At 35.5% G+C, this 141,976-nt stretch overlaps 18 protein-coding genes and 2 pseudogenes across 22 annotated transcripts; 6 read left to right on the top strand and 14 right to left on the bottom strand.

The window, feature by feature from the left end:
• Positions 1–7,011: 7,011 nt before the first annotated feature.
• LOC130740106 (probable mannitol dehydrogenase) lies at positions 7,012–8,788 on the bottom strand. The gene is made up of 5 exons (XM_057592609.1): positions 8,595–8,788; positions 8,386–8,499; positions 7,735–8,251; positions 7,499–7,652; positions 7,012–7,396 (listed from the first exon to the last, which is right to left on the bottom strand). The coding sequence occupies exons 1-5, from the start codon at positions 8,693–8,695 to the stop codon at positions 7,191–7,193; spliced, it is 1,092 nt and encodes a 363-aa protein (XP_057448592.1). The 5' UTR covers positions 8,696–8,788; the 3' UTR covers positions 7,012–7,190.
• Positions 8,789–12,776: 3,988 nt separating this feature from the next.
• On the top strand, positions 12,777–15,329 carry LOC130740105 (probable mannitol dehydrogenase). Its single transcript, XM_057592608.1, has 5 exons — positions 12,777–12,941; positions 13,150–13,263; positions 13,838–14,351; positions 14,553–14,706; positions 14,854–15,329. The coding sequence occupies exons 1-5, from the start codon at positions 12,844–12,846 to the stop codon at positions 15,063–15,065; spliced, it is 1,092 nt and encodes a 363-aa protein (XP_057448591.1). The 5' UTR covers positions 12,777–12,843; the 3' UTR covers positions 15,066–15,329.
• Positions 15,330–15,807: 478 nt separating this feature from the next.
• LOC130740104 (rhamnogalacturonate lyase B-like) lies at positions 15,808–20,832 on the bottom strand (annotated as a pseudogene).
• A 6,672-nt stretch (positions 20,833–27,504) lies between these two features.
• On the top strand, positions 27,505–28,838 carry LOC130740107 (probable mannitol dehydrogenase; annotated as a pseudogene).
• On the bottom strand, positions 28,687–34,081 carry LOC130740103 (rhamnogalacturonate lyase B-like). Its single transcript, XM_057592607.1, has 16 exons — positions 33,530–34,081; positions 32,958–33,039; positions 32,686–32,807; positions 32,562–32,612; positions 32,332–32,451; positions 32,095–32,214; positions 31,792–31,927; positions 31,414–31,590; positions 30,860–31,009; positions 30,659–30,765; positions 30,472–30,556; positions 30,227–30,368; positions 29,864–30,023; positions 29,661–29,777; positions 29,455–29,581; positions 28,687–29,225 (listed from the first exon to the last, which is right to left on the bottom strand). The coding sequence occupies exons 1-16, from the start codon at positions 33,622–33,624 to the stop codon at positions 28,980–28,982; spliced, it is 2,037 nt and encodes a 678-aa protein (XP_057448590.1). The 5' UTR covers positions 33,625–34,081; the 3' UTR covers positions 28,687–28,979.
• Positions 34,082–37,756: 3,675 nt separating this feature from the next.
• Positions 37,757–38,750, bottom strand: LOC130735752 (lectin 7-like). The gene has a single exon (XM_057587650.1). It carries the CDS (start codon positions 38,695–38,697, stop codon positions 37,894–37,896), a length of 804 nt encoding a protein of 267 aa, XP_057443633.1. The 5' UTR covers positions 38,698–38,750; the 3' UTR covers positions 37,757–37,893.
• Positions 38,751–40,886: 2,136 nt separating this feature from the next.
• LOC130740108 (lectin 7-like) lies at positions 40,887–42,993 on the bottom strand. The gene has a single exon (XM_057592610.1). It carries the CDS (start codon positions 42,901–42,903, stop codon positions 42,031–42,033), a length of 873 nt encoding a protein of 290 aa, XP_057448593.1. The 5' UTR covers positions 42,904–42,993; the 3' UTR covers positions 40,887–42,030.
• Positions 42,994–46,828: 3,835 nt separating this feature from the next.
• On the bottom strand, positions 46,829–47,786 carry LOC130737100 (lectin 7-like). Its single transcript, XM_057588870.1, has one exon. The coding sequence runs from the start codon at positions 47,633–47,635 to the stop codon at positions 46,829–46,831; it is 807 nt and encodes a 268-aa protein (XP_057444853.1). The 5' UTR covers positions 47,636–47,786.
• Positions 47,787–52,285: 4,499 nt separating this feature from the next.
• On the bottom strand, positions 52,286–54,049 carry LOC130735753 (lectin 7-like). The gene has a single exon (XM_057587651.1). It carries the CDS (start codon positions 53,194–53,196, stop codon positions 52,396–52,398), a length of 801 nt encoding a protein of 266 aa, XP_057443634.1. The 5' UTR covers positions 53,197–54,049; the 3' UTR covers positions 52,286–52,395.
• Positions 54,050–56,533: 2,484 nt separating this feature from the next.
• LOC130735754 (lectin 9-like) lies at positions 56,534–57,560 on the bottom strand. Its single transcript, XM_057587652.1, has one exon. The coding sequence runs from the start codon at positions 57,524–57,526 to the stop codon at positions 56,705–56,707; it is 822 nt and encodes a 273-aa protein (XP_057443635.1). The 5' UTR covers positions 57,527–57,560; the 3' UTR covers positions 56,534–56,704.
• Positions 57,561–59,394: 1,834 nt separating this feature from the next.
• Positions 59,395–60,427, bottom strand: LOC130735755 (lectin 8-like). Its single transcript, XM_057587653.1, has one exon. It carries the CDS (start codon positions 60,388–60,390, stop codon positions 59,581–59,583), a length of 810 nt encoding a protein of 269 aa, XP_057443636.1. The 5' UTR covers positions 60,391–60,427; the 3' UTR covers positions 59,395–59,580.
• Positions 60,428–64,658: 4,231 nt separating this feature from the next.
• LOC130737101 (lectin 5-like) lies at positions 64,659–65,450 on the bottom strand. Its single transcript, XM_057588872.1, has one exon. It carries the CDS (start codon positions 65,448–65,450, stop codon positions 64,659–64,661), a length of 792 nt encoding a protein of 263 aa, XP_057444855.1.
• Positions 65,451–68,538: 3,088 nt separating this feature from the next.
• LOC130735756 (uncharacterized) lies at positions 68,539–69,570 on the bottom strand. The gene is made up of 2 exons (XM_057587654.1): positions 69,471–69,570; positions 68,539–69,298 (listed from the first exon to the last, which is right to left on the bottom strand). The coding sequence occupies exons 1-2, from the start codon at positions 69,525–69,527 to the stop codon at positions 68,861–68,863; spliced, it is 495 nt and encodes a 164-aa protein (XP_057443637.1). The 5' UTR covers positions 69,528–69,570; the 3' UTR covers positions 68,539–68,860.
• A 14,557-nt stretch (positions 69,571–84,127) lies between these two features.
• On the bottom strand, positions 84,128–85,230 carry LOC130735758 (lectin 5-like). Its single transcript, XM_057587656.1, has one exon. The coding sequence runs from the start codon at positions 85,203–85,205 to the stop codon at positions 84,411–84,413; it is 795 nt and encodes a 264-aa protein (XP_057443639.1). The 5' UTR covers positions 85,206–85,230; the 3' UTR covers positions 84,128–84,410.
• A 2,966-nt stretch (positions 85,231–88,196) lies between these two features.
• On the top strand, positions 88,197–100,362 carry LOC130740109 (MADS-box transcription factor 23-like). Of its 5 annotated transcripts, none has more exons than XM_057592612.1 (10): positions 88,197–88,215; positions 90,245–90,325; positions 90,442–90,637; positions 97,832–97,907; positions 98,780–98,841; positions 98,906–98,938; positions 99,300–99,399; positions 99,511–99,552; positions 99,636–99,719; positions 99,954–100,362. In XM_057592612.1, exons 3-10 carry the CDS (start codon positions 90,456–90,458, stop codon positions 100,092–100,094), a joined length of 720 nt encoding a protein of 239 aa, XP_057448595.1. In that variant the 5' UTR covers positions 88,197–88,215; positions 90,245–90,325; positions 90,442–90,455; the 3' UTR covers positions 100,095–100,362. The 5 variants fall into 5 exon arrangements, with proteins under 5 accessions (XP_057448595.1, XP_057448594.1, XP_057448597.1 ...); XM_057592611.1 differs by lacking the exon at positions 88,197–88,215 and adding an exon at positions 89,742–89,855; XM_057592614.1 differs by lacking the exon at positions 88,197–88,215 and having other exon boundaries at positions 90,133–90,325; positions 99,636–99,677.
• Positions 100,363–107,148: 6,786 nt separating this feature from the next.
• Positions 107,149–112,480, top strand: LOC130740112 (serine hydroxymethyltransferase, mitochondrial). Its single transcript, XM_057592618.1, has 16 exons — positions 107,149–107,306; positions 107,447–107,491; positions 107,642–107,728; positions 107,943–108,064; positions 108,196–108,272; positions 108,752–108,876; positions 109,211–109,303; positions 109,955–110,047; positions 110,166–110,363; positions 110,501–110,605; positions 110,926–110,991; positions 111,127–111,204; positions 111,393–111,504; positions 111,591–111,701; positions 111,832–112,001; positions 112,275–112,480. The coding sequence occupies exons 1-15, from the start codon at positions 107,217–107,219 to the stop codon at positions 111,978–111,980; spliced, it is 1,551 nt and encodes a 516-aa protein (XP_057448601.1). The 5' UTR covers positions 107,149–107,216; the 3' UTR covers positions 111,981–112,001; positions 112,275–112,480.
• Positions 112,481–113,623: 1,143 nt separating this feature from the next.
• On the top strand, positions 113,624–120,702 carry LOC130740111 (probable cytosolic oligopeptidase A). Its single transcript, XM_057592617.1, has 17 exons — positions 113,624–114,043; positions 114,152–114,319; positions 114,562–114,685; positions 114,903–114,979; positions 115,583–115,726; positions 115,817–116,047; positions 116,111–116,201; positions 116,561–116,682; positions 116,852–116,959; positions 117,047–117,292; positions 118,177–118,322; positions 118,750–118,867; positions 118,954–119,113; positions 119,196–119,227; positions 119,427–119,492; positions 120,151–120,222; positions 120,493–120,702. Exons 1-17 carry the CDS (start codon positions 113,654–113,656, stop codon positions 120,565–120,567), a joined length of 2,370 nt encoding a protein of 789 aa, XP_057448600.1. The 5' UTR covers positions 113,624–113,653; the 3' UTR covers positions 120,568–120,702.
• Positions 120,703–121,937: 1,235 nt separating this feature from the next.
• On the top strand, positions 121,938–122,663 carry LOC130740113 (protein BRICK 1). The gene is made up of 2 exons (XM_057592620.1): positions 121,938–122,207; positions 122,287–122,663. Exons 1-2 carry the CDS (start codon positions 122,075–122,077, stop codon positions 122,409–122,411), a joined length of 258 nt encoding a protein of 85 aa, XP_057448603.1. The 5' UTR covers positions 121,938–122,074; the 3' UTR covers positions 122,412–122,663.
• Positions 122,664–125,494: 2,831 nt separating this feature from the next.
• LOC130740110 (nodulation receptor kinase-like) lies at positions 125,495–131,603 on the bottom strand. Its single transcript, XM_057592616.1, has 15 exons — positions 131,133–131,603; positions 130,348–130,858; positions 129,487–129,956; positions 129,192–129,342; positions 128,935–129,006; positions 128,762–128,830; positions 128,460–128,531; positions 128,287–128,358; positions 128,026–128,201; positions 127,394–127,620; positions 127,151–127,277; positions 127,003–127,071; positions 126,692–126,881; positions 126,340–126,472; positions 125,495–126,090 (listed from the first exon to the last, which is right to left on the bottom strand). The coding sequence occupies exons 1-15, from the start codon at positions 131,224–131,226 to the stop codon at positions 125,752–125,754; spliced, it is 2,772 nt and encodes a 923-aa protein (XP_057448599.1). The 5' UTR covers positions 131,227–131,603; the 3' UTR covers positions 125,495–125,751.
• A 4,591-nt stretch (positions 131,604–136,194) lies between these two features.
• LOC130740114 (ABC transporter G family member STR2-like) lies at positions 136,195–140,528 on the bottom strand. Its single transcript, XM_057592621.1, has 3 exons — positions 139,948–140,528; positions 138,710–139,410; positions 136,195–137,332 (listed from the first exon to the last, which is right to left on the bottom strand). The coding sequence occupies exons 1-3, from the start codon at positions 140,425–140,427 to the stop codon at positions 136,360–136,362; spliced, it is 2,154 nt and encodes a 717-aa protein (XP_057448604.1). The 5' UTR covers positions 140,428–140,528; the 3' UTR covers positions 136,195–136,359.
• Positions 140,529–141,976: the final 1,448 nt, after the last annotated feature.

Consider the following 141,976-nt stretch of genomic DNA (forward strand, 5'->3'; position numbering starts at 1 on the left):
TAGCCTTGAAAGCAGCTCTCTTATAACAATCTTCAACATAATCCTTAGGATCATGATGGTGGAAATTAATTGCACAAACTGCATGTCTTCATGGAAAGCCATTGAGCTCCCAAAAATTGCAGCAACATCTCTTGGTATTCAAGTTAACAACATGCCTCTCCAAATGGTGAGAATGGCGAACTTCATAAATGGCATCACCCACGACCTTAGGGATCCAATTCTTACTCTTATCAACTTCAAATGTCATTCTCTTTAAGGGCCTTGGCATAATCTGTCCAGTGTGCTTCCTGAGCTTGTCCATCATCAGTGGAAATCTCCCCATCACATATGTTCTAATCCACTCCATCATAGTTAAGATAGGTTTGTCTCTGGCCATCATGATAGCTACATTGAAGGACTCAGATAGGTTATTCATAATAACATCACACCTTGCATAGAAGGTAAATGCATGTCTGCACCATGATGATGTAGGTTTGTCCATCAACCATTCATAGGCAAGAGCATTGCTCTCCTTAATCAACTGCATTTTAGCCCTCCAAGCTTCTTTATAGGTAGCTTTGGATGCTGCCAACATCAAGTTCCTAAGAAGCACTCCACCACCAAACTTGTTCTTCATATTTGCATATAGATGCCTCACACACAGCCTGTGATCAACACCTTGGAGCATGTCTTCTTTGAATACCTCCATCAAACCCTGAGGAAAAAAACAAGCATAGAAGCTGAACAATATGCATATGAATTACACACAATACAAGACATAGAAAATGTTGAAGATGGTTCAATTGTACCTTTTGTTGATCACTGATAAAGACCCATCTAGATGATCTAGTAGGGTCTATGTCACCCATCAATAACTCCATAAACCACATCCAACTGTCTTTGTTTTCTTATTCAACCACACCAAAGGCAAGGGGGAAGTACTGGTCATTAGCATCTCTAGCAACTGCAGACAAAAGAATCCCTCCATGCTTGGTCTTCAAATGGCATCCATCCAATCCAATGAATGGTCTACACCCACCAAAAAACCCTCTCTTACATCCTTCCAAACACATATAAAATCTGCTGAATCTAGGATGCAAAGTAGTCCTTGGAGTTTCAAAATTCATCTTGCATGTGTAACCTGCTGCCCTTCTTCTCAGCTCATTTCTAAATCTCCACAAGAGAGTGTATTGCAAGTCAGTAGCTCCATCAACCTCTTCAGTGGCCAACTTCTTAGCTTTCCATGCTTTATATCTTGTAATTCCAGTCCCAAGATTGACTCTGAAGTCATCTACAATCTCATTTGTGCTGATTTTATTTGATATCCTCACCTTGTTCAACAACTTCTTCTTCACCCATGCAACACTTGCAGACTTATTGTCAAACACCCTAGCACATGTGTGTTCTTCAACAAGTGTCTTGATTCTATAAGTCTCATTGTTCCCAACCTTACTACATAATATAACAAATGGACAGTCTTCAGTTCTGCATACCACCCTACACCTCTTGCTGTCATTTTTCTTGAATCTAAATTGCCTACCATTGGTAACAACATAATCAATTAGAGCATTTTTGAACTGTTCAAGTGAAAAAAAGCCCATGCCTAGTTTGAATTTGAAATCTGCATTTAATTCCTCTTCTTTGAACCTTGGAAACTTCCTCCTAGGAATCTCTTTATGATCACTATCACTTGGAACACTCTCAAGCTCCTCACTCTCATAACCTCCTTCAAAATCTGGGTCATCCCCCTTATCACCAGCACCATCATGCAACATTTGGTTGATATGGTCATTCAATAGTGTCTCTGCCTCAACAAAAGCTGAATTTGGAAATCCATCCTCAATGCCAAGGTCCCTTTCTTCATCACTGTCCTCAAGCCTAATGGTTTGTTCAGAAGCATCACTCTCAGACTTTTCTCCCTCTTGGTAGGCCACATCAGCATTGTTTGCATGAACAACTTCACTCTCAACCACATCAACATTGGGTACAGGAACATGAACAACTTCTACTTCAATTTCAGGCACATCAGAGTTCTGAACATCAACAAATTCAACCTCAGGCAAATCAGAATTGTGAGCAGGCAAAGCTTCAATCCCAGAAACATCCTCTGTAGAGCCAATTTGAACTCCTTCCATGTCATCATCAGATAGAACAATAGTGCAGGTTTGGCCCTCATTGTTCCTCTTCCTCACTACTGCTTGCAGGCGATGTGACTTCCTAACAGACTTGGCTTTTCCTTGTTGCACTTTCTTCTTTGCAATTTTCTTCTCCTTTTCCTTGATCACAACACAAGGTAATTCCCCCCCTTTTGTCTCAACAAATAGCAAAGCTTTGTGACCATTACTGACAGCATACTTAGCCAATTCCATAGCATCCTCATCAGTCCTGTACCTCCTGAATACATTTGCAGCAGCATCCTCAGCAGTTACCCACCATAAATTAAAGTCTTTGTAACCCATTCTCTCGACAATAGCCACAATGTCAAAGAAGGACCATCTATCCTCATCCAAACCACTTACATCACTCTTACCATCACCAAAGTAATGCCAACAAGGAGCAGTCCCAAAGCACCCACCATGTCGTACAGACAAAGTAAACCCCATCCCTGAAACAAACATTGTTCAGACAAACAATGACCCAAAATAGCAACCAGGAAAAGAAACCCCATAAAACCCATCGACTGGCAGAAAAAGAAACCCCATAAAAACCCCATGCAATTCCACTCAAACACGTGTTCAAAGATGCATAAATGAGACTTACCTCAGTTCAAACGCGTGTTCACCCTTCGATTACAAAGTCGCAAACCACAGAGCAATGCAATCGATTCAGGGAGTGAGCTTGATGTCAATGGAGCAAGAGAAAGAGGTTGAATAAAAGAAGCTCTACAATCTGGGAGTGAGCTTGATGTCAATGGAGCATGGAGCAAGAGAAGGATGTTGAAGAGCAAGAGAAAGAGATTGAATTAGGGTTCAATCTTGGGATTCTGGGTTATTTGAGGGGGAAATTGTAGATTAATTTGGGGGGAATCAGATTATATTAAAGATATTAGTTTTTGGACTTTGATTAGGATTAGTTAGATGTTAGGGTTAATTAGGAAATTTTCATTAATTAAAACTGATTTGTATTTGTATTTTAATTTTATTTTTTTTCCTTGCCACGTCAGCCTCATTTATCCAGTCAGCGTGCCCATTCATCACTCGCCGAAGATCCGGGCTCCGGCGAGGGCCTGCTCCAGACTTATTGCAAACGTGAGGACCCGGATTTGTAAATTTTCCGGGGAGGGACTGATTTCAGACGGCGAGACAAATACAGGGGCCAAGTAGACGATTAACCCTTTTTTTATGGTTCTTTTAGTAAAAAATGTTCTCACTTGCGTTTCACATTGCTAAATGCCCTTACTTATATTCTACATTTTTAAATGTTCTCACTTGAGTAGTAAAAGTATGTGGTTTTTAATGACTTATTTGGTAAAAAATGTCCTTACTTGTGTTCCCTTTGGTAAAAAATGCACTCACGTCTAATAGTATATATTAAAAAAAATTACACAAATTTATATGTAAATATTGCCATCATATCATCAAATTTCTGGATCCGTCACTGAATATGACTATGGCTTGACCTAGACTCACTTATATCTTTGCATTCTTCTGCAACTATTTATCTAACTTCCCATTTTCTCCACCTTGCCAGCTGTGCTTCCCCTTCCGCTCCCCTCCACCGTGGCTTTATATCGATCGACCATCGTTTCATGCAGCTTCCTCGTAATTCCATCTTTGGTTTGGTCCTTGTTGTGGCCTCTCATTATCATGGACCTTCCTCTCGTCATGGATTGTGGCATCCTTCCTCTCATCATCATCACATCTTGTGCATCTTTGCTTTCTTTGCGACCTTTGCTCTTGAGCTTCTTTTTCTTCCCCCTGTTGGCAAATTCCCCTTATTAATTTTCATGTTTTTTTATCCTTCATTTTTGCTAATTTTTTTTATATTTTAATCATAACTCGACTTCTCGACCTTAACCACCAACATATTACTGTTTGAGTTGATCGGTTCATGTTAAGGACATGAAAAACATAACCAACCTAACTCAACCTGCTATCTAAGTTGGTGACGAGCCAATACTGTTCGCGGGCAAGCAAAGTTTCATCTCGGAATCCATTTCAACAAAACAAAGAAAGGTTACGTTGGATAATCCTTATAAGGTTACCATCGATTCAGTTTCGAATTTGTTTGATAAAAACTCTGTTCAATTTTAAATATTCTGGTGGTTAGCTCAAGTAGTAAGAGCTAGAGGACATAAGGGTTGGGGAGGGGAATGTCTAGGGTTCGAATCATGGAATGGAAATTTGAAGGGATTTTCTAACTTACTAACAACTAACCACTAACATTTGCCTATTAATTTTTTTTTTAAATATTCTGTAAGTACCATCCAACAAGTATGCAATCCTAGAATTATAAATCTCAATTTAGTGTGATTCACATCAATTGAAATTTCTTATAGTTTTTTGAAAAAAAAGAATAATAAATTGAGTGTTAATAGCACTTATTGTTGATGAACAATATTTTCAATCACAAAGACAATTTTTAGAACCCATTTTAATTAAATTAAGGCGTTTCATACCATTTGTTTTGATTTATAGATTACGATTTCTTTTGTAACAATTTTAAACATTTACATCTCAATTTTTTACAATCTAAATAATGAAATGAAGGGTACTGATCAATCATCTTAGTATTAGAAAAGTGGATTAATTTTTTTTTTCAATCTCTGTTTATTTTATTGATACATCGAAAAATGAAGGACAAAAAAAAAAAACCAAACAACACTAAGACAATCCTTCAATCTAGGAAAAAAAAATATGAATAATGCAAAAAAAAAAAAAAATTACTAAAAAGGGGTAAAAAAATGGTATTTACAGGAATGATGTGTTTTTGGCCAGCTGTGAGCTTGTGTGGCAAGAGGGTGAGATTCGCTCCACCCAACGCGAATTCAAAGCATTGAATTCGCCCCACATAAAACGCATGCAAGGCATCATCAATCCGTCAGAGAAAATTCGCCTCAAAGAAAACGAATGATGTTTGTAAAGGATTCGCCTCATACCAAGCGCATCCCTGTCATGTACTGCAAAGCCAAGGAATCAGATCCCACCTTGGGAAACGAATGAATCTCACTGAATCTGGCACATGGAATTCGTTTCATATAGGGCGAATCCATATGCATGCGTTTTATGTGGGGCGAATTCAGTGCTTTAGATTCGTGTTGGGTGGAGCGAATCCCACCCCCTTGCCACACAAGCTCCCAGCTGGCAAAAAACACACTATTCCTGTAAATTCGATTTTTTTTTACCCCTTTTTAGTAATTAATTTTTTTTTCCGCATTATTCATATTTTTTTTTCTCAATCTAGCTTTACTACTCACTAACTTCTATATAAATAAATGCATAAAGGAAAAGAAAAAAGCAGCAATAAAGATTACTACTTCATTTATTTGATCGATGGAAATAAATGTTAACGACAAGATCTAGAAGCATACTTTCCTACGCCAAGTGTTAAGGTTCGTCAAATGAGCAATCGCTTTCATTTCTGATATGAAACATGGGTTGACTGAATCTGAATGTCAAAAAATTAATCCGTATATTTATAATATAGTAGTAAAAGGCTAAATGCCTATTTAAGTTTTGTCCTTTATTTTCCTCTCTGTTCGATGTTTGATTCTAGTAGCTAGACAGCTACATACCGTGCCTGCATCAGTGATCTGCAGCAAGCTCCACTGTCAACTTGATGATACTGGTGCTAGCTGAAGCCGTCTTTAAAATCACAAATTAAATTATAATTCAAAAATAAAATATAGTGAAGATCGATAAGCATGCTTGCTCTGTCCTTGACTCCTTGTTATTGAATAGTTTCTCCCTCCCATCTTAATTTCACCTCTCTCAACTCTCAAGCTTTGCTTATTTCCCTGCCACATTCAACACTGTCCTCTACTTCCTTGCTGCTCACGTTGTCATACAATTATTCACTTGTTTTGTCCAAACAACACATCTAGGGTAGTGTTTTTGTGGAGAACCAATTATATCAATGTTTAATCTGGTCGATAAATAATTTTATATTGTATTTTTAACTGTGTTAGATAAAATATGACTATTCATTATAGCATATATGATGTTGATATATGAACTATTCAGAATTACAACGCCAATTTTTATGGTGATTTTAACGGTTACAACTTACAAGGTGAAAAGTTCACATATTTTTTTGTTATTAAATATTATATTGCGGTCTTTAAATTTATGAAATTATATATTCATAAATTTATGTATTTTATATACTTAATTTCTTTTTGAAGTTTTGGTGGTGACTCATGGTGAGGTGGATTGGTAAAAATTCACCTCATCAAGGGAATTAGGGATGAGGACGTGGATATACAAGATTAAGAGGTGTAGAAATAGGGAGAGGGGAGGCATAGCCCACCGTACCCCCCCCACGCGATTGCCACTTCTAAAGGGTGAGCCTACTGAAAAAAGTTAATGATATTGGTAACAAGAAATCAACTTTCTTGTCTAAATTAAAATTTTAATTGATTTTACAAATATGTGTTTGCTTAATTAAGTTATGATATAAAATTATTTTATATACTATTATCTTATTTCTTAAAATAAATACTAGAAAAATTGGAAAAAAAATACAAAATTGATATAATAGTTTTTTTTTTTCAAAGTGTTACTGGTCTTTTTTTGGGTCGAAGATTCTTTTATGTAACGGTAAATGCATTAGTGTCTTTGGTTGTTTTGGTCTAGTGGGCTCCGGCATGTTGGGCTTGGTTGCAACAGATCCATATGATTAGTTTGCTGTCATGCACTATTAGCCATTGTGGGGGTTATCATCAGTTCATCACTTTGCTCAAGATGGATAAAGGAAAGGGAAGTAGGGAACTATAGCTCTCATGTTGAGTGTGTGAGACAAAGAAGTTTATCCAAACTCGAATTTGACCAAATATAGTATATATCTAAGCAATCATTTTTTTTACAGAACCTATAAGCAAACAAAATTTATTGATAAACAAAGGCCAAGATAACTAGAGAATCACCTATCCTCAGTCCAATAACCTATATAAACAACACAATTAGAATCCCAATCATTTTCAACTGCAGACCATAACCACAGCCAAAAGCCTTTATTCTATGTTTAAGAAGAAAAAAAAACATCTGTCAAATTTAAAAGCTTGGCTTTAGCGAGTTTCCAATGTCAATCACAAAACGATATTTCACATCTGCTTTGTGGAGGCGCTCCATAGCTTTGTTGACATAATCAATTGGTATGACCTCAATGTCAGGTTTTACATTGTGTTCTGCAGCAAACTCCATCATTTCTTGTGTCTCCTTTATTCCTCCAATCATACTCCCAGCTATTATCTTTCTCCCTGCCAATAGATGTAAAACACTTGTAAGCATACAAATTGTTGATGCAAGTTAATTTTCTCATATCATATGCATGCATATTGCACATTTGCACTAGAGCTTACCCTTAATTAAAGGAATCAATGGAAGCTCCAGAGTCTTGTCTGGTAAACCAACCATTATAAGTTTTCCATGCGATTTCAGTAAACCAATCAGAGGTAACAGAGAATGACTTGCAGAAACTGTGTCAATAATGCCATCCAAAGTGCCAATTGCAGCCTATATATACAAAATGAAGAAAATTGTTGATTGATTGTCACATTGTCAATAGTTCACAGTAGCTCAAATGACTTGTACATACCTGCAGCTGATCTTGGTCATGGCTAATCAGAAATGAATCAACTCCCAAATTCTCAAGTGCTTCTTTCTGTTTATTAGGTGATGTACTGATTACTGTGACATTAGCCCCAAAAGCTTTGGCAAACTTGACAGCCAAATGGCCTAATCCACCAAGACCAACCACACCTATATGAAGACCAGGTTTGTCAAGTCCAAAATATTTCAAAGGGCTATACACTGTGATTCCAGCACAGAGGAGTGGTGCAGCAGCATCAAGAGGGAATTCATCAGGAATGCCAATCACAAAGTGCTCATCGGCAATCATTGAATCAGAGTAGCCTCCATATGTGGTGGTACCGTCTTTATGTTTGGCACCACCTTGAGAAAGAATAAGTTGTGGGCAATAATTCTCAAGATTTTCAACACAGTTTTGACATGAGTGGCATGAATCAATCAAGCATCCCACACCCACTTTGTCCCCAACTTTGAACTTGTGAACTCTGCTTCCCACCTCTGTCACCACACCAACAATCTCATGCCTGTATTAAATTCCTTACATCAATTACAATGAAAAAATCGAATCCGTCCATGAAATTTTTGGATCCGTCACTAGCTATCACATTTTAAAAAATATGTATAAAAATAAAAGTGGATAGCATAATGATATATATACCCTGGAACTAGTGGATAAGTGGACATGCCAAAATCATTCTCCACGATGTGGAGGTCCGAGTGGCATATCCCACAATACAACACTTTGAATGCCACGTCCTTCTCCCCTGTTTCCCTGCAAAAATTAAATTAAAGTTAACATATGCTAGTGATTATTATAGTATGTGAGTGTGAGTCATTTAACAAAATGTGAGTGAGTGAATAAATTACCTTCTGGAGAAATTGAAAGGGGAGAGAAGACCGGAAGTGTCTCTAGCTGCCCATCCGAATGCCTTCTTAGGATGCTCAAATTCTGGTTGTTGTGTCGCCATTAATCTCAATATCTATTCTTCAGGTTGATCGAGTGTCTCTTGGTTTGGTTAATTATATATATGTTGACTGATACTAGAGAATATGAAGATGCTGGAGCTGATGAAGAAGAAGAGCTATTTATAAGTGATGTGTATGTTATCTTGTGACGTACTTGGTGACTATGTCTTAATGTGTTTTGAGACATGTTTGACGTACTTGGTGACCTATTGTTAATGGATTTTTTTTTTGAAAGTCTATTGTTAATGGATATCAAACTGTATATATGGGGCCAATGCTTGCAGGAAAAGATAGAACGGCTGGGAATATATTATTTTCAGTCAAATTGGATACTGCTCCACTCTCGGGGGAAGCCGGCCTGTCTAATGTGCAATTTGGCATTATGGTGGAGCCCTCTCGTACCTTTTTATTCTTAAGAATTGTGTTACTATTTACATGTTAATTTATAATTAAAATGCAAATTAAGCTAAAAAAAAATTTGATAAGCAAAATTAAGCTAAATATATTACTCAACCGAAAGCTAGAGAGGGGCCTAGGGTCAAGGAGGGCGCGCAGTAATAATATTGTCATGTTTAGTAAGCTGATTGAAAGCCTATGTGAAAGATGAATCTTGGGTTATTGTTTTTTTCTTTTTTGAAAAGTGGGTTTATGCTTGTGGCTTCTAAAGTGATTTTGTTATATCTTCAAAATTAAAAATTAGAAACTTTTATGTTTGGAGAGGTATTGTGCGAGTTAAGGAGGTTCTAACACAGAGTTTTGTTGTCCATCGTGGTGTTAGAAAATTCTATTTTTAAATATACATGTTTGAGTTTTTAAGAAGACCAATACAAAAATTAATATTTTAACATAGTATACTTTTGAAACCTATTTACCATCATAGTGTAGTTTTTTAAAACTATGTAACCAATATAAATCGGTGATACAGTTTCTTTTAAGAAACTACCATTGCCAGCCTATTTTTTTATCCTTTTAGACTTTCTTTTTTAGTGACGGAAATAAATCGGTCACAAAATTCTAGAATATAATGTAAAAGGAATTAGTGACAGAATATATGGGGAGAGAAGTTTTATGTCGTTAAGAACTTAGAAACATAATTTATTTGCACGAAGTCTATTCCGTCACAAAATAGTGAAAATACCAGTAAATGATATTAAATGAATTAGCAATGGAATTTTGAGAGGGGATTTTTCCATCCCAAAAAATTAGCGATGGAATATTTTTTGTGTGACAATTTCTCTCTCCATCTTCCTTCACCAATTCCTTTTATATCGCTCTACTTGTTGTTCTTCCACTCAACGACAAGTACTTTGAACTCCATCCTCCTAGTTCCGTCCTCAGTATTTTATTTACCACTTGCTTCTAGAATGCAATTCTTTGAGGGTTTCCTCCTAAAGGAAATTTCAAGTACACTAAGGGTAGCTTTCCTTTTTTGAAATTTAGTAACCCAACAGCCTTAACATTCAGCTCTTGCGACACATTCATACCAATCAATTCAGATTTAAGAAATTCGGTTTAAGACCCGAGACAAATACAAAAAGATTTACCCGCATTCGCTAGCCTTTTAACTTGCCTGAAATCACTTCCATAAAGAGTAGAGCATTATTCACAAATTTCAAATGATTTAGAAAGAAACCATCTCCTATTTTTGCTCCACAAGGATGAACGCCATCCAAAGCCTTATTTAACATGCAAGACATCCCATTTGTGCAAATATTAAATAAAAATGGGATTTTCTTGCCTTAAGATCCCTTTTGTATATATAAAAAAATCAGTTGGAGATCAGGAGATCCATTTATCAAAACTGCCAAAGTTGCTGAAGCAATACAACTTTATATCCAGTTCCTCCATCTTACCCCAGAATTCATCTCCCGCAACATATCAGCCAGAAACACCACTCCACATTGTCATACACCTAAGCAAAGTTCAATTTCTATAAGACCCCCCTCACTTTGCTTTGTAGAATATTCAACACCTCATTTGCAACTCCTACCACTTGAACTATTATACGAGGACATTTGAAACTTCTATTAATTACTCCCCCGTTCTAGAAAGTCCGTTCTAGAAAGTTTGTCGTTTTTGACCTACTTTCAATATTCGAAAATGTTTGTTGTTTTAGAAAGTCAATGAATTTTTTGCTAATTTTTTTCCACATATACCCTCATTTAATACATTTTCTCTCACTTATCACCTTTTATATTAACCAAGCACAACTTTTATCTATTAATTATATTCTTCTGTATCTAAGTATAATTTAATAGTTGCACATCATACTAGTAAAATTAAATAAGAGCAATCTAGTAAAATTATACTATCAATAATTGTTTTCTTACTCACTATTTATGCTACAACCTTAAACTACAAACTTTCTGAAACGAAGTGAGTAACACTAAACATTTTTACCAATTTTTTCTAATTGTTTATGTAGTTTCTAATTTTCTGTTACTCATTTTAAGTTTTCTCCAAAAAGTTGATTATTTCTTATTGTAGGTCAAGTCAAGTGCCTTATAGATGGCACAAAGAAGTCTCCAGAATCCATTATTACGAGTATTGAAAATTTTCAAACTATTGGGTTGGTCTATTCTTGAGAATCAGGAACGATCGAGAGGTATACACACACCACAATTGCAATTTGGCCTTTTTCATTCAAGTCTCTTTCCAAGAGTGGTACACACACCATGCAATTTGGCTTTCATTCAAGTTTATTAAGTTGTTGGCAACCATTAACGGCAAGAACCGTTGTTATACCAGGTGGTGTAAGTTACGCCACGTTTTGAATGTTAGACAGATTTTTTCTTTTTTGATTTCACACGTAATTAATGTTTTAAGCAAGGTCAAAGGCAGTTTCAAAAAACAAAATGCCTAAAAGGCAAAATAAACACTTCTATGTTTACCAACATGTGACTCTCTATTCAGATTTCTCAATCACTCACATTAATAAGGACCACATGTCTGTCTGTCTGTCTATTCTACTCAGATTTCTCATTCACTAATAAGATTTATTTCCCAATTTCTTCTCAGTCCCCACAGGAACATTATTGCTGTAACGTATCCTCTTTTTATTGGTACCACAGTCATGCATTTAGGACCATAATTATTCAGATATATATAGTACCTTTCAAATTAAAAATAATTCAGATATAGTAAATCATATATAGAGATACCTACAAATTAAATCATCCATCAACACCATACTTATATTAACAATGAGAATCAACAACACAATTTTTAAGAAAGTGACTCATTCTTACCAATTGTAACGGTCAAAATTAAACTGATTATTTGTTCCCAATTAATATCTGTCCCCTAGTAGAGTCTCATCTTGTGTCCAAATCATGTCATGTTGTAAATATGAATATCGCATGTCTATAATTTTATACGTGTGATTGTTAATGAGATTACTCATTTGATTTGTGTGAATAGGGAGAGAACACACTCCTTGCCATACACGTACACCCTATGGAATCTCAAAAAGCATGTGCGTGAATATTCACACACACGCATTGTTGTGTTCAGACACTTTTTTATTATTTCAAAATATTTATTGTTTTTTAAAAAATGCATTTTTTGCTAATTGTTTTAACTATACTCTTATTTAATAAATTTTCTCCTATTTATCATCTTTTATTTATTAATTAACCACAATCTTTCCTATCAATTACATTCTTCTTGACTTAAAAAAAAAAACTATTTTCTTCTTGAGTAATGATACATACGCACCTCACTTTGTCTTTCATCTCATTTTCACATATTTTCCTTTCTATCTTTCTGCATTTCTTATTACATCACAAATCGTATTACTCATTTCTCTCTCATTTCTACCTGATCACAAGTCGTATTTTGATTTTTTAACTAAACATTATTCATTATACGTACTATCGATAATTATCATCTTACTATTTGTGTCACAACTTTAAATAACAATTTTTATTTTGAACGGCGAGAGTATCATTTATTTCATCATCATCACAAAAAAAAAATCACAATTTATTTGCTCATGGATTACGTCACGAGTCAGCCCAAGCCCATTGACAAAACTAATTCTCAGGAATCTCAGCCACTACAAATACCACATGATAAGAGGAGCATTGTCACATTCATTCTTACACAACAACGCAACGCTCGCTTCTCTTCTTCTTCTTCTCTCTTTGCAATGGCGTCACAACCAGAGATGGAACACCCCAAGAAAGCTTTCGGCTGGGCAGCACGGGACTCATCTGGTGTTCTCTCCCCTTTCAAATTCTCCAGAAGGTTCTTCTTCTTCTTCACTATTCATCTCTCCCCCTTATTCGAAATGTGATCGATGCATGTACTGGTTTTGCCCCCAAGATTCTTTGATCTTATTTTTTTTATGGTTTGATTGATCATGTGTTGATTTTGAAGATTCATGTTCTCTGTTGATGATGTGACATGTGATACCAAATTAATATTTGATTTCTATTGTTTTTGCTATTTTCAGGGAAACAGGAGAGAAGGATGTGACATTCAAAGTGCTGTATTGTGGAATTTGTCACTCTGATCTTCACATGATCAAGAATGAGTGGGGATCTTCCGTCTACCCACTAGTACCTGGGTTAGTATGCTTTTTGATGATGACTGCATGATAATTAAAAATTGGGTATGGGTCTAATTTGAAGTAGGTGACTGACTGGTGATGATATCATAGCTGAATAAAGATAACCCAAAAAGAGGTGTAAAAAGTTTACTCGGGTTTCGTCTAATTGAAGCGTACTAGGTTTGTAAGGCTTGAGAGTGTCTGACTCGACTCGATTCTTTTCTTTCTGAGGTAATGAATAGTAGCGAGAAAAGTGAGAGATATGATAGGTGATAGGTCGATAAGGGATTGATAAGAAGAAAAAGTAGGTGAAAATTAGACGGACGAAAAAGTTGGATGAATTTATATAGAAAAATTGGGATGGCACTTTTCATATCATGTCTCTGTGCTAAACAGGAATTGGACACATTCAGATTCCCTGAATTTACTTGAAAAAATAATATGCTTTTTGAGGTGCATGGAATTATTTTGAAGTCTGATTGCCCAAGTTGTTCACTCTCACAATTATAGTTATGCTTCTGATTTTCAATTAAAATTTTTGGAAGTGATTTGTATGAGTAATTCATTTCATTTTAATTTATGTTATGTACAGGCATGAGATTGCTGGTGTGGTGACAGAGGTGGGTAGCAAGGTGCAAAAGTTCAAAGTTGGAGACAGAGTTGGTGTGGGATGCATGGTTAACTCCTGCCGCTCATGCCAAAGCTGTGCTGATAATCTTGAGAATTACTGCCCCAAAATGATTCTGACATATGCTGCCAAGAATGTTGATGGCACCATCACATATGGAGGCTATTCTGACTTGATGGTTTCGGATGAAGACTTTGTGATCCGCATTCCGGATAACCTACCACTTGAAGCTGCTGCACCTCTCCTATGTGCTGGGATCACAGTGTATAGCCCTTTGAAATATTATGGACTTGACAAGCCTGGTCTTCATGTGGGTGTGGTTGGTCTTGGTGGGCTAGGCCACATGGCTGTGAAGTTTGCCAAAGCCCTTGGAGCTAAGGTCACTGTGATTAGTACATCTCCTAACAAGAAGACTGAGGCAATTGAAAAGTTAGGAGCTGACTCATTTGTGGTTAGCCGTGAACAAGATCAGATGAAGGTGCGTTTATAATTTTGATTCTTTGCTGTAAATAGTAACTCCCTCATAATTTGGTTTTTGATTGAGTAGTGTAATCCTCTGGCCTACCGCATTTAGTTGGATAAGGCTTTTATTGTTGTTGTTGTTGTTTGCTGTGAATAGTAGCATTTGTGAGAAATAGATAAATCAATTATCAAATTCTAATGATCTTTCACTATGCAGGCTGTAATGGGAACCTTTGATGGTATCATTGACACTGTTTCAGCTGTCCATCCTCTCTTGCCTCTGATTAGTCTGTTGAAGCCTCATGGCAAACTTGTCATGGTTGGTGCACCAGAGAAGCCTCTGGAGGTGCCAGTGTTCTCTTTACTTGGAGGTAAGCATATAGCAAATAATGTCATCGTTGCATCTTTTTAGCAAAGAGCCCTATCAGACTCGCCATATGTGGAGAGTTCTCCATTCTATTTTTATTTGCTGCAGAATATTAAGTTTTGGAGCTTACTAATGATCCACAATTTTTCAGGGAGAAAGACAATTGCTGGCAGTATGATTGGAGGGATTAAGGAGACACAAGAAATGATTGATTTTGCTGCCAAACATGATGTGAAACCTGAGATTGAGGTGATTCCAATGGATTATGTGAACACTGCAATGGAGCGCCTTCTCAAAGCAGATGTGAAATATCGGTTTGTTATTGACATTGGAAACACTCTGAAGGCAAGCTCATCAATATAAAATATGATGATTCAGATTTCAGATACTGAAAGTAGGACATGTGGAAAGGGCTGAGGCCTGAGATGATCTGTTTCATTCTTAGCAGAACTTTTGTCTTGTTTAGTGAGATTTTGCTTTGAGCATTTAGGCTCTTCCTTGATAAATAAATTGTGGTGCATTTAAGCTCGGTTGTACTATAATCCCATTGTTTGGGAACAAAATTGTTCTGTACTACATTTTTAAGATAAGAAATTATATGTGAATTTGGAGACTTGGAACATCAAACTGTTCGTTTTTTTTTTTCACTGGTGAGGAAACTGTTAGGTTGAAGATTTTATTTATTAAGCGTGTCCTGAATTAACTAAAAACGAATGTTTCTTTTTTCTTGTTAGAACTTAGAAGGGAGAACATAGAAGAATATATGACACCAATAGAATTATTTGAAAGGATTGCTATATAAGGTTAGTAAGTGTAATTTCTTTTAATTGGACGATTTGAAACTTCAATGAAAAATTAGATATGTTAGTTGTGATTAATAAACTACAATATTTATTGAGAGTGAAATGAATTGCATGTATAGAGGAAGGATTGAGAAGGTTCCAACCCTAAGTCCCTAAGTACTAGTATCCTATTATCTTTCAATATGTGTGCTAATTGTTCTTTATAGTTTGTAGTTAAAATTCTTTAGTACCTGTAGTTAACTTTTCCATTAGTTCATTCTATTTAATCCGATTCAACTAGTTAAAATTCTGTGAATTAATACTTGAGTTGAAATCCTCATGGGATATACTCTATTCACTACTATTTAGTTGACACCATAGGTAATATAAGGTTATGTAAGTACTAATTGGAAGAATCGACTTCATCATTAACATATGAACACAAAAAAACAGAGTTGGAAAAATCAAACTGAATGGTTTTATTCTTCATGATTTTGGCTTGATAGCCAAAATTTTATGTATGCCTTTGATAGGCCTCGTCTCGTCGTAGTGTGAGACTGAGTCCTATATCTGGTCCTCCAGGGCAAGATGTACAGAATCAAGTATCTGGAGTTGGAGGACTTTCTAAGCGGATATAATCATACATTACTCCTTGGAAAGGACTTGTAGCTATTGACTGCCTCAGATAGATTGTGTTCTTTCCTTTTACGAATTGATCACTTGCTACATCTATGCTATACAACCTGTGCAATCCATGAATGCCATGCCTTGCTATTGCACTGTCATTGCCTATTTGCCCCGTTGTGAAGTAGGGACGATCAGCATTCCGGCCATTGAACCAAACCTGATCTCATCCATCACAAAAATGTTAATGACCACAACCTATTGTGTGTTTGGGTACCAGTTGAGCGCAACGTTAACAGATTTTTATCTAAATCCATAAGAAAAGTTTTTCACATTTTGTTTCGATGTGAGTCCTAACATCTGTTTACATATGTGGCTACAACTGGTATCCAAACATAGCTACTAGTCATAGCTAAAAAAGAGGATCAATTATGGAAGAAATGAATTGGTGTACCTGCACTTCAGCATTAGAGGCGGATGCCAGGGCCAGTTGTAGTGTGTACTTTCCTTTCAATGTGTTATTTTGAAGTTGAAACACAATCTTCCAGGTGGTTGGTTGGAGTGAGTTTTTTCCTATCTTCCTGCATATATCAGTGCAGTTTAGAGGAATTAAACAGCCAGCTATCAAAGCTTAAGAACCAAGAAATTCTCTACAAAACTCACCTGTTAACATGAGAAAAAAACCAATGATTTTTATAGTTGTCAACACCAACCGTGTAAACTAGATCATGATGTGGGTATAAATCAGTGTAACGTTCCCACAACCCGTATTGCCTATACCTGTCACAATAGAAATTGCTTGGTCAGTGTTAAGGGAAATGATTGTGGAGACTAATTGAAGATTGAATCAGTGGTTTTTGGCTAACTTGTCATGGGTATCGTTCTTGTATAAGTTGTTTATGAGTTTAGGGTTAGGGTCTGGTACAAAGAATTCTGCAGCTGAACGATCTGGGATGCCAATTTCCCAAAGAGTATAACCATTTCTTGGAGGCCTATATACAAGTGTACCCAATTTGATGGAACGCCCTACAGGTATATTACATTACAAGTAATTGTCAAGTGCAGCAAGCTATAACTAATTTGTGGTCAAATGTTATATTTGAAAATTCTTGTGGAATTGATTCTAAAGGCAATATCAATTCTTGGGAGAAGCTTGTGTGAGTAGCTTCTAAGTGTCAGAATTTATTCTGCGGAAAAAGCAGTTGATCCAAACATGCTAATAAAATTTACCTGATTCGATGGTGATTTTATCATTATATTTGTAATCTCCAATAAAGCCAGGGATCCATGCATACAAGTTGTAGTCCCCAGGGACAATATTTTCTATTTTGAAGTTTCCATTTTTGTCAGTCCGAGTCCAGAATTGATAACTCTGTGAATGGCATATAATTGAAAATCCTTTTCAGCTTCATGTATTACTACCCTTTCAAAAGTTTAAGAAACTAAAATCTCATAGGCTCCAGACCCAAATGTACCTTGCTTTCTGTCTGCCAAGATCCTGCTTCACCGGGAAAAGCTAGACCAATGTAGGCATTGTTTGGATATTTAGATGTTTTTCCCCTGATGAACAAGACAAAGCAAAGAATTCAGCTTGCCATATAAGTGATTCACTGTAATCAAAGAAATAAATTGTAGGTAGAGAAAACATTAACATGTATGTACCCATCTTTGACTTGTAACTGTCCAGTAACTTTTCCTCGCTGTTTGGATGGAAAGAAATCTTGTGATCGAGGGAAATCATAAGGCTAGCTTTTAACTTCATTGGATAGCTAATTGATTAAAGAACAATGATAAGTTACACCTTGAGTACTCTAACAATTTGTAATAAGAAGTTCAAGGTGAGTATGGTTATGTGATGATGACCTTTTTTGCAGCATCTGACCATAAAGATTTACTATTGCTTGATGCATTGTTAAGGTAGACAAAAACTGGGCCAAAAACCTTTTTAAATGTCTCCCCTTCTTTAAATGCCATGACTGCATCTGTGCCAGCATAGTGGGTGCTGGTAAACATCTACACATTTTGCAGATATTATTAGCTTTGTAACATGATACTACAGTTCAGACATGTCTAATATTGATTAAGTTTAGGGAAATACCAGGAATTATAGAGATTTGACAGAGTAAACCTTAGATTCATTTGTGAATGAAGAAAATAGTTTCAAAAGTTCATGAATGTATCAATCGTCGGTCAAGTTGGTCCAAAAGGGATGGAGAGACCAACTTGATCAACAACTGTCACATTCATTGACTTCTGAAACTATTTCTTTCTTTCAAGAACAAACATGATCGACCCTATATCTTTTCGGGACAAATTTAGGGATTCACTTGATTTGAGTGGTTGAACTTACGGAAAGCAGGGTGGGGCCAACATGAGAGGTGAGATCTTGTTTAATGGGCCCACCATTGCGGAATTCATTACTTGGTGTTATGATCCAGAAACCCACGGTTGGTGCTTTAGAATCTGTGGTAGTCCAGCCTTGAACATCGTTGTCTTGGTTCTCACTTGAGTATTGGTATTTATCATCCACCTGAACCCAATGCAACCATTCATGCATTTATTCACGCATTTTTTTTTTCTATGATTGGTGTCCCCATTCCCTTTTAGGACAAAACTAATTTCATTCGAGAAAATGTAGCAGTATATATCTCGCAACAGAAACAAGTTATTCAACTATAAACAACCAAAAAAAAGCAAAAGAATCTTTGTCAACTCAAGCAATCAGGCATAAGCAGAAAGAGAGTTACCTCTCCCTTAAATAGTGGGTTAGATGGATGGGTTAAGAGAACAGCTTCAGGATATGCTAGGCGTTGACCTGCTTTTCTATCTTTGTCTGAGGGCATCATCCTTTGCCTAGTGTTTGATATAGCCATATAGTTGAACCTGGTCCGTTGTTAGTTTGTTAGTTAATCAATATTCTAATTGTAACAGTTTAAAAAGTTTAGAGATGAAATCACATATGCTATTGTAAGGACTAAAAGTACAACTAACTCTGTATGTTTCAATTATCTCAGTATGTTTAGTTACCTATCTTCTCTAAGCCTGAAAACGAGCCTAATTTGATCTATCACCACTGCAGGTAATCCTTTAGGTCGCTCAAATATTGCATATGAATAGAACCCTGAATCGCCTCTTCGTAATATATACCTGCAAAAACAGTTTATATCAAACAATGTTGATCAGTTTCTTTCTCTACTAGTAAGAGTTCCAAATCAAGATTAATTGTTCTCAATCTGTATGAAAAATTAAGACTTCGAATCCACCTTTGGTCTATGTTCATGGGGACACTTGAACCTTTCATAGAGGATTTCCATTCGCTCAAAAATGAAACCTCCACCATGTCGTCGCCCGAGGTTATGACTGAGAATTTTGTCCCATGGATTCTGTTATACAGTTTCCATTATAAATTAGTCACTTGAATCAATTAGTGCATTATTATGCATCAAATCTATTAATGAAGGGACATGTTAATTATAATTGAGAGGACATAAATTATACCTCTGAAATTTGGGAGGTTTCCCTGGTTGGTTCCAAACAACGTCCATGTACCTATTCATATGAAGTTAGGACATGCTATATATTTCAATTTGTATGCTATTTAATATGAAGAGTGTTGGTATACTATACCCTCTATCTTGTACGTCAATTAGAGTATTAAGTAAATTGTCAGTTCCACCATACGATATTCCAATAATATATCCCTCTGGTTTTGATAAAGTGATGGACACGAAGCTGTTGTTAATCACCACCTGAGAACCAAATTCAATTGTTGAGGCTTAATAACCATGTATCAGAGACAAAAAAAAAAACACAAATGAGGCCAATTTTTATTTTCAATTCATATTTTTCTGAAGGAAACAACTTTTCTAGAAAAAAAAAACTAGAATCACCTGGTGAGGATTTCGATTTTCTAGAGAATTGGCAGAGGTCGATTCTGAGTTACTGATTTCTCTCAAGCCTCTTCTGCAAGTGGAAGAATTGCAGGAAAAGAAAGGGGTAAAAATGAAATAAAATAATTTTCAATTGGAAAATTATTTGAAGGTGAATTAAATAGTTCAAAATATACAATGCCAACAAGGTGTTGATCTAGTAGTAAGTAAACTATATTCCAATTAAGAAGGAGAGCACAAGTTCAATGCTGAAAAACATTTGTTGGGATTGACATGCAACCGTTTTCCGAACATCAATTAGACAATTTTGTGCACCTAAAACATATTTTATTGAGGTTGAATATCAGATTTGAACTAGTGCATGGGATAACCCAAATTAACCACTTGTGCTGCAGAGATTTACCAAAACATATTTTATAATTCACTTAATCATTTTATTTCTATTTTGGACAAAATTTACCCACAGTACCTGTCAAATTGTGAATTTGTAAATAAAGTATGTAATATTTCTATTTACATATGTGCTCCCTGTATGTGGTAGAATAAGTGAATGAAATGTGAAAAATACTGTTAAGGTATTTTAAAAAAATTAGACTTGTAAAACTAAGTGCAAAACAAATGTAAGAATTCTATATCCTAAACAGATATTTGAACAGAGTAGGGAGAACCTGCTAAATGAGGTAATCTCAGAACAGGCACCGAGCAAGAAGAAGAACTGTAGAGCCATTCTGGACAACCACAAGAATAAATCCCGTTTCCTCATCTCTCCAACTCCAACTACCTAAAACCTGCAAGAAAATGAGAGAAAATAGATTTTGGAAGAATGAGTGATCAGAATTTTCATTAACTAGAATAAACCAAGTACACATGACTTATATAGCTAGCTAGTAGCTAGTAACTAATCAGCATCTGACTAACAACAACAGTGGCTGATTGAATTAACTCACAACCTATCTAGTTATGAAGTCAGTAGCAGAAACTGATGATTGAATTAACAGACTAACATTCTACTTATTAAGTAACACCTACCTTTATCTTTTAGTTTTACAAATATGAACCTGCAATAAATTTGAAACTAGACCTCTCATGCACAATATATAGAAAAAAATGCCAAAATAATGAGCATTTGTGATGATGTACTATACTACTATACTAGTATTGATCCCGTGTCGTGCACGGGTGGAAAAAATTATTTTGTCAGTATACATATGACTTTTTCATACTTCCTCTGTTGTTTTTCTATCTTAATTACGTATATCACATATTTTCGCTTTTTTTTTTCTCATCCTAGTTACATTCTAATTCATTTTTTTTCCTAATTTTTTATGTTTTGAATCAATACACCAAAACTATTTTGATCTTCCAAATGTACATACGAAAACATATAATACGAATTTTTTTAGTTAATTTTCAAATCTATCCTTTAAAAAAATTATTTGATATCAATTTTTTATGACATATTTGATATCATTTTTTTTTTGGTTACAGGGAAGGGCCAAGCCCAAAGCAACAAGAAACAACTAGAAAGGGTCCGCCCCTATACGCGGGGCAACATCAGGGTCCAGATCATGCATTAGGATCCTATGGCACTCTCCTAAAGGGCTATCAAACACATGATGACCAAAAGGAAGGTCAAAACCAACTTTTGCTAAATAATCCGCCAAAGTGTTGGCTTCCCTTGGAGCATGTTGGAACAAGATGGATCCATGCGCTGCTTTTAGGCAGAGGATGTCCAGAACAATTGAGCTAAATTGGTGAGAAGATACCTCATGATTCTCCAGTAGGTTAATAACCTCACTGGAATCACTTTCTAGCACAACTTGAGGAAAATCAAGGCTAATGATCAGGAGCATGGCTTTTTGGACTGCAAGGAGCTCGGTGAGGAAGGATGACCCTACGTTGAAGGCTCCAAGGTTGCAGCTAAAGCCTGTCTTCCAAGAACCGGATGCATCCCTAATCACACCCCCGCAACTGGCCATGTTATTAAGGGTAAGAGCACCATCGACATTAAGCTTCACCCAACCTGGTTGGGGTCTGGACCACGTAGCACGCCTCGGTTGAGACAGGTTACAATCAAAGGTTTCCACATGTTGGTTAAGCAGAAAGTTAGAGGAGAGTTTCATAGAAGCTGAGTTTGCTATTTCTTCCATCCCAAGGGAACGGACGAGGCACCAGATACGAGCGGAGTTGTGTGGTGTTCCTTCGAACACGAACTCATTACGCATGCGCCAAATTGCTGAAAGAGAAGAGGCAAAGAAACGCGGCCAGTCAACTTTCGCTCTGTTGCCTAACTCCCCGGTTATGTTACCCGTGATCCAGGTATGCCAGTCAGCAATAAAGAAGGTGGAGGTTAAATCGTTGTTGAAAGCTGATGACCAGAACGAGGAAACCGCGCTACAGTCCCGGAACAGATGGAGGAATTCTTCTGCTGAAGATTGACAAAGTGGGCAAATGTCTGAAGCTCCCAGATGTCTTTGCACTCGGACCACATTAGTCATCACACCATTATTTAGAAGTTTCCATAGAAACACGTGTATGCGTTGAGGGCCTTTAACTCTCCACACAGACTTCCAAAGGTTCTCGGTTTGTCTCTGGTATTGATTCCCAGCAACTAGACCGTAAGCACTTTTAGTAGAAAAGTCCCCTGATGGTGTGCTAGCCCATTTCACCTCGTCCTCCCTGCCCAGGTCATTAAACGGGCTCTGGTCCATGAGAACTTCCTGAATAAAACGCATAGGTATTAAATTTGCAAAGAGATAAAGCTTCCAACCCCTTCCTGCCTCAAAATAGTAGGAAACAAGACAATCTTGTTGGTCTTGAGGGATTGGAGCTAGAGCTACCGCTTGAAGCTTGTGACCCGAAGCAAGCCAAGAACTAGTCCAGAACTTTGCAGTCTGCCCATTTCCTAGCTCCCATCTGCTGCCCCTCATCAACGTATCCCAAGTTTCACGGATGCCCTTCCATGCTAGAGATTCCCGACTCCGCTTCATAACAACCGGAAGAGCACCATTGCCACATTGGTATTTACCCTTCAAAACGCGGACCCATAAGGAGGAAGGTTGATGGATAAGTCCCCAACCCAGCTTCATGATCATAGCCTTATTAAAGTCTGAGGATAATCTGAACCCGAGCCCACCTTGAGACTTGGGACTACAGATGGTGCTCCATTTAACTTGGTGCATTTTCCTAGAACCATTCTCCGAACCCCAAATAAAATTCCGTTGCAATTGGTCTAACCGCTCACACACCCCTTTAGGAAGAAGCATTGTTTGCATGCTGTATGAGGGAATAGCAGAAATAACAGACTTGGCAAGTGTAACTCTCCCGGCAAGGCTAAGCGAAGAAGCCTTCCAAGCGGAAAGACGTTTTTGGGTCCTCTCCAAGATGAAGTCGTAGGTGGATCGAGAAGGTGTCTTGTGAAGTAAGGGGACACCAAGATATTTTCCAAGGTCCGATGTGAGACGGATTCCAGCTACCTCACTGACTCTAGAAGCTATATTGCGGTGCACATTATTAGAGACAAGAATACGAGATTTGTCCTTGCTAACTCTTTGCCCTGAAGCAGTGCAAAAATCATCAAGGCACTCCATCATGAGATTCATCTGATGAACTGATGCCTCCCCAAAGAGTAAAAGATCATCAGCAAAGAATAAATGTGTTATCGGGGGGCCATCCTTGGAGAGAAAGATAGGTTTCCAATGCCCTGAGTCCACCTCATGCTGAATTTTATGGGCCAACCTCTCTATGCAAAGCACAAAGAGATAAGGGGAAAGAGGGTCTCCTTGCCTGATTCCTCGAGACGGGGAGAACTTGTCAGTTTTGCCACCATTGAAAAGGACCTGAAAAGAACTGAGAGAAACACAGTTAAGTATAAAATCACAGAATTTCTGGTCAAGCCCCACTTCTAAGAGAGTATCTCTTAGAAATTGCCAGTTTAGTCGATCATATGCCTTCTCAAGATCAATCTTCATTGCCACCCACCCTTTCTTTCTCTTTAAGTAGCGCATGGAATGGAAAACTTCTTGGGCTACAATGATATTATCTGAGCTTTGTCTTCCAGGGATAAAGCTGCATTGGTTTGGAGCCACCAAGTGATCAAGCACCCCCTTAAGACGATTAGCAATTGCTTTAGTCATAATCTTGTAAATCACATTGCATAAACCTATAGGGAGGAATTGAGATATAAGATTGGGTTTGTCTACTTTCGGGATTAGAACGATTAAAGTATCATTGATATCCCGGATCAAGCTAGGTTGGCGAGTACATTCCTGAATAAACGATACCACAGAACTGCCCACGGTCTCCCACTGAGATTGGAAAAATAATGGATTTAAACCGTCTGGACCCGGTGCTTTTAACGCCCCCATTCCAAAGGCTGCGGCTCTGATCTCTGTTGCATCAAGAGGGCTCTCAATATCAAGTAAAGTATGAGAAGAGAGCCTAGGAAATGTTACGGCTGTAACAAGAGGGCTACCGCCGTCGGAGCCCGAGTAAAGGCTATGAAAATAATTAACAGCCATGTCACGGAGTTGATCAATGTCAGTAACCGTGGTGCCATCTTCTCTAGTCAGGGCTTCAATCCTATTTCGCCTGCGACGGACCATGGTTGCTGTGTGAAAAAACCGCGTGTTCTTATCCCCTTGGTTAAGCCACAGAACCCGTGATTTTTGTTTCCATAGAAGCTCTTCTTGAATAAGAACTTTATAATATTCCTCCCACAGCTTCCTCTGCAATTTCTCAAGGTATGGGACGTGGGCCATTTGAAGTTTATTGTTTATGCCCTCAAGCCTCCTCATCAGACGGCGCTTGCGTTTTCCAATCTCGCCAAAAACCTCCGCGTTCCATGCTTGGGCAGCTTCGCGAAAAGCCTCTGAAGAGGGCAGCCAAGCACCATTAGACCAGTTATCCTGAACTAGTTTGGGGAAGTCTTGGTGTGTTAACCAAGCCGCCACGAACCGAAAGGGACGTTGAGAAGAGGCCCGACACTCCCCAAACAGCTTCACAAGAATAGGCTTGTGATCTGATTTCAACCTAGGGAGATGGAGAGTCGTAGCTTCCGGGAAGGAGCGCAACCGGCCTTCATTCCCTAGAGCCCAGTCTATCCTTTCCTTCACCCCACGACCCTCCCATGTGAAGGGAGGCCCTTTGAAATCCAGATCAGAAAGTAAGCAGTCATCGAGGCAGTCTCTAAATTTTTCCATAGCACTGAAGTTTGGGGAGCCACCACCAATTTTGTCTGAGACTCTAATGTAAGTATTGAAATCACCAGCAACTAACCACGGTTCCCTTACTGTGCTAGCAATTCTCCTGAGCTCGTGCCAGAGGAGATTTCTAACAGTAATATTTGGACTACCATATACAAAAGTGGCCAACAAGCTTGGACCATCCCTTGGAAAGATTCGAGTATCATTTCTAAATGTTTCATATTTGATATCATTTTGAACGAAAGATATTATATTCGATTTTTTATTATTATTTTGTAATATAAAAAATAACAGTAATTATTAAAAAGAAAGACTTTGTCAACATACATCTTAATGGTAGAAAAATCACAATTGACTTTTATAATTATTTTAATGTCATTAGAAATAATTAAATGTCAAATTAATACATTTCAAAAATAGTCACAATTGACTTTTGTTAATTATTCAAATATCATTAATAATTATTACATGCAACATATATTAATACATTAATTATTAAATCACTCACCCATCAAGTCATCAACATCAAGCTCGATAACAATATAATTTTTTTTTCTCCTTTGTTCTCTCCCATTGTAATATTAAGATAAAAATTATAATATTAAGATAAAAACAAGTGATATTTTTATAATTGAATATTAAGAATTAAATTTAATTAATATTAAAATACTTTTTTCATGGAAGCTCATGATATATTAATCTGAAAGAGACGAGTCTACAAAGAGTGCATGAGCAATACAATCTGGTGGACTGATCCACCATACATGCATCGGAAAACTACAAGCATATGCTGCTAAGTGCTAACATACATATGAGCAACGATATTTGCTTGTCTTCTAACATGACTAAAAGAAACAGTTGAAATGCTGAGAGCAAGAGTACAACAGTCCCTTATGACCACCTCAATCATCGGAGGGCAAGTAGACGAACGCATAGCCAAAACCAACAAGCTGAAATCAGATTAAAATAATATGAGTTATGATATATACACACATCTCCACTCCTTTTCCACCTTCACTTTCAATCTATTTCTCTTTTCTCTATCAATCAAATCATCTATCAAATCTTTACTTTCTCTCTCATTTCTTCCTATCTCTCTCTTCCTCCACACCTCAAGAATGAGGTGTGAAGATATAATTATTCAAATAATAAATAATTAATAGAAAATATTTTTTAAAAAAAATGTTGCAATAATATTAACAATAAAATATTGTATATTCTAGTATATAAATAGTATAAATAAATTGAATATAGTATAAATAATATATTATAGCATATATTTATATATGTTTTTTTTTGAAAGTATATATATATATATATATATAATATATATATATATATTTAAAGTAAGGTTGACTGACAAAAGTATTAAATAATATATTTAATATAAAAATATTTAAATACTTTAAATAAAGATAATTAAATATATAAAAGTAATACATGTATATAAAAGTAAATTTGACATCAAAGTTGAACAAATATTCAATTCATTATTATTATTATTATTATTATTATTATTATTATTATTATTATTATTATTATATATGTGTGTGTGGACTAAAAAAAGTTATTTTTGTGATACATCGAAAATATAAATTACACATTTAGATCCGGAAGGTTTGAGAATGTGTACATGGGTACACAACAAATCCTCAAAGATGTGACTTACTCAATTCTTTGCGAAAAGCATCCTTTGGAGATGGAAGTTTACCCATTTCGCTCTAATCTCCTGGGTAAGAAGTTGTCCCTTTCCACAGTTTTATTTAACTAAAAAAAAGTTTGTACCCATTTTAAAGAAATGTCTGGAGTGCAAATGATGCTGCGGATTGTTTGGCCGGTCTTGGAGCTGCCCGTTCCTGTATTTTGACGCAACTTGAGGTTCCTCCTCAAGAGATTAGCCCCTTCTTAGCTAGGGACTTGCTAGCATTGTAATCTTTCTTGTATTTTGTCTTATTTTCCGATGTACCAAAAAATAAAATTTGTCTCGAAGGCTATCAATCTTCTAGGAGGCAGAAAGGAGTTTTGGAAAGAGTAAATTAGAATAATGGGAGTTATACTTTAAGTGTTCACCTAATATGCACCACTTTTAAAGTGATCATTTTTACACCACCTACTTTGACCGGTTATAGCAGGTCAACACATTATTTTTAAAAAAAAAAAGTATCATTAAAAATTTTTTATATATTAAATTTATTTAAAAAAAGATGTGTTAACCTGTTATAACAGAATAAAAAAAGTGTTGTAAAATTGCACCACTCTTGATGCATATTAGGGGTCACCATACTTTAAAACAAACAATGAACAGGATCTGGCAATCAAAAAGTTATAGAACACTTCTTTTCTTTCTTTCTTTGTTCTGTTTGATTAAGGGTGGGGTGACTCCTTTCATTTCATGTTCGGTGCTAAACAGGAATTGGACTCATTCAGATTCCAAGAATTTCCTTAAAAAATGTGCTTTCTGAGTTGCATAAAATTATTTTGAAGTCTGATTGCCCAAGTTGTTCAATCTCACAATTATAATTATGCTTCTGATTTTCAATTAAAAACTTTGGAAGTGATTTGTATGAGTAATCCATTTTATTTTAATTTATGTACAGGCATGAGATGGCTTCCAAGAATGTTGATGGCACCATCACATATGAAGGCAACTCTGACATGATGGTTTCAGATGAAGACTTTGTGATCCGCATTCCAGATAACCTACCACTTGAAGCTGCTGCACCTCTCCTATGTGCTGGGATCACAGTGTATAGCCCTTTGAGATATTATGGACTTTGACAAGCCTGGTCTTCATGTGGGTGTGGTTGGTCTTGGTGGGCTAGGCCACATGGCTGTGAAGTTTGCCAAAGCCCTTGGAGCTAAGGTCACTGTGATTAGTACATCCCCTAACAAGAAGACTGAGGCAATTGAAAAGTTAGGAGCTGTCTCATTTGTGGTTAGCCGTGAACAAGATCAGATGAAGGTGCGTTTATAATTTTGATTATTTTAAATAGTAACTCCCTCATAATCTGGTTTTTGATTGAGTAGTGTGATCCTATGGCCTACTGCATTTAGTAGGATAAGGCTTTTATTGTTGTTGTTGTTTGCTGTGAATAGTAGCATTTGTGAGAAAGAGATAAATCAATTATCAAATTCTAATGATCTTTCACTATGCAGGCTGTAATGGGAACCTTTGATGGTATGTATCATTGACACTCTCTCTTGCCTTTGATTAGTCTGTTGAAGCCTCATGGTAAACTTATCATGGTTGGTGCACCAGAGAAGCCACTGGGGCTGCCAGTGTTTTATTTACTTGGAGGTAAGCATATATAGCAAATAATGTCATAGGTTGCAACCTTTTAGCAAAGAGCCTTATCAGACTCGTCATGTGTGGAGAGTTCTCCATTATATTTTTATATGCTGCAGAATATTAAGTTTTGGAGCTTACTAATGATCCACCATATTAATTCACAGAATTTTATCAAGTATTAATTCGATTCAACAAGATAAAATTCTGTGAATTAATACTTGAGTTGAAATCCTCATCGGATATATACTCTAATCACTACTACTATTTAGCTGACACCATAGGTAACATAAGGTTATGTAAGTACTAATTGGAAGAATCAACTTTATCCTTAACACATGAACATAAAAATCAGAATTGGAAAAATTAAACTGAATGGTTTTATTCTTCATGATAGCCAAAATTTTATGTATGCCTTTGATAGGCCTCGTCTCGTCATCATCGTGTGAGACGAGGCCTGTATGTGGTCCTCCGGTGTATGATGTACAGAATCATGTATCTGGAGTTGGAGGACTTTCTAAGCGGATATAATCATACATAACTCCTTGGAAAGGACTTGTAGCTATTGACTGCCTCAGATAGATTGTATTCTTTCCTGTTACCAATTGATCACTTGCTACATTTATGCTATACAACCTGTGCAATCCATGAATGCCGTGCCTTGCTATTGCACTGTCATTGCCTATTTCCCCTGTTGTGAAGTAGGGATAATCAGCATTCCAGCCATTGAACCAAACCTGATCTCATCCATCAGAAAAATGTTAATGATCACAACCTATTGTGTGTTTGGATACCAGTTGAGTGCAACGTTAACAGACTTTTATCTCAATCCATAAGAAAAGTTTAGTTCACATTTTGTTTTGAGGTGACCTCCATTTTCAATGCGGGTTACAACTGGTATCCAAAGATAGCTACTAGTCATAGCTAAAAAAGAGGATCATTTTTGGAAGAAGTGAATTGGTGTACCTGCACTTCAGCATTAGAGGCTGATGCCAGGGCCAATTGTAGTGTGTACTTTCCTTTCAATGTGTTATTTTGAAGTTGAAACACAATCTCCCATGTGGTTGGTTGGAATGTGTTTTTTCCTATCTTCCTATATCAGTGCAGTTTAGAGGAATTAAACAACCAGCCATCATAGCTTAAGAACCAACGAAATTCTCTACAAAACTCACCTGTTAACATGAGAAAAAAACCAATGATTTTTATAATTGTCAACACCAACCGTGTAAACTAGATCATGATCTGGGTATAAATCAGTGTAACGTTCCCACAACCCGTATTGCCTAAACCTGTCACAATAGAAATTGCTTGGTTAGTGTTAAGGGAAATGATTGTGGAGATTAATTGAAGATTGAATCAGTGGTTTTTGGCTAACTTGTCATGGGGATCGTTCTTGTATAACTTGTTCATGAGTCTAGGGTTAGGGTCTGGTACAAAGAATTCTGCAGCTGAACGATCTGGGATGCCAATTTCCCAAAGAGTATAACCATTTCTTGGAGGCCTATATACAAGTGTACCCAATTCGATGGAACGCCCTACAAGTACATTACATTACAAGTAATTGTCAAGTGCAGCAAGCTATAACTAATTTGGGGTCTAATGTTATGTTTGAAAGTTCTTCTATAATGATTCTAAAGGCAATATCAATTCTTGGGAAAAGTTTATGTGAGTAGCTTATAAGTGTCAGAATTCATTGTGAGGAAAAAACAGTTGATCCAAACATACTATTAAGATTTACCTGATTCGATGGTGATTATATCATTATATTTGTAATCTCCAATAAAGCCAGGGATCCATGCATACAAGTTGTAGTCCCCAGGGACAATATTTTCTATTTTGAAGTTTCCATTTTCGTCAGTTCGAGTCCAGAATTGATAACTCTGTGAATGGCATATTATTTCAAACCCTTTTCAGCTTCATGTATCACTACCCCTTCAAAAGTTCAAGAAACTAAAATCTCATAGGTGTAAGACCCAAATGTACCTTGCTTTCTGTCTGCCAAGATCCTGCTTCACCGGGAAAAGCTAGACCAATGTAGGCATTGCTTGGATATACAGACGTTTTTCCCCTGATGAACAAGACAAAGCAAAGAATTCAGCTTGCCATATAAGTGATTCACTGTAATCAAAGCAATAAATTGTAGGTACACTAAACATTAACATGTATGTACCCATCTTTTACTTGTAACTGTCCAGTAACTTGTCCTCGCTGTTTGGATGGAAAGAAATCTTGTGATCGAGGGAAATCATAAGGCCAGCTTTTAACTTCATTGGATAGCTAATTGATTAAAGAACAATGATAAGTTACACCTTGAGTACTCTAACAATTTGTAATAAGAAGTTCAAGGTGAGTATGGTTATGTGATGATGACCTTTTTTGCAGCATCTGACCATAAAGATTTACTATTGCTTGATGCATTGTTAAGGTAGACAAAAACTGGGCCAAAAACCTTTTTAAATGTCTCCCCTTCTTTAAATGCCATGACTGCATCTGTGCCAGCATAGTGGGTGCTGGTAAACATCTACACATTTAAAAGAAAAAAAATTATCAATCACATTATGTAGATATTATTACCTTTGTAACTTGATACTACAGTTTCATACATGTCTAATATTGATTAAGTTCTTAGGGAAAGACCGAAACCCATAATTATAGAGATTTGACTGAGTAAATCCTTAGATTCATTCGTGAAAGAAGAAAATAACTTCAAAAGTTCATGAATGTGCCAATCGTCGATCAAGTTGGTCCTTCCTTCACCTCAAGAGTTCATAGTTGACCAAAAGTGATGGAGAGACCAACTAGACCGACAATTGTCACATTCATGAACTTTTGAAGGCATTTCATTCTTTCTGGGACAAACCTCCCAACACTTTATATTTTCAGTACGAATTTAGGGATTCACTTGATTTGAGAGGTTGAACTTACGGAGAGTAGAGTAGGGCCAACATGAGAGGTGAGATCTTGTTTAATGGGCCCACCATTGCGGAATTCATTACTTGGTGTTATGATCCAGAAACCCACGGTTGGTGCAGAATCTGTGGTAGTCCAGCCTTGGACATTGTTGTCTTGGTTCTCACTTGAGTATTGGTATTTGTCATCCACCTGAATCCAACACAACCATTCATGTTATTCACACTTTTTTTTATAGAAAAACGGGTGTTTCTGCACCCTTCAGGCAAGACTAATCACGTTCGAGAAACTGTGAGAGTATCCTCACAGAAACAAGATATTCAACTATAAACAACCAAACAGAGGGGAATCCATGTCAATTCAAGCAAGCAGCATATGCAGAAAGAGAGATACCTCTCCCCTACATTGTGGGATAGATGAATGGGTTAGGAGAACAGCTTCAGGATATGCCAGGTGTTGACCTTCATTTCTATCTTTGAGTGAGGGCATTATCCTTTGCCTAGTATCTGATATAGCCATATAGTTGAACCTGGGTAGTTAGCGCTAAAAACATTATGAGAGTCCAAACTCACATATGTTATTGCAAGGGACTAAAAGTGCAATTAACTCTATGTTTTTGTGGTGCACATACACAAAACGGTTAGATTTAAAGGAAAAGTACTAATTCTTTTTTAACTGAAACCATTATCCACTTACATGTCTTCTCTAAGCCTGAAGACAAGCCTAGTTTGATCTACCACCACTGCAGGTAATCCTTCAGATCGCTCAAATATTGCATATGAATAAAACCCTGAATCCCCTCGTCGTAATATATACCTGCAAAAACAGTTTATATATCAAACAATGCTGATCAGTTTCTTTCTACTGGTAAGAGTTCCAAATCAAGACTAATTGTTCTCAATCTGTATGAAAAAATTAAGACTTGGAATCCACCTTTGGTCTATGTTCATAGGGACACTTGAACCTTCCATAGATGATGTCCATTCGCTAAAAAATGAAATCTCCACCATATCATCATCCTTTGTTATGACTGAGAATTTTGTCCCTTGGATTCTGCAATACAGTTTCCATGATAAATTAGTCTCTTGATTAGTGCATTATGCATGAAGTCTATGAATGAAGAAGCATGTTGTTAATTGTAATTGAGAGGACATAAATTATACCTCTGAAATTGGGGAGGTGTTCCTGGTTGGTTCCAAACAACGTCCATGTACCTATTAATATCAAGTTAGGACATGCTATATATTCCAATTTGTATGCTATTTAATATGAAGAGTGTTGGTATACCCTCTATATTGTACGTCAATTAGAGTATTAAGTAAATTGTCAATTCCACCATACGATATTCCAATGATATATCCCTCTGGTCTTGATAAAGTGATGGACACCAAACTGTTGTTAATCACCACCTGAAAACCAAATTCAATTGTTGAGGCTTAATAACCATGTATCAGAGACAAAAACACAAATGAGGCCAAATTGGTTTTATTTTTATTCTTTTTCAATTCATATTTTTTCTGAAGGAAGTGACTTTTCTAGAAAGAAAAAACTAGAATCACCTGGTGAGGATTTTCTGTATTCAGGTTGACTGGAGAATAGGCAGAAATCGATTCTGAGTTACTGATCCCTCTCAAGCTTCTTCTGCAAGTGGAAGCATTGAAGGACAAGAAAGTTCAAAGCATTTAGTCATTTCAATTGGAAAAATATTTGAAGGTGAATTAAATAGTTCAAACAATACAAACAAGCTGTTAGTTTAGTAGTAAGGAAGCTCTCTTCCGATAAGGAGGAGAGCACAAGTTCAAATCCCGAAAAGATATTTGTTGTGAGAGAAATGCAACTATTTACCAAAGACAATTTTGAGCACCTAAAACATATTTTATTGAGGTAGAATGGAACAACAAATTTAGTTTCACTATTTTCCTCTTCTTTTTTCTCATAACTACGTACATTCTATATTTCTATTCTTTTTATTTACATATTCCCTGTAGGTATGTGGTAGAATAAGTGAATGAAATATGAAAATACTGTTAAGGTATTTAAAAAAATATTAGAGTTGTAAAAATAAGTGCAAAACAAATGTAAGAATTCTATATCCTAAACAGAACAGATCATTGAAGAGAGTAGGGAGAACCTGCTAAATGAGGTAATCTCAGAACAGGCACCGAGCAAGAAGCAGAACTGTAGAGCCATTCTAAACAACCACAGGAATAAATCCCATTTCCTCATCTCTCCAATTCCAACCCCCTAAAACCTGAAGGAAATGAGAGAAAATAGATTTTGGAAGAATGAATGATCTGAATTTTCATCAACTAGAATAACCAAGTACACATGACTTATATAGCTAGCTAGTAACTCATCAGCATCTGACTAACAATAACAGTGGCTGATTGAATTAAGTTCAGTAGCAGAAACAGCTGATTGAATTAACAGACTAACAGCCTAGTTATTAAGTAACAACCACCTTCATCGTTTAGTTTTACAAATATGAACCTGCAATAAATTTGAAACTAGACCTCTAATGCACAAGATATAGAAAAAATGCCAAAATAATGAACATTTATGATGATGTACTATACTACTACTATATATGAAATTGTAATAACACACAATAGCTGTCACTAGACCAAATTTCATTAACAAAAATAATACGACCAGATACATAAATTCTGAAGGACATGTAAGAAGCTTGTTAATCACCAATCTCTGATAAATATAAATATACATAACACCAATAGTGAATAAACTCACTTCTGATATGATATAATAGAGGGAGTTAACACTCAATTTCATCTCTAGCAGTTAAAACATCAGGCAAGTTAGTCCAAAAAAGAAGGAAATACCTCTTGCAGTCTCTGTTTGTGTCCAATGTCAGTTAAGTTGTCTCTATATGGTCAGAAAAAAACATCCATGTATGAATTAAACTTGACAAACATTTAACACAATCAGAGTCTGCAATGGTGTTTCCTTATTTTAGAACTAACTTGTCTGACAGCTCTGACATTTTTATGGATGAAATTGAGCATTCACTCAATATCATATCAAAAAATTAAATACAATACTAATTATTATTTCGTATACAAGTTCTTAAAATTTTAATACTATTTACTTTTAATAAAAAAATATGAGAGCGAGAGATGGAGTGGAACGTCAAGACGGAACGATGTAACAGTGAAGAAGTGTGAGAAGGGCACGTAACAATGTTTAAGTGGTAAATAAATCTCAACTCTTAATATAGATCTAATGGTTGCAATTCAATGTTCTCCTCTCATCTTATATACCTCATATATATATATATAGCGTATCAAGTGAGAGTAATATTTATTGTGAGAGATGAAGACACTAAATCGTAACCATTAAATCTAATTAACATGAATGGTCAAGTTGACTTGAAAAATTATTAAAACACTATATAAAAGTAGATAAAAGTAAAATTGAATATTGACTATATTAATAGTTATTAAGAAATACTATAATATAAAAGTATATTCATATATAAATATTTATATATAAAATTATATTCATATATAAATATTATAAATAAATAATATAATATATATAAATGGACTATAAAAATTGTTAAATATCATATTTAATATACTAATATGTCAATTTTAAAGAAATAGAACCAAATATTTAAAATCAATATATATAAAATGAAATAAAATAAGATATGATAGTGTAATCATATACTGCTCTAATTTGTTGTTTGTTAAGCCAAGATAGGATAACACAATCCTAACTTTTATTATATCTTGTTCATCATGTGTAACAGTTATCATGAGGGGGAAGTTAAGATAAAATTATCCTGATAGAATTTTTTTTTTGGTTACAGAGGAAGATAAACAATATCCTGATAGAATATGATCACAACTAGTTTTCGATTCTTTTTTAGTACTTTAACCCTAAATTCAATAATTTCAACATTTATATTTTACTTTCAAAAAAACATTTATATTTAATTTAAAATAAAATTATTTAATAAATATAAAAATATTAATTTTAGTATATACTAATTTTATTATTTATCAATTTCATTGTTTATATCATTTCATATAGAAAAAATTATCCTGTCAACCTCAAACACAATATATGATAAGAGCATATCATACTCTTATCTTTTTCTGCCTTTATCCAACTCTTTATCATATTTTGCTTTTATCATATCCTAACCACCAAACAGACCCAAATATACTTAGAATGTTAATTAATAGTGTAAGAGCTAGAGCAGTCGGACGAGGGTTATTCCCCCACCACAACAATTGCGTTTTCATGTGGAGGGGGAGGGATTTTTCAAAGAGATCCCCCATGTTTCCAAAGCAATGGGTTTGGGCTGCTATAGCAACAACTTTTGATATTTCTAATCCTCAGTCTAGACCTGTTGGAAGTTACTGTTTGATATGGTCCTGTTGAGTATGAAGGAGTTCGCGAAGGTGATTCCACCGCTTGCGAACCACGTCATTTCCATGTCGGTGGGTGGTTTTTCCCTGTTCTTTGGTGACAATGGGGTAAGATCGAAGAGGTATGCAGGGTGTGTTAACTGAATTTTGTCTTTGTCGTCAACGACCTCCTTTGCATGCATGTTGGTCGCCAACAGAATCAAACAGGGAATCAAGATTACAGGGACATAACGAATGTAGAACTGCTCTTCTAAAATTTTCTCTGGTCTTTTTATTTGTGACAGGGTTTGAGGTGTTGAGAATTCAAGTGCGATAAGGAGAAGAGTTTGTAAGAGATGTGACTCATAAACCTAACGCCTTAAGGTTTTGGGTTAAGATGTGGTGTCCAAGATCTCCTTAGTGTCTCCCCTCGGACTTGACCCATGGGTCCTCGCCGTGATTCTCCCCAACAAGTGGTATCAGAGCCAATGGTTCATGGGGACCATGGTAACAGCTCCTTGTGTCGAAAGTCTTCCTAGCAATGTGGCTAGGCGCGCGGGTTCCGTTGAGCAGCGAACGACGGTACAAGAGTGGATAAGCTTCCGCGGAGGGGGGCCATGATAATGTGGAGGTGACTCGCACTTGAGGGGGAGATTGTTGAGAATTCAAGTGCAATGAGGAGAAGAGTTTATAAGAGATGTGACTCATAAACCTAACGCCTTAAGGTTTTGGGTTAAGATGTGGCGTCGAGATCTCTTGGTGTCTTGCTCCCCGGCCTATGAGCTTCCCTGTCTCCCCTAACATGAGGATAGTATTTAATATATAGGAAAGGAAACACTGCTACTCAAAATCTTGCTAAGTATTCCTTAAATAATTCATAAGCATGGAACTTGATTTTATACACTTTCTCTTTGTATTCAATCATGTATTTTGCCGAACATTTTTCAATGAATCTTGTGTTTTTCTTTAAAAAACATGTATAATAGAATCAATACCTATTAAAAATAAAAATGCTAAAAAAATTCAAATAAATAAAAAATCACTTTATAAGTTATTTAATTTTAATTTTTAGATAAAAATTTTATATTTCTTATATTTCTAGTGAAAATATTAAAGCTTAAAATTAATTGATTGTCATGTAAAAAGCTTAATCAATATATTTATGAAAACGTTTTTTTTTTAATAAAGGTATCCACTGTCGATAATGATGACTAATCATTTTACCGTGGGTTCTCGCACCATGAGTTGTGGATTTCGATTTTCTAATTCTGAGTTAGTTGTTGCTTATGGGGCGAAAGGAGGACGAGAGACACGAAAGCTTTCACTGAGGCAGTATAGACTTGGGATATGATAGGAATGTATTAATAAAAATTTGCAAAACCTAGAGTGGTGGTTGGCCCCTATTGTTGGTCCCTGCTTCCCTCAGTCCCTCCCTGGTCAGATCTCCTCTTCTCTCTTGATTCTTGAATTCTAGTAATGCAATCTTACAACTAAGAGCTCTGCTCAGCTATAAAAAAGAAGAATGAGATGGGCATCTTAAAAGCCTGATTATGGCCCAGTTTGGAAGAGCTTATTTGAGCTTACCTGACAGCATAAGCTCTTATGTCAGTGTTTGGGAGAGCTTATGCAAACAGCTTATGGCATGCCATAAGCTATTTTCAGCTTATTTTCATAAGCTACTCATGACAGCTTATGAAAAACAGCTTATGCTTATATACAGCTTATTTTTAATTTATTTCAATAAATTTTTAAAAATAGCTTATGAATAAGCGCTTATGTCATAAGCGCTTATGACCATAAGCGCTTAATTAAGCTGTTTTTCCAAACGGGGCCTATTTCTATAATATTATTTTAAGGGTTATTATACACTTACACTTAATTTTCTCTTTCATCTCATTCTTATTATTTATTCATATGGAGAAATGTACTAGTTTTCCATACTTTTCTAAACCACTGACTTATTATTAATTTGCTCACGAAGATCACACAAATAATTAAGATCACATAATCCATTGCAAATGCTTTTAAGCAATAAATATTAAACATATAATGTTTTATTTTGAAGCCATAAAATTTTATCTTATATGGCCAACATGGAACAGTACTATATAGCACCACTCTAATAAGTGAAGCTTGAACTGAAATTCCAAGAAAAAATCTTGTGTTGTTCAACCAGCTGTCCGGTGGCGCCAGAGAACCCAACTCTAACCCATTCAGGAAGAACAGTCCTCAGATCAACCACAAACGAGAGACTAGCAGAAGGAACACTCTCACTCCCCTGCCTCACCGCCACAGTCAGATTTTTGGCAACAGGTTCATAGCTCACGGTGGCGAAGGCTGATGATACGCTGGCATAGTTCCCATTCTGCCACGACGCGGTTGTTGCTGAGACAATGGAGTTTATGTCAATGCCTATGTGGGAGGAGACAGGATCCCATGTGTTCCCAAAGGAGTCAAACTCAACCGCCACTATTTGGTTCTGGTAGGCGTTGAAAGCAGAGTCCTCGCTGAAGAGTCCAAGGAATCCACCTGTTGAGTTTTTCGGGATGGTGGAGTTGAATGGTGCAAGGAAAAAGGAGATTCCATCTCCATGAAGACCTGGACCAGTTGGTGCCTGAATAAAAGTGAAGGTGGTGGTGAACCCAGCAAGTTCCCCTGTTTTGGAATCCCAGAGGTGCACTGGTCCAGCATAGGAGGCTCTGCCAGCACTGTTGGGAAGAGGAGCACCGTATGCTGTCTTTGTAAGTTGCAGAACACCGTTTGTTTCAAAGGCATCGCCTTGGAAGGTGATGCTGTTCGTGTATGGCCCAAAACTGGGGAAGTTGAAATTAGCTGAGTTCACATTGTGAGCCAGGATGAGGAAGGACATGATGATCATGAACAGAGACATGATACTTGGAGGAGATGAGATGTTGAGGGCCATTGCGATGAACTTTTGATTGTGATATGAAGATTAGTGTATTTTGTTTCTATTTATAAACAGCTTTAAGCTCAAGCCAGCTTTCATATTAGCATACATTCTTGTATTAATAAATTATGGCCAGCTAAGTAAGTGGTTAAAAATACAGGCCAAACAAAGACAGATGAATAATTTAAAAGCATATGATGAAGCTAAATGAATAAATCAAAAGTATATGGTGAAGCCAAATGACTTGCATAGAAGGCATGAGTTGGACAGGGTTTGACCAGTGAAGTGTGATGAACACAATGTGTGATTTCGATTTTGCTTATGACAAGGTTGTAGATGTCCTTGTTGGGGTCGCCTAATATGTGTTAGTCAACAGTGTGCTAAACAGTTTGGGTTATTTTAGTTTTTCGTGTCCTTTTAATTTTTAAAATTGTAAATTAGTCCTCATCTTTAACTCATCAAAATCACTTCCAGCCACCGTGGCTCCACCATCGCCAACACCACCGCCATCACCCATCGAGACGCAACCACACACACAAGTGGTTGTTCCCCTTTTCCAATCTGATTGTTGGTAACTATTTCTGATGAGCCAATTACTCACAAATTTCTAGCATCAGTTTTTCATCGGTAAATTAGTATTATTGATGAGCCAATTACCCACGAATTTCTAGTCATCAATTTTTTTGTCCGTAAATTAGCATTATCGACAATTTTTAGTAATTATAGATAGATTTTGGTCACTAGTAATCAACGTTTTTCTTATAACGTATCTATGTATCTTGAATAAAGATTGGTAAACATCCAAAGGGTGTAAAGTGTAGACTACTAAAGAAATATAAAGAAATGAAAGATAACTGATAAATGTGATATACAATATGATGTAATTAGAAGAAAGAGATAGAAAGCGAAAAAATGAGATGTTTATACTATTTGCGTTTACATCAATCATCACCCATTGTAGATTTTATGCATTGTCACCTGCTCATGATTAGAATTCAAAGACCAAAATCTGAAGTATATAGTTATTCAAATGCTAAGTGATTTGTTCAAAAACTTTACAGTGAATTTTTTTTACATCAAAAAAATAAATTGTAAATAAAAATTATACACTCCAGTGATTGATTACGGAACTTTCCCCTCACCAACTCATATGTCTCACTGCTCTTATCACTTTCACTTGAACTATCCTTCTGGGACAATGGTTTTTTAAATGTGTCATTCATGTTGGCAACTTCAAAAGAGCACTACTATGAGGAGAACAACGCTTAGGACGAACACAACAGTGATTGTGAGCTCATGACCAAGGGTCAAGGGAGGAGCAATGACATGGAGCAATGACATCGGCAAAAATGACATGCGAACACCTTAATAGTAATTAACATATAGAGACACCTCAAATGTTAGCTAAAGTGGTAAGAATTAGGAGATATAAGAGTTGAGAGAATAAAGCGTGAATGAGTCAAAGTTCAAATCCAAGTAAAAGAACTAATTTACTAACAATTACTCTCTACGTCTTCATATATAAGTTACTTTTCAACAGTTTTTTTAGTCCCAAAATATAACACTTTACAAAAAAAAGCATTTGATAGTTTTTTTTTCCAAAATTACCTCATATTTAATATGAAAGACATAATGTTTTTTTTAATTAACTGGGAGAGAGAAATTCATGGGTCATATTTTTTACAAATTTATTGCAACAATTTTCTTAATCCTAAAAAATTAATTAAAAATAACTTATAAATTGAGGACACAAAGAGTAACATTTGTTTATAAAAAAACAAACACATAGGGACACCTCTCATTTTGGAGGTCATGATGGTGTCTAAAGTTGTTTATCACTATAAATAACTTAGGCTTAATTGCACTTTTGGTCCCCCAACTATGGCCTTCCTGCGAAAATCGTCCCTAAACTTCAAAATTAGCAAAACTCGTCCCTCAACTATACACACAGTTGCACTTTTGGTCTTCCGTTAGCATTCCGTCAGAAATCTAACAGATTGGGACTAGTGACGGAGATAATCCGTCACAATTCACAATCCAGTCACCAAATTTCTTCATCTTCCTCAATATAACCACCACTCATCCTCCCCCTCCTCATTCCTCACTTTCTCCATCTTCATCAACCTCAATCCCTCATCCTCCCCTCCCTTCTCCTTTCATTCCTCTTCACCACTACCTCCCTCAACCATCAAACGAGATCTGGGTTAGTGCGATGCAGATCTGGTGTCGCGGTGGTGCATCGATTCTCGTATGGAAAGCCAAACACGATGGGGAAGATGAATAAGGGTAGCTCCAGCGAAAAAGATTCCGATCTCAGGTGGTGGTGTCGCGGGATTGAGAGGGAGAGCGTCGAGGTTGTGTTCTTCTTCAGTTTCTCCCTCCCACTTGCCTGTTCATCTTCTTCATGTTGATTTTTGATTGAGTTTTGGGGGATTTGTTTATGTGCTGGTTGCGGTTGTTGTCGGGGGGAGCACTGGTGTTTCTGGGTTTGGATCGGTGGAGGTTGGCGTTTCTGGGCTTGGATCGGTGGAGGACGTGGTGGTTGCTGGCTAGGCGTGGTGGCGGGGTTCCGACACCAAGAACAGAAGGGCAGATGGCAGAGATGATTGAAACCCCTTTCTCTCCAGCAATCCGCTCCAATTCAATTTCAGTATGGAGAGTTTGTGTTGATGGTTGAGGGAGGTAGGGGTGAAGAGGAATGAAAGGAGAAGGGAGGGGAGGATGAGGGATTGAGGTTGATGAAGATGGAGAAAGTGAGGAATGAGGAGGGGGGGATGAGTGGTGGTTATATTGAGGAAGATGAAGAAATTTGGTGACTGGATTGTGAATTGTGACGGATTATCTCCGTCACTAGTCCCAATCTGTTAGTTTTCTGACGGAATGCTAACGGAAGACCAAAAGTGCAACTGTGTGTATAGTTGAGGGACGAGTTTTGCTAATTTTGAAGTTTAGGGACGATTTTCGCAGGAAGGCCATAGTTGGGGGACCAAAAGTGCAATTAAGCCAATAACTTATGTAGTAATGTATCACAATCCATCAGGAAGGACAGAGAGCGAACATGCAGCGGCACCATGTTACAAAAACATTTCCCCAAAGAGAGAGACAAACAACGACACTACACAATAAATGATGGAGTTTGAGGTGTTAGTTACAAAGGCATTTTCCCTCATGTAAACCCTAACGATTTTACATAATTCAAATGCCCCAACCATTACAGTCTCTACAATACTACACAGGCTAACTTATTATTGATGAGAATTCCACAAATACGATCACATAATTCATTGCAAATTTTAAACATCAATGTTTTATTTTGAAGGCCCGACATATTATTGTTCTCTAGCACCACTAATAAATGGAGAAATCCCAAGCATAAATCGTATGTTGTTCAACCAGTAGCCCTGTGGCACCAGAGAAGCCAACTCTAACCCATTCAGGAAGAATAGTCCTCAAATCAACCACATACGAAAGCCTGGTAGTGGTATGAGGAACACCCTGACCCCCCTGCGAGACCAGCACAGTTAAATTTTTTGTGATGGCTTCATAGTTCACGGTGGCAAAGGCTATTGACTCGTTCAAATTATTCCCAGTTCGCCACGGCACGGTTGTTGTTGAAACAATGGAGTTTATGTCAATCCCTATGTGGGAGGAGACAGCCACAGGATCCCATGTATTAGCAAAGGAGTCAAACTCAACCGCCACTATTTGGTTTTGGTAAGCATTGAAAGCAGAGTCCTCGCTGAAGAGTCCAAGGAATCCACCTGTTGAGTTTTGAGGGATTTTAGAGATGAATGGTGCAATGAAGAAGGTGATTCCATCTCCACGAAGTCCTGATCCTGAACTGGCTGGTTCCACATAAAAAATGAAGTTGGTGGTGAACGCTGCAAGTGCCCCTGTTCTCTCATCCCAAAGGCGCACTGGTTCAGCATAGGAGGCTCTGCCAGCACTGTTGGGCAGAGGAGCACTGTATGCAGTCTTGGTAAGTTTCAGAACACCGTCTGATGCAAAGGCATCACCTTCGAAGGTGATGTATTTTGTGTTTGGCAGCCGAAAACCGGGGAATTCGAAAGCGTCTGAGTTCACATTGTGAGCCAGCATGAGGAAGGAAATATTGAGGATCATGAACAGAGACATCAGGGGTTGAGAATTCAAGTGTGGAGTTGCAGTCCCATATTGGTTAAGTATGGATGATGAGAAGAGTTTATAAGAGATGTGACCCATAAATCTATTGTCTTAAGGTTTTGGGTAAAGATGTGGCGTCGATATCTCTTGGTGTCTTACTCCTAACTTTTGATGATGATATGAGGATTATGGTATTGTGTCTCTCTATATAAAGTTATAAACAGCTTTAAGCAACCAAACAAGACACATGAATAATCCAAAAGCATATGATGAAGCCAAATAAATCATTCAAAAGCATTTTTTTTTATATAACCAAGAGATAATTCAAAAGCATGGTGAAGCCAAATCACTTGCATAGAAGGCATAAATTTGAGGGCTTATGACCACTGAGGATGATGAACACAATGTGATTTCGGCTATGCAATTGACCAAGTTTTGTTTGCTTAATTTATTGAAGACTCACATTGACTACAATATAATCCTCATAAAATCTTCACCTATAACCTATTTTAGATGAAGCCAAAAGAATAATTCAAAAGCATATGGTGAAGCCAAATCACTTGCATAGAGGGCATGAATTTGAGGGCTTATGACCATTGAGGAACACAATGTGATTTCGGTTATGCATATGATCAAGTTTTGTTTGCTTAACTTTTTAAAGTCTCACATTGACTACAATATAATCTCCATAAAATCTTCACCTCTAAACTATTTTTAGGGTATAGTTAGAGCATCTCCAATGCTAGTTCTTAGTTCTTAAAACTATTCATGTGGGCCCGTACTGTCACATGTGCTTAAGCAACTCTTTGCAGATTTTACTCCAACCAGGAGTTCTTAGTTCTTAGCACTATTTATCAGGTCTCACAATACCATTATATTAATATTTTTATTTTCATATAATTTTGATTTAAATTTAAATGTTAATTCAATACTTAAATTAAATGAATGAGAGAAAAAAAAATTAATTTTTATGCTAAGAACTCAAAAAGTAAAACTTCTTATATAAGAACCTAGTTCCTATTTTTAAGAACTAAGAACTCCACGTCATCTCCTGCAGTGGTTAAGAACTCAGTTCTTAGTTCTTAACTCAAAAATAAGAACTAAGAACCTTGCATTGGAGATGCTCTTAGATTGAACTCAAATTCAAGTATGGTATATTAATTAGAGTCTATTGTAGTCTTGTTTATTCGGGATCGCTCATCATTGATGTTCATTCTTGCAAATTTTACGTTCTTTAAATCTAGACCTATATGTGATGAGATTTGTTGAAGTCCCACATGGAGTAAAGATATGATCAATATTTTTTTTATTTAATACAGTTGTCCTCCTTCGAAGGCAATCCTGTTCGAGCCGGGAACATCCACATCATGGTGAGGCTAACTCTCTCAACAAAAGTTTTTTCCATCCACATGGAGTAAATATATGATCAATATGGTCGTTATCAGTAATGATTCATGAACCACTACACAGTAAAACACCCCTAAACACCCCTTTTTCCTGCGGATTTGGCCAAATAATACACTGAACTAACCACCTAAATACACATGACTAACCATAAAGCACAAAACCGTGTAAAGTTGAAATTCCTAAATTAGGGATTTGGCCAAATAATACACTGAACTAACCACCTAAATACACATGACTAACCATAAAGTACAGAACCGTGTAAAGTTGAAATTCCTAAATTAGGGATTTGGCCAAATAATACACTGAACTAACCACCTAAATACACATGACTAACCATAAAGCACAGAACCGTGTAAAATTGAAATTCCTAAATTAGGGATTTGGCCAAATAATACACTGAACTAACCACCTAAATACACATGACTAACCATAAAGCACAGAACCGTGTAAAATTGAAATTCCTAAATTAGGGATTTGGCCAAATAATACACTGAACTAACCACCTAAATACACATGACTAACCATAAAGTACAGAACCGTGTAAAATTGAAATTCCTACATTAGGGATCCAAAGCAAAATCCGCAGAAAAATGGGTGTTTAGGGGTGTTTCTACTATTCAGTGGTTCAGGAATCATTTTTCTGGTCGTTATAGTGTGATTTTCATATCTAAGCCAACTTTTGGAATACACTTTGAATTAACCCAAATTCTAGCACTTAAGCAGTTGTCTTTGTTAAGTTTTTTTTTTCCTTGTTGGGTATTTGAAAAGGGTAAGTAATAGGAGACAAATACGACAGTGAGTACCACATCTAAAATAATTTATGGGTACCAAAGAATTCACCGTAATAATAACAGGTGCCACAAAATTATTGGATCATCTAATACGGTAGCACACTCAAAATAATTCGTAGGTACTTTCAAATTACAATTTAAAAAAAAAACTTTCAAATTACAAGTGATTTAGGTTTAAAAAAAAATACAAGTGATTTCTATTTTTAGTTATCCCATTGAGTTTTTCCTAATAAGGTTTTAATGAGACTCAATCTCAAAAGTATTTGTCTTGGCGAGTTGGGGTTTCTTGTGTAGGGTGTGAACCTTGGAGATAATTATGTACTCTTTTCTTTGGTGTGCTTTTCATAGCACTTTAATAATATTAGTTTCAGTTGTCTAAAAAAAGAAATATGCTTAAGAGTAACACTCCAGTTCCTAGCATGAATCCTAAGAATGACCTTCCTACCCCAATATGTGGTGACCTTAACATGGTTTTGGAGGGTTGGCTCGTCAAACGTTGATAGCTACTCTGCAAGTGTATGGAGTTGTCTGAGGTAATAAAATATCAAGCCATTGTGGATTTAGTCCCAAATTAATTTAATTATTTTTACTATAGAACTCTTATAAAAGATTGTTTGTTCAGGGCTTTCAAAAGAAAAAACAATAACAATCTGACATTAATAGAAGTACTACGATTTTATTTTACCTTTATTATTGGAGTTTGTTTTCTATGCACTGTGTAAAGTTTTTTTCACATAGTCAACCAATCAGATTTCAAGGATGTGAGAAAATCAGTTTTTTTTATTTAATTTTATTAATTTATGTGGCACGTCCTTACAATCTGACTGGTTGACGCCTTGACAGTGTAATTTTTTTTTACACTTTCAGTGCATCATCATCTTTCTCTTATTATTCGAATCATTAAGAAATTTTTACTGAAATTACTATTATATTTATTTCTCAATTCACCACGAGAAACAATGCATTTTGCGTCCGCTCCTATGATGTTTTGCGGCTAAGTGCATCTCGCGGCGGTTTCGAAACCACCTTCATTACAACCGTCAAACTACGCCTTCTGCGGCGGCTTATGGAAACCGTCACAAATTATGTGCATACAAATGAAAAATACTGATTGGCATTTTGCACCGGTTGATTCCGCCGCAAAGTAAGTGTAATAAAATGATTTAACTTAACCTTTAGTGGCTGTCTGAATTACCGCCATTGTTTTTGCTTACGCATTCTTCAGGATTTAAGGCTCCATCCAATCAAGGAGAAGCCATGGTCAATGACCAACAATTGGAAATTGAGAGCAATTCTAGACATTTTATAGTTCCTTATCGTGTCATTATCCAAATTTCAAATTTCAAATTTCAAATTTCAAATCAATTAAGGCATAGTTCCTAAGACTCTAATAAATAAACAAGAGGTTATAGGGCGGTTGAAACCGCCGCAATAAGTTTTTTTTTTAATTTATGGTATTTCCCTATAAAAAAACTTCCTTAATTATATATTCAGATCACCCAGCTTTCTAAATAAAATTTAGCCATTAATTTTGAAAATGCCCTAAATATTTTCCTTAATTCAGAAATGCCCCAACCATTCCGGTCTCTCAAAATTCTAGACACAGGCTATTGCAAGTTAAAATAAGGGGCACCAACGTCTCCATTTACATGGAGACACCATTGAATTCACCATAACTTATTTATTATTGATGAGTTCACAAAGAATATAGAAATACAAACATATAATTCATTGCAAATGGTTTCAAACTGCAAATTTTAATCATAAAGTTTTATTTTGAGGGCCCGAAATATTAGTTCTTCATTTAGCCCTATAGTGTCTAATAACTAATAAGTGAAGCTTGATTTGAAATCCCAAGCATAAATCCTGTGGTTTTCAACCAGCAGTCCAGTGGCGCCAGAGAACCCAACTCTAACCCATTCAGGAAGAACACTCCTCAAATCAACAACTAACGAGAGGCTGGTAGTGGTAGTAGAAAAATTCAGACCCCTCTGCTGATCTATCTGCTTCACCAGCACACTCAAATTTTTCGCGACCGGTTCATAAGTCACGGTGGCAAAGGCTAATGACGTGCTCACAGAATTCCCAGTTCGCCACGGCACGGTTGTTGTTGAAACAATGGAGTTTATATCAATGCCTATGTGGGAGGAGATAGGATCCCATCTATCCGCAAAGGTGTCAAACTCAACCGCCACTATTTGGTTTTGGTAGGCATTGAAAGCAGAGTCAGAGCTGAAGAGTCCAAGGAATCCACCAGTTGAGTTTTGAGGGATTTTAGAGTTGAATGGTGCAATGAAGAAGGTGATTCCATCTCCATGAAGTCCTGGACTAGTTTGTACTGGTTCCACATCAAAAAAGAAGTTGGTGGTGAAGCCTGCAAGTTCCCCTGTTTTCTCATCCCAAAGGTGCACTGGTTCAGCAAAGGAGGCTCTGCCAGCACTGCTGGGCAGAGGAACACCGTATGCAGTCTTTGTAAGTTTCAGAACACGGTTTGATGCAATGGCATCGCCTTCGAAGGTGAGGTCTTTTGTGTTTGGCAGCTGAAAACCGGGGAAATTGAAAGTGGCTGAGTTCACATTGTGAGCAACCATGAAGAAGGAAATGATGACCACGAAGAGAGACATGAGACCCATGACTATAAACTTTTGATGGTGATATGAGGATTATGGTATTGCGGCTCTCTATATTTACAGTTATTGCGGCCATGATCATGGATAGAAGGCATAGAAGGCATAGAAGGCATGAATTAGAGGGCTTTTGATGGTGATATGAGGATTATGGTATTGCGGCCAAATGAATAATTCTTTGCTTAACTTGTTGAAGTTTGACTAAAATATAATCCTTATAAAGCATAGTATAATTTCACCTATTAAGTTATTTTAGAGGTTAAATTCAAACGTATCAAAGTTTATTCTAATCTTGTTAATTCGAAATCACCAATATATTAGGTACTCAAATATTTAATTATTATTCTAGACTTCACATGTCTAAACCTAAACGGAAGGGAGTCGGTTAAATTCTCACATTAATTAATTAAAAATATGGTCAATATAATTGTTATAAAAAGTAATACAATTCTAACATTTAATCTAACTTAAATTCCAATACTTATATGTCGAAAGTTGCAAATGTCCTTGCTGGGTATTTGAAAAGGGTAAGGAACAAGCTAAATAAAAATTAAATTATACAATTAACCGAAGGCCCACGAGAAAGAGTTAAATATTTCAAATCTTATTGAGGAAATTGACATTCTCCCTTATTTGTCCCACTATCCACTTTTCAAGTTTTCATTTTCATTATGAGATCAAAATTTTATCCTTCTTCATATCTCTTTCTCTACTTTTTTTTAAATCGGAAAAATAAATTACACCCGCCAAAAATTGATTGCTGAACCTTCCCTACCAAACTCATATGTCTGCCCCTCTAGTTCAAAACAAAATTTACTTAAAAAAGAAATAATTGTCTTCATTCAGAAAAAGAAAGAAGTGTAGAAAGTTTGGATCTTCGCAGTTCGGATCAAATATACGAATGGTACTGCACAGAGTGGAAGTGAGCAATAACTTCCATGATCTCCGCAAAACAGAGGCGGAATGAATTACAGGTTCTGCGGCGCTTTTAACCGTCGATATATACTGCGGAGGTTATTCCAACGTTTGGATATAAGTGCCGCAGAACGGCCCCTGACGCTCATAACTACGGCGCTCAAGGAAACGACATTATGCATTCTGCGGCGGTTAAAAACCGCCGCAAAATGCTTCCAAAAGCGCCGCAAAATGACTTTTTTTTTGTAGTGAATGGGGTATATATATTTTTCCATCGTCCTCATTACCCATGGAGACCCCTAAGTTACCATGAAAAGAACACAAAATAAAGTAAATAATGGAAAAAGTTATATGCTTCTAACTTTCAAATTACAAGTGATTTCAGTTTAAAAAAAAGGCTTAAAGGGTCCAAAGGCCCCTGAGATTACAAAGAGAATCAAATCCAGGACCTGAAAAATTTTCACATCAAATTGAGTCCCTAAGAAATTTTTTTTAATTCAATTAAGGCCAAATGTTGCCACAGCTCAATTTTGTCCTAGTCACTTTTACCACGTGGCTTTTATAATTATTTTTTAATTTAAAAATTATTTTTTTAATTCCAACTCATTTATTTAAGTAGAAAAAAATTAAAAACTTAATAAATCCCTAATTTAAATAAAATCCCTTAACTAAATAATTACCTAAATAATAACCTAATCTAATAATAACAAAAAACATCAAACCCAACAAGAAATTAACAATCCCTTCAACATCAAACAACACAGATCTAGGGTTTCACTAACAATTCACAAATCTTCATCCTCACCCCAACAACTGTTATCTTCTTCCTCAACTCCCAAAAAACCCATTCTTCTTCTTCTTCTTCTTCTTCTTCTTCCCCACCCCCACCCACCCAACAAACTCAAATCTTCATCCTCAACCCCAACAACTGTTATCTTCTTCCTCAACTCCAAAAAAACTCATTCTTCTTCTTCTTCTTCTTCTTCTTCTTCTTCCCCACCCCCACCCACCCACCCAACAAACTCAAATCTTCATCCTCAACCCCAACAACTGTTATCTTCTTCCTCAACTCCAAAAAAAATCATTCTTCTTCTTCTTCTTCCCCACCCTCACCCACCCAACAAACCCAGACAACCAGAACCCCACCACCCTCAATCCACATGCAAATCCGAGTTCAGTCTCACCTCACCAACCTAGATCCAGTCCAGATCGAAGCATATCCGGACAAATTGATGCAAGGAGATGGCAAAGGTGCAGCAAGGAGAGCTTGGGTTTGGCAATGGCAGCAAAAAAGGGTTGGGTGTGGTGGTTGGGGTGGGTTTCAGTTTTGCTGATTGCTGGCTAAAGAAGATGAAATTTGGGGTGGGTAGATAGTGGTGGTGCGTGGGTTTGGAGGTGTTGAGGTGGGTTGGGGTCTTGTTTCTGGAATCTGAATTTTTGGTGTGGTTATGGGTTTTCAATGGTGGGGGTTGAAGAGGTGAGGAAGGTTGCAGAGAGTGTTTTGTTTTATTTTTAGATTTAGGTTTTTATTTACATTAGAGATTTTATTAAGTTTTTTATTTTTTATTTATGCTTTTAATATATGAGTTGGATTTAAAAAATTAAGTTTTAGGAAATTTTTCAATTAAAAAAAATTAAAATGCCACGTGGAAAAGCTGAGTAGGCTAAAATTGAAGCCACTTCAGCATCAGACACACTTTGTCCTTAATTGAATTAAAAAAAATTTCTTAGGGACTCAATTTGATGCGAAAATTTTCCAGGTCCTGGATTTGATTCCCTTTGTAATCTCAGGGGCCTTTGGACCCTTTAAGCCTAAAAAAAATTACAAGGGATTTTTATTTCTGGAAACATGCGTAAGAGTAACACCCCTGTTCCTATTTGACATGGTTTGAATCTCGTGAATGATCCCTATCTGAAAAGGTGGTGACCTCAACGGGTTTTGGAGGGTTGGCTCTCTACAAGTGTACAGAGTTATCTGAAGTAATAAAAAAATCGAACTACAGGGATCGTGAGTTTAGAACCAAGTTAATTTAATTATTTCTACTGTAGAACTCTCATAAAAGATTGTTAGTTCACAGTTTTCAAAAGAAAAACGATAACTAAAGCAATAAGTAAGTAAAAGCACTAATGAGAGAGATGTACTTGGGGTATGATCGACTTCATCAAATTATCAATTATACCTTTGGTGATTCCAAATTAATGTATGGAACATGTTCCTTATCTATGATGCTTTGCCTAGCTAGATTTCTACTTGTTAATTTCTTAACTAAATAAATCACTCAACTCAATTGCTAGTCCTAATGTCTTAGATCCTAACCCAATTAGATTGAGGATGAATTTCGCGCTTGAATTAAAGACAACAAAACCTAGCACTACCCTTATGTCTAAGGTGTAGAAGTTCTTGATTAATCAACTTTCCAAATCCTTATTTCTAACCAAACTATTGTTTGTGCGAGGAATAGTAAAACTCTTGCGTCGACTCAAGATATATTAAAATGGGAAAAGAGATTCATAAATAATCAAACTTGTTCATATAAAACCTGAAAACGTTAAAGCTAATAAAAAATAAGAATTCATCAAACCCAAGTACCTATGCTCATGGCTAACATGATTACATTAATGATGAAAAAAAAAAAGCAATGATCTCAAGCCTCCACACAAGCTATAGCACCCTCTCCTTGAGTATCCATAAAAGAAAAAAAAAAAAAAAACTCATAAAAACACTTTAGAATGTTCCATATAGCTAAGAAATGAAAAGCTATCAACTCCAATACGTGAATACCCCGGTTGCGCCAAATACTAGAATAAAAATTGTGCAGCTAAACCACTTTGCCTGGTCAGCTTCGAATTTTCTCTGTTTTTTTTTTTTTTCTGATTTCCTCCCACTTTTTCCGGCGGCTTATGGAAACTGCTGAAGTAACCACCGAAAAACGTTATGTGCATTTCCACAAATGTACACAAATGAAAAAATTGATTGGAATTTTAATTTGTGGAAAGTAGTGGTAGCAAAATTAGCTAATTTAACCTTTAGCGGTGGTTTAAACCGCCGCCATTGACCATCAATTTTGCTTAAGCATTCGCCGAGATTGAAGGCTCCATCCAAATTAAGGAGAAGCTAGAGTCAACAATTGCAAATTGTGGGCAATTCTAGATATTCCACACTTATTTATTATGTCAATTTTCAATTCATTTCTGAATTTCAAATCAAATGAGTCGTACCTTCCTCAAATTGATAAATAGACCAGAGGTTATAGTGCGGTTGAAATCGTCGCAATAGTTTTTTTTTTTAATTTCTTATATTTTCCCTATAAAAAATAAACTTTATTTATATTCAAATCACCCTTCTTTTTAAATGAAATTTAGTCATTGATTTTAAAATATCTTAAATATTTTCCTTAATTCAAAAATGCTCCAACCGTGTTCTAGTCTCTCAAAATTCGAGACACGTGCAATTGCAAGTTAAAATAAGGGGCATCGGTGTCCCACTCTCCCCCTTTATATGGAGACACCATAGAATTCGCCCTAACTTAATATTATCATTATTTTTTATTATTATTACTATTATATGTCAATGTTTGTTGTTAGTAACGTTAGCAAATTAGTTCTTTCACTAGGTTTGAATCCTGATGTCGTTTCATCCTTTATTCCCCGGCCCCAACCCTTATATCTCAAACTTTTACCACTTAAGTTAACCTTCATGTCCCTAGCCCTAACTTATTATTGATTAGCTCACAAAGATAAAAGAAATACAATCATATAATTCATTGCAAATGGTTTCAAGCTGCAAATTTTGAACATCAAGTTTTATTTTGAAGGCCCGAAATTATTGTTCTTTATTTATCCCTTAGTGTCTAATAAGTGAAGCTTGATTTGAAATCCCAAACATGAATCCTGTGTTGTTCGACCAGCTGTCCGGTGGCGCCAGAGAAGCCAACTCTAACCCATTCAGGAAGAATAGTCCTCAAATCAACCACAAACGAGAGACTAGTAGTGATAGTAGAAAATTTCAGACCCTTCTGCTGATCTATCTGCTTCACCAGCACACTCAATGTTTTTGTGACGGGTTCATAGCTCACGGTGGCAAAGGCAGCTGAGGTGCTCAAAGAATTTCCAGTTCGCCACGGCACGGTTTTTGATGAAATAATGGAGTTTATGTCAATGCCTATGTGGGAGGTGAAAGGATCCCATGTATCCGCATAGGTGTCAAACTCAACCGCCACTATTTGGTTTTGGTAGGAGTCGAAAGCAGAGTCCTTGCTGAAGAGTCCAAGGAATCCACCAGTTGAGTTTTTCGGGATTTTAGAGTTGAATGGTGCAATGAAGAAGGCGATTCCATCTCCATGGAATCCTGAACTTGTTGGTTGCACATCCAAAGTGAAGGAGGTGGTGAACGCTGCAAGTGCCCCTGTTTTCTTATCCCAAAGGTGCACTGGTTCAGCAAAGGAGGCTCTGCCAGAACTGCTGGGCAGAGGAACACCATAAGCAGTCTTCGTAAGTTCCAGAACACCGTTTGATGCAAAGGCATCGCCTTCGAAGGTGATGTCTTTTGTGTTTGGAAGCTGAAAACCGGGGAAAGTGAAAGTCTCTGAGTTCACATTGTGAGCAACCATGAACAAGGAAATGAGGATCACGAACAGAGACATCAGACCCATGATCACTATAAACTTTTGATAGTGTGTTAAGCCAAAATTACAAGTACTACAATTCTCGACACCATGGTGCAAAAGTGGTTTCTCGACAGAAAGGGTTGGGCGAAGCCGACAACTCAGCACACGATGTCCCTCAAAGACAAGTTAGTAAAAGCCATAACTCGACACACTCAGAAGATGAAGAAATCTCGATCATCTTAATGGAAGAGGCAGTTACCGAATAACAAGCAACTACAAGCACGTGCGTACACCCACGATGCCACGAATAGCAACGGTTGCCCACGACTCAGAACCATCCACGTGGCAATAGAGTCACGTGCGCGAAGACCATCGGCTAAACGTGGGGTATGGCGCCAAAATTCAAAACCCACGAAGCCATCGTGCATCCAAGGAAAACCGCCAAGAACATGGGCGGAAAGAACAATATAAATAGAGGAAGCAGCAGCAGAAGAAGAGGTTCCCAACTAAAAACTCTGAAAATTCACCAAAAGCTCTAAACGTCCGCATCAATGAGACTTCGAGAGCAGAACGTGATGATGGAGGAGTATGTTGCAGAACCAACGCTTTAGTTTCCCTGCATTTCAGTTTGTTGATTTCCAGTTCTTGTGTGTAGCTTGTTTTGTCGAAATTTGCTTTCATGCTATTTTAGTTTGCTTGACTGTTTTGTAATCGACTCATATTCAATAAAGTCCAGTTTCGTTTGAGTTGTTTATTGTTGTCGAGAATACACTCGTTCACACACTACACTTTGGCAAAGCGTTTTCTCAAAAGGACCCCGAATCTAAACTTCCTTTAGTCGAACTAAGAGGATATTTGTTTACCAAAAATCCGTGTAAACATAGTGATATGAGGATTATGGTATTGCGGCTCTCTATATAGAAAGCCTTAAGCAAGCCATGCTATATATACACATGCACCCTTGTCAAACATGACAAATGTATAATCCAAAAGCATATGATGAAGCCAAATGAATAATTTCAAAAGCATATGGTGAAGCCAAATCACTTGCATAGAATGCATGAATTAGAGGGCTTATGACCATTGAGAATGATGAACACGATGTGATTTCGATTATGCAGATGATCAAGTTTTGTTTCACATTGACTACAATATAATCCCTAGCATGGTACAACCTTCACCTCTAATTAATTATTTTTGGGTTGAGTTAGATCACATTTGAGTATATTCTAATCTTATTTATTCAAGACGATCCATATATGAGGCACTTAAATGTTTGTTCTTGTAAATTTTAGACTTTAAATATCTAGACTTAAATGTGAGATAAGATAAAGTCTTACATTAACTAAAATATAATCAACATAGATTTTATAAAAAGAAATACAATTCTCACATATAAACAGAGTTTGGATTAATTCAAATTCTAACACTTATATGTCGAAGTAATTGCAAATGTCCTTGTTGGGTATTTGAAAAAGGGTAAGGAACAAACTAAATAAAAATTAAATTATACAATTAACTACCGAAGGCCTGCAAGAAGGAGTTAAATATTTCAAATCTTATTGAGAAAATCGACCTTCAATCGCCCTTATTTGTCCCACTATCCAGTCTTCAAGTTTTCACTATGGGATCAAAATGTTATCCTTCTTCATATCTCTTTCAATTCTCTTTTTTTTTTTTTTTCCTTTGACCACCAGTCTCCACGGGAGAAAGGGGCCCTACGTGACTAATCTGACTCGGGATACAGTAGTGATGTTCCTGGCCAGGTACTCCTCAAGTTCAAAAAGAAAAAATTATTTCAGAAAGAAAAAATTATCATTTTCATTTAAGAAAGAGAATTAATACTTTCCCCAAATTATCATTTTTATTTCTCAATTGTGGGTTGAGTGTTGAGGGCTCTTATTATATTTTTTTATTTGCTATTTATCTTTTTGCGTCCCTGATATCAATAAATTTTCACACATATATATACACACAGGGGGGGGGGAGTATGAGCCCCTTCTCCGCTCCTAAATTATTGTCGTGGATATTTTTAGCTCATTCTCATCATCCGAGACAAAAACCGACAAGGTCCTATGCTTAAATAAGGAAATTCCCACCCTTTCTTTGTTCCTAAATTATTGTCATGGAGATTTTTAGCTCATTCTCATCATCCGAGACAAAAATCGACAGGGTCTGACACTTATATGAGGAAATTTCCGCAAGGATCTCCGTCATTGGGTGAAAATCGCCATGCCTAAATTCATATATACCTAGTTAAGAAGCATTTTAAAAACTCATCATATGTTTGGTTTGTGTTTGTTTTACTCGGAAATATTTTTTTAATTAGAACATTTTAAAATAGAAAATGTGTAGAAAAAATATGTTTGTGAGAAATAACTTCCATTTCCGTAAGAATATAAGATTCTCACCCATTAACATGATAATGATATTTATACAAAACGAAAGTAACTTATATGCCTTAGAATCCAACAAACGCGGGAGTACATTTTTTTAAACATTGACCAAACTTAGAAATATTGCGAGTTTGCGACATTCTCAACCTCAATTTCCCAAAAATCTTTCAAGATCTCTTGAAACAAACTCATCATAGTAAAATGTTTAAATAGGGTCATAAGTCAATTTCTAAATAGACTTGTATGTTCAAATCATTGTGTACATCAACATGCATGTTTATATAATTATAAATAAGTTTATTTTTGGTAAGCCAAAGTAATTAATATTAGAGTTTAATGGATATGCACTGACAGTGTAAAATAGTTTTACACAGACATCCAATTGAATTCCGTCAAATAAGAAAATATCTTACTCTTTTAATTAAAATTAAAGTCAAATGTAATTATCTCTCCTATGTGGCATGCTTTGATTGGATGACTGTGTAAAACTATTTTACACTGTCAGTGCATATCCATTAAACTCTTAATATTAAATAAGTTTTTTTGGCAAATTAATATTAAATAAGTTAATTAATAAGTATATAATTTTAAAATATTATAAAAATCTAACGTAACAATAATAAAATAAATTTATATATTTATTTAATATACATTTAGACTTCCAAGATTTTTGAAATAACTATTTTTTTACGGGTCAAAATAACTTAAACCTCACCTTTTTAACTAAATATATTTTTTAAAAAGTCTTAGCTAGCTTTGTCAATTTAACCTAGCCTGATTTTGCTAGGCTAGGATATCATAGGCCGTTCGAACAAGATGAATGTCCATTCAAACAATAATAATAACAAAAGTGCAACTTGAACAAGAGTGAGTAAAATGAGTAGTTGAACATGAGTGAGATACAATAAAAAGCAAGTTTTTAACACATTGTTTTTAAAACCATGTTGAGTTTAATGAAAATTAAAACGCATACAACAATGTCGTGGTTAATTTAAATTCAGGTGGATGTTTATTAATTAATGGAAGAAATCATACAAGCACTTATATATAAAACAACTTTTGACAATATTCTTCAACAGAGAAACATAAACATTGTGTATAAATTTTATTGAAACCAAACTCCTTCATGCATCACCTCCAAGATCATTTGCTTGGATCTACAAGGCTGCTTCGAATCCCCAGCTAAGAATATCATGAGTTTCAACCAACTCACCAGTAGAGGCAGAGAATCCAACTCTAACCCACTCCGGCAGAACACTCCTCAAATCAACAAAAGCAGAGACAGAAGCAGTCCTGTTATTACTGTAAGCCAGAAACACACCCAGCCTCTTCGACTCAGAGTTATAGTTTATGCTCACCTCCGCGACCGCATTCGTCGGTTCAGCATCAATCGGCCATAACTCAGTTGCAACTGACTTAATAGAGTTCACATCAATTCCAAAGTGAGGAACCTGAACAGGAGAATCAGGATCCCATGCATTGGTAAAACTGTCAAACTCAACCGCCACTATCTCGTTTTCTGAGGGGAAAAGTGCGTTTTCCGGGTTGAAGAGTCCAAGATATCCTCCGCTTGAGTTTTTGGGGAAGTTGAAGTGCAGCGGCGCGATGAAGAAGGCCAAGCCATCACCGTGGAGTGTGGAAGTGGTTTCTCTGTTGACAACGAAGGTGAAGGAGGTGGTGAAGTCGGCGAGGGCGCCGTTGGATTTGTCCCAGAGGTGGACGGGTGTGATGTGCACTGCTCGGCCGACGCTGTGTGTGAGAGGTACGCCGTATTGGCTGGTTTTGGTTAGCCGGAGAGTCCCGCCGGTAACTGAAGCGTCGCCGAATGGGATTACGTTGGGGTTATCTTCCTCGAAACGAGAGAAGGCGAAGTTAACGGTTTCTGGTTTATGAGTTGGATATTGTTGTGACTGGCATTGCAGGATGAAGATGCTGATGAGGAGAGTGTAGAGAGGGATTTGAACTCGAAGGGAAGCCATGTTGAGGTTGGTATAAGAGAAAATGGGGAGAGTGAGGGTATATATACATGTGCGGGCAGTGTTGTGATCTTAGACAGCTAAGAGATTGAATAGAGTATGATAAATTGCCGGAATATATACACGACATGCAACTCGCATAGCAGGTCCATATTGCCATTTGCCAAGAAATTAAGGTGGTGAAACCAAGGGAGTTAATCTTACCTTGTATGAAAAGCTTCAACAAGTAAGTCCAAAGCATGATGGTCAACAAAACTTTGGGTATCTCATTCTAAAACAAATTAAAATAATTGGAGGTACAATGAGGGATATGCTGATCAGCTCACCAGGATATTAGTGAGAGACGTTGGCAGAATTGGTGAACATGTACCAAGAGGCAAAGAAAACTAAAAATATAGCGAACAACAAAAGAATTCATTCATTAGCGTTGGTCATACATACAAGCAAGGTTAACAAGACAAAGCCGACGCTATAATACCAATTTAGCATTAGGATTGGGGCTGACGTTACGGCTTGAAACTTACACTTTATGCCGGTCTCTCAAAGGCTGACAATATATTTAACGTTAACTTTTTTTTGAAAGGCAAAAAAAAGTTAAAAGTCGATTCTAATTCGACTCAATGCACCTATATATAGTCATGACTGACACTTATAATTTTAAACGTCAACTGTAAAAATGAACTCTAATATTATCCACTTAGCGTTAATAATGACCGATGTTAATGTTCAAATTATTTTACCGAATTCAGATTGATAATTCTCAAATTTGAGTTCTTATTTGCTTTTAATTTTTTTCTTGATGAGGTAAACTATTTCAAAATATATATATATATATATATATATATTTCAATATAACATCACAATAATTTAACTGGAGAAAACATCCAAAACGCAAATATGACCTAGAACTCAATAATTAGAATTAACAATAACGAGCATAATTTAACAAAGAGCAATAACTAACACATTTAACATAATAATTATAATATAGTATTAATTTTTTATTTTCTTAATACAAATATTATTTTACTTATTTGCATGATCTAACACTTTCATCTCTTTTTTAACGTTTTTTTTTTTTAACTTTAAACTTATGAATCACTCCTTCAAGCTTGAAAATCCATTTCAACATCAGACGCAATGTCTTTTGCTTGTCTCTTTCGATCCTCGTTGTGGCTTGTTACTCCCTATTCCGTAGTTTCTTTTTTAACATCTTTCATGACTCTATAATTAATTTAAGATACTATTGATCGGTCTTTGTCGGGACCTAAGCTACTGCTAACAAAAAGAAAGACGGAACATAGAAGAAACCACAAAATAGTATATATTTCACGAACTAGGTCTATTACATATACATGTTGAATCATAAATAGAGATTGATCATACACTTGACTGATGCAGGATATGCAGAGGCAACAGCTGCAGGAGTGACAAGTACGATGGTGGTGATGGGCACCGTGTCAGCACGACACAGGGTGATGGCGCAACATTGGGGTACGACAGAGTTGGGGTCAATATAGTGGGATGACTCATCGGCAAAAGAACGCAATAGAGAATGACACTTACCAAATAGACCTTAGTGTTAGTATATGCTTGTTATATGTTAAAATCAATTTACAATGAAGGTTTTTTAAACTTGTAAACATTGTTTTTCTTAACTCATCACTAAATACTTGTTACACATAAGTAATGGAAAAAAATTATTGACACCCCAAATTTTATAGAAATAGAATACATAGACATAGCAAATATGATTAGCGGTGTAATAGAAAAAAGAAACAAAAAAATATAGAAAAAATAATGAAATTAAAGGAAATAAGACAAAAGATAAAGTAAAGTATGAATATAGTATGTGTTGGTCACGTATCAAATGTATTGAAGCTTTATCCGTTAATAGAGTAAATGCAACATACATTATTCATAAGTTCACTTCAGCCTTTAATAGGGGAACAGAATTATTACAATAACAACACATATAATTGAAAGAACTTTAATTTATCATCATTACAACAAACACTTATTTTCCTTCCCAGCTAGCTGCGTATGATGCATATGCTCTAGAGGAACGAATTGAAAGCCCATGAAAGAATGTCATGAGTTTCAGACACTGAGCCTGTTGCAGCAGTGAAACCAACCAGGACCCAATCCGACAAAACAGCCCCCAAATCAACTTCATAAGCTACAAAAGTTTCAATCTTCACAGGACTATTTGGATAAACTACAAACACACTGAGTACTTTGGAGGCACTGCGATAGCTGATGAGTGCCTTTCCTATCTCACCCTGTGGTACAAGATCAATCGGCCATGGTGCAGTCGCCACGGAACGAATGGAGTTGATGTCAATTCCCACGTGAGGAGAGTTGCTCGGGTAGCTGGGGTCCCAGACATTTGTGAAGGAATCAAACTCAACAGCAACGACTTGGTTGGCGGAGGTGTTGAAGGCGTTTTTCGGATCGAAAAGTCCTAGGAACCCACCTTCTTTCGGGTCTTCCGGGAAATCGAAGTCGAGCCCTGCGATGTAGAAGGTGAAGCCGTCGCCATGAGGCTCTGAACCCTTGGGGTTCACGACGAAGGAGAACTCGGTGGTGAAGTCAGCGACTTTGCCGGTTCTGTTGTCGGAGAGATGAACTGCTCCGAAGAATGTGGTCTGGCCGAAACTGTTCTTAGATGGTATGCCGTATAGGTCCTTTTTGGTTAGTTGGAGGACTCCGCCTGTTGTGTTGGCATCGCCGTCGGAGAGTATGGTTTTTGTGTCGGACTCAAAACGGGGGAAGTTGAAGGAAAATGCGTCTGATTTGACTCTGGTGATTAGCAAGATGAAAGGGAGCAAGGTCGTCAGCAGGGAAATAGAGAAGGAGTTAGCCATGGTATATATGGTAGTGTTGTTGTGAATGATGTTTAGACTGAGGGGAGAATGCAGCTATTTATAGGCTTTTTAACATGGAAAAGAAAAATGATGGATAAACACTTTTTTTGAGGAAATGCAGAAAGTAAGAAATAATGATCGAGAAAAGAAAGAAGTAATATACATGATAGGTGATGTGATATGATTTGAAGAGAGATATAAAGACAAAAAAAAATGATTATATATGTATTTGTAATTTGTAACCGATATTCAATTAATATACCATTTTTTAACTTTCACTAATATTAGTGACAATTAAAAACCGTCACTAACTAGTATGCAACTGAAAAATCATATATACACATAACATTTTTCCGAGGAAAAATATGATGTTTATAGGGTGTCTTAATTGTTTATGTATACAAATCATATATAATTGTGTTTTAATGAAAATTATTAATAGCATCCATTTTCTTGACATGTCATTTAGACATACCATTAAAACCACCATAAATTATTATTGTGTGGAATTAAAAACTCCCACAAATTAACTACTCTATTTAAAAGATGTTTTACTGTAAATAAATATCTATCTATATTCTATGATCACCCTTGTTTAATTAATATAGGACAAAAGGCAATGCATAGTTCGGACTATGTGTATGAAATTCAAAAAGCAATAGGCCAAACTTGGGAGCGAATTTACATAGGTAGGTGGACTTATTCAAGCTTAGGCGGCAAGGCGAAAAGAGCAAGGGAGTCACTTATATCATTTTGTCTTGCGTGTAGAGAGTAAGTTTCTTACAAACAATATAAGCCATTTCAATATAATTATATTTTAATTATGATCAATTCATCTAAAAAAAAAAAACTATGATCAATATGATTAATTAATATCATAAGTGCTTAATTTTTTTCAAAAGCAAAAATTTATAAATAATAAAATTAAAAGAAAAACTTGAGAATACACCCAACACTTCACCAACCAAACCCCAAAGATGAGCATCCTGACTGAAAAACAATCATAAACAACAAATAACTTGACATAAGTATTTAACTAATTCATTTGCCTAAATACGCCTCATGTGAACGAAGTGTTCAGCAAATTCTACTATGTTATCAACAAGTTCTTTTTATCAGCCATTTTTTTTTTGTGATAGAGTTTTATCTTTTGCACCTAATTAATGTATCTCAGCTCTTATATAAGCTATCAGGCAATCTGACACTTGTTACTGACAAGTAAAATTACTTCTCAATTCTCACTGAGTAGTTATTATGTCAATAAACAAGTACATAAGAGTTCATTACTCATAAGAAACTCTCAACATTCTGAATGGATTGGTGTTATGTATTGAGTTTCGATGTGTGTAATGAGCGTATCTTTCGAGAACAAAATTATGTTGTAAGTCTAACATTACACAGACCTCTTTTTGGGCTCTCACTCACTTCTACTCATGATTTAGCCCAAATAAATAGATTAGTTCGAAATTCAAATGGCTGAAGAAATATATCTAGTTTTATTATGTTTTTGTTATATTTATGTTGTTGTTAAATCACTACAAAAAAATCAGTATTTCGCAGCGCTTCTGGGAGCAATTTGCGGTTTAAACCGCCGCAAAATGTATGCTGAGGCGTTTCATGCATCGCCGCAGTTACAGGCGTTGGGAGGCGTTCTGCGGCGCTTTTGGTCAACCGTTGGAATAACCACCGCACAATGTATACTAAAATGAAGTTTTCCGCCCCTTTTACAACGGTTTGTAACTGCCACAATATTTGCTAATTAAACTCAGTTTTTCATTCTTCCAGTCACTAAAAGGAAACTTTAACTCGGTTTGTTAGCATAATAAAAAGCACCTGAAGTTTTCATTTTGTGGCGGTTTATGCGTAACCGCCGCAGAATGTCCGTCGCTAAATATCAATTTTGTGTGAATGTCCTGATCAACTAGTAGCTCAAGTGGTAAGAGGTAGCTAGAGATATATGAGCCGGTTAAGTGGAGGTTCAGGGATCTGGAGGGTGCAATTTATCTTTCCGATGTACAAAAAAAAAATATTTCGAGTTAAACATGATATTGGTCCCTAAAATAAATAAATATTAAATTTAATCTGATCCCCTTTAATTTTTCATTGATTTTGCTCCCTCTAAAATAGCGAATTATAGTTTTTATTATTCTCTCTTCCTTCTATTTTTTTCTTTCATATTAGTCCATCTTATTTTCACTTTACAACCAAAGTGAGCATAAAGGGTATCTATCAAACCCCTTTGTTAATGTAAAGGCTAACATGCCAAATATTTAATTTGTCAGTAGTAAATTAACAGATTTATTAATTAGTAATATCATTGCAACATATATTCTCAGAAAAAATACTTTTATTGCAGTATAATAACAACCACAATTTAACACAATTTTTTTTGTAATTTTTAATCATCATATATAGGGGTTGTCTAAATGACCCAAGGTAAAAATTGGGTTAAATCACTCATGATGAGGTGTTCCAATAATATTGGAGTAATGATATATACACACCTCATTTTTGAAACACTTCATTTCCACCTCTTTTTATTTCTATCTCTCTCCTCTTATCATTTATCACATATAATATTTTCTCTCTCTTACTTTTTCTTTTCTTCTTATCTCTTTCTTCATTCCACCTCTCTCCACCTCAAAGAGAGGTGTGAAGATAACATTATTGATAATATTGTAACATGTGTTTTAATAAATTCCAACTCATCTCATTATTATTTTTATTTTATATTTTCATAATATTCATTTTATTAAATAATATATTTGCACAATAAACCAATCATTTAGGACAATAACACAAAATTCCTTTCCCCTAATTTTTTATTTGAGAAACCCTAATTTCCAATTTCTTCCCTGCTTTCTGGGTCTGGTGTGTTTGCACTTCTCTTCTATGGTTTAAAACGTGCATAACAAGTCCAATGTCTTAAATATGTGACTTCTATATTATAATTGATCGTAGAAAACAAGCAAACTCTCATCATCAATTATGTTTTCATTCAAAAAGTACAATTAAAAAATGGTCTCTGCACCGTATTTCATTATCTTTGCAGGAATATTTGCAAATAGCATAGGCTTTTATGTTAAACCAATAAATCCTAATAGAGATAATAAAGTGGTGACTCGAAGTCCCACATTGCTAAGATTAGCAAGTGCACAAGTGCATATATAATAAAGAACACACACCCATTGCCTTAAGCCTAAGGTTTTGTGGTGTTGTGTGGTTCTAACTTAGGATTTCTAACATAGTATCAGAGCTGGTCTGATCCAAGCCATGACTTCCGCTTCCCAAAAAAAAAAGAAGCAAAAATGGCAGTCCCATTTGCGCAAGCCAAGACCTCAAGACTCAGACGAAGGAGCACAAGTCCAAGGAACTCCGATGTTCCCGCTAGAGTACTAACCCAGACAAAGAAAGTCAAAAGGCAGACTCAGACGAAGGAGCACAAGTCCGACGACCACTGATGTTCCCGCTGGAGTGCAAGGCACAGACAAAAAAAAAATGGAGTCCCAATTGAGGGGGAGTAATAGAGATAATAAAGTGGTGACTCAAAGAAGTCTCACATTGTCAAGATTAGCAAGTGCACAAGTGCATATATAATAAAGAACACTCACACCCATTGCCTTAAGCCTAAGGTTTTGTGGTGTTGTGTGGTTCGAACTTAGGATTTCTAACAAATCCCTAATCACCCCCTTAAGAAATGTATGCCAGATTTTCTATACCGAAAAGACTATGTACACAAGAAATGGTGCAAGACCAAAAACTTCATCAACAGAGAGAAAGGTATGTGCGAGCAAGATATGTGCAGTTGGGGGATTTTGACAACCCATTTGAAAATGGCATTACAAATGGGGATTAGGGTTGTCACTTTTGTTTTTTAAAAGGAGTTATGTGTTATTATTCTAAATGATTGATTTATTGTGCAAATATATTATTTAATAAAATGAATGTTATGAAAATATAAAATAAAAATAATAATGAGATGAGTTGGAATTTATTAAAACACATGTTAAAATATTATTGGAACACCTCATCATGGGTGATTTAACCCAATTTTTACCTTGGGTTATTTAGACAACCCTCATATATAAAGTGAAAAGTATAGCACTTTCTACTTTATGAGGATAAAAAACCACCACAAATAGCATCCAATTGTTGTCACCTGTTCAATTAACATTACAATAATAACAACATAAATAAAGAGTTTCATTCTCACAACATGCATGCTCTTAATTTATTTTCTTCTCCCGAGTCCAACTGTGCCTGCAGCTCTAGAGGGTCGAAGTGAAAGACCAGGAAAGAATAGAATGTGTTTCAGCAAATTCACCGGTGGCAGCAGAGAAACCAATCATAACCCACTCCGACAGAATGTCCCCAAAATCAATTGGATACACAATAGCATTTACATTTGTTGAATTTTGACTGGAATAAGATACATCCACAATCAGTTCTCCAGAGTTACTACTATAGCTGATTTTTGCATTTCCAATTGCTCCTTGTGGCTCATCATTCACTGACCACGGAACCGTAACCACAGACTTAATAGTGTTTATATCGATTCCAATGTGAGGAAAGCTGGGATCAAAAGAATTCGAAAAGCTATCAAACTCAATGGCCACAATGGAATTCTTGGAGGTGTTATAAGCAGTTTCTTCGTCAAAAAGTCCTAAGAATCCACCACCACCACCCTCACCCTCCGGGAACTCGAAATCAAGTGAGGCTAGGAAGAAGGTGAATCCATCTCCGTGGGGTTGTGAGTGGTTTACCACAAATGAGAACTCGGTGGTGAAGTTTGCGACGTTTCCTGTTTTTATATCGGAGAGATGAACTGCTCTATAGAATGCAGATATGCCGGAGCTGTGCGGAGATGGGTTACCATATTGGTCAATTTTTGTGAGCTGGAGTATGCCGTTTGTGGTGTTGGCGTCGCCGTTGAGGAGGATGCCTCTAACATTAGGGTCGAAGGTGGGGAAACTGAAAGAAAGAGAGTTTGATTTGACAGTGGTGATCAGCAAGAGGGAAAATATGAGGGTTGCAAGGAGTTCTGAGCTGAAGTTAGCCATGGTAGGTTGGTAGTTTAGTTGTGAGTATTAGTAATGCTTAGAGCAGGGGAGAATGCTGCTATATATAGGGTCTTGAATTTTGAAGCATGTTGAAGAAAACAAGCAATAAATCTGTCAAACAAGGCTCCAAAACATAGTATGAATATGAGTCTCAATTCATAAATCATTACTAGCAAGACACCTTTTATATATGAGTAATGATATATACACACCTCCTTATTTATACACTTCATTTTCACCTATTTTTATTTCTATCTCTCTCCTCTTATCATCTTTTTTTGGTACATCGGAAAATTAAAGGACAGGAAAAAGAACTACAAGGCTAACAAGTCCCTAGCCAAGACGGGACAAAGCTCTTGAGGAGGAACCTCAAGATAGGTATAAGAGCATTGAAGACGACTACCCAACCCGGCAAGACAATCCGCAGCGTCATTCGCATCTCGAGAGATGTGCCTGAGCTCCACATCCCAATCACGATCCAAGAGCAGCTTTAACTCTAGCAAGTTGGAGGCCTGAACATGGAATTGATAAGTGTTATTAGCTAAAGCCTGGACAATATCAAGGCAGTCCACTTCACAATCAACACATCTCAAATTTGCATCCCATAACATATTCAATCCCAGCTTCAGAGCCTCAATTTCTGCCAGAAGTGGGTTTGCACTAGTCGCACCCGCATAAAACCCGCACACCCAAGAACCGGAATCATCCCTCACGAGGCCCCCCCATTCCCGATCTCGTGCCAACATGATCGAATGCTCCATCTGTATTCAGCTTAAGCCTACCAACAGGGGGAACGCTCCACCGCGCCACAGCCACACTCCCTGTTAAACTTGACAGGTCTGATGACAAATAGGTAATGTGCTCATGGTGATCATGGAGTATTGTTACGCCACCTCCAAATCCCCCAGATTGCTGTGGCGAAAAGGGACGCATGCGTACCGCGCGCTTGACACAAGAGCCAAGAGAAAATATCCCCAGAAAGAAAACCAAGCCAAGAGAGAGCATCAAGCCTGGACCAAACCTCCCTAGCGAACCTGCAATCTCTCAAACAAAGAATACTATCTTCAACATGATGGTTGCAGCGGGTACAAGATGGGGAAGACACCAAGTGGCAGCGAAACCTGAAACTATTCACTTGGATAGCATCGTGCATGAGGAGCCACACAAACACTCTAATTTTCTCCGGGGCCTCAATTTTCCAAATGGACTTCCAAGGCACCAATGGGGGAATCGAAGGCTGAGCAGCCTCCGAGATGAGCCAAGAATAAGCGCTAGCAGCCGTATAAACCCCATTCCGGTCATGCTTCCAGGTCCAACAGTCGACCAGCCTAGCATCAATGCTCGGAACAATAGCATGGAAGGACTGCTGCAGGTCTGGCGGTATGATAGTATAGAGGCCAGAAAAATTCCAACTACCATCTCGAATAACATCACGAAGAGACAAGGATGTGTCAGTTATATGAACAAAGGGGAGCCTGGTGGCAAGCGAACCTTGCCCACTCCAATCATAAATAACTATACACTACAACATAAAAGGTTTTTCGCATCGACAATTTTCGCTGCGAAAATCCGTAAGTTGTTGGGAAAAGTACTTTTCGCAGCGATAAAAATGTCGTTGCATGTCGTCACGAATAGTCCCGATGCGAAAAGTTTTGCAACGATATTTGTGGTCGCTGCCATTTGTTTATGTTTTCGCAACGACTATTGTCGCTGCAATAGAAAAACTTTATTGATGCTGTAAACTATTTGTTGGAACCACTTATGTCGCTGCTATATTGAACATGTCTTAGCAACTAAAGTCGCTGCAAAAAGGTTTTTTACCCAACAAATCAAGTTGTTGCGAAAAGTAATTTTTCTCAACAAATAAAGTCATTGCAAAAAGTATTTTTCTCAACAAATAAAGTCGTTATATAACATATTTTTCTCAACGACTAAAGTTGTTGCTATAAGAAATATTTTCCCAACAATTAAATCGTCGCATTGAGTTACTTTTCTCAACCAACAAAATTGTTGTCATAAGTTATCTTTATCAATAACGAGAGTTGTGGCGATATGATACTATTTGACAACTATTATTTGAGTTATTAGTAATATTAAATTTCATTTTAGTGAAAATATTTTAAAAATTAATATTAATCACACCTGCTAATTTCATTAACCAAACTATTCAAATTGTTAATACCAAAAGTACTAACAAAGCAAACATAGTATAGTTGCATAAGATAAATAACATTTACATAGCTTAATGAGTCATAAAAGACATAGATAAATAACATTTACATAGCCTATATATAATCTAAAAATAACCACAACATCAACTTCTTATCTAAAATTGTTGAGCACGTCATCATAAAGTTGTTGAAATACCACCAATTGACCTGCAGTTAACACAATCAAATTGTATTTTAGAAAAAAGAAATGATAATACAATCAAAGAAGGGGGAATAAAACAGGATCAGCTAACAACATAACAAGCCTCACAACCAGCCCCTCTTACAGGACCTAAATAGCATAATCCATTTCTAGTTTATAAAGAAAAACTACAGCCCATTTTTAAAGCCATATGCAACTAACAGAACATAATCACAAGGCACGGAGTACAACACTATAGCATGTACAAAACGTGATAACCAAACAAATTGACAGATGTAAAGCAAGAAGATAGTGCAGTCTTGAAAGCTTCACAAGCTGAGGAGCACTATATGAGAGGGCATGTCTACAGTATAGAGCAAACCAGAAAAAATAGGCAGCAAGGAGTAGGAACAACAACTGAATTAAACACCAAGTCATGATATTGAGGAGTGAACTCCAGCAAAGGCAAGATTTTGTCCACCCCCCTTTGCTAAAAGGTCTGCCAAAGAATTAGGAAATTTGACATAGTTTAATACTTTTTTTAAGAATCAAAAGGATATGTTGATAGAGAAGGGATGTTACCCCTAACAGATATCAATACAGCAAATAGAAAAATAAAATAAAAGGGGGGTAACAATCCCAAAGCAAAGAAGAAAGCTACAGGTCAATTAAAGAAGCTAAAACAAAAGCAGGTCAAAACAATAAGTTGGGCAACACACATATAAGGTAAGAAGCTTGATAGAGAAAACCCAAACTCTGTCCTAGATAGAAGCAAAACCAAACTCATGAACCACGCCATAAAAACAAAACAGAGCTTGGGCAGAACCTAGAAGACACAAAATAGAAATGCATACTTTTTTTAGACGACAAAATGCATGCTAGAACTTAGGAAAAGTAATTATAACTTACATGTGTGCAACCCTGTTCTCAGTAGTTTCAACCTCATGAAGATTGTCCAGCCTATTAAATATTCAAAACATCAACTTATAAAAAGTTCAACATTGCAAAATAGTAGAACTTAGAAAATAAATTTAGTAACTCATCATAATGTTGTACACTTAAATGATATTCTTACTTACCGAGTGGAATCTAAAAAAGAAGGCTGCCATCCTTTCCTCAAGTTTCTTTTCCATTCTTTCCTCAAGTTGCTTTTCTACTTTTTCTTCAAATTGTTTTTCCCTTTCTTCAAGTTGCCTTTGACTATCTTCAATGCGCGCAACCATTTCTTCTCTCTTGCTACGCTCTTCTTGAAGTTGAGTCTCAACTTCTACCAGTTTCATTTCCATGCCCTGACGCTTTTCTCGCTCGCTCACTAATTGTCCATGTAAAGCTGCAGTAGATTTTCCTTTTGTTGGTTGAATTCCAGCACCAAGACCACGACAATAAAATGAACGTTCCCCTAAAACTGATTTAAAAGCACCATTGATAATTGGATCTTTCTCAGCCTCCTCATCTGCTTGTTCTAACATCTTCATGGAAGTTTCTTGAACCTTCATCTATTAAAGATAAAAAGTAAAACCATAGTATAATTAAAAGATTAAAAAATGAAATTGATGAGATTGAACTTACAATGCATCTACAACATGCACACTTGCTAAAAGAAAACATCACACATGAAACTAGTCATAATAAGAATTTATATAATAAATCATATAAATAGTGTCTTACATGAACTTCCCTAGAAGCCTCATTTACCCATTCTCCATTGTTGTTTGTATGAGTCATTCTCCATAAATCTTGATAATTGGGCTCCTTTTGAGTTTCAGGATCTCTCTGAATTTTTTTTCATAGCCATAGAGAATAATCACTATAAATTATTAATTCAATGAGCAACTTATATTCAAACAGTTTAGTGTTTTTGGTATTACCGCATCATAGCTAACAGCTTGAAATGACTTCCTTCCACATCTATGGTTGATAACTTGTTTTGATTTATTTGCTTTGTTCCTGGCACTCATTTCCTGAAAAAAATACAAGTATAATTATTGTAGTAACTTTTTTTTTAGATGAGAGACGTAGAAGTGTTATACGTTAAAGAAAACTCTATATCGGAGTCCAAATTAGGCATAGTACAGTTGCTGAGTTAACTTATAATATTTGCATTAGGAACTTTTATATTCAAAAAGAAAATAGAATATACTCAAAATCAATCTTGTCAGTCAGCAGTAGTGAAGTTCCACAAGACTGTATGGGGGCAGTGTAGGTTTTTCTTTTTTCTTTTTTCCCTCCAATATAAATAACTACTTCTTTATGGCTTTATCAACTTCTACCTTATAGTTATATTTGCAATAAATATGATACCAACATACCTTATAGGTAGGACTTGAAAACTTATCTACCAAGTGCTCCCAATCTTCCTCACTTATCTCATCAGGCTTATGTTCCAAAGCCATCTCATTTGTTTCATACTTTTTAAAGTGTTCATGAAGTTTACCTCTATGGCTTCCATAGAGTCTTTTTGCTGTATTAAGAATAACCTCTTTGTTATGCTCCGTTTGATCAATATCAAAAGTATCCTGCACCCAACAATTACATGAAATATATTGTAAGTATTGTATTAACACAAAAGAAAACAGAAAAATAAATTAAATAATGATATTTACAAAAACTTGTGATAGTATATGATCTTTTGCCGTGTCAGGAACTTTTTTCCACCCTTTGACATTAAAAGGAGCCTTTTTTTTTACAAGCACAGAAATTTCAGTAACAAAATCTGGAGCTCCTGGTCCAACCGCCACCATCTTGTCAAGAGGAATACAAAGGGGCAATTTTCCAGTAGCACTCTTCATTTTCTTTTTTGTAACACTTGTTCCAGTTGTTTTTCCTCTTCCAGCTTTTTTTGTTCTTGAACCCTCTATTGAATTTTCACAAATAATGGGGAAAGAAAGTTATCACTAACATAATACAAGAGTTTAAGATAAGAACATAAAAAATATTATAATGAAAATAAAATTAAAATAAAAAAACTTTGAAGAAAAGAAAATTATAGTACCTCCTTGTTGTTGACTCATAGTAGCATTTGAAGAATTTGGATGTGTTGAATCCATTACCTGAGTTGGGGGTGCCATTTCTAAATAAAAGAAAAATATGCATATTAAATAAGTGAACTAAAAAGCAAACCTACTTGGGCATTAAAACGATTAGGGGCAAAGAGCAAGTCACATATAGCCAACAAATCAGAGAAGAGAGACCACCTAATGCAAAGACTACATAAAAGCCAATGAATCATTTTTATTTTTATTTTTGACAACAGAAAATTTTTATTGATTTGCAGTAATAGATTGGAAAAACCCTCCCACATAAGTTAAACCATTTACTCCTCAACAATCAACCCAGGCAGTAAGAATGAAGTCCAACAAAATCCTACCATAGTCCAACCCCAATGACATGCATATATAGCCAAGATTAAAACTTGCACAAAAAGCATAAAGCAACCCACAAAGCCACAACCAGAATACGCCTAAGAATGAAGTCCACAAAATCCTCTTCACCTATTGAAAACAGTATTGTGTTGTTGGATTTTCTGCTAGTAACCTTTAATCGAATCAACAGTTCTCCAATGTTAGCACAAGGTCACCAATGATATTGAAGCAGAAAAAAACCCCAAATCAGAGATTGATCAAAAGAATACAGCCCCCAAAATTCTCAAGTTACCACCAAAAACCCCAAGATTATCAATGGGGATAGGAAAGCTCAATAGTCTGCACCGCACAAAGGAACAACACCACCAAAAACACCTGGCACACAGCAAATAGAAGCCAAAATTTCACAACTCAGAGAACCAAACCTGAGGTACAGGGATACTAAAATCCCCCCTCACCTCATACAGACATCTTCCTGTAGTGAGAGCATCAAAAATTCAAAATTGCTTTCTTTTGTTTCTGAAAAATGATCACGTTTTGCATAAACATAAGAGAGAGCAAGGGAAATTCAAATCCAGGGCATCAGGGCATGAATTGCATAAGACTGAGAGAGCAAGAAAAATTCAAAACCAGGGCATCACTCATAAGGGCATGAATCGCATAAGAGAGTGAGACAGAGACTACGAGAGAAATAGGTGAGGCTGGTGGTGGTGGCCGCTTGGCCGGTGGACGGTGGTGAACTGGTGGGCGGTGGCTGGTGCGTGTGTGCTTGACGGCTTGACCTAGGGTAGCGACATGGCAGACTGCAACTCTCTATCTCCTTTCTCACCTTTTTTCATCCCAGTTCCCACTCACAAATTCGTGGCTCTCTTCAATTAAAAAACTGACAAATTCATGTACTTCTCCATATGACTGATGAAACATATTAGGCATATAATTTAGGAACACAAAGGCGAACAACAAACAAGATAGGGCAGGTTGGCGCAGGACAAGAGAAACCGCAAACATAACATAGCCACCCAAAAGCATACAATTAAAAATTACTGACCTCTATTGTTGTGGAGACACAGAGTCTATAGCTTGCAACACAGCTTCAAAAGAAAACCCTTTCGTTCAGAAACAAACACGCAGCGATGGGGAGATTAGGAACAAAGAGCTGGTATGAGAAATAAGTGAAACTCCTTCATGATATGAGTGATTTTAGAACTTCTGAACATAACCAGGAAAAAAAACCCATTCACGATGAGGGAGATGATGAGATACGTGTTTAGTGCTTGTAGACAGTTTCTCAAAAATGGGAAAGTAAAAAATTGAGCGCTAAAAAGTAGCGCCAAAAAAATTAGTAAATATTTGCTTCTAGAAATTTCATAAAAGCTTGAATTTCAAATCTGTTGCTTTAATTTTTGAACGAATTTCAGATATGTTGCTGATAAATAGAATTTAAAAAATCTGTTACTGATAGATATAATTTCAAAAGAAAATAAATTTTTTAAAGAAAAATAAATAAAATTAAATGCTTTATAAAGTTCATTGAAAATAATATAATAGTTCTTAATCAAGTAATTGATAGATTTATTAATAAAATATAATAAAATCTTTAAACTGATTTTTTTTCAATTGCATTTACTATTCAAATACAAAATAAAGTATATGATTGTTTCAAATAATACATAAAACTAAGGTAAAAGATAGCATAAAAAAGTAGTGTTTATAAACATTCGTTACCCGGTCACACTTTGGATGTCGCCAAATTTGAGATTTAGTCATAGTTAAGGTTCATCAACCCTCCCCATAGTGTATTGCGTGGGGATCGAACCCGAAAGTTCTTCCCATACACTCTCAACCTGCGTTGCCAACTGAGCTACCCCTCTTGGGTATAGAAAAGTAGTTTCAATTGTTGATGTAGATTAAAATCATTTATCTAATTGTATTTTTTTTTTCTAATCTTCATATATTTTGAAATCATTTATGAATTTTTTATGTTTATCAATTTTTTTTTGCGATTTCAAAATTGTGAGTTATTCTGATATAAATTTTGAGATCAAATTAATTCACGTATAAAGGTGTACTTTGAAAAGAAAGGTGGTACATTGAAATCTCAATCAGAAATGGTGGTAGCGTACAATGAAAACCAATCATCATCAACCTCCCAAATCTGAATATCAAAGCCATAACCAGCCCCCACCCGGAGACAAAGCAGAGATCTCGCAGTCTCTAAGGATTTTGACCGGAGAAAAAAGAGATTTTACGTCAATAAAAGTCAAAAATAAAATATGTCAAGATTAAAATTAATTAATTAACTCAGACACTATTTAATGTGAAATTATAAGGATAAATACTTGTGTTAAAATTCAACAAAATATAAAAAATAGGTATTTTACATATTTCTTCTAAACTTTACCAAAAACTAATAAAAAATTCAGGGCCAAAATGTATCTTTTATTCTGTGTCAGAATCTTCTTTCTCAGACAAATCATATTCGCTTGCATGAGATTCTTCTTCATCACTATCTGAGTCACTTGCATCATCCAATTCTTTTTGTTCTTCTTCCTTGTCAATAATACTTTCATCCAAGCATAGACCTGCAACATCATGCCTATTTAAAACCTCATCGTCTTGATTTACTAATGGTGCATCATCATCCTCATTTAAAACAACTTCATCTTGGTTTACTGATGGTGTTTTCAGTTGTCCATGTGTATCACCCAACTCATTTAGTTGATATGCTTCCAAGTCATCGTCAACTTCAACATTTGGCAAGTCAAAGACATGTCTTGGCTTGACTTTAACAACCGTATACCAATTTTCCTTGTCACTGTATTTTACATAATAAACCAAACCAGCTTGAGAGGCCAAGATATATGGATCACTTTTGTAATATAACTTTGTCATATCTATACTAATAAATCCATATTCATCTCTCCTATATCCCATGCCCTGATTTCGGCCTTCGGAAGGAGCCTCAAACCAATCACATTCAAATAGTATAGCAAAGTTGCTATTCAAATATCTTATTTCAGTGATCTTTCTAACCACACCATAAAAATCAACATGTCCGGTTAACTCATCCCCTTTCACTATCACACCACTGTTTTGGGTTTTTAGGTGTTTCTCAGCATCTTTTGTACGAAACTTGAAGCCATTTAGAATGTATCCTTTGTGGTTGAACACTCGAAAGTCCGGCCCTTTTGATAATATTTCTAGTTGTTTACTAATCCTCTCATCACCCAATTGTTGTAATCGCAAAACCTACATTTAAGTTTTGTTAAAACCATCATACCATATAAAACTAAATATAAATGATTATCACAGTATATAAAATTCTATCGACAACTTTAGGTATAAGTTAAACATCCATCTTATTACCTCATTTTCAAACCATTTGGGGAATTGCTCCTTGTGCCTCTTTTCTATGTTTCTATGACTTTCATTTTTTATCTTCGTCATGTGCTCTCTGAAAATTGTTATGAATATACAATAATTAGAAATTCAGATATATTATAGTCACTACTAATAAGAATAAAAGTTAGACTGATGACACTTACTCAATCCAAGGTCTGACTTCTTCACAATTTTGTAATATGTAAAAATGAGCTTGTTGAAGTTCAGAAGAGTTTATACATTCCCACGAACCTCCTCCAATAGATCGACCATTGCTTTTGAACACTGACAAACCAACAGATTCATTACTTGCATAGTCCATATATCTATCTGGCCGATTTAATCTAGAATCCATGTCGGTCAAATATCGAGCACAAAATGTCATACACTCTTCAGACACATAGCCTTCTGCTATGGAACCTTCTGGCCGTGCTTTGTTGCGCACATAACTCTTTAGAACGCGCAAAAATCTAACCATAAACAAAAAAAATTACATATAAAAATTTGAGAATTAAAATATTTGAATTTATATATCAAAAATATTTAAACTAACCTTTCAATAGGATACATCCATCTATATTGAACAGGACCTCCAGTTTTTGCTTCATTTGCCAAGTGAATTGATAGATGAACCATAACATCAAAAAATGACGGTGGGAAGATGCGCTCCAGCTTACAAAGTGTCACTGCAATTTGATTCTGTAAACGATCCAGCTCATTTAATTCTAACTCTTTAGAGCATAAATCACCAAAGAATAAAGACAACTCAATCAAAGGATCACAAGCATCCTTGGGAAGCAATCCTCTTATGGCAAGGGGAAGAAGTCTCTCAAGTATAACATGATAATCATGACTTTTAAGTCCTGAAATCTTGAGTTCATTTATATTTACGCAACGACCTATATTTGAGGCATATGCATCAGGAAACCTCACATCCTTCAAGATACGACAAAAATTAATCTTTTCTTCCTTTGACATCGTGTAACGTGCTGGTGGAATCATATATTTATCCCCAACCTTTATAGGATGAAGCTGCTTCTTGAGTCTCATACGTTGCAAATCTAATCTAGACTTTATTGTATCTTTTGTTTTGCCTTCTAGATCCAACAACGTCCCAATAACACTTTCACAAATATTTTTCTCCACGTGCATCACATCTATGTTATGCCTCAATAAATTTGTTCTCCAATAAGGTAATTCAAAAAAGATACTTTTCTTCTTCCAATTATGATTTACGTTTGTAGTTCTTTTTCTTTTTCTTGTAGCTTTTCCAAATGGTAGCAGCTCAAGACTCTCCAGTTGTGCAATCACTTGATCTCCAGTTAATGGTTCAGGTGCAATCCTTAACTCTCGTGTGTTATCAAAAGGGCTCTTTTTCATACGCCAAGGGTGTTGAGTAGGTAAGAATCTACGATGGCCCATGTAGCATTGCTTGTGACCATATTTCAAACGACAAGAGCTGGTTTCGGAATGACAACAAGGGCAAGCTAGTTTTCCTTTAGTGCTCCATCCAGATAGCATGGCATAAGCCGGAAAGTCATTGATTGTCCACAATAAGGCTGCATGCAATTGAAAATTTTGTCTCGATGATGCATCATAAGTTTCAATACCTTCATCCCACAAATCTTTTAAGTCATCAATTAGCGGCTGAAGATAAACATCAATATCTATCCCAGGACCTTTTGGGCCTGGAATAAGCAAAGTTAAAATGAAATTTGGTTGTTTCATGCACAACCAAGGAGGCAAGTTATAAGGAATTAAAACAACTGGCCACACACTATAGTTGGTGCTCATAATACCAAATGGGTTGAAACCATCAGATGCTAAGCCAAGTCTTACATTACGAGGATCTGAAGCAAAAAGTTCATGGTTATCATCAAAACGTTTCTATGCTAATGAGTCAGCCGGGTGCCTCATAACTCCATCATCAACTCTTTTATTCTTATGCCATTTCATATCATCTGCAATTTGTTTTGACATAAATAATCTTTGTAGTCTTGGTTTTATAGGGAAGTATCGAACTACCTTATTGGGGACAACATTCTTCTTCTTATTTTCTTGCCACCTACTTTCCCCACATTTTGGACATTTATCCAGATTTTCATATTCTTCTCCTCTAAACAGAATGCAATCATTGACACAAGCATCTATCTTGACATAATCAAGTCCAAGATCTCTAATAGTCTTCTGAATCTCATACATAGAGTTGGGAAGAACATTTCCTTCAGCTAAAGCTTCAACGAGTAGTTTTATTAGTGAATCAAATGAATTATTGCTCCATCCATAAACACACTTCATTTGAAAAAGGCGCATAATAAAAGATAATTTGGAGAATTTTTGACAACCAGGATAAAGTTTTTGCTCAGCATCTTTCAACAATCCATAAAACCTTTTAGCATCCTTATTAGGCTCCTCATTCATACTGCTAGGCCCAGGATTATCAAACACATTACCTCTATCCATGTTAAGTGATTGATGCATGTCATGAAGCATGGAGTAAGTTTGAGAATTATCACTTATTTCAAGATCAACATCGCAATCGTTGCCAGCGTCATTATCAGATGATGCATCACTTAAGCTTTCGCCATGATACTCCCAACGCTCATAACTTGGTTCAAATCCCCATTTTAGTAAATCATGCATCACATCATCTCTTAATCTCTTGATTTATAATTAAAATTATTGCATTTAGAGCATGGGCACCTAATGAACCTTTTCGGTTTCGATCCAGAGAAAGCAAAATTTAAAAAATCATCAATTCCTTTCAAGTACTCTGGCAAAGTTCTGTCCTTAAGTTTTATCCATCCCCTATTCTGCTTATCCATGATCCCAGTATCTACAAATTTAAAAGAAAATATGTGTTGTATTGGTTAATAAAATGGATTAGACATATTATAAAGAAAATTATAACAAATGAATTTTTTTTGTTACAGTGAGAAATTAGGGTTTCGTATATGAACTTAACTTCAAAATAATATGTTAATATGTTATTATAAGGAGTATGATATTTTTTTTGTGTTTTTTTATTTCTTAAATGTTTTATTTTTCTTTAAAGAAGAAATATGTATATTGATACAAATAGTCTTGGGAACACACTCTCACAAGTAAGATAAAATTATAAATAAAAAATAACTAAAAGAGATTGAGTTAAGAGTAACAGAATCTAAAATAGACACAAGTAAAAACAAAAATTATACTATAAAATAGGATTACCAATACCAAATAAAGGGACAAAGATAAAGACCAGCAAACGTGGTCTATGATTTTTTTAGTATTATTTTTAGTGCTATTTTTTATAAAATAAAATAGTGTTTGTTATATCTTAAAATTAGCCTATCTTATAATCCAAATGCTTATCTAAAATCCAAAATAAAATCTAAAGGCTTTTCTTATTTTCTAATGTTGTACCAAAAAAAAAACCTTATTTTCTAATGAAGTCTCACGTGACTTTTTCTTTTTAAAATAAATTTATACTTCTTTTTCAAAATTTATACTTATCTTATATTTTTTAAAGGCTTATCTAAAAAAATAGTGTTTGTTTCTCTTTGTTATTTTTTAGTATTATTTTTAGTGCTATTTTTTTTTAAAAAAATAGTGTTTGTTACATCTTACAGTTAGCCTATCTTATTAATCTAAAGGCTTATCTAAAATCCAAAATAAAATCTAAAGGCTTATCTTATTTTCTAATGTTGTACCAAAAAAAAAAACCTTATTTTCTAATGAAGTCTCACATGACTTTTTCTTCTTAAAATAAACTTGTACTTCTTTTTTCTAAATTTATACTTATCTTATAATTTTTAAAGGCTTATCTAAAAAAATAGTGTTTGTTTCTCTTTGTTTTCTGGTTTGTATTCTCCTCCGCCCCCTCCCCCCCCCTTTAAAGGACCCACAAAATTAGTAATTTACCCTTATTTTATTTTTAATTTACCCTTATTTTATTTTTTAATCAAATAACCTAATTAATGCCCAACTTAAAACATCAAATAAATAGGAGATAATTTAAATATATTAATCTAGTTTAAATTTAGACTGCATTAAATTTGGAAGGCATACAAATCAATTTAAAATTATAATGAAAATGGCACGAAATCATATGCATTTATAATTTATGACATCAATTCACAGCACAAAACAAAAATAAAGAGAGCATGAGTGCTTACTTGGTTGAAACACAACAAACAATCTTCTTTGAAGCTTCTGAATAGCGGATAACTTCCGTAGCTATTTCTCACTGTCTTACCCTCAGTTGCTCTCACACTCTATTGAATTGAGGTTCAAAGATGGAACCCCAACTCTCATAAGGGATGATCAATTTGCTCTTCCACTTTCCACTGAATGTGTCTTTTCACTATCAATGCTCATTTATTTATAATCATTCTCCTAGGTTTGGTTGTTCCCTAATATGATAAGATTTTAATTTATTTTCAAATTTTCAGATAAAATTTGATTTATTTTTAAATTTTAGGTGAAACACGATCACATTTATCTAGATCTATCAAGATTCAGTTAATTATCAAATTTTAATCTGATTATTATTTTTTAGAATCTTTTATTATTTTCTAGTAATTTTTTTTGGTACAACGGAAAGATAAACTGCGCCTGCCAGGATTTGATCCCGAGATCTCCCCCTACCCAACTCATATGTCCTCCAACTCCTACCACTTGAGCTATCATACGGGCACAATAATTATTATTTTTAATCATATTTTTTAGCTTTCTGATTTTTTAAATTATTTCATAATTTGACTTTTTTTTTTACATTTTCTATTTTATTATTTTCGAATTTTGATTTTTTGAGTTTTTAGAATTAATAAATTAACAATAAAAGAAAAGAAAAAGGTAAGGTAAAATAAGATGTTCACACCAAATAAATTATGATATTCATATTTTGAATTCAAATTTGATATTAAATAGAATTTTTTAATGCAAATAAATAACAAACTCAATTTTTATTTATGAAATTAAATGGTTGCTTAACAACAACATTTCAAGTTGTTGTGATATGCATATCCTTTCGCAGCGACAACAGTTATCTTGGGAAAAACATATTTTCCCAGCAACTAACGAATTCGTTGGCATATATGTCCACCTTTTCGCAGCGACAATAATAGTTGTTGTGAAAAAGTCGCTGTGAATAATATATTATTTCCCAACGACAACTAAAGTTGTTGGGACAAGTACATTTTTCGTAACGACATTAGTATTGTCGGGGAAAAATTACTTTTGCCAACAACATGAAAATGTTGCTGCCATATACCTATTTTTAGTAACAATTAAAATGATGTTACGAAAAAGTCGTTGTGAATGATATGTTATTTCCCAACGACAACTAAAGTTGCTGGGACAAGTACATTTTTCGCAACGGCTTTAATTTTGTCGGGAGAAAAATTACTTTTGCCAACAAAATGGAAATGTTGCTGCCATATGGCTACTTTTAGTAACAATTAAATGTTGTTGCGAAAAAGTCGCTGCGAATAATATGTTATTTCCCAACGACAACTAAAGTTGTTGGGATAAGTGCATTTTTCGCAACGACTTTAGTGTTGTCGGGAAAAAAATTACTTTTGCCAACAAAATGAAAATGTTGTTGCCATATACCTACTTTTAGTAACAATTAAAATGTTGTTGCGAAAAAGTCGCTGCGAATTAACTCATCTCTTGTAGTGATAAATAAACGAGGTACTAGTAATTGACTAATTATATTGACAAAAAAGTGTGGCTAATTATAAATAACTAGCTAGCTAGCTGTAAGAGGTAAGAAACGGCATTGAGTTTAGGCGTTTAGCACTACCCTTCCCTTCTGCCAACTGTAACTTTCATCTTTACTAATGGATATATATCATCCTTGGGTTGCATCGTTTTCTTTATAGGAATAGGAAAATGTTAATTGTTGATTATATTGTTAGTAAATTAGTTTTTTCGTCATGAGAATTTAAATCTTGCCCTTCACTCTTCATCCTGCAAATTCTTTATTTTCCTTAGCTCACCAAGTGAGCTATCCTTGGGTTGCATCGTAAAGTTAAATTATAAGTTAGGTTTGTCTAGATGATCCTATGAATTTAAATCACTCTAATTTTATGTGGATCAATAATATTTAAGATATACAAATGAAATTTCAGCTTAATAAGTGAAATTTCTATTCCACTTAACTTAAATACCTAGGACTCCTCGCTTATCATATTTGCATTCCATTACAAAATAAATTATAAACGGGTTAAATAACATGAATAAATATGTTAATTTTTTTTCCTCTTTAAAAAAATAGAAAATGAAAGTATAATAAAATAAAATTGTGATAAATTATAAAATATAAATTTAATATCATAATTTAAATAAAAAATTATTTATCTAACAATGAACATACATGAACTGTTCTACTTAATTACTTATGGTCGGTCTAAATGGTCATTATGTCCCATATCCTATTGAACGTCCTAGAAACTCACAACCCAGTGAATTTCATGTTGACTGGTAATGACACAAAGCGAAATTTGTCTTATCCAATAATTAGTTGAGCGAAACAAAACCAACATACTCATAAAGGAGTTAAAGGTTGCTCAAGTGATTTTCCTCTTGTAAAAAAAAATAGGTTGCTCAAGCGTAATCATTATTTCGAAAATCTTTCCAAAAGCTTCATTAAGACCAAACACCTCAGTTATATCATATAAGTTCTATAAGTAAATATTTGATCGTTTAACATTATCAAATATTATTAATATAATTATTTTAACATTTTATATAAGATTACTTGTTTAATAATAACATTTTCAATAAGGAGAAAATAGATAATTACATATTATCATCATTTCCCTTTCTTTCTTTCTTTCTTTCTTTCTTTCTTTCTTTCTTTCTTTCTTTCTTTCTTTTCCACTTAATCCAAACCGCTCAAAAGTTCTTTCATGTTTATTATTTCCTCTATTTCTTCCACTTTATTTTATTTTATTTTAATTCACCATATTTTCTTTTATTTTAATTCACCATAGTAAATGTAATTGCTTAACATGCCAAATACTTCTTAGTAGTAACACTACAAAGAGATTGAGACCTTCAATCAATGACTGAGAGAGATTGACATCGCCGGTGAAGAGAATCTAAGTGGAGCTTGTGCAATTCGATCGGTGAAGCTTGAGGAATCGCCGAAGAAGACCTTTAGCTACAGATTGAGGGAGTGGAGAGTGAGATTCCAGAGAGATAAGAATCGAGAGTGAGAGATGAGAATCGAGGGTTCAGAGATGAAAGTGAGAGTCCACAGAAAATGATCTAGAAATTTCACGATATAAGACACACTTTTTTAGCGTTTAGTAAAACCTCCCTTAAATATCAAAAAATTAACGAAATTTGCGAGGGTTACTAAAACTCCCGCTAAATATCTCCCACTAGCTATTTTTTTTTAGTGTAAAACTAACATATTTATCAATATATAGTATAAATGTGACATACATTTTCAGAAAAATACTTAAACTACATAATAACTAGTATTGATCTTGCGCCATGCACTGATGAAATAAGAGTACTTTGTCGGCATACATCATACATTTTCATATTTAATTTCATGTCTCGTTTTTATTTTTTAAATACGTATATCACTTATTCAAGTTTTTTTTCCTAATTCTAGTTACAATCTAATTCCTTTTTTTTTTCCCTAATTTGTTATGCTTTGAATTAATATATCAAAATCATTTTAATCTTCCAGATGTATATACGTAAACATAAAATACAAAATTTTTGAGTTAATTTCCAAATATTTCCTTTAAAACTATTTGATATCAATTTTTATGGCATATTTAATATCATTTTTTTTACATCGGAAAGATAAATTGAACTCTCAAGGGGTTGATCCCTGGACCTCCGTCACCCCAACCAATATGTCTCATAATTGTTACCACTTGAGCTATCATTTGATATCATTTTGAACGTAAAATATTACATTCAATTTGTATTTTATTTTGTAATATAAAAAATAACTATAATCATAAAAAAAATTTGTTAACATACATCTTAATAGTAGAAAAGTCACAATTTACTTTTATTAATTATTATAATGTTATTAAAAACCATTAAATGTCATATTAATACATTAATCCAGTATTAGTTTTTTTTTCAGTATAGCCTAAATTAATACAATAGTTAATAATTTTGAAAAAAGTCACAATTGATATTGTTAATTATTCTGATATCATTAATAACTATTAAATGCAATATTAATACATTAATTATTTTCCGAAAATATGTAATTATTTAATATTTAAATTACTAAAAAATCAGAAAATATAAATATGACATCATCTATTTAAAATCTAGTATTAAAGAGAAAATATTAAGAAAGATATAAAATGAGGGGGTGACACTTATTGGAATTGCCACTTTTTGATTTCATAAATAGTATATAGTATAAAATACACAACAATTCGACACAACTTTTGTTGTGGTTTTTAAGAGCAACTCCAATGCCAAATTCCTTATTTGGTTTCTTAACACACTATTCAGCACTATTCTACACTATTCATGTGGGTCAGTACTGCCACATCAGACTTAAGGAACTCTTAAGGAACTGAAGCAGATTTTGCTCCAACCCAAGGTTTCTTAAATTACTATTTGAAGGGTCTCACCTGTGTCCCACCATACAACATGAATTTATAATATTTATTTTCACCCAATTTAGATTTAAAATTTAATACTAAATCAATACTTCAACTAAAAAATAATTTAATTAATATTTAATCAAAAAACCGGTTTAACAAGTCAATTCACACTCAAACGGCCAGAAAACCGGTTCCAGCCAGTCTAAACCGGTCTGGACCGATCAATAACGGTGGGATGACCGGCTCAGCCGGTCACCCACTATATATTCTATTTTTCCTCACACTCTCCTTTCATTCTCAAACCCTAGCCGCCGCTCCTCTTATTCTTCCTCTCTTCTCTCACGCTCTCTCACTTTCTCCTGATTTCTCAGTTCAAATCAATCTCTCTTCTTCTTCTCTGGCAGCTCCACCCCTCTTCCTCCTCTCTCGCTCACCCAGTGGCCAAAACCCTTGTTCGATCACCCACTCGCTCTCTCTTCCTCCTCTTCCGATCGCTCTCTTCCTCCTCTCTCGCTCACCCACTCACTGCCTCTTCCGGCCACGCCACGCTCCGGCCACGACGCAGCCTCCACCGCCCCTCTTTCATGCATGCAAGTCATTTGAGGTGAGTTTATGTTGATTTTGTTGATTTTCGTCAGTTCCTTTACTCTTCTATTGAATTTCTCTCATTTCCCTTCCAGATCGGAGCAAAAACGACCGGATCGGAGCTCCTGTTCTTCCACACAGTCAAGATCACACCCTTTCTGCTTCTATCTTTTTTTTCTTTTTTCCATGTAAAAAAATTCATCTTCTGTAGTAAATAAATTTGTTCATCTTCTTTCTTCTAAACATTTCATTAATAATTTTGTAATTATTTTATTGTTGAATAAAATTTATGGAGTTTTGGTTTAAGAACAAGCACTGTGTTGATATTCTTTCTATTCTGTTGCCTTTTCCTCTGAATTCAGTTGAAGCAATTGAGAGAAAATATTAGTTTTTAATGCTAAGAAACCAAAAAGCGGAAGGAACTCTGCAGTGTTGCTAAAAAACCAAAACTGTCAAGTAGGCAAACTCCAATGCAGCCACCAAATAAGAAACGTTTCTTAGCAACTCCAGCTGGGTTAAGAAACCAGTGTTCGAGTTGCTCTAACTACCCTAAAATGAAAAGTAAAAAGTAGTTAACTTTTCACTTTCTCGGTTCAAAGACTACCATAAAAGTAGTGTGTCAACATAAGGAGTTTCATTCTCACAACATGCTCTTAATTTATTTTCCTCTCCCAACAAGGCCAACTGTGCCTGCAGTTCTAGAGGGTCGAGTTGAAAGACCAGGAAAGTATAGAATGTGTCTCAGCAAATTCACCGGTGGTAGCAGAGAAACCAATCACGACCCATTCCGACAGATAGCTCTCAATATCAATTGGATACTTAATAGCATCGATATTTGTTGTATTTTGACCAGGGGGATAATGTACAACCACAGTCAGATCTCTGGAGACACTACTATAGCTGATTTTTGCATTTTGAATTGCTCCTTGTGGCTGATCATTCACTGACCACGGAATAGTCACCGCGGACCTAATCGTGTTGATGTCAATTCCAATGTGAGGGAAGTTCGGATCAAACGAGTTCGAAAAGCTGTCAAACTCAACCGCCACAATGGAATTCTTGGAGGTGTTATATGCTGTTTCTTCATCGAAAAGTCCTAAGAATCCACCACCACCACCACCCTCCGGGAACTCAAAATCAAGTGAGGCTAGAAAGAAGGTGAATCCATCGCCATGGGGTTGTGAGTGGTTCACGACAAACGTGAACTCGGTTCTGAAGTCTGCGACTCTCCCTGTTTTTTTGTCGGAGAGATGAACTGCTCCGTAGAATGCAGATATGCCGGAGCTGTGTGGAGATGGGTTGCCGTATTGGTCGATTTTTGTCAGCTGGAGTGTTCCGTTTGTGGTGTTGGCATCGCCGTTGAGGAGGATGACTCTAACATCAGGGTCGAAGGTGGGGAAGCTGAAAGAAAGAGAGTCTGATTTGACAGTGGTGGTGATTAGCAAGAGGGAGAAGATGAGGGTTGCGAGGAGTTCTGAGGTGATGTTTGCCATGGTAGGTTGGTAGTTTAGTTGTGAGTATTGGTGATGCTTAGAGTAGGGGAGAATGCTGCTATATATAGTGTCTTGAATTTTGAAGCATGTTGAAGAAAATAAGCATGTCAAACAAGGCTCCGAATTTACTTCATAAATCACTAATAGTAAGACATGCACCTTCCTTCTATACATTCATATTATTTTTTTTTATCATTTTTACCTATTATATCACTGAAATGTAATCACACTCTATTTGAGTTAGTTGCCAATGACGTTTTGGCAAGTTGCTTTTGGACATTACCTTTTGTGTTATCCTTAATTTGTAGAGCTTTGATTTGTTTCAGACAACACGTACTTGCCATTTGTAAAACGGTAATATATATTGAACAATGATATTCTCAATGAACGTAACGAGATACCGGTAATTGACTAATTATATTGACAAAAAAGTGTGACTGATTATAACTAGCTAGCTGTAAGAGGTAAGAAGCCGGCATTGAGTTAAGCACTACCCTTCCCTTCGGCCAACTGTATGTTTCATCTTTACTAGTGGAGGTTGCATCGAAAGTTAAATTATAAACTATGTTTGGCTAAATGATCCTATGAAAAGTTTAAGTTAAATCACTTTAACTTTATGTGGATCAATAATATTTAAGACAAATGAAATTTTTAGTCCATTTGTTTTAAATGATATTAATCTACTAGGACTCGGAGCTAATCATCTTTGCATTCCATTGCAAAATAAATTATAAACGAGTTAAATAACATGAATACCCATTTTGTCACACATATATTTTACACTTATTTACCTTTAAAAAAACATGAATAAATACGTTAATTTGTTATACTTTTTAAAAAAATAGAAAATGAAAAGTATATTAGAATAAAATTTTGATATTTAAATTATAAAATATAAATTTTAATATTATAATTTAAATAAAAATTATTTATCTAACAATGAACATATAAATTATTCTGCTTACATACTTACTGTCTAAATGGTCATTATGTCTTATATCTTACTAAATGTTAAAGATGACTCACAACCAAGTGAATGTTGTGTTGACAGGTTAGGGCAACAAAGCTAGATTTATCTCATTCAATAATTTATTGAACGACAGAAGCAACACAATAATTATGCAGTTATTAAAGGTTGCTCAAGCGTAGTCATTACCTCAAAAATCTTTCCAAAACTCTCATTAAGACCAAACGCCTCAATTACATGTCATATCGTGCTCTATAAGTAAATATTTGATTGTTTGTTTACATAAACATTATTCATTTTGCCACACAAATATTATTCTAAGACTTTGAAACTTTCTCTTTAATTTAGAAGTTGATTTAAGCGTTGAAGTGTCTTTTGAACTAGACACATCCCCTCCCTGTCGTATTACACCGTGGACATTGCAGTTGCCGTATAGTGCGTTCGCTAAAAAACTTACTACTTACATACCAAAATGCATGTCAGGACTATCACATATCTGAATGACTGAATGTGCAAAATCTCAACTAGTATGTCTATGATTTGCTACAAGTCGTACTATATATTCTTCCATTTTCAGCAAAAAAAAATAAATGAGATATTCTGAGAGACGTATTAAACAATTTTAATCCCTGAATATACTCGATTTTGAGGTTCTTCAGTAGTAACTAGTAAGTGCCTAAGTGGGAGAGGACATCTATGGTCAAAATGAACATATACGGTGAAAGGGTTGACCTAGTTATAGCTTTAACAAGAATTTTGGATTTTTCGGTCTACAATAATTTTGGGTGTTTTTGGTCAATGATAATTTTGGGTTTGTAATTGCAAATCAGATCATATTGGGCTCGGTTAAATCAAACTAGGCCCAGTAGAATTTTCTTTTTAATATGAAAGCTGTCTCGTTCCTTTATTTTTTTCCGTTTAAATTCACCCAATACTCTTTCCTTCGAAAAATAAAACTCAACCAAAACTCTCTCTCTCTCTCACATTCAGATTTCTTTCTTCCCTCCCCTTCCTAAAATTCATTCAAGAATTTAGTCAATTTACAAATTTTTGGTATTTTTTTTAAAGGAATTTACTAATTTATATATGCATTGATAACTCCCATATGTTACATTTACAGATGCCTATTGAGTCTCTTCATGTGATATGTTAAACAATTTTTTTTTTGGAGAATCATAATTCAACAGGGACATACACATTCGAAATCCAAGAAAAAAGCCATGCCATCTTTTCCTAGCTAGTGCCATAAACTTGAATAGGGGGGAGTATATTAATGATTAAGCTTCATGTGCTTCACTCATTATTTTCCATACATGCTAGCTGCTATTTCCATCACAAAGAAGTAATTGTCAATTGGCACTTGGATTCCAAAGAAGCATTTTCCAAAGCCTAAATAAATAGATTATAATTTTGAACTTGGAGGCAGAGGATCTATCTAACTTGGATTCCGTACTCATATGATTTACTGATCATTGACACCTGGCTAAGTTCCTTAATTGCAGCACTACAGTTGCAATAATCAAACAAGCATTAGACATTATTTTAATCAAAGTGCAATGTTAAAAAGATCGAATCTTATTGGTGAATGGAACCTTGTTCACTGTTCACATGTGCTTAACCAATGGAAAGCTGGGTTTAGAGACAAAACAGTCCACACTTTATGACTATTTGCATTACTATAATGTAACCATATCAAGTATTTTTGAAGGGTTCTAAGCGTTTAGGGACATGAAATCCTAGGAGTAATATTTCCTAGTATAGTAGCGCGTGGGGATGTCCCTCTACCGTGACTCAACCCTTTACGGGTCGCGCAAACAATGCTACAATTTGCTCAACGTTGGTCTGACTCCACACAAGCGTGCGAGGCTTCTCATGTGTGTCTGTGTGTGCCTTATCACTTAATATAGATAGTATTGAATACAATTTAATTATATGAGTTTTATTGTTAAGGCGTGTTTGTTTGAGATAGACTTATCAAATGTAATGTTATGAATTAGTTTACCAAAGTGGACGCAAGGAGATCCGCCAAGAGCGACTGCACAGGTACGATTGATATGTTGACCTGATTTGCGAGCTTTACTTTCCTTAACAAATTATGAATCTTAATTTATATGATTTTTATTTTGTTAGATTGTATCTTTATCTTATGAATCGGTTTGTCAAAGTGGAATGAATGATACAACCTTGTCAACAGAATGAGCTCTAAATGATTTGATTGTGGAAATATCGACGCTACATAAAACTTGACGACACATAGTATATATATGGAACTCAAAGCATACACATAAAGAACAGTGGAACTGGTTAACGATGTGTTGCTCATTTAATGTCTTATAGCTCGAGATTATATCATTAATTTGTATGCAAAAGGAGAAGCACTATATATATAGGAATTATATGCAAAAGTATCATATTTATACAGTCAAAATATTATAAGCATGTTGATTATAAGATGACTTTTAGTATGAAGAATGAACCAATAAGATTGAAAAGCATATCTAAATAGTTTAGATATATAACAATAGAGAGCAAACACTTTTCAAAATGGTTTCAAATATAATGCATTTGCGCGAAATACATACTTTGACAAAAAATTATAGATGTAAAGATTTGTGTGCTCTAAAAATGCATATGTAACTATTTTGAGAGTCTTTTCCCTAATAACATACATGTAGACCATTTCGATAAGTTTTTCAATATATGAGTTTCACATTATGATGTACGTTTATTTCATTTTATTTACAAATTTAGTGTCGGCCTAGTAGACGCTATGTAGCGTCGGCTGAGCCCACTCAACTGTCAATTAAGGCAAACTCTACACACTTGTATTAATTTGTGTAGATTGTGACCAACTCTAATTAGTCTTAGGATGTCGGGCCCATTGGCCCAAAGTTTGGCGTCGGATGAGCTAACGTTGATTTTGAGTAAAGGGTAAAACATCATCTTCACCTTCATTCCTCCACTCTCAAAGCCTTCTCCCACTGTGAACCCTAATCCTCTTCTGCCACTGCGGCTGCCTAGTCTCCTCCTTCCACCGCCCCAGCCGCTCATTGTTATCATTGTGAGAGTCGTCTATGACTCTCTATCCACTCCATTCAATCATGTGGTTGTTCCAGACATTTAGTCTCGCTGTCGTGACTCCCCTCCTCCGTTCAGTCTCGTTGCCACTCAGTCGGCGTTTCTTGGAGTTCATGCGCCTCCCCTTGTCGTGCCAATCCTCCCAAAGTTGTTCTCTCTTAAATTTGTAGTCATGCCGTCAAGGTTCTCTCTTAAATTTGTAGTCGTGACGTCAGCACTCTATAGAGTGATAATAGAGTACTGACTAAAAGTGGATGTACGCCTAACATTTTCATTAACGCTTTTTATATTGCAAGTCTACTTTTAAATTATATCTTAAAGTATTTTGTTATGATGTGGTTGTTAAGGCATCAGTGTTTTATTCACTAAAAAATTGATTTGAACGAAAAGAGTGGTGGTCTAGATAAAAAAGAAAAGCTCATATATACAATTGTGAGTTGACCAAGCAAGACGTGATTCTGGAATTTACTTTTTGTGTAAGCTGAGAAGTGTTTCGGGGTAAGGCAGAAGAAGGCTTGAAAGGGGTGAGTAAGGGTTTGTGATCAGGTGCAGTAAAAAGTGATTCCCGCATGAAAAGGAAAGCAGGTGCCGGGCGAGAGGTGAAGGTGAAGAATTTGTAATTAACTATAGGAATGACTTACTTATCACATCTCTCATATACTGCACTCAGGGATATCTATTGATTATTTCCTGGCTTAATTTCAAGTTACTAATTAGTCTAATTTACATGACCTGGAATTTTGATGATGCACTTAACGAGCTGATATGTAGTATGTTGTATTTGTAACGTGTCAGGGAGTTATACGGCTGACGGCGCCATAAGAATGCAATCTGTTGTATACTTAATAAGTTAATTCTCCTTGAATGATGCACTGTTCAAACTACAACTCATCTCATTTTTTTAAAATAAAATCATCAGCACACTATTCCACACTGCAAGCTGCTTTCCTTCCAATACTTTTCTGCTTATAAAGTTCTTGCCTTCTTCATATAGAATATGGAAAGGCATCACTTCTCACTCTTATTCTTGCACCATCAAACACTGATCTGACTCATCATCTTTAATATCTACCAAGTAAGATTTCATTGTCTCACACATGGATTAGTATCTTCTTCAAGGAAGTTTTGTGTCATACATAATTAACTCTAATTACAAATTGATTAGTCTGACTGTTTTCATGAACCCTAAAGGTGAAATTAGGAGTATGGGAAGAGGGAAGATTGTGATTCAAAGGATCGACAACTCCACGAGCAGGCAAGTGACTTTCTCAAAGAGGAGAAAGGGATTGATCAAGAAAGCCAAAGAGTTAGCCATCCTCTGTGATGCCCAAGTTGGACTTGTCATATTCTCCAGCACAGGAAAGCTTTATGAATATTCAAGCACCAGGTAATTAGTTTGTTCATATGATATATATCCTTAGCAATACAAATAAGAATATTGGATCTCATGTGTTTATGGACTGCTACAACTTCTATATGATAATATATAGTCTGGTGTGTTTGCTCTTGATTGATTTGTGATTCTGAATATATACAAATCTGTTACTGAAATCTAATTGATGTATTGTACTTTGTATTTAACTTCATGTTGGCATATCTCTCAAATAAAAACTATATAGGTAGCGCCTGGTTGGTGTATCATTTTTTAAAAGATATGATGGATGATGTGATAAAAAAGAAATAGCTACCAAGAAGAGTGAGGTTGAAAAAGGAGACCAAAGAGTAAGTGTGTTCGCATTACATGCGTGAAAATTGGATTGCAACAAGTATATATATATGGGTTATAGCACCCTTGTGCTATCTTATATACATGTTTTTGGCCTTTTAAAAGAAGAAAAATATGCATGGCTAGGTTGAAAGAGACCATGACCTAGGCGAATGAGCTATATCATATATGAGCACCATTACCATTCTGAAGTCCATCTCAGAAACAGATCTGGGTATGAAAATAATTTCAATTTACTGTATATACACCCAAAATTAAGTAGTGGTAGAAAATAAGTGAAGAGAGACAAAAGATATGTAGATGTGATATATGATACAGACATAACATGAAAAATTAGTTAGTTAGAGAGAAAAATAAGATGTATGAGAGGTAAATGTACGGTTGAGGTATTTATGAATAGTATGTTTGAATCAACTTTTATTTTTTCTAATTCAATTTTGTGCCTGTTTGTTTTTCTGTTTGCAACTACGTTTGGCATATGTTAATTCAGGAATTCACATTCCAAGAGAGAAAATGTGAAAGGGGAAGAGTGACCTCATTTACGTTTAATCTGACTGAACTGAAATAAAACAGGGCCTTTGTCATCCAAAAGCTTCTTAATTTTCATAGATAGTTTTGATTTTAAAATCAATTATAGAAGCATTTCCGGCATTGTGCAGTCAATCCCTATAGAAGTGAAATCTTGTGAAAGGTTGTATTACATTTCTAAACCAAACCTTCATGTGTGCTGGCTGCGAGACCCAGTGAAGGGATTCATATATATTTGATATTGGTTCACTGATATAAGTTTTAGCCAGCCAGCTATCTCCCAGCATGAACTATTCAATAAACAAAACGAAGGTTGATGAACTACAAATATATTAAGAAAACTGATTATAAAAATTTATTTCCATGAAAATTTTATATTCTCTCATTATCTTAAAAGCTTAAATGATTTGGTGAAACTCAAATAGTGTGTGTTTAGATAAACAGGTTAGTTAGTTTCAAAAAAAGATAAACAGTTTAGTTAAACATTTATGGCAACAAAACCGTTTATTCATAAACTAATATAAAAATTTAATTAAAATAAATTCAAAATAAGTTATAATAGATTTAAGTGTTCAGTTTATCGGTCGATTATAAAGCTATTAAAATAAGTACTTTCAAACACCAGTTATACTCTGAGAAAAAATTTAATAAATAAGTTCTTCCAAGTAGACAATATATCTATCACATGCCTTGGTACATGTACGTTATTCTTGTGACTTTAATACTATATCAAGAATTTGCCATTTTAAAGCTTAAACAAGATAGAAACATATAAATAATTTTGAAGAAATGTTATCAATACACTTTTTTTTTGAAAGAATTAATACACTCATATATCCTAACACACTTATAATGATTTATTTATTTTTTAGAAAGTCAATATATTTTGCTCTCTTCTTAAAAAAATTCTTAACTTTTTAAAAAATAAATCAATCATAACAAGTGTGTTAGAATATATCGTTAAAAAAGTATGTTGAAGGACAATCGCATGTCAACTTAGCATCCATCAAATGCATTGGTCGACCAGTAGAGCTGCAATCCACTTATAGGTTTGGTTTTGAATAATTAGGGCATGTTTGATTGCAGTTTCTAAAAACTATATTTAAAAACTGTTTTTCAAGAAAAAAATAACTGTTTGAATTAGATGTTTTCCAACATTAAAAAAATTGTAATATGAAAACTAAAAATTGAATCAGAAAACATATTTTAAACTATTCTAGTATTTTAGTCTTAAAAGCTAAAACTGTTTTAAAAAAGACAAACGTTTTTAAATACCCATATTTTTTTATCTTCGATGATGGCTATCAACTTAGTTCCCTAACTTTAAGTTTGACAATGGTTAAAGCTAGTTATGCAAGGATTAGAATCATGCACGCAGAATACCAAATTCCAACATGCTATAAATGGTGTTAGTTGAAGTAAGTGTATAGCATTAAGAATGAGGAAGTGTTGGCCAGCAGCCCCACACCAAAAGCAATATTTAAGTCTAATTTAGGATCACTATCATTGGAAAGTGTATCCATCAGATAAAGTGATGTCGCCACTAGTTTTGATAGAGAGCCTAATTAGGTTATTAAACCTAGCTGACCTAGCAATTTTAATTCGTTAGGTTTCATTGTATCAATCTTGTTTGGTTTACCCTTGTTAGGGTCTGGCGTGGGATTTGTTCCTTTTCCATATTGTATTCTTTGTTCTTAGTTTAGTCCATATATATGTTCGCTCTGTTTGGAATTTCTAGCACTTATATATGCTAGAAGATGTGTTTATCTGAATCCTTAAGCTTTCCGGTGAAGTCTACAATTTCATGTAGATTAAGGATCTATGTCTTCTCGATGAATCAATGTCCTCTTATGTGAAAATTCTCTCATGTTTTCTCATATTGAAATTATGAGAGTTTTTCCATGAGAGGATATTGATCCATTAAAACTATATGTGCTTTGAATTATGATAGTAGAGTATATGGTTTAATTATTTGTTCACCTTAAAGATAATTTCAAATGCAGAGCAATTAAATCACTATCACCATCCCAAACATAATCTTCCAGGAAGCTAGAAACATCGGGCGAGGTTGCTTTCCCAGCACATGATGAGACAGCATAAGTGCTCATGTCTCAGCCCTCAACCACCACCAAGACCTTAACTTAATCAACTTGAAAATATCAAATACAAAAGCCCCTATTGAGTTAAAAACCAAATCTTTTATCACGATCCGTAGAGTAAAATTTTGCACCCCAATCAACATTCAAATCTTTTTTGAGACGAATCTGAAGGGATGCCTTGGAAATCAAGAAAATTCTCCAGAGGAAAGTGGTGTGGTGTAAAATGAGTAACCTAGCAATTGTAAAACTAGAAATCAGCCCTTAGCCATTACTGAAAAAACAAAGAACAAGTGAAGAGAGTCATCCACATGATCTTCACATGATGTGCCAAAAGTTGAATCTTATTGCAGTATCGCTCTTCTCAGCAGACTAATCTTAGTATGTATTATTAAGAATTACCTTCAATAAAAAGCATTTGAAGGTGCTAGATCATTCATTCTAGAAGTTTTTACAGAACAAATGAACAATAGAATTCACTACAAATTTGTATGCTGACTTTAATTATCCTATAAGTTCTCGAAGCCAACTCCAAGAATCAGGAGTGTGTTCATGCAGGTTATGCATTCTAACATATGAGCTAATAGTTCACCTTCCCATTATAAAATGGTTCAGAGGAATTGAGAGAAGGAAAGGAACTTGAGGAGAAACCAAGGGGAAATGGATTTCAGATTATATATTGAATGAACATTGTTATCTTGAATATACACTATGGAGATTTATATACAAAGATCAGAAAGTCTAACTAAGTACAACTAAGCAATCTAGCTGAATACACAACAAACTAACTAACTGCATAACTTAGCTAGTTTAAATTATGTGCTTAAAATCCCCCGAAAGCTGAAGTGTGCTTATATCATGTGCAAGTTTATAACTAACTGCATAACTTGGCTAGTTTTTAGCATATTGCAGTACCAAAATCAACTCCCTTTGGCTTATTATGAAAGGTTCAATGGCCTGTATAGGGGCCTCTTGCATTCTCTGGTGATTTCACTTTGCACATATGCTTAAGTCTCACTTCGACAATGATCATACATTAACCATACTTCAAGCCAAAGTTTTATTTCACTTACAATCCTGGGGACAAGGAGTCTTGGATATAACATACCTTGACAAGTTATTGTATCATGTTATAGTAGGAAGTAGTCTAATAGTTCTGTCTTTCTTCTTCTCCGCCTTATTCCCTGAATCCCTGTCATGTCTGATAGAAGATAGATGGAACTAAGTAGTCAAGTGGTAAAATGTAGTGCAGAAATTTTGTTATCAATATACTTGTAAAGATCCAACCAGCTGTGTGTTCGTGAGATTGGACTTTGAAACTATGGATGTGTGACAAAAGGCATCTTTATTCCTATGACCTATCCAGACACACACATATGCAGTGATTTTATCTGTTTCTTCTTGGGTGACTCGAAGACAGAATCCTCATACCCAATAGGTGAAAAGTTCAGCTATTGGGATATTAAGCACCCAAGGTGAAGTCCCTTCTATCAGTGTTTTTTTGATACACAGATTGAAGAATCAAAACTCAAGAGACTAGGCTACATCCTTAACCTCCAAGTCTTTTCTCCACTATGACCAACACATGTTGGTGAAAATCACTCCTCTGTAATCTACATGCCATGTAAATCAGTCATTATAATATCAAAATTTAGTAGAAGCTTCAAGACAAATATATTTGACAATTAAGTAACAAAAAGAATAAGATATCTGAACCCAACATTCTATATAGCGTTCCAATGTATTATGCAGGTTAAGGTCAATAGGTCATCCAGAAAATATATCATATAATTCTAAAGTTTATTTCTGCTGAAGAAAAACACTGAATCATCACATAAATTAATTATCCTGATTACAACTTTCCTTTCTCCACAGATATCTTGTGTTATTTATTTTACAAACAAAACTATTGAAGTTCATAGACAAGTCACAAGTGGTTTAATACTGGCCCTTGTCCTTTAATACACCAGAGTCTAAAACCTGTTAAGAAAGGTTCATGCACACCCTACCAGAGGGAAAAGCATGCGGGAAAAAAAATCAATTATTAATGATAAGTATAATTGTACTCAATGTTGTGAAAAGCTAGATTCTACGTAGAATAGGAGAGGGGTTCAAAATCGTATAATCGTATAATCGTAAATTGAATCGTAAGATTCTACCATAAATAGAAAAACAAAAAAATAGCATTGATAGCATGGGAACACCTCAGGTTGGAAATTTTGGGTTGTGGAGGAAAATTTGGAAGCTTAAAATACCAGAGAAGCTTCGTTTCTTCTTATGGCTGCTTGCCCATGGTGCTTTGCCCACGAATGCTAAGCGTCTCCAGTCCCACCTAGCAGCGACCGCCGCTTGTCCCAGATGTACTGCAGAGACAGAGGACATCAACCATTTGTTTCGGTTTTGCCCAGATTCGCGAGACCTGTGGAGTAACTTCCGAACGGTTCTGCCAGCTCCCGCTGCTCACGTCGAGGTCGACACTTGGCTTGCTGGTTTACTGATACACCGTCACGCCACTTTGGCTGTTGCTATTTTATGGTGGTGTTGGAGGTGGCGTAACCATAAAGTTTTCAATGACAATGAGCTTCCTTTGAACATCATTCTGCGGTGCATCCTCCGGGACGAAGCCGTTTGGAGGAGTTCTCTTCAATCCCTGGTGCAAGAAGATCATATGGCGAATTTGGCTACCTTCTCTTCTTCCCCGACTGTGTCCATTGCCGTTGACGGTAGCTGGAATCCCTCGGTGAACAGGATGGGGTGTGCCGCTATTGTGAGGGACTCTTGTGGCAATTGGTTGTCTGCTATCTCTGTCAGTTATGCTTCTGGCTCGGCCTTTCTTGCAGAGATTCTTGCTATGGAGCTGGGGCTCCGTCATGCTCTGGAGATAGGCTACACCGAGGCCTCGTGCTCGTCTGACTGCTCGAAGGTTATCCATGCTCTACATGAAGGGACCAACATCACAAGCTACTGGAATAGGGAGGAGATATGTCGCGTTCGTGCTGCTATGGCAAGTATGCAGCATGTTACTTTGTTCCAGGTTGATCGAGCCAAGAATAACACGGCTGACAAACTAGCCCGGGAGGCTTGCTGTCAAGGCTCACCGGTTCAAGTTTGGAAGCAGCCACCTTCCTTCGTTTATGATTCTTTGTTTTTAGATTCTCTTAGTTAGTTTTGTCGTTTTGTTTCTTTTCCTCCTGTAACCAAAAAAAAAGTCACATCATTTAACAAAAATTGGAATAAAAATTCATCAGATTAACATCCATATAAGTCATAATCTCAATCCAAAATCATAAGAGTACTAGAACATGAAATTAAAAGATGAAACAGAGACGTTGAAGAATGAAGGAAAACAAAGATGTTGAAGAATGAAGAGAAAACATAAGAGGAAGAGACCTAAATAGAGACTACAGAAAACAGAGCATGAATGCGTGATTCAATTCACTCTACTATGAGTGAATTAAATAGGCAATTAGAGGCATGAAGGTTGGGTCACATGAGTTGATTTTTCGAAATATACAATCAGTTATTAATTCTTATCAATTAACCATTCAAATTTGGCAACTACAATCAATTAGAGCTTCAATTTCAAAATCCCCTAAATGCTGGGTGGTGGGTTGTTTTTTCCACAAAGTCAAAAAACTCTCTAGTTTCCCTAATTTTAGGAATCAGCTTCAAAAATTAAAAAAATACTAGAATCGTAAGATTCAATAGGATTTTATGATTTTACAATTAAAATCTAAGATTCTACGGGATTCCACCAAAAAAAGATTTTGCATGCGTTTTGAATAGGAGCAGTGCTGCAAAATCGCAAAATCTTTGCTAACATTGATTGTACTAGCATCGAACTAAAGTCAGCAATGAATCACTAGTAAAACTAAAAAAGATGATCAGCTCATGCTGGAAGTTATTATCACAATGTAACAATCACTTCTCATCCATACCTGTTCAAGTTGTTTCATGAATGAATCACATTGATACTTCACATCCTTTGGCAGGCATCTACACATGAACTTTGTTAGATTAATAATTTCTCATGGAAACCAAGCTACTGATATATATATATATATATATATATATATATATATATATATATATATATGTGTGTGTATCTTTGGATTCTAGGATATGCTATATGTTTTTCACAATGTCTTCTTCATATACAACTTTCGATGATCAATTGTACTAACAATTGAGTAAAACAAATTAAAATGTGTGATGATTTTTTTGTGACCAGCATGAAATCAGTGATCGAGAGATATAAGACATGCAAGGGGGAACATCAACTAATAAATCCAGAATCTGAAGCCAAGGTATGCTCTGTTAACCACTCTTCAGTATTGTCCCGTAACTTGTCCTGCCATAAATAAGTATAACAGCTACAAGCGAAACTGTTATCATCAATATTTTGTTTACTGACGAACTTATTAAGTGTGTAACTATGCCTCATATGACATATTTTCTAGGATCCAAAAACAGAACTGCATGTAATTTTTTGTTCTATATGTAAAAAGCAAGATCCACACCCTCTCCTCAATTGAGCAAATCATAACTTTATAATATAGTGAGCTAAATATCTTTGGCCAATCTATGAACTATCAGTACTTCTGAGAACAGAGAAAGGACTGTACTGACCTTATGTCACATAACTGCAAGATTTCTCATGCATCAAGTGTATCAAATGAATCCCAAGCATTACTAAAAGGAAAAGATTTGTTGACATCCGCATAGTGCAGACATTCAACAGATACCCAGAGTGAGAAGAGAAGAAAAAGAGAGAAACAATTGATTTGATAAAAAGAGAGAGATAGAAAGAAAAATGAGGTGTCGACTAGGTGTCTACAATAGTGCATAGTTTATATGTCTAAGTATCATTACTGTTTTAATCCTCCTCCTCATCCAAATAGATAACAATAAAACATGAATAGACTACAAAAGAACAACCTAAAAATGAATTAATAAGTATGTAGATCATGATGAAGAACAACCTAATTACATCTGGTCAGTGCTCATATTAAATCTGACAATCAGCTTCTTAATTTAAATCACATTGATTTCATATCTCATTATAGATCATGTTGAAGTATTCTGTTCAGTTCTAACTCAACATGATGAAAATCTTCCTTTTACTTCTTTTTTACCCTTTGCAGTACTCATGTACATCGTTTTACTTGATAATTGATAGTTTTGGCAAAGGGAGGCAGAAGGTTTAAAGCAGCAAGTGCAGAATCTACAAGAAAACCATAGGTACAACCTTTTTACTAATTTATTCAGAATTTTATTTTATAACTCTACTAAGTAAATAAAACAGGTACTCTTCTGGAAGCACGTCTCAGACAAGAAGGTATTACCATACTATATAGTAGGTGGCTGTGAACACTCTTGTTCCTCCTTTTCCTTTTTTATCAGAATTACATAAAGCGAAAGAAAAACGAAACCTTGCCAATCCCATGATTATGCACACAAGTGACATAACAATACTATTGAATACAAATTCTACCTTAGAGCTTCCACATCAATTAAGCACATTAGGCAACACACCCAAAGATATACATACAAACATTCTAATAGTGGTGATTAATACAAGAGAATGAATTTGCATATGACATTAAGCTATGTGCAAACATGCATTTTTGCTAATAATGGTGACTAATTTAAGAGAACGAATTGACATATCTCATTAAACTCTGCATTTGAGGACACAGGCAATTGCTTGGAGAACAGCTCTATGGTTTGAGTGTGAGAAACCTACAGGATCTAGAGAATCAACTAGAAATGAGTCTCCAAGGTGTCCGCATGAAAAAGGTCAACTAACTTTTAGATTCACACTGTGAAGGAATGAAGATATATGTGCTTGATTGATTAATGACCCGACTAACATAGACAGCAATTGACAATTTTAATCAAATTCTGCAGGAAAATACTCTGACAGATGAGATCCAAGAGCTGAACCGAAAGGTCTTTCTCAGCCATCACCTTGAATCAGCTAATTTTCCTCTAAAAAAATTCATAACACTGACAGACTTTATGTTTCAATACAGGGAAACCTCATACATCAGGACAACATGGAGCTTTATAAGAAGGTAAACCTCATTCAACAAGAAAACAAACAACTACGCAAAAAGGTAGCAAAGATTGTTAAATCAAAAGAGCCTTATATTTAACCATGCAGTGTGACAAAAGAAAGCACAGCTGCATAGATAAATCTCCGCAACACACTCTATTGAGCACACTCTCTACGATTGGTCTATTTCTTAAAATATCAGCGCAATTATAGAGATTGTGTTCAAAAGTATGTGTGACTAACTAGTATTTCTCAAAAAGCACATATTGGTTAACAATGAGGGTTCATGTCCCAGGTGTATGGCACAACTGAAACGGCGACAACGAGCAGAAATCCATTTGTTCTGTTTCCAAATGCAGGAGGGTATCCACAATCAGTGGTCCAATTTCAGTTAAGCCCGCCTGAGCAAGAAACATCAGGCAGTGCCACAATTTGAAGGTTGTGGAGTGATATTTCAGCAATACACTCAGAAAAATATAATGATGATATTGCAATTTGCAGCTTAATAAGGACATCAAATGAAGTGAAGGTTCATCTGGTATAGATGAATAGTATACTAATCACAAATCCCACAAGAGAAGCCTTAATGTAGTATTATTATCTGAAATTGGATGATAAAAGCTTATTATTATCAGTACAAGAACATTTTCATGTATAATTGCATATGCAAAATATCGAATAAAATCTTCCTTTTCGTGGCTTCACGCACCTAGCTGCAAATGCACACTCACCAGTCACCTCAGCACGTAACGATGCTGTCCATTCATCAGAAAGAGGGATTTATATAACCTAAACGGGCTCTTACTCTCCTATTAGTTTCGATCAGCATTTGTTTTGTGGAATAGTTGTTTCTTCATGAAATGAATAACACGAAGTGAAATTGTTGAATTAGAGCTCGTTTGGGTACCACCTATTTTCTTGTTTCCATTAAAATAAGTGTATTTTTCAAATTTTAAAAAGTGTGTTTAGAAAATGTATGTTATAAATACATTTATGTTAAGTTGTGGAGGTTTTGCGGGATGGTAGGCTGTCCTTCCATGAGCTTGCCTCGGATTTTAGGGAGCTCCAACTTATTTTGGATCGAGATTGGCATGTCCAACTTCTCCATATTCCTCAAACGGTTAATGATATAGCGGATTGTTTAGCGAGTTTGGGTTCAGAGCGTCAGTGTTCATACACTAGGTTGGAGGAGCCCCCTCCTCAACTTCTTCCTGTTTTAGCTAGGGATCTCCTAGCTTTATAGTGTCATTTTAATTTTCCGATGTAAAAAAAAAAATATACAATATTACCCATTTTGAAACTTTGCCTTTATATATATCTATTATCTATTATCTAGTGTTCATTTTAGTAATTTTATCTCTAAAAGTGATTTTACTTTATTCTATTCAAATAATAACATTCATATTTTTTTAAATTACTTTTCAACTTTACTTTCAAAAAAAATTACTTTTCAACTTCATTACCAATCACAAATTCTTTCTTTTTAAACTTAATTCTATCAAATTTCACCTTACTATAAATAATTTTATCCAATAGTAAACCAAATGTGTTGGGGTTGATTGTCAAGTCTCACATTGCTCAAATTTCTAAAATAAAGAAGGAGGTTAAAAATTAGCTATTGGAGAAGTCTCACATCGCTTAGTGTGGTGAAGCAAGGGGGAGACCAAGACTATATATTGGACCTAGGTTCTTTGTTTTTTAGATGCACAGTAGCACTTTAAGCTTATATCTGATTTAGTTTAAATATTTGTTTTGTGAGACTGTGGTTGTACTGGGGCATTGAGGTGAGAGTGAGAGAAGTCTATGTGTTGTAACAATTTTCACATAGTGATAATTCTCTGGTTGTCGGTGTAGACAATGGTCGTGGTTTTTCTCCGGTTTTAGAGTTTCCACGTAATTTTCTTGTGTTATGATTGTGTTTTATTTTTCCTTCAGCTGTGTTGTTTCCCAACAAAATGATCCTTAATGTAGTTATGCGTTCTAAAACGGAAAAAGAGATATATAAAAGAGCTATGATTTATCATCACTTCCACTTCATTTATACTCCACTTTTTATCTATATTTCTCTTCTTTTTCAATGACAATTTATCACACTACTTACTTTCTCTTTTTCTTTCTTTCTATATCTCACTTCTCTCAACTTCATTTTCATTTTTTCATAATAATTTGATTGAAACTTTGTTCTCTATAAAATGCTGATCATATAATATAATGTTCTTTTTGTACATGTAAATTATCTAATTAAGGACATAACATACCCCACAGCCCCACACAAGCAAACTAATAAGCTAACTCATGACTACAACTTTGCAAAGCAAACACATTATACTCTTCACAACTTGATTTCGGTCAAGGATGCACTGATCGATTCATAAAACTATGTCGACCTTCACTGTGAGAAAGCAATTATTTGTACAGCCCGGGAATATGCACTGTATCCTGATATTGTCCATTATAATCATCAGGAAATAAAGCTCTTCTGCAGAGTAAACCTTTTTCCCCACACCCCAGAAAAATCTATCGCGGGATTTCCTACTATGAGAGCCAGGCATACTCTAGTTCACTGATATTCCTTGAAAGTGATGATGATGATGATGATACATACTGACAAGGTAAGTGGTAACCCCTCTGCTTCATGTTTTGCAGTGAGAATCTAACTGATCATGGAGCAAATCAGCACTACACATAACACAATTACAGAATGAATGGCAACAATCAAATTAGACTGCACACAGTATTAAAATAAGAACAGATGACAGAACTGGTAGATCCCGGTTTAATTAATTACTTGAAAACATATAAGAACAACTCTTCAATTGATAGATCTTTGATGCTATGAGATACATGAATGAGCCAATACATACAATCATACAAGCTTGATGATTGATGTGTACCATTTGGTAATAAGTAATAACATAGAGGCAAAAAAATAATTGTAGTTACCATATGATAAAAAAATGTCATTAATCCATTATGATCCTTCTTACATTTCAAACCTATTTAAACATGGTACATAGAAAAAAATGTAAAACAGTGATGAGAATCCTACCTAATTAACATCTTGGAAACACTTGGGAAATCCTAGTAGGTTCCTGATCAAGATGGGTACCCTCATCGAAATTCTGAGAGTAGCTAACAGGATCATATTGAAACGACAAAGGTTTAGGCCTGCTTGCACACATGGTCTTGCTCTCCCTAATCAACCTTCTGAGGATGCTCCTCCACCTCCACCTCCTTTTTCTGCAGGGGCTGTGGCAGTAGTGGATTCTTGAGTACTGGACCTCGCTGCAGGGGACCGGGAAGCAGGGCGGGGACATCATGCACCCTGAGATGTAAGAGGAGGATCGTCGCGCCGGCACCGCCACTGTGAGATCTTCTTCCATTTTGAATTGATGGAGAAAATTGTTTGAGATGCCCTGTTTTTCTTTTTTTGTGGTGACTGTTGAGTGTGCTCTGCTTCTTTTTATCTTCTTGCCAATTGTTTTTGTTTGGAAATGAGATGAATGAGGATGAGAGGATCTATGTACCTGTTACCATATGTTCTACCTAGAAACTATGCTGTAAAGGGGTAATTCTTATTCAAATTAAGTTTCTACTTCTTTTGTGAGCTTTTGCTAAATGTGTTTTGTTCATTAATTATTTAGATATCTGTCTTGTTCGACTGATATTGGAGGTAACAATGTGGGACAGAAAATAAAGATAAAATAAAGATGTAAGTGAGAAATGCAGAATTTGTATAAGTTGGTAGTGACAATTCTGAGAATTAATTAATTGAATCACTTACCAGTGATACGTTAATTCAAGTGATTTGTATAATTTAATCGAAATGTGCGGTTAAGAGATTTTAACAATTGCTAAACGTGACTATAAAAATGACATGTGTATTTTTTTACGTAACTTTCATGACAATTTGACACTGTTAAATGAATTTCTTTACTCTTCATATTTAGCGGCGTTCAAATTAAGGCTCAACAATCATTATAGTTAACAATAAATCAAATAATTATGTTATTTTTTTAACTCTATTTTGTTCTAATTCAAATGAGAGATCATATTTAAGGAAAAATAACAAAACCACATTGATTAACAAAGTAACACATATTGATCAACTTTTCAAATTATTCTTTTTGGATAAGAGTTAGATACTTTACTTCTTACAAAAACAATGGCAAAAGAGAGTTAAAAAATGGGGGTTTCACCCAAATTTGCACAATTTAAAACAAAAACAAAACCTTGAAGCAACATGACAACCAAAAGTCCAAAAGTATATGTACAATGTCGACATCAACAATTGTAATTAGTTCCTGCTAAACTCACCATTCTTCATCCTTAAAAACCTTTCCATTTCCAATTTTATTGGTATATCATATGTATGTGGGTTGATTAATTGCGATTTACATCAAGCTCCTCGATTGTGATCGCATCACATCATATACAAATTGTAAATTCTTTCTTATATTGGGGGTTTACTTATATTCATATATTGTGTTGTACAATTCATAAATACTAAGGGTAACTATAACTAGTCAACCTATTTCATTATTAGACATTGGACAAAATGAGACTGATAATCGGCCAGTTCTTGCTGGCAAGGACGATGTGGATGAAATTGGAAAGGAGAAAGGACAACGTGAGAGCAAAGCTACTCCTTACAATAATTTCTTTCCAAACCCACAACTAAGAAGAACAAGTGGAGAAGAGCACATGATGAAATTAAACATTCAAGGAAAAATAGTATGATCAAGCCACAATATTCATCAAAAGGGTAAAGATAATAGATGAAACGATTGCAAGGCTAAAAGGAGCAACAAATAATTTTAAGAATTGGGCATGTGATTTTGGTACAATGATGCTCATAGCTCCACCACAAGCCACACCTATAGCTGCTACATATCTCTGAATTTGCGTGTGGGGACTTGGGAATCTGTCGTATTTCTCCAATTCACCAAGTAGCAAAACAGAGGACAGTGTCGTTAGCAAAAATCAAAATAAAAAACTCAGCCCTATCCTTGGTTTTGGTGCCATCTTTCATTTCTCATCCAAATATTCAATAGTTTATCTTGCATCGGTTATATAGCTATGGTTTTGTAACCTGTGGATTGAGTGATTTATTTGGTTAATTAGTAAGAATATATCACTTCTCTTGATAAGATTGTGTGATTGATTTCACGGCTAATGTGAGTGTTGTGTTAGTGGGTGTAAATACATTTTCAAGCAATCAATAGTTTCAGATGTATGCTCAGCTCTATACGGCGACCGGAGTCAAACTATGTTTAAAAAAGCAATGTTATTTGAAATGTGAGCTTAGATTTTTTTAGATTGAGAAGGCTCAATTCAATGAATTCATAATTGTGGAAAATGTGCATTATTATGTGTTGTGATGACCAAACCAAAGTGAAGAAGCATATAAGACCCATCTTGGGCCACGAATCTAATGCACATGTAAACCGCTACTGAGCATAAGAAGGGGACAGAAACGGTGCGTCCCCACATGCATGGACCCATCTTGGGCCTTTTATTTTATTTTTCGTTTACTGTGTTCATCTATATTTTGATTTTTTTGCTATGTATATTTTACAAGAAAAGAACAAAAAATGGTTTTTATCCTATCCTTAAGATTTTCCACCTTTAGTTTTCTTCAACTTTTTCCATGGCCAATCTCATATTCCTTTGCTATTATCCTTCTTTCAGCTTTATACTCATGTTGTGACAGAGCTGATGCCAGAGGCACTGAGGCAGGCAGAGATGTGGAGCAAAGTCGGAAAGACATAAAAAAAACAGAGAGCAGCAAAGACAAGAAGAATCCAAAATAGATAAATTTTAGATCTTATACCATTATTATTTTTTGGTCAAGAAACCATGGTTGTTCAAGTTTTTTTTTTTGGTCAATAGTTTTTTTTCTTTTAGTTGCTTGGGTATTGAAAGTTTTTTTTTTTGGTCAATGATTGATATTTCATAAAGGATGGGACAAAGCCCAAAAAAAAACTCAGGATACAAGGGCCCAAGCCATAAGCTCAAACAAAGAGCTGGCGGGCCAGAAGAGACTAATTGGGCTTGAAATCTGATCCGTTCCAATATTGGCCCATCTAACCCTAAAAATGATCTTAAACTAGAGTATTGGCCCACTATAGTTTAAAGAAAAGTGGGAAATAATTAACCATTTTAATCCGAAAATATCAATGGGGCTCGAAAATCTGATCCGACCCAATATTGTCCTCCTCAGATCAGTTCTATTGTTTTAGTAGATTTATTAGGATTTATTAGGATTATTAGGATTTAGGGTATGTTCAGTTTTCGTTAATATCTAATCAATAAAGATTTGTGGCTGGCGAAATAATAGTAGACCACTTTCGATATCTTTTTTGTGGTGATTTAGAACGGTCACAATGTAGTAAAATTGTTTTTTCCTCAATTTTTTCACTTTATAGCGGTCATAAACCATTATAAAAGTAAGTGTCCCAAATGGTCCAACACTTATAACTAAATAGATTATGTTATTTTTGAATTTATTTTTATAAAATTTTTCACATTAGCTTATATTTATTTATAATCAATTTAAGCTGATTTTTATAAGTTTTTCAAATTAACTCATGTGGTTATGCGAAAAACGTTTATTGCTATCGAATGAGAATGAGATCAAATATGTAGGATCCGTTGCTGTTAGTTTAAGTATAATAGTGATCGATACCCTCCCACAAAATAACATTCATGTTGGTAAATATCCTTAAGAGAAACAATACAAAGCTTTGGTGGCAACATCTGTTTCAAGCACTTAGACTTACCTTATCAACTCATTTGCCAAAGGATCACTTTGTGGCCAGGAAATGGAGGTTGCGGATAGGACTTTCATGGCCTGCTTTCCTTGCCAACATATATATAAAATTTCATGCCCAATATTATCATCATTATTATTATGTTATTATCAGTATTATTCTTTTGGTAGAATTAGGTACAAATTTTCTTTGCAAAAATGAACTTCCATGATTGGTATTGCTAATGAATAAAAATTATAAAATCTTTAAGAAATTCAACATTATCTAACAATTAAATTCAAAAATACAAAATACAAGGTGTGGCGTGGTGGTTGCTCACCTCATCTCTTAATTATAAGGTCAGAGATTCGATCATCGCTCATGAGAATAAAATACATGGCCAACCGTTTACTGCTTAGTACGAGCACTCTCAATAAGATAATTAGTCACTGACTCACTGTTATCGGCAGTAGATACTTTATTCTTTTTTTTAAAGATGACTAAGAGGTTAAAGAGTGCTAAAATAATAAGAGAGATAATTATACATAGAAATACATATTTCATAAGCACACCATTTGAACATATGACGGTTTTAAACACACCACAATTTTTCTAAAAAAAAATTATTATTTACATATAAATAACAAATAGTAAATAATGATAATAATATTAGTTAACTATTATTATTATTATTATTATTTTCAAATAATACGAGTGGATGACCAAGGCATGTTTTTATAGGACAAAAACAAAACGACCAACTATAATTCAAGAAACACACACCCACTCTATCCTCTGCCTCTAACATGGCAATGGCAATGGCGCTTCGCAGGCTTTCATCTTCCATCGACAAGCCTTTACGTCCTCTCTTCAACGCTTCCTCTGTTTACTACAAGGTCCTCTCCTTTTCCATTTCAAATCAATTACCACTAATCATGTATCTATAGCTATGATGAACCTTATTCACCATTTTCTCTCAAATTCCTTAACCGTTTAACTACCTGGAACTCATTGTCTTTTGATTTTTCCATTGTAGTCCTCTTTGCCTGATGAAGCTGTCTACGAGAAAACAACTGTTACGGTATGTTCTGATTGTAAATGATAGTATATGATATCATCATCATTCATCACTTTACTTTTATGATTCATGGCAAGGACTCTTGCACTTGATGATTCCTATGTACTAGTTAGTTATTCATGATGTTTTCGTTTGAGACTGTTGTCTTTGCAGTGGCCAAAGCAATTGAATGCTCCACTCGAGGTTGTTGATCCTGAAATTGCTGATATCATTGAGCATGAGAAAGCTAGACAATGGAAGGTAAACTTTTCACTTTTCAGTGTTAACTTATCTTACTCTATACTATTTACTTTTGCATCTTTTCCCCTAAAACCTTTGTGTTGAACTTCAAAATTATTCTGCACCTTTTTGTTTGATTTTGTGTCGTATGATGCAAAATATGATACTCAATTCCCCATCAATAGGATTTTTAGCTTTCAAAGGACTTAGCTTTTTTTCCCCACTATTTTTGAAGGGGCTGGAGCTGATACCCTCAGAGAATTTCACTTCTCTCTCTGTAATGCAAGCTGTTGGCTCTGTCATGACAAACAAATACAGTGAAGGATATCCCGGTGCAAGATACTATGGTGGAAATGAGTATGTTGGTCTTTTACTTTCTGTTTGCGATTGTAATGATAATTCATGGAAGCCAATGTTATCATTTTGGATTTTATATTTTGAGTGCCTAATTTGAACCAATTCTAAGATTATGGACATTTCAATTTCAGGTTTATTGACATGGCAGAAACACTATGCCAGAAGCGTGCCTTGGAAGCATTTAGGTTGGATCCAGCAAAATGGGGAGGTAAGAACATTAGAAAAACCAACCATTTTTATTTTTTGATAGATTGTACAACTACTAACTTAGCTAGTAGCCTAGTGCTTTGTCTTTTGTCCTAAGCATGCAAGTATATATATATCTCTTGATTGGGTTTCATTTTATTCTGGTTTTGAGTGGTTTTACTTTTTCTCAAAACATCAAATTAGCAACAGCTTGAACCATTGAAGTCTCCCATGACTTACGGCATGTTTGGATCAACTTATTTCTTCTCAGAATCAATCCTGCCGCTCAAAAACTAATCACATGAGATTCTCCCCAAAATTAATTTTGACTTCAGAATTAATTGTATAAGGATTTCCAAAGATGCTATTAGCTTGTTAGCTTGCTAAAATTTGAAGTGATCTGCCTTGGACTTCTCTGAGTGTGGGGGATTTTTATATATATATTAGTTATTAGATAGATGGTGAGTTTTCTCATATGTCATTGTTACCCCTAACTTGCAGTGAATGTGCAGCCTTTGTCTGGTTCTCCTTCCAATTTTCATGTTTATACTGCATTGCTAAAACCTCATGATAGAATCATGGCACTTGATCTTCCTCATGGAGGGCATCTTTCTCACGGTTACCAGGTATTATCAGCTTCCATCATTCATTTCCTGTTATAATCAAATCTACAATAAATGTATGCCTTGTTGGTCATTGTTGACATTTTTCTGGAATTTCATCCAAGATTAGTTAGAAATAACTTTATAGTCGTTAATGAAAATTAAACTTGTTTACTGCGTACTTATATTTCTATTATTGTATTACAATTAATAAATCTTTTTAGATTATCATTAGATGCCCTCTTTATTTCTTTGTTCTTCTTTTTCCTCCCTCCAAGAAGCTTTCTTTCTTCATGTAAACTGTTTTCTGTTTAACTATCCTGATGATAAATTAACAAATACTAATTTCATTATGCAGACTGACACCAAAAAGATATCCGCGGTCTCTATATTTTTTGAGACAATGCCATATAGATTGGATGAAAGCACAGGATACATTGACTATGACCAGGTATCTTTGCAGTTCCTTTTATCATGGTCATGATCCTTTTTGCAATAATCCTCACTTTTGGGTTAGTTTTTTATACACAATTGGCTTAGTCCACTTAGTGCGAAAAGGCTTGGTAGTTGTTGTATTTATGCACTATTAACTTGATCATACTCATTCGAAGTGTCCATTAAAGACTAGCTCTTAGAACTAGAAGATTCACATGATATACATGTGGAGAGTTTGGTTACATGCTGCATACATATGAAACGAACTCAGATAGTTTTTTTACCACATTACAATATCTATAACTAGTGACTGATGGTCTTAAGTTCTTAAAACCAACTAATGCTTAAAGATGATATTTCTGTAGCCACTAAATAAACCTTTTACTTTTAACTTGACTATGAGAGGCAATGGGAGTTGTTTTGTTCCACATTTCCGTTGCATCACTATCCAAAGTGGTAGACAATTTATTTGTCTTCTCGTTTCTCTTCTAATCTATTGCAATTTGGTGAGTGATTAACAATTAATCAAATTCAGTTTGCCCTGAGTGTGTCAATTCTCAATTTTGCAGCATACTTGCTCAGTTGCTCCTTAAGTTCAGAATAATATTTATGTACCATTTTTGAGTCAGCTTGATGTTTTTATGACGTGAACAATTTTGAAATGCAGTTGGAGGCATCGGCTAAACTCTTCAGGCCAAAATTAATTGTTGCGGGAGCTAGTGCTTATGCCCGTCTATATGATTATGACCGCATACGCAAGGTAATTTGAAGTTAGCATAGAATGATAGAAAGTGGATGTGTTTCTTAGAATTTTTGGTTTTTAATTTGAATGGGTATCTGGAACACTCAGAGGGCTGAACTAATTGAACATGTTACAGGTGTGTGATAAACAAAAAGCTGTGTTGTTGGCAGATATGGCACACATTAGTGGATTGGTTGCTGCTGGTGTTATCCCTTCACCTTTTGATTATGCAGATGTTGTGACTACCACAACCCACAAGTCACTTCGTGGACCCCGTGGGGCTATGATCTTCTTCAGGAAGGGGGTGAAAGAAATCAACAAACAAGGAAAGGAGGTACATTCTTAACAATTCATTTAACAATATAGTGACTAACAATTTAACAATTGTTTTTAATATTCTGGCTATTTATGCTTATTCCTACATAAGCTCATGGCTAACATGCAACACTATATTTTCTTATGTCTTTGAAGGTGCTGTATGACTATGAGGACAAAATCAACCAAGCCGTTTTCCCAGGACTGCAAGGGGGTCCTCACAACCATACAATTACTGGTTTAGCTGTTGCATTGAAGCAGGTACTGCATAGAGAAGATTATGATGAAATTTATTTTTCTGGAAATTAAATTGTGAGTGACTAATGAAAAGGATCTATGCCAGTGTCTTTTTTTCTTGATATTGAGGTTTTTATATTGAATTGTAATTTCAGCAGACAGTAAAATGGATATAAAGTAAGTTTTTTCATCATTTAGCTTAATAAGAGGGTCGGTTTGAGGTGTTGATTTGGAGAGAGACATAGCTTTTGAATGTTACTGATTGGATCTTGAAAGAAAGTATGGAATGTGATGTATATTCATGAAATGATTAGTTTCTTTTGTTTTTCCTTGTGTTGGTTCAGGCTACAACTCCAGAGTATAAAGCATATCAAGAGCAGGTTCTCAGTAATTGCTCAAAATTTGCACAGGTACATTGGGAAGGATAACTTAACTGCCTCTTTTCCCACATATTGGATCTTAATACAGCACAAGGTTCAGTCTCCTTGCAGGAAAAAAGAGATTAACTCCATGTATTTTAAGTTTTAACACTAAATATGTTGCAGGCTCTGAGTGAGAGGGGCTATGAGCTTGTTTCCGGTGGAACTGAGAATCATCTAGTTTTGGTGAATCTGAAGAACAAGGTAACTAACAACTACTTTGACTTTCCAAATAAGCATTGTCGAGTCTATTATGCTTTGCAATTGTAACATTCAGTGCTAATAATTGTGTTACGGTCACAAACCTCACATTAAATTACAAATTATTTTTTGTGATTAATTCAAGATATCAACCCTCATAATATAAAGTGAGACTGGTGCTCTTTTTTCAGGGTATTGATGGCTCCAGAGTTGAGAAGGTGTTGGAATCAGTTCACATTGCAGCAAATAAAAACACCGTTCCGGGAGATGTGTCTGCTATGGTTCCTGGTGGCATCCGGATGGGTACATGCTTTTCATTGCTAATATATTGATCTTGATTCCATATTCAATTACTTGAATTTGATCTTGATAACTCTTGTGGCTTTCAGGAACTCCTGCTCTTACTTCTAGGGGATTCGTTAAGGAGGATTTTGTTAAGGTAGCTGAGTTTTTTGATGCAGCTGTAAACTTGGCTTTGAAGGCCAAGGCAGAGAGCAAAGGTTCCTAAGTTTTCAATATCCTAATCCTTCATGAGTTTGTGTTTGTTTTATCTGGACAAAGCTAGTATAAGTTGCTGGGTGCTTGAATAAGCTTAACATGTAGTTGTGGGTGATTTTTCTTTTGAGCCAGGAACAAAATTGAAGGACTTCTTGGCCACAATTCAGGAATCATCTTACTTTCAAACAGAGATTGCAAAGCTTCGCCACGATGTTGAGGAGTATGCGAAACAGTTTCCAACCATTGGTTTTGAGAAGGCAACAATGAAGTACAAAGAATGAGAAAAGAACAATTCCCCTAAGGTATGCATTTGTATCAATCATATCATATCATTTGAGTGTCCACTTTAAACTTCAGTTCATATGATAAAAAAAAAGAAAACTATTCCAAGACAAAATGATACCAGCAATCCGATCTTAAACTTCTGAAGAATATACAAACATGAGATTTCGAGTCAGTTTCTCTTTTCCAAGATAGGAAATCTTGCATTTGGCACTTCTAAAAGATCAAAATTTCCCATTAAATTATACGAAATCGTAGATATTCTCTCATGTACTTAGTTTGCTATGTGGCAGGGAACACTATGGTCTTAGTGACAAGCAGTTCAACGTGATCAGTGTTCCTCATTCATGGAAGAGAAGGAAAGCATATAAATAGTTTTAGCCAAGAGCCTCTATGTATGAACCTAGAAAAACTTGATCGATTGGTATCTTCTTGCAATGTATACATACATGTGTGATTACTGTCACAGCCCAATGCAACTTATAGCATTATTGCTTTACTTGGCCCTGAGTGCTTTACTTGGACCTGACTGGTTGAAAATGTGAATAACAAACCATTTCAGAGATAAGTTGGAAAACTAAAACAGATCAGTGGCATCATCACCAAAGCTTAACCAGAAAAAGAAAAAAAAATCCTCGTGAGCATTATCTTAGTCCTCTTTGGAAAAACTTATCTGAATTAAACTTATAGGTGTTCCAGAGAGTAAATAGTTTATAACCGATCTTAAGCTGTTTTTGAGTTTATTAAATTCCTCGGATTAGCTTATGAATAAACGTTTATACCTACAACCTACTTTCAGCCTATTTCAACGCGTTATCAAATTAGCTTATGAAAAAGTGCTTATGCAGCACGCGCTAATGAAGTTATTTATCCAAACTTTGTAAAAAAATTAGAAGAACACATAGGAATGGTTCCCTTCACTGTTCCAACATTGAAACACGTGAACTAAAATTTTGAGACATAAAACTAAGGCCTAAGTGGGAATCTAAAACCAGTTTTAATGTGTTTGGAAACTGAGCAGATTTTCATGTTTGGAGAAGTGATTTTAAAAGAAGCTAGAAGCTATACTGATCTGGAAGGATTAAGTGAAAACAATTCAACAAACATGGTGTTAACATATTTGAAACTTACATAACAAGAAGGCTCTATGAGAGTTATCTGATTCTGTTAGAATCTATTAATCTGATTATGTTAGGATTTCTTCCTACAATAATGAATAATGATATATACACACCTCATTTTTTAAACACTCAATTTCCACCTCTTTTTATTTTTATCTCTCTCATTTTATCATCTATAACATCTCATATTTTCTCTCTCTTACTTTTTCTTTTCTTCCTATCTCTCTCACCATTCCACCTCTCCACCTCAAAAGAGAGGTGTGGATGAAACATTACTCTACAAGAATGCTAAATTGAAATTCTTGATAATCAGTATGTATTTATTTGTTCTAATATGTACTTATCAAAACTAACAATTTTCTAGGAATCACATTTAGCTTATCTTATCAGTAAATTTGTGTATCATATCATACATGAGATGATCAGAACAACAAAATCATCCCAATTTAAGAATTAAAATATACTTTAATGAGTTACCTGAAAAGATATTATTATGTATCCACATGAAAGATTTTTGAAGAACCTGACCAAGAAACAAGCAAGTATACAAAATGAGAAACGGTGGTGTTGTGGTTATTGCCCTTCTTATATCAAACATGCTCATGGCAACACGTCTCACCCTCACTCTCTCTATACCTCGCTCTGTTCACCCTCTCCTTAAACGCACTTCTCATTCCATTTCACTCCTCAAACAATTCCCTAAATCCCATCCTTGTCCCCTCTGGTCTTCTTCCTTCTCCTTCTGCCTCGACGCACTTCACAAGTCCACTTCCCCTTCTTCCTCCTCCTCCTCCTCCTTCACTTCCTACTCTTCTCCCTCCATGGCCGCCGCCGCCGCCGTCGAAGCCAACCCGCTTCTCCAGGACTTCGACTTCCCGCCCTTCGATGTCGTTGAACCCAAATACGTGCGACCCGGCATTCGTGCCCTCCTCACCAAGCTGGTAACGAGTTCTCACCCTTTGGATTCTTCGTTGGGTTTTGGTTAATGGGTCTGAGTTGGTTTTGCGTTTTGGGGTTTTTCAATTAATGGGGTGTTTTTGTTTTTGTAGGAACGTGATTTGGAGGAGCTGGAACGCACTATCGAGCCGTCATGGCCGAAGTTGGTGGAACCCTTGGAGAAGATTGTAGATCGGTTGTCTGTTGTTTGGGGCATTGTCAATCATCTCAAGGCTGTTAAGGATAGTTCTGAGCTGCGTTCTGCCATTGAAGATGTTCAGGTATTTTTTGTAAATTGTTTTGGGGTTTTTGTTATGTGAATTTTTGGTCTTGTTCTGTTGATGGTACTGGTAGTGTTATATTTGTATAATAGTATAGTTGTTTTCTATGCATTTGGGATTTGTGAATTTTTGGGCTTGTTCTGTTGATAGTAGTGTTATATTTGTATAATAGTATAGTTGTTTTTCTGTTGCTCCTTTTTGTTTTTGGCCATCTGCTAAGAGGGCTTGTTCTTTGTTTGTAGGCAGAAAAAGTTAAGTTTCAGCTTAGACTGGGTCAAAGCAAACCTATTTATAATGCATTCAAAGCCATTCGAGAGTCTCCTGAGTGGCAGACACTGAATGATGCTCGCAAACGAATAGTTGAAAGTAAGTTACTAGAATATGTTATTGCTATGATGTTCTTGTATATTTCTGTACTGGCATGTTATTTTTTATTTTCAGTTGCTCAAATTGTTCTATGCTACATGACTAAAATTTTCTGATTTATGGATCCACTGCTTGATGCTGGGCTAGTTCTGAGTGTAAGAGAGATATTGCTTGTGTTCTACTTTACCCAGTAACGATTGTATTTGTGCTCTTGCAGACCAAATAAAGGAGGCAGTTCTTAATGGTGTTTCTCTTGAAGATGATAAAAGAGAACAGTTTAATAAGATTGAACAGGTGTGCTACTTTAACTACTGAAAATAAACGTCAATTGCGGCTGTTAGCAGCGTATGCTAATGAGTCCTGGTTCCCACCATTCAGAGTGATATGGACCTAATCTTTGGTTGTATCTCTATTTTATGGGAACTGGGCCTATCTTGTTCTCTAACTAGAGTGGAATGTGTGCGTCTTACAAACAAACCTCAATTGAACAAATATTCAAAGATCATCTGAACCCAAATTATATAACATTATAAATGGAATGAATTAACTTATAATTTTTTTTTTTCAAATCCTAATTATAAAACTGATGAACATATTGTAAGGGTGTAAGTAGGATTAGAAACTACAGTATCTAAGACCCAAACTAATTTTTTGTTTTAATATTCTACTTGTTGGTAATTTTTATGTCTACTCATTTAGTTTGGGTCTAATTGTTGCTCCTACATATGCAACAGCCAGTAATCCAAATTCTATTGACAGTATATGCCAGTGAGCGATTTTGCTTAATATCCGAACTCTAAACTAGACCAAATATAATACTACACCTTAATGCTCACTTTCAGGTTGTGCTTTTTTAGTCTTATATATGCTTTTTCTTTGTCATGGTTTCATCCATAGGAGCTCGAAAGGTTATCACAAAAATTTGAGGAGAATGTTCTGGATGCAACAAAAAAGTTTGAAAAGCTGATTACAGATAAGAAAGAGATTGAAGGATTACCTGCAACTGCTCTTGGGTTGGCTGCACAAAGCGCTGTGTCCAAGGTATATCATGTTTACATTTTATGTTATTATAGTCACGTTATGACAATCGGCTATCTTTTTGAGTTTTGATTTCTTGGACGGGAAATGCAGGGGCATGAGAATGCCACCGCTGAGAATGGGCCGTGGGTAATCACATTGGATGCTCCGAGTTATATTGCTGTTATGCAACATGCTCGCAACCGTTCTTTGCGTGAGGAAATCTACCGGGCATATATAACACGTGCTTCTAGTGGAGATTTGGATAATACAGAAATAATTGAGCAAATTTTAAAGCTTAGGTTGGAAAAGGCCAATCTTCTCGACTACAAGAACTATGCTGAGGTATGATTCGTTCCTTATTAAGAATACTAGTCTTTTGTAGGTTGCTGATGTAAACTCTATCAGGTTAGCATGGCATCCAAAATGGCAACTGTTGATAAAGCACAAGAACTTCTAGAAAAGCTCCGCAGAGCTTCTTGGGATGCTGCAGTACAAGGTAGTATAAGATGTGTTTCTGATTTAATGTTTGCATCTTGCTACAAGTTGTATGTAGTTTTTTTAATTAATTTGTACTAGTAGTTATGTATGGGGAAATATCATATATATATATATATATGTATATATGAGCTAGACCTTCATTGTCATTGATTATTGCAAAATATTAAAAATAGATGTGTACCATACCCTATATGTGATTTTCTTTTTAAGTTTGGTTTGTGTTTGTGAGTGTATGAGTAGATGTCCCCTATATGCGATTTTCTATTTAAGTTTGGTTTGTGTTTGTGTTTGTGAGTGTATGAATGTCCGTTTTCTTTAATGAGGCAATAACTTAGGTGTAATCTTTCTTCCCTGCAGATATGGAAGACCTTAAAATATTCTCCAAAGGTCAGGGTGCATTGGAAGCTGATACTTTGACGCATTGGGACATTAGCTTTTGGAGTGAGAGGCTACGTGAATCAAAATATGACATCAACGAGGTTACTCTCTCTCTCACTCACAGTTATCATTTGTTTATGGTTTTCTGCCCTTGTTCACTTCCTTGATTACTTTACTGCCTCAGGATTTAATAAGGTGTTAGTCTTGCTTTTGTAATTGACATTTTAATTTAATTTGAAAAACTTATTTTTCTGCTGCTGTGTCTCTTAGGAAGAACTGCGTCCATATTTCTCTCTGCCAAAGGTTATTGATGAACTTTTTAACCTCGCAAAAACACTATTTGGTATTGAAATCGAGCCAGCTGATGGTCTAGCACCGGTAACTAGATTTGCTTTTGTCCATCTATGGTTCTTGTACTGTGGAGCATCTATTTTAAACTTACTGACATATGATTGTTGTTTTCAGGTTTGGAATAATGATGTCAAGTTCTTTCGTGTAAAAGATTCTTCTGGTAGTCCAATTGCGTATTTTTATTTTGATCCTTATAGTCGTCCTGCTGAAAAAAGGCAAGGTGCATGGATGGATGAAGTGTTTGCTCGTAGTCGTGTATTATCACGTGATGGTACCTCAACAAGGTTGCCTGTTGCCCACATGGTGTGCAATCAAACACCTCCGGTAGGAAACAAGCCAAGTCTAATGACATTCCGTGAGGTAACCTCAGTTTTACTTGATCAATTTATCTATTTTATATTTTTAGCATTGATCGTTATCTGTGTAATAAAGAAAAGCTAATTCAGCTACACTAAGAGAGCAATAATTTCCCCGGGTAGTTTCTGGTTTACTTGTGTTTTCAAATTTTAGACTGTGTTTATCAACTATATATCAGAATGGCTTTTATTAATAGTTTGAGATTTAATATTTGTTTAACTGCATGAATAGTCTCTTACAATTTTTCCAATTGAAATAGTTTTTTCAGTCCGCCTGTTTTAAATTTGAAGAAAAACTTTTGGTTTTAAATGAACTTCAATATTGAAAATTCATGTTGGATAGCAGACAAAGTCATACTAATGAAGTTTCAAAGTTTCCTTGTTTCTTCCAAGGTAGCGCAGATTAGAATAAAATGGCTAAAATGAAAAGTACCTCTCTCCAGTTGATCAATTTCAGAAACCCCCACTGTGGTTTAAACTTAAACATGACTATAGTATAAAATCAATCCCTTGTTCACTACTCCCTAATGCTGCCCTTGTGTTCAAACTGTTTTTTCTTTTCTTCTGAAAAACAGGTTTTAGAAGTTGTTTCTGACATAATTTTTAAATTAAAAAGCTGAGAAGGGAATCAAACAAGCCCTAATATGCTAATTTGATAAGATGAGGGAGCCAAGTTGTTGAATTTGGAACTGCATTGGACTTTTTCAGTATTTTGAACTTGAACTGTAGTTGAAGGGATTTCTTACATTTTGTCCTAATAAAATTAATAGATCATTGAGGCTTGGCATACTTGATATGTAGAATGAGCTGCTGCTACTAAGTTGCTGATAATTATTATAAATTCATTATGTTTCACAAAGTATCTGATTGTCTTCCCCTTTTTCTCAGGTTGAGACTGTCTTCCATGAATTTGGCCATGCACTTCAACATATGCTTACAAAGCAAGATGAGGGTCTGGTTGCTGGCATTAGGGGAATAGAGTGGGATGCTGTTGAATTACCTTCTCAATTCATGGAAAACTGGTGTTACCATAGGTAAGTAATAATGCATGTCCCTATGAAGTTTATGCTCTTGTTTTGCATGGATGTTACTTTCATAACCAGAATGAAGAATGATCTTTGTATGTTATACCCAAACTGTATTCATCTTTTTTATTGAAGTCTACAAAATAACTTTTGCAATATATTTGGGAAAATAAACTATTTCTAACTATACATTGTCCTGAGACATCAGTAATGCTTTTCACTGGTTTTGATTCAATATTTCAACTTCTTTTCATTTCGTCACTATGGAGAGCCAAATTATTGGGTTTGTCTCTTAGTGACCTGATCCATTTTAACCCCTTATTTGAGGTTGATGTGTTGCACATTAGTATATTTTGCTTATTTTTAACAGTCTTTCTTGACCAGAGTATCTGTATCATGTTTTTTTTGAATTTATGGCATTTTTTTGTTGTGTTAGAGAGACTTTAATGGGAATTGCAAAGCATTTTGAAACTGGGGAGAGTCTCCCTGAAGAAGTCTATTTGAAGCTTGTTGCTGCCAGAACTTTTCGTGCGGGCTCTCTAAGTCTTCGACAGGTTAGTTGGAATGTATTGGTTACCCTATTAGCTTATAGTTTACCAATTCCAACTCCCTAATATGTATCCATTGATATAATTTGCAGCTGAAATTTGCCAGTGTAGATCTAGAACTTCATTCAAAATATGTTCCAGGGGGATCAGAATCTATCTATGATGTTGACCGTAGAGTTTTTGAGAGAACTCAAGTGATTCCTCCATTGCCAGAGGACAGGTTCCTCTGCAGCTTCAGTCATATATTTGCAGGTTTGCTTTGCCTCTTATATCTCTGTAATCATGCAGTATCTTGGTGAAACTCATTTCTTTATCTGGATTTTGTATTTATTAGGAGGATATGCAGCTGGATACTATAGCTACAAGGTATAATCTACGTTGCTTTAATATTTATGGACATATCTCGTAGTCCACTTCTTTTTGTTTTCTGATTTTAGTTTACCTATGCACTTGTTTTATATTCCTTTTTTACCCTCTCCCCTCCTCTATAGAACTCCTCCTGCCTCTCAAACAGATGGGATAAACTATTATTCTCTATCTTATATTGAATTTGTCTATTGTGCAGTGGGCTGAGGTACTGTCTGCAGATGCTTTCTCTGCATTTGAAGATGTTGGATTGGATAACAGCAAGGTATATTTGATTTAACGAAGTACTACACTGTCAATAAGGATTGGCGAAGGCTTTTCTGTTTGCTTCAAAACTCCCTGTTTTTCATGATTATTTTTTAATTTAATAAAACGTTTTAGACTTTTAGCTTATCTTGTGCTGGTCCCTGAAAGATTGGATAGACTTTGGTCCTTGAAAGATAAGTGACATCAGTTAGTATTTCAATAATAGGAAATGGCATCAATTCAGTAACTCAATGATAGGAAAAAAATATTAATTTAGTCTCTCAATAGAAAATTACTTCCATTTAGTTCCAAAAGGACTGATTTTCATGTTGCTTAATTTAGTCCCTCAATAGAAAATGACATCCATGATTGAGGGTTTAAACTTCAAACAGTTTCTTAATTTCTCTCTCTCTGTTGTCTCACTTTTATTTTGGTCCATTCTTTGAAACCGTGCCTCCCAAGCCTTCAGTTTCATTTTCCTCAATTGGTGATGAACTGATGATCCTGCAAACTCAAACTATTTCTTGAATGGTTTAAACTTATTGTTATTAGTATCAAACATGGTTATGTGATGTTTCTGGATGCCAATTATGACCTTGACCTGGACCCTTGTATGGTTAGAATGCTTCTCAAAACTTATTTGTTTGTGCTCATTGATCATTATGTTCTTTACATAGGCTGTTAAAGAAACAGGACACAAGTTCCGGGAGACCATTCTTGCTCTTGGAGGTGGCAAGGAACCACTGGAGGTGAGATCCTACATTAGATTTCCTCCCAACCTCTCTTTACTTTCATTTTTTTTCTGTGAAGTTAGCACTTAAAAGAAGTTCCAGAAAATATCGCACGAGATAAGCTATTATATTATATGAGCCTGTTTGGATACAGACTTTGTACTGTAGTTTATCTACTAAGAAAAACTCACTATATAACTCCAATAAGTGTTTGGTTTGCATTCAAACAGGTATATGAATTCACCAAACATCTTACTTGTGCTGAACATTTAATGCTGCTTTATGCAGGTCTTTGTGCAATTCCGTGGTCGAGAACCAACACCTGATGCGTTGCTCAGACACAATGGCCTAGTTGCAGCTTAAGGATAAAGTTGTCCAGTTTATTATATTCAAATAAATGTGCTTCATAACTTTTTGTTCTTAATTTTACATTTTTAAATGAGTTTTACTGTACATTTAAAGGAGTTTAATTTTCAAAGGAAATTATTTAGCTGTTAACATTTGTTCAGTGGTTTTAATTCTTTTCTCACTTGATCAAACCAACACTTATCATCCACGTGCCTTAAATAATTACTTGTTAATTGTGAAAGCTCTGGTCTAACAACGATTTCATGCCTTCACGTCTTGCTGATCTGGTGGGTGGATGGGTGGCTAAGTGTTGGTTGGCGATCTTACATGAAGAAATCTCTAAAAACAAAAACTAACCTTTGTTACAAAAGTTAAGAATGTCACTTTTGATTTACTAACAAACTAGCATATCATGAAACAAAATATAATGAATTTTAAGGAGCATGTTTTGCTCGCATTAAGTAGTAAATGATTGGTCATGAGATGTGCTATATTTTCATGGGTAAGAATGAAACTCTTGGCTTCATGGTTAAGAAGTGAGTGGTTTCATGGTTAAGAAGTGAGGTAAACAACTAGCATGGGTTGAAACAAGTGATTGCAAAAGCGCAAGAGGCTCAAATGGATTAGGTTTTATTCCTCTCTCTTTTCCACCTCCACCTTGGAGGAATGAGAAGAGAGAAAGAAATAAATAAGTGATATGTGATGTGACAGAAAATGTAGAGAGAAATATGAAGAAAAATGTGTGAAAATGAGATGAAAGAAAAAGTGAAGTGTGAATGAATCATTACTCTGTTCAAATATAAGGTTGAACATAAATGTCTTCTTTAATTGGATCATTGGAGTAATGTTGCAGTTTTTTATTCAGTTGAACGAAACCTCACTATAAACGATTGAAAGTAGAGTGCAACCATAAAATAATCCATACCTTCAATTCAAAGTGTTTGTTTCAACTTAGATAGTTGATTCCTCTTTAAATAGAAGTTTCCTTAAGGTTATAGACAATAAGATTTGGTTAGATTAAATTGTTCCCTTTTCCTTATCTGGTAATCAAGAATTGTTGATGTTGCAACTTAAGTCAGCCCCACATAAATCAAGTGATCTGTTTACTTTGCTTTTTGGTGGTGGGGTAAGTGAATTAGGTAGTACCATTATTCAACTCAGATTATAACTCGTCGCAACAATTCATTCTCTATACACACTAATCATTAATTGAACACTTTTAAATACTTAAGAAGTTCATTTATATACTAATTGTGTTGGACCTTGTCGGTTTATTATATCTTATCTCCTCTGTCCTAAGTTTTTTTTAAAAAAAAAACTCGTTTGTATATATATCCTTTTCTTTGATGCTGGAAAATATATTCATTGCTTTATCACTTATAAGACCTAAAATTTCCATTTTGTTAATTAGTTAGGTACAAAAATTAGGACAGAAAATCAGTGTTGGAAGTTGGTAGTGGAAGAAAACAAAAGCCTGCATTTGCATTGGATCTGAAATTGCAGAGAAGAACAAGAAGAAAAGATGGCTCGTGCCGGAGGGATAACAAACGCCGTAAACGTTGGAATCGCAGTGCAAGCTGATTGGGAGAATCGCGAATTCATCTCTCACATTTCTCTCAACGTTCGTCGCCTCTTCGATTTCCTTGTCCAATTCGGTACAATACAAACCCCTTTTCCTTCTTTCGCCGGCCTCTTCGATTTCATCTCTCACATTCCCTTTTTCGCTTTGTTCAGAGGCTACGACAAAGAGCAAGTTGGCTTCATTGAATGAGAAGCTTGATGTATTGGAGCGTCGTCTGGAACTCCTTGAAGTTCAAGTGGGCAATGCATCAGCCAACCCTTCACTTTTCGCCACATGATGAGATGAATGTGTGTTGTTATAGAGCTTTCCAGTAAGCACTCTCTCTACCTGTAATGTAAAATCTTAATGGAATAATTCTCCATCTATCTTCGTAGTCACAAGTAAAGTGTTTTCACGAATGCCATGCTTTATTGAGTAACCCTACTTCTTTAGTTGAAATGTATTGGGTTATCATAAATACCTTTATTTGCAACTTTAGAATAGCAAAATCATATGGCTCATAAATGAAAGCTGTTGCAATTCTCAGATATTTATCCTCTTTGTCCTGTTACAGTGCCTTTAAATTTAGTCCTTGTCAAATAGCAGATATCGCGGCACTATAGCGCTATAGCGTAGTGCTGATAGCTCACCGATATCCGCTGTTATCAGCTCTGAGGGCTTGAAATAACAGATTTTTGACTTTCTGCGATTAGCGATTAAGAACACTCTCCTTGACAATGCAGCCATGTGCCCTTGTGTTTTCACGGTGCCTTGTGCACTAAGCTTACCTATTCTCTGCTCTTCTGAGACCTCGATTTCGATTGGAACATATTTCTATTCCTGGCTCAATCACTTTAGTCCACTGAATCAGTCGTCTTAGCTGTAGTAATGGAATGAATTCATCAATTGAGTAAAAGTATTATCACCTTTGGTTAGTACTGTCCATTTGTCGTAAAAAATGAAGCTTTTTTCGCTGGAAATTCTTTAGCTGGATAAAAATAGATGGTACATACTAATTTGATCATGTGATATATGTGACACATGGATCAGAATTCAATTAATACTCTATTCTGCGTTTTTAATCTGTGCACCATCACCATGACACCTTCTCTTTGTTCATAACCTTCTCTATCTTGAGTTTGACATTTTTCATGTAAATGGTGAGTAATCTTATACGGATTTTGCACACATTCTTAATAGCATTCCATTTGAGCTGTTGGATGTCAACTAGACTTTACTTAACTATCTTCTGAACAGCTCAGGCTCTTGTATCCCATTTCACTTTCATAGAACAGAACATGTGTTATGTTCGGATTAGAGTCCTCTCATGTCACATGAGATCGTCATTTGAAACCATGTCTATCTCTCTCTTTATAAATATTCAGAGGGTCTCATCTATATAATAAGTAAGAGAGAGAGATAGACGCAAAACCTTAATGTGAGGTCCACTGAATCAGTCATCTACTCATCTTAGTTGTAGTAATGGAAAGATTCAACTATTGACTATAACTTTTGTCACCTTCGGTACCTTGACTACCTTCTACATTGTAGGCAATGGATGCTCTTTTTGTAGGGTCTAGATCTCATCATCTGGATAAAAATGGATGATAACACTATTTTGATGGTTGTGATATATGTCACACTTGGATCACAGTACAATTGAAACTCTATGCCGAGCTTTGAATCTGCACACCATCACCATAATCCTGTCTCTTTGCCCACAATATTCTCTCCATCTTGAATTTGACATTTTACATGTAAATGGTGAGTAATCTTTTTACTGTCCAAGAGTTCATACAGATTTTCCACAGATTTCTATTTGAGCTGCTTGATTGCAACTAGAGCTTACACTTAACTATCTTCTGAACGGCTCAGATTCTGCTATCTTCACTTACACAGAACAAAACATGTATTATATTCCATTCCATCCATCGTGTTCTAACTTGTCGACCAAATGTTACCTCAACCTCATTTTAAGATTGACTGCAAACAACCAAACAATGAATTATTCAAGACTTGGAGATTGAAGAAAAAAAAATCTCAATAATCAGGAGTTCAATATGATTGTAAAATTTTCCTTGGAGGGGAAAATTTTATTACGACTTTACTCTACCTGCGGAACTCAAGCCTCCATTCTTAGAATTCTCATGTGAACTTAGTCTTTCTAGTGCTTAGCATGGCAGATATGCTGTACAATTTCATACCTTTTATTTGGTTCTATCTTCAATTCATTACTTCTCAATAAGAGACATATTAAGGGGGAAGAGGGTTGAGGAAAGGAGGAAGAGTGTATGAGCTAACAGTCTCTCAATATTGTATAAATATTTGCTTGAATTTTCTTTTCTTTGATCTGAAACGGTGAATTAAAAACTAAAGAAAAACCTTTGGTCGAATTAAGCGCCAATGACAATTTCTTATTGCCCGACATGGTCCCATGCCCGATCCCATCCAGCATTAGATCATTTATTCATATGGATTGAAAACTAGGCACCATAATAATCAATCATGTGTCCAATAGAAACAACTTATAAGAATAGGGGATTATGAATTGTTTTTACTAAATATTTCTTTATTCAATGGTTTCAATAACATGATAGTTTTTGGTTCTCATAGTTCCATTTGAGTGTTAGGCAACCCCACACTGAATGTATTGGCAGATTGAGCTTGGTGCATGTCACCTAAACAGACAATCACTTTAGCTAAATGGCCAAACCCTCCTAATCAATTCACACCGTACTTACTCATCTATCTAATTTTCATTCATTTTATCTCACATTTCTCTCGTCTCTTTCTATCCTTTTATAGGTGTGGATAGATTTGGAATGTGAAGACAAATTTTCCATTCATTAATAGCGTGTTTGGATTTGTCTTTATATCACTAAAATCACATAAAACAATAACCTACAATATATAGCTTCGACGGATTGGACATACATTCCCATACCAACTATGAATTCAAATACACTCTAGATCCTCGTGTAGAAATAAGTTTATCTCTAATGTTGAAGTTGTGAGTCACAAGCTTAAAAAAATAAAAATAAACGATGGATATGAAACCATTTAATATTTATCCGTTAAGCTAGTCCTACGCAACCAAAGAAAAGAAGAGATAAAGGAACTTTTAGAATCTGTTTAGCTTAAGAATTGTTATATTTTCTTTTCATTTCTTGTTTGATCAGATAATTGAAGATTTTCATCCTCGTTTTCAAAGATTTGCAAAAGTTGTTTTTACCATCTTCTATATAAACCTTTGAAAAGAAGAAACAAAAAAATAAGATAGAATTTTTGTAGATAGTGGTAAAATTAAAAATTAAAACCAAAAAGTTTCTAGAAACAAAGTGTCTATATTTCTGTTGAATGCATTGTTAAAGGGTCCTAGTCTAATCACAATCCTATTTTTACTGGTTAAGTTTGGACTTAGCAAATGAATAGCCTTAGAACTCACAATGTTGTTTCACTTGCACTTGACCCAGATTAGTCATATCACCCATCAAAAAATGGGGTTGAGCAAGAGAAATTTAGTTCCAAGATGCATAGAGTGGGTGGAAGTACAATAAGAAGTAGTCTTTTCTCTTTTACCATTTAGAATGTTACATGACTATCAAAAACGAATCAAAAGAATTCCATTCATGCATTTACTATCTCGGCTGTGGGTGAGACAAGGACTGTGTTGTGATGGTTGATTCTGCTGTAGATGTAGTTGAGGGGAGCACCCTTTTCTCTATGACAATAGAGTAGCGGTTCGATCCTCCAAGGCTGTCTATGGACTTCATGTACTCAGATGCATTGTTTTCTATTATGAGAGCATCCTCCAACTCGCGAACAATGGCGACCATGCTTGGTCTGTATGTTGAGAAAGGTTCAAGACATTGCAGTGCTACTTCCACCACTCTCCACATTGCCTCTGCATGGTATCCTCCCTTAATGCCAGGATCCACAATTTCATCCACCTTTGACCCTCTGATATATGGTGTTGCCTGCATGCGAAGTTATTTCTTAGTGCCTACTAAATATAGTGCATGTTTGTTTGGAAATCCTTCTACAATTGATTCTGAAGCCAAAATCAATTATGAGGAGAATAAACTTCTAGGTACTAAAATTGATTTTGAGGAAAGTGAAGTTGATCCAAACATGCTAATAAAGGATCGAAAATGGATAAGCAAATGCAATTCTGTGTGTTGCTACATTCCAGTAAAAATAAATAGAAATCAGAACGTGGACCATACCCATTCAACCAAGCTCCACTCAGTCCGGGGTCTCTTTATGTTGAGAGGTTCCCGGCCACTCACAATTTCAAGCAAGACCACACCAAAGCTGAAAACATCACTCTTTTCAGATAGTTGCTGGGTTTTGTAGTACCTGCATAGGGATAAATGTCAGTTATTGTGAAATTGTTCAGTTCATAGTTGCATTATGTAACAGATGAAACATATAGAGCTAGGAGTGTAAGTTTCTTCTTCATTTCATTGGAATTCACACTGATCAGCAATACGTGATAACTATCCCTTTCCCTTGTAATCTTTAGTTACTGTCTTACAATCTTACTGATATGGAACATAGCTCTAGAGGTCCACTTACTCAGGATCCAGGTACCCTGCAGTTCCTCTTACTTCAAGGGAGACATAACTATCTCCTTCCTGTGGAGCATATTTTGAGAAACCAAAATCTGCAACCTTAGCACACATGCTATGATCCAGAAGTATATTGCTTGATTTTATGTCCCTGTGTATTACAGAACGTCCTGGAAATGTGTGCAGATATGCCAGACCTGCTCAACCAAAAAAAAACTTGTAAACATTCTAGCGCTCCCAACGTGTTATAGATGAAAATTGTAGAGTCTGTTAGATCAGCAACTGAGTTAATTAATCATAAATCGCAGTATTACTTGCCTCGAGCTGCACCAAGAGCAATAGAGAGTCTAGTTGGCCAGTCTAATATTTTTCTCTTTGCAGGTTCCCCTGTAGTCAAGTTCACTTTTAGAACTACAGGATATTAAAATATATTAGCTGAAAGAATTGTGGGATATTTTATATTTACCATATAGTCTATCTTGCAAAGAACCATTGGACATGAAAGGATACACTAGAATTTGTTGATCACTTTCATTACAGTAACCAAGAAGTGGCACCAGGTTCTCATGCTGTATTGCTGAAAGTAGGTTTAGCTGCAAGTTGCATCATACACTAGTCAGAGACATAGAAAGTTGGCCTCAAAAAAGTTTGAATTAGGAAGGTTTCTTGGGAATTTTGATGCTCTGATAAAGTAGAAGTGCTATTGTACCTCATTATCAAATTCTCGAGTTCCCTGAGTTGATGTCGCTGACCGCACTTTCACCGCCACTTCTTGGCCATCATTTAGAGTACCCCTGTAAACAGAGCCAAACCCTCCTTCACCTATCAAGGTTTTGTACCTCTCTGTGGCCACCTCTATATACTCCAAGGTGAATGCTTGAATTGATACGGACTTTATGAAGAAATCATCTTTGCTTGGCAAAGAGAAAATTATATCTACATGTTTTTGTAGAAGAACATGTCAAAAATATGCAGTCAGTAGCATAGATTAGACCAAAACACCACATGCTAAAATCAACATTTCCCTCAAACACATGATGATAGAATGTTCTAGCACACAAACTAATTACTAACATCATGATCATAATCAGTGTTTTTGTCCTTGATGTGGCATGTGAAATGTACAGGGTTAGAATGCAAAATTATTTCTAGCCATCTTTGTAGAAATTTGTGCAACACATGTTATCATTATATTGTGCAAATCCGTGATTGAAATGCTAGTTTGACCCTATATTTGCTTCAGTTAAATATATATGTGACAAGCAAATCTGTTGAAGAAAAATATTGGTTTAGAATTCTGAGACACATAGGATATCAAGGATTAGAGAAGATAAGGCCTACTTGTTTCCATTGGGTACTTCTTTCCAGCAAATCCTTCCCATGGAATTAATTTTTGTCTGTAGCGGCATACAAAAAGAACTCCAAAAGCCAAAGTAATCAAAAGTGATCCACATGTAATGGCACCAATAACAATTACTTGTCCAAATCTGGATTCTTTCCCTTTGCATCTTCCATAACTGAAATGTTAATATGAAAATCAAAATTAATTTTGGTTTCATTGATTTTAGAACTTCTATTCTTTAGTTTCAGAGAACTTCATACTCTGTATTGATTAGTGAACTGTTCATATTTGCTGGATCCTCTGGACTCATGTGTTCGTTGCAGCCAAAATATCTGGGAACAAATAAAATGTATTGTGGAAAGTATATTTACAATTTACAATTATCATAAATAGTTTTCTAGTATAAAGTAGAATGTCAACATATATAACTTACAATGATTTTAAATGTGGCAGTTTGACAATAGACTCTGGAAGCTTTCCCATAAGATCGTTGTAGCTCAGATCTCTGTTCCATAAATTTAAATAAATCAGCATTTGAAAAAGTTTCAGTGATAGTTTTCTTGATGACACAAACAACAGGAGGAAATTTCTCTGCAATTAGAATCTAAGTGAAGATAGAAAAAGTGTATACAAAATCATCAAGTTAGAAGGATTTTGTCAATGGATACTGCATAGTATACATAGTTCACACAGTAACATCTTGGGTCATAGTTGAGCATGAGAAGGGATAATTACACTGATATCAACAAGGACGACAGTGGAAATGAGGGGACAGAACCATCGAAACTGTTGTGGCTTATGTTCCTGCAGATCACAAATAATTACATTAATGTACAAAAACCAGATTCTGAGATTACCCACCAAAAATAAAGGCAGAAGCAACTGAACGAGAGTTTTGGAAGCAATACAGTGTTTCTAAGTTGGTCATCTCAGCAATGCTGGAAGGTATTAGTCCCTTGAGATTACTTGAGGAAAGATCCCTGAAAAAACATGAATAAAACATAGTAGATATTATTAAACGCCCTTATGAAAATGTGGATAATAGAACAAGAAACTGCATAGCTAGAAATATTGATTGGTTGCTAAGCATATATGGATGCATTAGCCATAATCTGAGTATGATATACATGTGCCGACATTTTGAAAAGGGTGGAAAAGGACTTACAGCTTAGTGATAACAGATGAACCATTTGAACCATCACATGCTATTCCTTTCCATGGGAGCAGAATACAAGGGTCTCCGCTCCAACTCTCCAGCGCTCTATTGCCGGAGTTTTGCAACAACAATTCTTCTCTCATCTTCTGAATCACTCCCACTAAAGAGGGGAATTTTTTTATGTAACAATGTAAGAGAGTGAGAAAAGATTGAAGGTTCAATGTGGGGAAGTTAGTTCAGAGATGAATAAGAAAAAAGGAATGTAAAACAGATAAATGATGCTAGGACCTTCAACTACGCTTACCATCTGTTTGGTTTGTCTCTTCAATCCACGGTCGCACCTGCAGGATCTCATAAGCATTCAAAAGGGGTCCAAACTCAGACTTAGATGCCTTGACCAAGGTTACATTAAGTGATCCACTGGCTGAAATGTCCAAGACATCGTATCTATAGTTTGACCCTCCAGCCAATACATCAAAACTCTCCTTTTTAATCTCACTGTTAACATATATGTCAAACACCCTTTGGCCTGCTTGTAGAGTTCTATCTAATTCAAGGAAGTAGAGGAACACACGGTATCCATAATCCTCTGTCTCAAGGTCAGTGTGGATGAACTCCAATCGCTCAGGGTCGGTTAGAGCTGTTTGTAGGACTGTTAGGGGCGGCGTTACATTGGCGTTGAGATCAACATTGCTGACATTGGAAGACAGAGGAACAGCAGATGAAGAAATTGAACTTGCTTTCCAGATTCGGTCACTTTGGTCAACTGGGAACCTGAAGTTGATAATTGTTTGTAATTGTTGTGAGTAGCATATTACAGATGGATATTTTATTGTTGTCAACTTGTCATTTAGGTGCATCTCATTGCATCATAATGAAATAAAGTTAATATCAAGGTGCACTTGCTTCTTATAAAATTTTTCATATATAAGTGAAGCATAGGCTATCTTATTCACTTGTAGGTAAGGTTCATGCATCATGTTGCTCAAATTCATCTGGTCTGAAAACATGTTCAGGCACAAACAAATTGCAATTATATATCCTCTACAGAAAAAGATTTTGATTTTATATCTATGATCTACTCTGTGTATGAGTATGATGCGTCAGTGGAAACCAAAATGTGTTAACCCCAAGTGTTTATCTCAAAATAAAGTAGATTTCATACCTGATGTCATCTTTAGTGTCCCCAAGGTTGTTCCTGCTTATCAGTTTTAAAACACTGGTAGGAAAATCTTGTAGGTACTCTTCAGGTGATGGCCTTAATTCAAGCTGAGAAATAAAGGGATAAACCTCCCCCTTCAATAAGCAGAAGTCTATGTAATCTTTGGTAGCTCTAAAAACTCCCTCTATTTCCAAGTCCTGGAGCCTGGATGATCTCACTGCACCTAATTGTGTTACTCCAATTGAAGCATTGAAGGAAGAATTTAAACTGTCAAATGGAAATGTGCCCCTTATCAGATACACTCCATTCTTAATTGTTGGCAGATTGTAACATCTCTTCCCCTCATCTATATCGAACAGTCGAACATTTTCATTGCTTCTATTTCTTAACTCAGTTTCAGGTATTTTTCTGCAACTTCTTTTATCAGAGAACCAGGTGTAATCTGTTGTGTAATTTAAGGTGGTAAGCGGATCTGTGTAATTCAAATCAGCACAGCACGCTATGCTCTCAAACCCTGCAGAGAAAACATCTCAGGTCATATTCATTTTTGTTCAAACTGGTCTTAATTCTAATTCTGCAAACTATGGTCATATGTTGACCTAGAAAGAATCAAACTACTAATTCTAATTCTGCATCCTTGCATAAAAGTTTATTTTCCCCCATTAGGAACTATGATCATATGTTTACCTAGAGTTCATGTTAAAACAAGTTGTTTTCTATGATTAAGGGATAAGAAATCAAGTAATAGATATAACAATCTAAAAGAATTATTGTATTAAGTTACTAACCTTCAGTTGCAGAAGCTGATCCGATAAATATATACAGACAGAGAAAGCATGTCACAGCCTGACTTAATATCCTAGTAGCTGGTAACTCCATCATAATCTGAAGGAGAATTTACCCCAAAGGGTTGTAGAACTTGAAGCCATGCCAACTAACTTTTCATCTTCCACCTAGAACCATAAGATTCCTTCTGAATTCCATTTCATTCTCTGCCTTGCCAACAACACCAGAATTTAAAAAAAGGAACCTTGATTAAAAGTTCAACCGTTCCCTTGTGGAAGAATTTGAAGCTATTTTGCAGAACTGCTCAATTGGATGGAGGTAGCTAGAAGAAAGAATACTCTTAAAATATGGGTTTGACTTCAGGCCTGTAAACTGCAGGAGGTAGCTAGGAAAGTGAGGGAAGATGACTTGGAGGTTGAATTAGTACAAATCCATTGTTAATTATGTTTTTTTTCTAGTTTAATAATTGATGATAAACACTATTATTCTTATTTTTTTGATGGTGGTTGCTTCATTATGTGTATTAAATATTGTCATGGTTTAAAATAATTGGACAGACCAATCCTTCGTCTCGTTCTGCATTCTCATTCCTAACCATGGATGCAACATGATGAAATTGAAAAGTATATAGTAACAGTTACTGATGTATTGCTGTAGAGATATACACTAGTATTATATATTTATATACTCAGTTTCCCATAACTATGAATCTTTTAAACTAATGCTAATTGTGAATAGTTTCAAAGGTGAGACCCTGTTATATCTCATGCTTAATTTGCACAATCAACGCAGTACCAACTGTTCCTTTTCATGTTTTCTGCAATTTTAAATTGAAAGCATGCAATTAAGAAAACTAGGAAGTGGCTCAAGGAAACACCAAAAGAGCAGGTAACCCCTGACATCCTTGTGATACCAGCCTTATTAACTGTTCAGCGTGAACAGACTGAAAATTACATTACAAATAGAAATAGAATAGCATCCATTTGCAAAGATTTGCCAGAATTTGTTGTCAATATAATTCTGTATTATTCCCACATATAACTTGGACATTACCTACCAAGTATATATATAAAAGGATTTACACTCCAAAAGGAAATTAAAGAAAACAAAGACTTTCATATCAATAATTTTCATGAGCTCTTTTAGATAGAAATAAACTGTGATTTGGATCCACTCCCTTTTGTGTTTGAGGTTGTTGGAATTTGATTAAAAAATCTATATGCTGCTTCAGAAAATTAGATGGTCAACTGTGCACATAATATTATCAAGGTTAAATCTGTTTTAATCTGCAGTGAAAAGCTCAGATGGTTATATCATATGGCAGGGAACCTGAAGGTAAATTAGAGTAAAAATATGAGTATTTTCTTGGTTTAATTAGCTTAATGATATTAATATTCATTCTTCAATGTAGAACCTGTTTGGATACAGACCAAACAACAGTTTGGAACTTATTTAGTGCTTTTTCTATTAGAAAAGCTCTAATAAGTTTGTATTCAAACGGTCTCGTAAACACGGTACTTCCTCTTCTCTTATTCTTGTTGAATGTAGCAGTTTTAGAACATGTTTGCTTATCTGTTTCATCTGAGTTTTATCGTCTTGGAAGGTCCAAAACGTGAAAGGAGCTTAGGGAAACATCTATTGCCTTGTAAAATATATAAAAGAAAACAAAGTTGTTGGAATGGAAGCAATGTCCCCAAAATCTAAGGTTGGAGTGGATGTCACGTTATGTGCCATTGGACTTGTGGAGTACTACTTGCATTTCAGAATTTATATATTGGTTTAAGAGATAAGATTTGAATTAATTAGTAAATTGTAATACTTGTTAATTAACTTTTTAACTAGACCAACCATTTGCAAGTAAATTTATACTCATTACCAACTTAGTTTATTAAATGTCTTTTCTTTTTCCTAAAGTAGAGTAACATCTCGTAATAGTGTTTATTCCGTACACATGAATTTACACATAGATTTAAGGATCAAATCAAAGAGCACTTGAATATGATTTCCTTTGTGTTCAAATAAAAGAATATGATTTCCTTTTTCTGTCTAAATTACTCCGTTGGCTTATAACGATGTTGAAAGATAAATGGATTACAATTTTCACAAATTTTTTGAAGGAGTTGTCTAAATTACCTCATAAAAATATTGAATAAAATCATCAAAATTTTAGGCCATTCAATAATATTTTAACGTGTGTCATTAGCTAAAAAAAATCAAAATATTATTAGGTCATCTAAGCTAGTTCGATTTTAACCAATGTAAATCTTAGTAACTTAACGATATTATTTTTTTAAAATTTTTATCAGTCCATCAATATGCGGTTAAATAATCTCATAGAATAAGTTAGACAACTTTTCTTTATCTTCCAAATTTTAACATTTACACGTATGTTTGGATACACGATAAAACCTAATCATGAAAACGGTTAGAAAAGTTGAAAAAAGTTGGTTCCAATACCATAATTTTAATTTACCCACCGTATATCTAAGCATGCGAGAAATCATTCTTTATTCTAATTTTATCCACCCAGAATCATAAACGTCCAAATGACTGGAAAGCATTGTAAATACAGAAAGGATAGATGTTGATATCCCTTACATATAACGTTTTACTTGGTCAGTCCCATAATAGAAATAAAGAACTTGTTGTCATTTCAAGTATCAATCAGTGAGCGTAACCATTTGCACATAATAAATTGTATGCTGGCGTTAATTTCAAAACAGCGTGTTAAAAGGATTCAACAAATTATATAAAGATTTATAAACAAAATTAATCTAATGCTGTCATGATCATGGCTTCACCATATGCTAGCCAAGCTCCGATTATCTTTTTATTGTAGTTATAACCAAAACATAATTAATGAATTGCCGTTTTTTCACATGCAATACTATTTTTTGACGTTTAAACCTCATATATTAAGAAACCAATGGAATTACAAATAAGTAATTACACAATAAATCATCATGACTTCGACTGTGTTTGGTTTTCATTTAGCCCCTCAAAAATGTACATTCACATTACATGTCACTTTGTGTTATCATATTTGAATACTTTAAAAGCACATTTGCTAACTCAGTTTGAGCGTCTAATCCACTTTCAACTCAACTCAAAGCTTACTTCTCCGTTCATTCAACTCAGTTTCAACTCATGCAATGACACAACTGACTTTCTTTAACTGATTTTAAGTTTAAACTTCATTATAAAACCATACCCTTTATTTATCAAACTTAGAAGGCTAACTTGGAGAGAAAATATGTTATTGCCTTAGCTGAAATTAATTCTATTAGTGTCCAGGCCACAGTACAAGAAGAAACTAACGGATGGTTGATTTAATTGATACATGTTTGATTCTCCTTAAACAAAATCTCAGGTTCGAGTCTTATGATGAAAAACCCTCACTGTGACAGTAGCCCTCACCATGATGTAAATGTTCCCAGCTCAAATATGATAACTTCTAATTGAGGATACTTATAACCACAAAAAACTACAATAATGGGCTTCATTAACATCGAAATATGCCACAAAACCGACGCTAATAGACACAAAACCGACGCTTAATTCACATTAATGTTGGCTTCATATCTAATGCTAATCCATTAGAAGAAAAAAAAATCAGATTTTGTGTCAACACGCAAATGGTTAATGAGTAGGCTGATCCTGGCCCAAGTCTACAAAATTTCATAATAAACTCACATCTTAAGTTTTAAAAAGGCTTAAATATGTTTTTAGTCTCTTAAAATATAGCAAATGTTGTGTTTAGTCCCTGAAAAAAAAATTGTTAGTCTTTATCCTTGAGAAAGTGAAACATATACATTGTTATCCTTTTTTGTGTTTGTCAATAAATTTTGGTTGCGTAGCTCACAAAATGATGACTTAATGAGTTAAAATCATTTTTCCCTTCAACTCTTCTTTTCTCCCCGCAGTAAATGTTAGTGATATAACATGGGAGCTAGATTTCCCCATCATTAAGATCAAGGAGGTTGTCATTCCAGTTGACTAAGAGGACCAACCATTCTTCAGGATGTTTCAGATTGGTTGCTTGTGACTTTGAATATTTGTAGGCAAAGGAAGACATAATCAAACTCCATTTCAAAGGTGGTAAAATTGTTGTTGCTATTGCATTGAGTTATTCCAAAGTGGTTGATGCTGTATTTTGGGAAATGGTTTCTTCATGGAAGAGTCTAGAGTCTAGAGGCATATAAATTAAAGTTCTAATTTGATTTAAAAAAAAGCTTATCCAAATTAAATATAAAATGATGGCAAATTGAATTGATGCAACTAAGTTCTATGATATTTTAAATTATCCTACATGGTGATATATAAACCAATCTTGGAGAATCTCTTGTTAAATTAGCCTTTTCCGTGCAACTAAAGGTTTCCCTCATTATATGTCATATTATATTTCATTATGATAAAGTTTGTGTCAATTGGCCTTGCCTGTACCCGACAAAGGAAAATTTGATGCTTTCAATGGATTTATTGGCATATTTCTCTATTAATCTTTGTCAGCTTATAATACATGATATGGCCCAAACCTTTATTCTAAGGCCAAATTTTCCTCTCCATATTATATTCCATATTATATTGAATTATTGTATCATGACCATCTAATAAACCGTTAATAAGTCAACCTAATCGGAATTATCTAATCAAACTCTGTTTGTTAATATGTCAACGGAACATCCTATTTTAAAGAAATTTGGAGTAATTATTGCTTTTCCATCATTTCTATGCACTTCAAGATGTCAAAATCAAGCCTCAATTGATGATTCTGAGTTTTATATTCATGTACATGGCTCTGAGATTACATAATGCAAAGTAGACACAATATGCTTCACTGGCTTTATCAAAATGAGAAGTTTTTTATAAACACACTATAATCTTACCAGGACAATCATTTGAAGAAACCACCATCCTTTTCTGAATGAAGCTATATGATTAATAAGCCTTCTGTTTTTTTCTTTATTCTGTGCAGATAACAAGATCAATCATCGGAATATAGTGATATGTCAAAAAGCTACTTCTAATCCCTTTGATTTACTTTAATGCATGTGAGAGGTACAATACAACAATGTCCATGCAGTGATTTATAATTTATATAAAGCTTGTTGCAAATACAATACAATGAAGCAATAGATCCAACAATGTGTTTATTTGCAGTACAATAACAAATGAAATGGTTAACTTTGTCACACTCACACACTTAATTTCCCTTAGATATATAGTCTACTACCTCCTCTGGTTTTTGGATGCAAAACGAAGGACTAAATAAAACAAGACCCTATATAACACAGCCCAACCTAACATTATGAGCACATTGTTCCTCTTCTTGTATCCTTCAGTTGAAATATCAAGACTTTTCAAGATATCAAAACCGGTGATGTTAATTTCATCATTTGCAAAGGAAATATTGGTCTGGTACTCGTTCATCAAGAGCCCCTCATAAGGGTATGTCATTGTTGAAATCTTGTTCATCCAACGCCAATAATGTGGCATATCATTGCTGTTCAAGAAGTATCCACAAAACAAGAAGAAGAGGGCAGTGAAGGCGATAACCGCTGCATACCCCAAGATGTAGTTCGGAACGACCGAGCTCACAAACACAACGAATGAATTGGTTGAGAGGAGAGAAAGGAAGAGAAGAAGCAAGAAGTAGAGAAAAGGGCCTCTAAGCTGCAAAGCAAACCAAACAATGCCTGCATAAGCTGAAGCTTGGAGAGCAAGAAATGGCATGTGGGTGATTAGGCCTGCAAAGGTGTAGGAGGAAGCTCTGTAGGCATTGTGTGAAGTCTCGCGGATGAAGATGAACCTCTCTTGGATGAAGGCCGGGACGGCATCATTGGAAGAGAAGAAAAAGAGGCACACGGTGAAGATGAAGAAGCTGAGACGGTTCGTGATTCCTTGCAAGGACTCTTTGGGGTTGTGGAACATGGTGGCCATCATGAAACCCATGAAGGTGAGGACCATGAGTCTTGACAGGAAAAGCTCAGGGGTCCTCCTTATGTTTATGAAGTTGCGGCGCATCAGGATCCAAATCTCTCTTGTGTAGGAATTTGCAAACTTTGGACCAAGATGTTCAAGTTTTGAATTTGGGGGTGTCAGGTAGTCATTCTCATTCACTGTGTAGTCACTGCTGTGTGGTGTTGGAGTTGCTGGGAGGATTTCACTCGAGTAGGCGTAGTAGTAGCCAGGGGAAGCTTGACTGTGATCATCACACAAATAAAGTAATTAAGGATTAACAAATACACAAACAAAATTGGTCCCTTTGAGATGTTTGTTAGAAAAAGTTCAACCCTTAAAACAATTACTTAAAAATTGTTCTTTTCAGCAACATATGCCTTAGATTTAAAAAGGGTCGCAATTTGTGGAAATCGTTTCTGGTGGATAATCAGCAACAAACCTGTAACTTGTGCTGGTTTCTGATAGTCACAAATTGCAGGGGCTGTTGGGGATCCACCCGAAACGGTGATCACATATCATTTTCAATTTAAAAAAGGCTTAAATAAGTTTTTCGTCCCTAAACTTTCCATAATACCTGGTTTTCGTCCCTCGCCGGAGCAAAGGTGGGGTTTAGTCCCTAACCTTTGCCAAAACGTTTGGTTTTCGTCCCTCCGGAGCTCTGGGTCAACGCCGGAGCTCCGGTGGCCCATGTGGCAATGCCACATAGGATTAGTGAGGCCACGTGTTATTATTATTATTATTGTTAAATTTTGGATCTCATCCTCATGTATAAAATTGAATTTGGTTTTAGTCCCTGGAATAGTAATCATGATTTGGCATGCATCCTTACATAGAATATTGATCTGTGTTTTGGTCCCTTATTGGACATTAAAAGGCTACTTAGGAAGAAAAAACGTGTTAAAGTATGACAATTGCTAAGGCCACAACATAATTTCATGCATAAGTCAAAATATTCTTACAAAATGATAGTGGTCCATCCACAAAGACATAAATTGCACAAGTGGCTTAACTTGGCTACATCAATAAAAATAGTGGTCCATCCACATTAGCACGCACAGGAGCAAGCTGGAATGTGACAAATCCTCAAGAACCAGCACAGGAGCAAGCTGGAAACCAGGCACCAACAACAGCTCCAACCCCTCGAGTAAGTTTTCACCATTGACTTATGCATGAAATTATGTTGTGGCATTTGCAATTGTCATACTTTAACACGTTTTTTCTTCCTAAGTAGCCTTTCAATAGGGGACCAAAACACAGATCAATATTCTATGTAAGGATGCATGCCAAATCATGATTACTATTCCAGGGACTAAAACCAAATTCAATTTTATACATGAGGATGAGATCCAAAATTTAGCAATAATAATAATAACACGTGGCCTCACTAATCCTATGTGGCATTGCCACATGGGCCACCGGAGCTCCAGCGTTGACCCAGAGCTCCGGAGGGACGAAAACCAAACGTTTTGGCAAAGGTTAGGGACTAAACCCCACCTTTGCTCCGGCGAGGGACGAAAACCAGGTATTATGGAAAGGTTAGGGACGAAAAACTTATTTAAGCCTTTAAAAAATGATATGCTTTCACGATATATTACTACTGCTGAGTACATGGTCTTACCTTGTGGTGGGCTTCTGCACCTTGTTATCCTTTTTAAGTTTTGAAGGAGTGAATTTTAGAAAAGCTGCACTATGGCTGGCGCTCCATGACATTGAGGTATTATTGAGACTCCTCACACTGTGATCAAAATCCTCTTGGCCTTTTCTACTTACTTGTGATGAGTAAGAGAAGTCTTGAGATTTTTCATCACGGTGTAAAGATGGGGATGGTGAAGGTGCAGCAGAAAACAGTGAAAATTCAGACAAATGAGGTGGTTTCATCCCTGTGCGTGCAAACTCAGCGAGTGCCTCAACTCCTAGTTCGGACTGATCATACTCTTGGATAACATCAATGAGATGCTCAATTGGGTTCTCACCTTTGGGGACCTTGCGCGCCATGCGACCCAAGTGGAGGGTCACATCTTTAGGTGACCCTTGATACATGAGCTGGCCTCTAGCAAGGATAATGAGATGGTCGAGGAGCAACTGGATTCTGGATGAGGGCTGGTGAATGGTGAGGATCACGGTGCTTCCATTGCGCGCAATGTCATGCACCTTCTCAATCACACTGTTAGCACTGGTGGAGTCTAGTCCTGAAGTTGGCTCGTCCAGAAACAGAAGTGATGGTCCGTGAATGATGTCAACCCCAATTGAGACCCTGCGACGCTCTCCACCGGACACCCCTCTTGTCCCTTCATCTCCTATGTAGGTGTTCCTAGATGACTGCACCACCCAAAAAACTTATACAACTGTTGGAATAAGAGATGAACAGAGAATAATTATCTAAGAGAATTGCTTCAGTCAATAGTACTAGGTGAATGTTTGGTTTCACAATTTCCGCAGAATCCGAGGCATGTTTAGTTAGAAGCTAAGACTTGTAGCTTCGAACACGAATTGATTCTAGAACATCTCACTGTGAAACCAAAATCTCACTGTGAAACCAAACATGCTATAAGTATGATACTTATATACACCTAGAAATAAATACAACTTTTTACAAGATAATAATTTGTAAGGATGCTAGCTCTTATTTGTATGAACCTTTAAGTATATGAATCTTCTATATCATACTACAACCTATAGATACATGAATTATGAATAGTGAGTGTCCAGAAACGATCCATGGTTGATGAGATATCAAGCAATTAAAAAGAAAGAACAAAAAAGGAAACATTAGAATAAAGGAGTTACACATGTTAAAAAAATGGTTGATGAGATTTAGTATATGGAGTATGATTTTAAAGGTTGAAAAATACTTACGGATAAGCCAAGCTGGTCAATGAGCTTCTCTACTCTCTGCTTCTTATCAGCAAGAGAAAGTGGCCCCAAGCGAAAATCAGCAGCAAACATCAAAGTTTCATAGACAGTGAGCATTGGATAAAGCCTATCTTCCTGCATGATATAAGCAGAGGTTCTTTTGATCAAGCTTGGGCTCACAGTTGTCCCATCTAAGGACACCTTCCCTTTAAGGCTCCCACTTGCAATTCTCCCAGCTAGTCCATCAAGAAAAGTGGACTTCCCTGCACCACTAGGCCCCATCACTGCAGTGACGCAACCTTTTGGTGCATAACCAGTGATATCATGCAGCAAGTCCACATCTTCACTGGACCACTTCCCATCAACCTTCTTCTTCTTTCTCACAGTATATGTAAGGCTTTCAAACTCAACACCCCCGGTGAAACTCACCGGTTTCTTTATGTCAATTACAGTCTCATCACGATAGCCGTTGGCTTGAGGCATGTTTGAGGTTTAAGATGTCACCAACTACTGCTGATAGAGAAATTCAGTGTTGGAACAGAACATGTTCTGAAGGGCTCTCCCAAAACTGAGGACATGGGGTTCTGAGGAGGTATTAAAAAGGAAAGGAGAATGTGATGATTGGGGATGTCTCTGAGGAGGTGCTTCCAAAGCTATCACAATGTTGTCTTGATTGAAGAATCCATTTTGGGGTTCGTTTCCATCGTAAAGATGAAAATAGCTTCTTGTTTTCTTCATCATTTGATTCATTGAGTAATTCCTTCATACAGTTAGCATGCATACGTGATTGATATTGTATATAATTCAGCAATGAAAGGCTGGCTACGAAGATAACTTTGGATTTATATATTTCCTATTTGTATGTGTAGCAATCAACGGAGTTTCCAATTCTATAAATAACTATTAAATAACAGGTTACTTGAACAATTGCAATTTTGCTACTATTCAACAATGCAATGACAAATATCCATGCAATGCTAGTGTAGCTAGTCTTCACACTTCATTAGTATTTCCGCACAAATAAAAGGACAACATATAAAAGACACTTCAAAACTAAAGGAAACAGTTGTCCAAGAAACTAAACCTTCCAATTAAAGACTGCATGTAATTAGGATTTCTATTTTGAAATACATGCCAATAAATTAGTAAAACTCAATGTATGTTCATTTAGCATAGATTTCACTTTAAGGTGGTAAATAAAGTAAAAAAATAGTAGTATCTGAAGAAGAAATTGATAATGTTTGGATAAGTATACAAACATCTTTGTCTATTTTCAGTCATTTATACCAAAGATAAATATATACTATGATTTTAACATGGCAGGAATCGTTACTATCTAAGAATGCACCACAAGATATGTCTCGTGGTTCTTGATTTAACAAAGCGCATAAAAGCTAATTACCAAAGTCTGCAAATTAATATATTCATGACAATAAGAATAAATGTCGAAAGCGAGGGGATTTGGCACTTTGTGGAGTTAAAATGAAAGGAAACAAAAAGTTGAGTATAACTCGTGGGTAATTATCACCTTTCATTCCTTGCAATGAAGTGTTCACTACCGACAAGTTAATGGTTTAGTGGTAGTTAAGCTAGATCCATATAAGAGTGATGATAAAGTTCAAATCTCACAAAAATCATCTATTAGGAGGGTCTACTAAAATTTTCGAAATGGGTTTGATTGCTCTTGATGCATTACATTTAAAAATCTTCTCTTGCGTGATTTCCAATATATATGTTTCACATGATATTAGGATAATTGATTAAAAACATCATTCTCGTCATTTCATTTCTCCCATATGTTTTTTCGGGCTTCAATATTTAACTTTATATGTGAATACCAAACTTTATATTGCACTCCATAATGCTCTATTGGAGTGTGTAATGTCTGATTGTTGAGTGAGAGTTTAAAGAGCGAGGGGCTGGACAATTTTTTATTATTATCAAGGTCGTATTTTTACCATTGACCGCTATGAGGCTAATTCTTTATATTAAACTAGTATTTTTACCCGTGCGATGCACGGGGGATATTCAT

This window comes from Lotus japonicus, chromosome 2, assembly GCF_012489685.1.
Source record: "Lotus japonicus ecotype B-129 chromosome 2, LjGifu_v1.2".
NCBI classification, from domain to species: Eukaryota; Viridiplantae; Streptophyta; class Magnoliopsida; order Fabales; family Fabaceae; genus Lotus; species Lotus japonicus.

Coding starts and splice junctions, on each gene's coding strand:
- LOC130740106 (XM_057592609.1), bottom strand. CDS start 8,695: ATGGCGACACAACAACCAGAATTTGAGCATCCTAAGAAGGCATTCGGA. Junction 8,500..8,594: donor CCTTTCAATTTCTCCAGAAG/GTAATTTATTCA, acceptor TAATTTTTGCAG/GGAAACAGGGGAGAAGGACG. Junction 8,252..8,385: donor ACTTATCCACTAGTTCCAGG/GTATATATATCA, acceptor AATTTAATACAG/GCATGAGATTGTTGGTGTGG.
- LOC130740105 (XM_057592608.1), top strand. CDS start 12,844: ATGGCGTCACAACCAGAGATGGAACACCCCAAGAAAGCTTTCGGCTGG. Junction 13,264..13,837: donor GTCTACCCACTAGTACCTGG/GTTAGTATGCTT, acceptor TGTTATGTACAG/GCATGAGATTGCTGGTGTGG. Junction 14,707..14,853: donor AGTGTTCTCTTTACTTGGAG/GTAAGCATATAG, acceptor ACAATTTTTCAG/GGAGAAAGACAATTGCTGGC.
- LOC130740103 (XM_057592607.1), bottom strand. CDS start 33,624: ATGAGGAAATGGGATTTATTCCTGTGGTTGTTTAGAATGGCTCTACAG. Junction 32,215..32,331: donor CCTATGAACATAGACCAAAG/GTGGATTCCAAG, acceptor CTGTTTTTGCAG/GTATATATTACGACGAGGGG. Junction 30,766..30,859: donor GGTCAGATGCTGCAAAAAAG/GTCATCATCACA, acceptor TTAATCAATTAG/CTATCCAATGAAGTTAAAAG.
- LOC130735752 (XM_057587650.1), bottom strand. CDS start 38,697: ATGGCCCTCAACATCTCATCTCCTCCAAGTATCATGTCTCTGTTCATG.
- LOC130740108 (XM_057592610.1), bottom strand. CDS start 42,903: ATGGGTCACATCTCTTATAAACTCTTCTCATCATCCATACTTAACCAA.
- LOC130737100 (XM_057588870.1), bottom strand. CDS start 47,635: ATGGGTCTCATGTCTCTCTTCGTGGTCATCATTTCCTTCTTCATGGTT.
- LOC130735753 (XM_057587651.1), bottom strand. CDS start 53,196: ATGGGTCTGATGTCTCTGTTCGTGATCCTCATTTCCTTGTTCATGGTT.
- LOC130735754 (XM_057587652.1), bottom strand. CDS start 57,526: ATGGCTTCCCTTCGAGTTCAAATCCCTCTCTACACTCTCCTCATCAGC.
- LOC130735755 (XM_057587653.1), bottom strand. CDS start 60,390: ATGGCTAACTCCTTCTCTATTTCCCTGCTGACGACCTTGCTCCCTTTC.
- LOC130737101 (XM_057588872.1), bottom strand. CDS start 65,450: ATGGCTAACTTCAGCTCAGAACTCCTTGCAACCCTCATATTTTCCCTC.
- LOC130735756 (XM_057587654.1), bottom strand. CDS start 69,527: ATGACTCATACAAACAACAATGGAGAATGGGTAAATGAGGCTTCTAGG. Junction 69,299..69,470: donor AGGCTTCTAGGGAAGTTCAT/GTAAGACACTAT, acceptor TATCTTTAATAG/ATGAAGGTTCAAGAAACTTC.
- LOC130735758 (XM_057587656.1), bottom strand. CDS start 85,205: ATGGCAAACATCACCTCAGAACTCCTCGCAACCCTCATCTTCTCCCTC.
- LOC130740109 (XM_057592612.1), top strand. CDS start 90,456: ATGGGAAGAGGGAAGATTGTGATTCAAAGGATCGACAACTCCACGAGC. Junction 97,908..98,779: donor ATCCAGAATCTGAAGCCAAG/GTATGCTCTGTT, acceptor GATAATTGATAG/TTTTGGCAAAGGGAGGCAGA. Junction 99,400..99,510: donor AAGGTGTCCGCATGAAAAAG/GTCAACTAACTT, acceptor CAAATTCTGCAG/GAAAATACTCTGACAGATGA.
- LOC130740112 (XM_057592618.1), top strand. CDS start 107,217: ATGGCAATGGCAATGGCGCTTCGCAGGCTTTCATCTTCCATCGACAAG. Junction 110,364..110,500: donor TCAACAAACAAGGAAAGGAG/GTACATTCTTAA, acceptor ATGTCTTTGAAG/GTGCTGTATGACTATGAGGA. Junction 111,505..111,590: donor TCCTGGTGGCATCCGGATGG/GTACATGCTTTT, acceptor TGTGGCTTTCAG/GAACTCCTGCTCTTACTTCT.
- LOC130740111 (XM_057592617.1), top strand. CDS start 113,654: ATGAGAAACGGTGGTGTTGTGGTTATTGCCCTTCTTATATCAAACATG. Junction 117,293..118,176: donor GTCTAATGACATTCCGTGAG/GTAACCTCAGTT, acceptor CCTTTTTCTCAG/GTTGAGACTGTCTTCCATGA. Junction 119,114..119,195: donor CTTCAGTCATATATTTGCAG/GTTTGCTTTGCC, acceptor TGTATTTATTAG/GAGGATATGCAGCTGGATAC.
- LOC130740113 (XM_057592620.1), top strand. CDS start 122,075: ATGGCTCGTGCCGGAGGGATAACAAACGCCGTAAACGTTGGAATCGCA. Junction 122,208..122,286: donor CGATTTCCTTGTCCAATTCG/GTACAATACAAA, acceptor CGCTTTGTTCAG/AGGCTACGACAAAGAGCAAG.
- LOC130740110 (XM_057592616.1), bottom strand. CDS start 131,226: ATGATGGAGTTACCAGCTACTAGGATATTAAGTCAGGCTGTGACATGC. Junction 128,202..128,286: donor AGTTCACTAATCAATACAGA/GTATGAAGTTCT, acceptor TTAACATTTCAG/TTATGGAAGATGCAAAGGGA. Junction 126,882..127,002: donor TGCTCTTGGTGCAGCTCGAG/GCAAGTAATACT, acceptor TTGGTTGAGCAG/GTCTGGCATATCTGCACACA.
- LOC130740114 (XM_057592621.1), bottom strand. CDS start 140,427: ATGCCTCAAGCCAACGGCTATCGTGATGAGACTGTAATTGACATAAAG. Junction 139,411..139,947: donor TTGACCAGCTTGGCTTATCC/GTAAGTATTTTT, acceptor TGGGTGGTGCAG/TCATCTAGGAACACCTACAT. Junction 137,333..138,709: donor GTGCAGAAGCCCACCACAAG/GTAAGACCATGT, acceptor TGATGATCACAG/TCAAGCTTCCCCTGGCTACT.